At 31.7% G+C, this 134580-nt stretch overlaps 12 protein-coding genes, 1 non-coding gene and 2 pseudogenes across 15 annotated transcripts; 8 read left to right on the top strand and 7 right to left on the bottom strand.

Moving 5' to 3' along the window:
• Positions 1–15680: 15680 nt before the first annotated feature.
• On the top strand, positions 15681–18469 carry LOC130815313 (1-aminocyclopropane-1-carboxylate oxidase-like). The gene is made up of 4 exons (XM_057681732.1): positions 15681–15944; positions 16192–16418; positions 16825–17158; positions 17935–18469. Exons 1-4 carry the CDS (start codon positions 15840–15842, stop codon positions 18223–18225), a joined length of 957 nt encoding a protein of 318 aa, XP_057537715.1. The 5' UTR covers positions 15681–15839; the 3' UTR covers positions 18226–18469.
• Positions 18470–24414: 5945 nt separating this feature from the next.
• Positions 24415–27643, bottom strand: LOC130815021 (protein CLMP1). The gene has a single exon (XM_057681350.1). The coding sequence runs from the start codon at positions 27151–27153 to the stop codon at positions 24835–24837; it is 2319 nt and encodes a 772-aa protein (XP_057537333.1). The 5' UTR covers positions 27154–27643; the 3' UTR covers positions 24415–24834.
• A 3221-nt stretch (positions 27644–30864) lies between these two features.
• LOC130816768 (small nucleolar RNA snoR111) lies at positions 30865–30998 on the top strand. The gene has a single exon (XR_009043307.1). It is a non-coding gene; the product is annotated as a small nucleolar RNA snoR111 (small nucleolar RNA).
• Positions 30999–31556: 558 nt separating this feature from the next.
• On the bottom strand, positions 31557–35098 carry LOC130815332 (probable tyrosine-protein phosphatase DSP4). Its single transcript, XM_057681770.1, has 5 exons — positions 34622–35098; positions 34413–34506; positions 32403–32460; positions 32141–32184; positions 31557–32043 (listed from the first exon to the last, which is right to left on the bottom strand). The coding sequence occupies exons 1-5, from the start codon at positions 34825–34827 to the stop codon at positions 31810–31812; spliced, it is 636 nt and encodes a 211-aa protein (XP_057537753.1). The 5' UTR covers positions 34828–35098; the 3' UTR covers positions 31557–31809.
• Positions 35099–35733: 635 nt separating this feature from the next.
• Positions 35734–44397, bottom strand: LOC130815732 (ubiquinol oxidase 4, chloroplastic/chromoplastic-like; annotated as a pseudogene).
• Positions 44398–50615: 6218 nt separating this feature from the next.
• On the top strand, positions 50616–55639 carry LOC130814786 (uncharacterized). The gene is made up of 4 exons (XM_057680989.1): positions 50616–51185; positions 53383–53832; positions 54184–54487; positions 55292–55639. Exons 1-4 carry the CDS (start codon positions 50781–50783, stop codon positions 55426–55428), a joined length of 1296 nt encoding a protein of 431 aa, XP_057536972.1. The 5' UTR covers positions 50616–50780; the 3' UTR covers positions 55429–55639.
• Positions 55640–70719: 15080 nt separating this feature from the next.
• Positions 70720–79723, top strand: LOC130814921 (EH domain-containing protein 1-like). The gene is made up of 16 exons (XM_057681197.1): positions 70720–71095; positions 71186–71265; positions 73138–73206; positions 73374–73431; positions 75031–75083; positions 75167–75209; positions 75294–75361; positions 76242–76355; positions 76484–76586; positions 76680–76729; positions 77041–77169; positions 77249–77500; positions 77603–77682; positions 78236–78362; positions 78448–78591; positions 79309–79723. The coding sequence occupies exons 1-16, from the start codon at positions 71011–71013 to the stop codon at positions 79492–79494; spliced, it is 1641 nt and encodes a 546-aa protein (XP_057537180.1). The 5' UTR covers positions 70720–71010; the 3' UTR covers positions 79495–79723.
• A 6989-nt stretch (positions 79724–86712) lies between these two features.
• Positions 86713–88800, top strand: LOC130814962 (putative receptor protein kinase ZmPK1; annotated as a pseudogene).
• A 179-nt stretch (positions 88801–88979) lies between these two features.
• Positions 88980–90439, top strand: LOC130814964 (putative receptor protein kinase ZmPK1). The gene has a single exon (XM_057681267.1). It carries the CDS (start codon positions 89495–89497, stop codon positions 90284–90286), a length of 792 nt encoding a protein of 263 aa, XP_057537250.1. The 5' UTR covers positions 88980–89494; the 3' UTR covers positions 90287–90439.
• Positions 90440–90555: 116 nt separating this feature from the next.
• On the bottom strand, positions 90556–94278 carry LOC130814963 (tropinone reductase-like 3). 2 transcript variants are annotated; one of them, XM_057681265.1, is made up of 6 exons: positions 94169–94278; positions 93380–93515; positions 92940–93056; positions 92223–92357; positions 91291–91518; positions 90556–91039 (listed from the first exon to the last, which is right to left on the bottom strand). In XM_057681265.1, the coding sequence occupies exons 1-6, from the start codon at positions 94261–94263 to the stop codon at positions 90890–90892; spliced, it is 861 nt and encodes a 286-aa protein (XP_057537248.1). In that variant the 5' UTR covers positions 94264–94278; the 3' UTR covers positions 90556–90889. The 2 variants fall into 2 exon arrangements, with proteins under 2 accessions (XP_057537248.1, XP_057537249.1); XM_057681266.1 differs by having other exon boundaries at positions 90557–91039; positions 93380–93519; positions 94169–94244.
• A 4168-nt stretch (positions 94279–98446) lies between these two features.
• Positions 98447–99595, top strand: LOC130815974 (uncharacterized). The gene is made up of 2 exons (XM_057682528.1): positions 98447–98708; positions 98836–99595. Exons 1-2 carry the CDS (start codon positions 98543–98545, stop codon positions 99507–99509), a joined length of 840 nt encoding a protein of 279 aa, XP_057538511.1. The 5' UTR covers positions 98447–98542; the 3' UTR covers positions 99510–99595.
• On the bottom strand, positions 99586–102399 carry LOC130815973 (protein MAIN-LIKE 1-like). Its single transcript, XM_057682527.1, has 4 exons — positions 102260–102399; positions 100350–101723; positions 99843–100262; positions 99586–99766 (listed from the first exon to the last, which is right to left on the bottom strand). The coding sequence occupies exons 2-4, from the start codon at positions 101718–101720 to the stop codon at positions 99611–99613; spliced, it is 1947 nt and encodes a 648-aa protein (XP_057538510.1). The 5' UTR covers positions 101721–101723; positions 102260–102399; the 3' UTR covers positions 99586–99610.
• A 1874-nt stretch (positions 102400–104273) lies between these two features.
• LOC130815333 (putative receptor protein kinase ZmPK1) lies at positions 104274–106928 on the bottom strand. The gene has a single exon (XM_057681771.1). The coding sequence runs from the start codon at positions 106817–106819 to the stop codon at positions 104435–104437; it is 2385 nt and encodes a 794-aa protein (XP_057537754.1). The 5' UTR covers positions 106820–106928; the 3' UTR covers positions 104274–104434.
• A 6367-nt stretch (positions 106929–113295) lies between these two features.
• Positions 113296–117066, top strand: LOC130815029 (putative receptor protein kinase ZmPK1). Of its 2 annotated transcripts, none has more exons than XM_057681357.1 (2): positions 113296–113744; positions 114833–117065. In XM_057681357.1, the coding sequence occupies exons 1-2, from the start codon at positions 113348–113350 to the stop codon at positions 116851–116853; spliced, it is 2418 nt and encodes an 805-aa protein (XP_057537340.1). In that variant the 5' UTR covers positions 113296–113347; the 3' UTR covers positions 116854–117065. The 2 variants fall into 2 exon arrangements, with proteins under 2 accessions (XP_057537340.1, XP_057537341.1); XM_057681358.1 differs by having other exon boundaries at positions 113520–113787; positions 114833–117066.
• Positions 117067–117459: 393 nt separating this feature from the next.
• LOC130815030 (uncharacterized membrane protein At1g16860-like) lies at positions 117460–123998 on the bottom strand. The gene is made up of 4 exons (XM_057681359.1): positions 123020–123998; positions 120840–120995; positions 118957–119168; positions 117460–118244 (listed from the first exon to the last, which is right to left on the bottom strand). The coding sequence occupies exons 1-4, from the start codon at positions 123788–123790 to the stop codon at positions 118052–118054; spliced, it is 1332 nt and encodes a 443-aa protein (XP_057537342.1). The 5' UTR covers positions 123791–123998; the 3' UTR covers positions 117460–118051.
• Positions 123999–134580: the final 10582 nt, after the last annotated feature.

The raw sequence follows: 134580 nt of genomic DNA, 5'->3' as shown, positions 1-134580 counted from the left end.
TCGCGAATTTTGGGAAACCGGGTACCCGGTATCCGATTTTTAACTTTTTTTTTTGTTTTTTTTTATATTTATTTTCAAAACCCTAAATCAGTAAATTGGCTAAATCTACCTTTGGAAATCCAGCAGCCTTGTCTTGATGGTGTCTAATGGCATTGTGATCAAGGCGGAAGCGCCACCGGCTATGGCTGCACTCATACCTTGAATCACCATTACCACCTTCGAATCGGGTTTATAAGGATTTTGTCACATTTACAGAAGTAACACCCAATTAATCAAATCAAATCAAACCAAAATAAAACCCAAAGAGAGGACAAAAAAAGGAGATTAGAGGTAATTACAGTGATTGGGTTTGATTCAAACAGGGGAAAGTTAGATTAATCTAGTTGATGAAGAACAAATCAACAAAAAATTCAAAAAAGGGGATTTAAAATAGTTTTAAGGAGTGAAATGAGATTTTTTCCGTTTCTTAACCCAGATTTTAGAACGAAAGAGAAGAACAGGGAAAAGATCAAGCATTATTTATCAGACCAAAAAGGGTTAGAAATGGTAAGAAGAAAGGAACAATCAAATGGGTTTATGTAATTCTTACCGATTTTTGGGATGGAAACTCAAGATTTTAATCATCTTTTCAGAAAAGGTAAGTATTTTTATCATTATTTCATTTGATAATATATTTTATGTGAATTTCTTGTTTTTTTTTTATTGGGTTGATGGAAAGACAGTGGAGAAGGCAGAAATGGTGGAAGGAAGAGTAGGGAGTAGAGTTGTAGAGGAAAAGGAAAAAAATATGTTAAAAGAAATATGGAAAAAAAAAGTTTTTAACAAAACCGGATATCCGGATCAGAATTTTAAGTATCCGAAACCGGATACCCGGTTTTCCGGAACCGAGTCGACCCGATATCCGGTTTTGAACACCCCTACTGATACCCGTCGCTCTACTTCTGACTACTGTGTTTTCTTAGGTGATAATTTTGTCTCTTGGTCCGCTAAACGGCAGCCTACTGTGTCTAAATCCAATGCTGAGGCTGAATATCATGGTGTTGCTAATGTTATTTCTGAGACTTGTTGGATTCGTAACTTACTCCTTGAGCTTCACTGTCCTATTGCTACGGCTACTATTGTCTATTGTGACAATGTTAGTGCAATTTATTTGGCCGGTAAGCCAGTGCATCACCAGCGCAATAAGCATATTGAGATCGACATTCACTTTGTTCGTGAACAAGTTAAACGTGGTAATGTTCAGGTACTTCATGTTCCTTCTCGATATCAGATTACTGACATTTTCACTAAAGGACTTCCTCAAGTCCTCTTTGATGATTTTCGATCCAGTCTTAGTGTGTGCCAACCTCCCGATTCGACTGTGGGGGCGTGTTAGAATAATATCTTTTGATTGATAGGATATTTTGTATAATCAATATGATTGTGTAGCATATTGTGCAAATATTTAGTTTTCTAAATTATAAATTATATTCTTGTATATATTATTATTCCATCTAATAAGAATGGTGACCAATCTATTCTTTCATAAAGTTGAGGTCCTTAACTAGGAGTACTTAAAAGGGGCAATTTCAACAATTTAAAGGGTAAATTCCAATACTTAAAAGGTCCATTTAAGACTTAAAACTTAAAAGACTATTTTCAAAATTAATATCTATTTTAATAATTTGGGTTATTCTATTTTTAAGTTTTGAAATTTGTCTTTTAAGTCTTAAAGTTGGTCTTTTAAATCTTAAAATTGTCAAATTTTGTGACTTAATGTTAGAGCATATAATATATCTTGGGGCCTCAACCATCAGCTTAATCTTTTTGTTGAATTGATTACTTGACATGGTATCAGAAGCCAACGTGACAAGAGGTCATTTCTAGTCCAGAGGGCTATCATATGAGAGAGCGTGTTAGAGTATATAACATATCTAGGGGCCTCAACCATCAGCTTAAGCTTTTGGTTAAGTTGGTTCCTTGACACTTAAAATGTTAATTCGCCTTAAAATTAATCTTTTAAATCTTAAAATTCATAAAATATAACAAAATTAGATCAACTCAATAAAAGACTATCTCTCAAATAAGACAATCTCACCTAAGATTTTGTGTGAAGTAGCAATAAAGAAGTGGGCTCTGGGCCACTAAGATCAATTTATACACGGACATACCACAATATCATTGTCCATTGATGTGAAGAGATTGACCAAAATAGCCACTATAATCTACAGAAACTACCCAATTTTAATCCCAAAATTCGACGATCTTACCATGTGACCATTTCTATAGAATCGATCTAATGTATATTTAGTGTTTTATACTGATTATTTATAATCTTAAGTTGTCAATTATAGTTTTAAAGTGATCACATTTTATAGTCCTTAGACTTATAATGATGATTATAATCATAATATAATCGCTTAGCATCTTAAAATGATCGATTAAAGAAATAAGCTAATTATATGCGTTTGTCTCGTGGTGAAATAGTCTCAGACAAGACATGATATTTTTAACACAAATTGTTGTGAGAAACGGTCTCTCCAAGAGACACATTAGTTATATAGGTTAAATAGCACAATTAATATAAATTAAAAAGAAAAATAAAAATGTGGGCTTCTTATTTTGAAGTTGTCTTTTTGAAAGACTGTCTCTTACAAGAGTAGCTGTTTTTTTAACTGTGAACGACTAAAACGTGTATCCTTTTAGGCTCCCAGCCATACAAACTTGGGCTGAGGCCCGATAAAAGCATATGATCATCCAACAATACTCAATACATAGACCTTTAAGCTTGTTCATATTATCGTAGTACATTGTTTGGACCGTTCCGTAATGTTTCATTTTAGGGCTTATATCTTTCAGCTTCAACAAAAAAGTTCTTTTTGTCAATAAGATTTGTTTATTGGTTTTCTTTTTTCACCTTAATATCCACAAGTAATTTTACAGTTTTAGCCTCTTTTTATCTACGAGTTTTTGTAAAAATAAACACAAGAAAGATAAACAAATTAATAATAATAATCACGCACACATTCATTTACTGACAGATAGAGAATAAATTTAATTAATTTGTGAAGAACAATTTAAATCTAGACTACAATAGTAGGTTAAGAGGAATTAATATAAGATGTTTAGAAACCCTAATCAAAATATGAATCTACAAAATCTAATTAGAAAAGGTTTGATATTAGGAAGAGAGAGAAATATTTTATTAACATGGGGGAATCTCACTCTAGACATATATGAAGCGAGTATATAAAGATATAACTCATAATATCATAGTTATGAGTTGCCATTTGTCATAGGGGATGTTTATTGACCTGATCCAAGTTCAGACCCATTTATTTTGTGTGAATTTATTTTTAGAGCCAAACTTAGGGTTGTGAAATTTAAAATATAGACTCGTCGAGTAGGACTTATTTCATAATGTTTTTCCATATACATATCCATAGAAGTAAAATAAATAGAGACTATTGGACAAGTGTAACAACTATTAAAACCAAACCAAAAGTAATATATTAATTTAATTTTGACCCAAAATTTTAATTTTACATCACAACATTTAAGTTTATTTATTCAATATTGATTTGTAATTGACTTTGACTTGTTATAACCCACATAATACAACGTCCAAATTCACAGCTGAATATGATAAGTAACAGTCACTCTCACTCATTCGATCACCACGTAGTTTTGGAATAATTATAATTGTAATAGATCATCATGGCATCAGCCTGGTTGGTCTAATATCTAATTTAATTGAATATGAAACAGGTTTACTCAGAGACGATCTTACTAAGAGACGCATTTATATATGGTTAAATAACTCAAATATATATTATGAGAAATTGAAAATATGTTTAATTTTTAGATCATCTCACTAGAAGACGATTTTTTACAAAAATAACTCATTTACTTTTATTAATAAATTTAATTTCACTAAATTTTTATAATTTAAAGAAGATGAGAACATCTAATTAGTAAAAATATTTTTGTCATTTAGTAAAACATTATCTGAAACCCATAGTCAACTAAGTAGTCATAATTATTTGCAAATCAATGAATTTCTTCCAAAGAATGATTTCAGCGAGCATGCATTATACACTCTTCGTTTCACAATGTCAGTAATATTTAATTTTTTCAAATATTTTTTAGTACATAATTCCTAATATCTATAATTATACATTACAAAAAATCATAAAAAAATATATCTTAAAATTATACATTATAACGAATATACAAGACTCTTCATGAATATATTTTAACCTTTTAATATCATAAAAAAAAATCATGTTTCATATATGGAATACTTTTATTTCATTAACAACAATATTAAACAGAAAGAATAACCGCTAAATTAAACTTTAGCAAATAGAGAAAGGGGTAGACAAATAAATTAAGGGCTTTTTGGAAAACGTCTGTTAGTTGAAGTTGTTAACTGAAATAATTAACTCCTTTTGTCCAGCTGAAATTATTAACTAATAAGTCAGCTGTTTGGAAAAATTTTGTGAAACATTATTTCCTAGTTGTTGCCTTGTTTTTTTTTTATTACAGAAAAAGTAAATTAAAAGTCAAAAGCCAATAAAAAACTATTTGATATAGCTTTTTTATTTGACTGTAAACTAAATTTTCAGCTAAGTTAAAACTCATTTACTATATATATTTTTTAGGTGTACGATAAAAAGAAAAAAAATCAAAAATCCAAAATCAATTATAAAGTTAATAAAAAAAACTAATTGACAAACACATTAAAGATAAAAGGCAAGGTTAATGGAAAATGATTTGATATAATTGACAGACTTACAGAAAGAAGACAGATGAAGTCAACATAATTTGCCACCGGTGCCTTCCACCAATCTAACATTACCTTTCACAACTTCATTTTGGGGATTGGCCGACTTGGCTCGTCCTAGACTTATACTCTCAATTTTGCACAATTTTTTATTTTTTTTGTCTTAATAATTTATTTTTATTTTATTTTTAAATATAATTTTACCATTTTTATTCTCTATATTATTTTATCTCCCATTCTCAAATAACCCCACCACTTTAATTCAGTATATCTATTTTTTATTTTCTGTATACTTTTACAAAAATTCATTCTCCTTCTCATTCGATTTTAGTGAACTAATCACATAATCCACATTGGGGAAGTTCACATCTACTTTTTCTCTCAACGAAATTCTATATCCATGAATTTGTCTAACTTGATGAAGGTTGAAGTTAGATCCTTAAAACTTGTCATTGTTAAAAAAGTTATCGCAACAAAATATTATAGAAAAATATAATGCAATTACAATAAAATTACAAATAGGAAATTTGTAACCCTTTTTATGTATAACAATAGAACTCCTTAGCTTGTTGTATGATCACCAGGTTGTAGAATGCATTGAAGATTAGTTTGCAACAATATGTATCACTCGGAAACTTGATACTAGTTGTAAGAGTATGAAAATTTTCCTATTATGATATTTCTCACCCTGATACTTAGGAGTGTTAATGAAATTCAAAATAAGATATTCATGCTTAAAAGAAAAAAAAAAAGAATATGAATATTCTTAAGAGAAGAAGAGAAATCAGAAAATGAATTTCAAAAGCATTCTCCTAACATGCAACTCCCTCTATTTTTATAGAGATTGCACGCCTTTATTCCATCACTTCGAACACATAACTGACATTATAGTCAGTATTTAATGGATGAATATAACCTTACTTAATCATATTAATTGTATTGAAGTGCGCGGACAAGCACATATAATCGAACTAGCAAAAGCCAAATACTTTTCAATAGTTTTGTCTCAAATCTGATTGATCAACTACTCGAATGAGCAGCTATTCGCTCGAACGAGCCGTTACTATGCTCAAACAAGCAAGCTCAAGCTGATTTCTGTGTGTTTCTTGTATTACGTTCTTGCTTTTGTATATTCAAAGCACTTTAAATCTTAAGTTGTACCACTTATTTATTCCATTATAATCATAATATATGATTGCACGATTCACCAAAGTTCATGATTAATTAAGTAAATTAATAGTGTAAAGCGTCTACTTTAATATTATTTCATAGTAAGAAGTGAGAACTCATTGACTATAATTGATTGAACAAATAATAATCAAAAAGAAAGTAGATAAAGTGAGATTGAAATCTTAAGCCTGAGTTTATCATATCTTATTTAATTTGCTAATTCATGATTGGGATTAAGATTGTTCATTCAGTTGTGCCTAATTTTTATAATGATATGCTTCCATGAGATCTTTATCCAAAGTCTACTCCATTAATTGCTCGCTCCTTTTTTTTTTTTTTTTTTATCTTGCTATCAAATTTACGGCTTCCTCACGAAACAAAAATACATAATAATTTTAAATTTAAAATTAAATATACTTTTTATAATTTTAGAAACTAAATACAAGTAATTAAATTAAATAGTATATTATTTCCGATTAGGCTTTCTCAAAATGTAAAGCAAATCCATCATCTAACCTTCTTAAATTTCATTTTAAGATTGATATTCTCTGATTTTAATAGCGATTTGTTTTTATCAATGGCCCAAATAAATATATCGCCATATATTAACCTTTATTTAAAATAATGTAAACATCAAATCTAAAGTTTGTTAAGCATGCCCTAAAATGAACTTACACATGAGTCTTAAATCCATATTACTGTATCTACTATCCATCATTACTTGTTTTGTGGTCAAAGAAATATATTTTTATAATTAATTAATAAGCCAGTAATAATTTAACTCTAGTTCAAATTTTTCTAAGCCGGCCATGGCTTTGGTCAGTTAGTTGATAATTTATCAATATTAAATTATACAATTATAAAAAATACGAAAATTAAAAGTCAAATTGATTCAACACACATCTAATAAGGTGCGTGTTCAATTCAAACTTTGTTGATGTAATATCTTAAATGTGCCCTTGTATATTGGTTGCTACTTCTATGAAATTTTATGTACTCGTATGATTATTGTTCTATATCTAAACAATAATCGTGGTTATGAATTACCATTAAATGACTAATATAATTGTCATTTATATGTAGTATATGTCACACAATTAAATTTCAATAATATTTTTATTCAAATAACTCGGCTCTTGCTTAGAAGGCCATTGAAATGCTCATAAGGTCAACACTAATCCATATATATTCTATTAGAGGGGTCAATAAAGCTATATCCTAGTTCGAGTCTGTGTGTAATGATATTTGTTGGACTAAGAATAGATGATATTTAAGTTGGAGTCTATTTTAGTTATGATTTGGATTATTTAGTTAAAAATCTTATTAATTTTTATATGTGTTAATGTATAACATATAAAACTGAAGAATGGTAATCGAGTTTCTTCGGTATACATATAAATCACTAGTGTTCGACCCACTTTAGCAAAACTATGAAACATATTAGTGACTGGGTTGAAATTATTCTTTGTCTATAATCTATATAGTAAGAGTGCAGAGAATCTCAACCTAAATTTACCTAAATCATGATATAGATCATTTGATTAAAAACTCTATTAATATTGTATCATAACGTGCAAGACATAAATGTTATCCTAAGTTTAAAGAGAGAGCATATTAAAGCAAAGCAAGTTATATCGATCAATGGTAGACCAAAATGAGAAGAAAGGTAATAAAAGATCCACATTCAACACTTACAATCTTGTCCACTAGTAAATCAAAATCCCCCAAAACACCCAAAACAACAATAAAAAACATGTCATGTTCACAAAACATACATTTGCATAGTAATAGCATGTGGGATCAAATTCCCAAAAATATGGACCTCTTTTTTTTTTCTTCTTCCCATAATAACAATAGTAAGAATAATTTGTACGGTCTATTTGAAAGCTAGCAAAATTAAAACCTTGAATGAGTGGCTAGGGAAATTACACCACTTATTTAAAAGCATATGTATACGTATATATTTCATCAAAGAATCCCATTAGAAAGAATAGATTAGACTAGACAGCATTATATGCATTAAAAAGATGAAGAACTAAATTCATGCATGAACCTATTTTTTGCTACTAAGTATAAGAAATCCATTGAATCTAAGCTTAAAGCATAGTTCATGATGAAGTAATACCCCATATGTTGATAGAAACTTGGATACTATCCTATTAATTCTACTTGCTAATTGGTAGGGCATTATATCACTATGTTACAAACTTTTGATATGACTAGCCAACGTCATTTTGGTAGCAATCTTGTTTAAGTTATTTTTGTACTTAAGTCTTAGTTTAATTTGGCAATAATACTAGTTTTCATTAACCACCAAAAACACTAAAAGAGGTGAAATGTCATGTAGTATAGTTTGATGAGACTATATTATTATTGTTAAGCTTTTGTAGAATAAATTGTTTGATTCTTAAGCAACTGGTTGAATTTAAAATTAGAAATATTTAAACAAGTTACTTTTCTTATCACCAATCGGTGTTAAAAGGTATAAATTATTAAGATGTTTATCCTTTAAAATGAAATTTTACGAGTATCATGTATAAGGCCACTTTCTTATCTAACGTTATCTTTTGCATACAACTCTTCATTATCCATGTAACTGGACCAATGGTATTGTTTTCTATTTTTAAGTTTTATTGGATATTCTTACCCTTAATCTTAATTAATTGAAAATTAAATTTGATATTTCTTGTTCTTTCGTTTGAGTCAATCATTATTTTATACAGTGATGAAAACATTGCTTGAATGGTATATATACTTTTTCTTTCCTTATGAGTTATTGTTTGGAGAATCCACTAATGCAACTTTATTACAAAGCCAATAGAATACTATAGTAGTCTCTATCAGAAAATATCCAAATTAATAAAATTGTATTTTCACTTAAAAGGATATTATTGTGTTATTGGAGAACAAAATAAAAAATAAAATATATGTGAATGGTAAACAACAAGAGTTATTAAGATGGAGAGAGATAATTAAGTTTATGAATGAAATGTAAATAAGAAAACGATTGCTATTCCTCTATCTTGTGTAATTTGCCCCACTCTTCTTTCCCAGTCTGTTCCATCAAATATGATTTATTTTTATTTTCAAGTTACCTTTTATTTGATTCTCATTCATTGAATCTCATTTATGTATTCAACTTACTTTTTTTATAAGTAAATATTTTATTAATAAAAAGACATATGAACAATAAACCTAACCGTCGATATAAAAAAGCTCATAGGAAAAAAGTCATAGGAAATCCAAACATTTCTCTCACTTGCCATATTTCACTCTTATCAATTTTTTTATGTTAGTTTGTGCACCAATTGTCTTTTACGCGAATGAGAAATTAATCTTTTATCTCTTTAAATTTGCTACTAAAAATAATATTTTTTTCTACAATATGTCATTTTCAGTGGAGTAATTGAAAGGATAGCGGAAATGAAATAGCAAATAGAAAATGAGATAGTAGTAAGGTCTAGGAAATTCACAAGAAACGAGTCTACTTGCTCTATTTGATTGAGTCAATCAAAGTGAAAGATGACATGAAAAAGTAGGTGATCCATGACTATAAAAGCATTCCTGGCCTGTTCATGTTCAAGGAAATGTCCTCTCTTAGCTTTATAGAATTAAGTCTGTTATGTTCAGAAACAAGATCTTGTTTATTTTTAATGGCTTTGTCAGAGTCTTGGTTGATAGGGTCCATACTCCATAGGGAATTATGCTCATTAAGCAACCAAATTTTACATTTCTCCCTAATTTTATACTTCTCACAACCTTGGCTTGTGTTTATTTGAATTATTAGTAAACTCCACTTTTTTTTTATTCATATCAATTCAAAATTAAAAAGAAATTTAAATTCCATAATTTCAAACCATACCTTTAAACTAGAAATTGAGTTATAGGAATCATTATTATGTCAATGTATATCTCGCTTAAAAAAAACTATGATCAGAGTCTATAGAGAAATAAAAGACGTCAAATAATACTCATAAAGAAAAATCTAGGCAAAGATAGAAACTAAGAATAAATGACATGACTAAATAAATATAAAAGCAATCACATATAGTGTCAAGGAACCAACTCAACCAAAAGTTTAAGCGAATGGTTAAGGCCTCAGGATATGTTATATACTCTAACACGCCCATTCACACGAGAGCCCATTGGGCTAGAAGGGTGGATGCTGCACAGGACCTCCTCATATCTGGCGCTAAATATTCCAGTTTTAATGATGGGTGGTTGAGATTTGAACCCGTAACTACTTGTCACAATGGCTTCTGATACCATTTCAAGGAACCAACTCAATCAAAAGTTTAAGCTGATGGTTAAGACCCCAAGATATGTTATATATTCAAACATATACTATTTGTTCGCAAGCAAGATGGATAAGCCACCTATCATAATAATAAAATGTCAATTCATGATTTTCTATGTCAGGGAAAGAAAATAGAGGAGGGCTTGAATTAGTACACATAGAACCGATTCCAAATAGAACCAAATGAAGAAAAAAAGTGAATGCAATTTTCTTACTGGTGCCTTTAATCAAGTGATCTCCTTGTAGTAAATGTTGACAACCAAAAAATGATGAAGAAAAAATTTAGAGTGCGATGTCTTTGAACACCACTTGTGACTTGGTCTTACTTTCTTTCCGGTACATTGTAGACTAAGGAAAGAAAAAGTGAAGGTAATGAGAACTCAAATTCAAAACTTAAATCGCAAAAAATTAAAAATTGTTAGATTTGTATACCACTCATAAATGATCAAGGTAGGCCTAGGCAAGGGTAAAAAGGGCCCGTGCTTAGGATCCTTGAAAAAATTATACAAATTTTGCCTTCACATGCACTAAACTTAAGACCTTTTGTAACTAGGTTGTGCATTTAACCATCAAGTTAAAGTACTTTTAATGATAAATAGAGTTCTTTTATGAATTTTTATGTAGTTCCGTGGAGTTGTAATTGCTCAATAAAACTATTTAATTGATTTATTTTTTTTATTTGTGTATATTTTATATTTATACTAACTCTATTTTTCATTTTACTTCCACTTACTACTAATAATAATATTTTTCCACATAATATATAATATATTATAATGGGGTGTAAGTATTTTTAACACAAAAGAAGTATTGAATGCTACGGGAATGACAGAGTTCATTGAGTTGGAGCAAAAGTTAGGTGGTTGGTATAATATCTGTCAATTCAGAAGTCACAAGTCTGTAGTAATGACCTTGGTTTTGACACCGTGGGATTTCTACAACAGTCATGCCCACGATTTTTGTAAGTAAACAATAGGATTCTTATTTATGAATAGTATCTATTTTAATGAAAACTAGTTATTCTTTGTTAAGTTGTAAATTTTTTTTTTAAGACTTTTTTTTAATCGAGGGACTCTTTAACTGCATTTTTCTCTGTAGATACGAGTTATCATCATTCTTTCCTTTCCATATCCTGATTATAGTTTTCTATGAGCGAAATACACTGGGTGTGATGATGATAATGATGAAGATCTATTTTAATGAAAAAAGTTATGTGTGAAAAGAATTGATAATAATAATAATGTGTCGATTGTGAAATGTTTCAAAATTTTTTAATAATCCGAATCACTTATTATACTATAGTAAAAATACTTAATTACTTAATTTTTTGGTTCTAATAAAATTATATCCTACCTCGACTTACCAATATTTTTTACATGAATCAAAGTTGAAGTATTTTTTACAAACATTATAACATGCTATAATAAAATTCTCATCAAATATTATACATGTTTCGATAAAGTAATCAGATCAATCATTAACAAAAAAAAAAAAGTAATCAGTTTTATCATATTAATAGTCTAAATAATATCTTTATTGATACAATTCACAAATTTTAGCTACAGGATTGTGTTAGATGAAAAGAAGCAGAAAGAAAGAGTTTAGAGAGAGAAAAAGTAGTAATCTTATTATTGATGTAATTTGTGATTATTTATCTTACATGATGATCAACTTAAGCATTTATACATCAAAGATTTATTTCAAGAAGTTTGTTACAGAATTTGTTATAACAGAATAACAAAATTAATTTTAGGGTTTGCCACATCAGAAAAGTAGTTTTCTTATTATTGATGTAATTTGTGATTATTTATCTTGCATGATGATCAGCTTAATATTTAGACATCAAAGATTTATTTCAAGAAGTTTGTTACAGAATTTGTTATAACAGAATAACAAAATTAGTTTTGGGGTTTGCCACATCAGCTGAAGTCTTTATGGTAAGCAACTTGAACACACAGAGCTGTCACCTTGATTAATCTTGCTCAGATTCTGTTGTAGAGAATATAATTGAGGTCCAGAAATTACTGAATACCGATCTTCAAGATCCTTCCAGATCTCATAACCAGTTGAAAAATACAAAACACTTTTTGCTATTGTGTTATCCAGAGATCTCAGCAAGTATGAAATGATCATGTTGTTGCATCTCTCCCAAGCCTTGAGAAGAGGATCTGTAACCTCTGATTTAGTTAGGCTTCCATCAATGAAAGGAATCTTGTTCTTTATAGATAATGCAAGAATCATGCCTCTTTTTCAGTCTGCAAAATTATCACCATTGAATTTTTCTGAAACCAATGAAACAGTTGGGTTTTCATTCGGATGAATGTAGTATACAGAGGTAGGATTTGTAACTGGATTATGTGTGGATATATGTGAAATGCAACTTGAATCAAACATTTTGATTGAGAGAAAAATCTGAAAAATTGCTCAGATCAGAAAAAGAAAAAAAAAACTCAATATATGGTGAATCTGATTTTGATCAGATTTTGCCACAAATTCAATGTTTCTTTAAAATTTTATGCAGAAGCTTTGATAAATTGCAGATCTAACTGCTCTGATACCATGATACAATTCACAAATTTTAGCTACAGATTGTGCTAGATGAAAAGAAGAAGAAAGAAAGAGTTTAGAGAGAGAAAAAGTATTAATCTTATTATTGATGTATTTTGTGATTATTTATCTTGCATGATGATCAACTTAAGTATTTATACATCAAAGATTCATTTCAAGAAGTTTGTTACAGAATTTGTTATAACAGAATAACAAAATTAGTTTTGGGGTTTGCCACATCAGTTGAAATCTTCATGGTAAGCAACTTGAACACCCAGCTGGTGGTGTTAATGATCTATATCAGTAATATTTATTAATATCATAACAATGATGCAGTTGTATACATTTAAACCTGCTATATACAAGTCTAAATTTAAGAGATACTTATAAGTGATATTGATATGCAGTGTAATGTAGTTATATACTTATAGTCATTAATCCAGTATTTAAAAGAAGTCGTTGTCCGAGCATACTATATTCATAATCTCTCCGAAGAAAGAGTAAAGATTCGTGCAACTATTCGAGTAATTCTTGGAAAAATCAGCAAAGAATATTTGTGTGGTTTGGGTCGAAGATAAAATGATATTCTATGCTCAATTGCATTTTCATTTTGTATTTTCAGATCTAATTCATCACTTATCAACTGATACGCCCATATGCATATGTGATATGTGCTACTCTACTGTCTCTGGTACAATTTCAAAAAAAAAAAATTTATAGGCTAATAATAGATATATTGGTATGTATTAAAAAAGTCATATACAAGTACATATGAAAATAAATGTTTAGATTTATATAATAATATAGAGATATGAACAAAACGTTTTTTAAGGTAACGAGTTTGAATCATATTTATCCTTCTATTTGAGTGAAATATTAGCAATATATATGAGATGGGTAGATATGGTGTATATAAACTACCAGACAAACGGTTGTCTTGTAAGAAGATTTTAGAAAGTATATAACATATCTAATGCCTTAATGCCTAAATCCATCATTAGTTGTATTAGTTACTAATTAACCTCTAAATACGTTATTCAACTAGATAATCATGTAAAAATTATTGTCCAGATGAAATTTACTATATTCCCCTTTCTTACTAATTTGCGATAATTGAATTTGTATCAAAATTTAATTTTGAGTAGTTGTAGTAATAAGTAAATAAGACAAAGATATATTAATTTAAAATATGTATTAAGTAATAAATTGCAGAGAGATTAAAATTGTGAATGAAATTTACTATTAAGAAGTAAATAATCTTCTTTTCTATTAAAAAGTAAAAACGTGTTGAAACATAAAATAATCTATATATATTAAGCTCCTAAAATGTTTAAAATCCAATATTAACCAATTAAGAAAACTAACAAATCCCTGCATTAATGCACATAAGTGTAATTTAGTTATTGTTATTTATGTTTAAAATATTTTCTAAAATATTTACAAATATCCCAAGGTGCAGTTTTAAAAAAATCAAAACCCGCAAAATTGTATTAACCAAATTAATTTAAAATTTGTAGATGTGATTCGATTTAAAGAATATCATTGATATATATTTTTCAAAATTTTTGAAAAGATGTAATAATTTGGTACATTTAATATCGACTCGAATCAAACCAAATCATGTTCAATAAGATAAAAGACTCTATCATGTAAGACTTTTAAAACATTATAGATACGACTACAATTGTCTTAAAACCCATGCTCCGCCTTACTTTGCAAGAAGCACAATATTTCGTTATTTGATGCGTATTTTCGATTGGAGGCTTGTAAGCACGACCTACCAAACATGTGATATGAAAGTGTTAAGTATGGTGGAACGGACACGGGTTGTGCCAACTTGGGCTACATGGTGCAGCCCATTCAAACCCGGACCAACCTTGAATTTGAATTTGAAACAACCAAATCATCAAAATTACACAAGAAAAGCAAAGACTGGCGCATGCAAATTGCAATGGTAAATATTCCAATAAAGGAAACTCTAAGTTGGCCCCCACCCCCCAAAAAAAGAAGGGTAAACTTATCTTCTTACTTAGAGTATTCTTTTGGGCTGTTCAACACTTGTAATTGGGCCCACCTCCCACTCAATGAGAAATGGCCTCAGCAAGAGTTTACATACTCATAGTCCCACTTCCAGTCTCCCGCATTATGGTCAACAACACCCAATAAATTATACTTTATCCCTTTCAAAATACTTGCAATATTTAATTTTTAATGTAATTTAATATTCTAATTTAATTTTTAATTTCTTCAATTATGTATAATAAAAATTACTATAAAATTTGATATTTGTAATCTTTTCATTAAGACGAATCAAATAAGAACTCATTTAACTATATTTTAAGTTATAGATTAAAAACTAATCACAAATTAAAGGTGATAAATAAATACTCTCTCCTTTCTTTTTTAATCTTCCACATTACTATAACGGGTAGTTTCAAAAGTTCTTCCATTTTAGAATACTTTCTATTTTTAGAAAGTTTTTATCCCACTTTTACCCCTTAAAGCCCCCTTTTCTTTTAATGTACCTGTTTTCTTTTATTTATAATTATTTTCTCTCTCATACTTTCAATACAATCATTACTTCACACTACTATTTAATTAAAATAATTCTCACTACAACCTCATACTTCCAATACAATCATTACTTCACACTACTATTTAATTAAAATAATACCCACTACAACCCAAAGATTCTATCTTCCTTAATATATGTGAAAAACCCAAAGTGAAAGATAAAAAAAAAAACGGAGAGAGTAGTAGAATAATTTTGATGTTGCAAATAATTTAGAACGGAGCTAAATGATATGGCCCATCAGATGTGTTTACATCCATGCTCCACGTGTACATACTATTTTTTATTAAAGATTTTATTTTTATTTAATTTTTTTACTTTAAAATTTCAGGTTTTCTGCAGGTTTCTCTTTAAAGCATTGAGTTTTATCTTTTTTGTGCCTATAAATATAGGCCAAATACTTCACAACACTTACCAGAGTTGCACACTTTTAAAGCGTAAGATATAAACCAAAAACACCCTAAAAAAGAAAAAACACGAAAAAAATAATGGAGAAATTCCCAATTGTTGATATGGAAAAACTCAATGGTGATGAGAGAAATGTTGTTATGGAGAAAATCAAAGATGCTTGTGAGAATTGGGGCTTTTTCGAGGTAATTTCAACAAATATTTCATATATTAAAACATCTAAATTACTATAGTATAAATGTGCCTATTTTATCATTTTTTTAATTTATTACGTTAAAATATTAGAGTATATAACATGATTAACGGATAAACATATTTCATATGTACTTAATAAACCGGTGTAAATTTGAAATAAATACTAATACTTTTTAAAAACATAATATTTAATTTGCTTTGACTTATATGTTTGATGTCTATTTGAATTTATCTTAGGTGGTAAACCATCCCATATCAACTGAATTATTGGACACTGTAGAAAAGATGACAAAAGATCATTACAAGAAGTGCATGGAACAAAAGTTTAAGGAGATGGTGGCACTTAAAGGTTTAGAAAATGCTCAGTCTGAAATCAATGACATAGACTGGGAAAGTACCTTCTTCCTTCGCCATCGTCCTACCTCTAACATCGCCGATATCCCTGATCTTGACGATGAATACAGGTAGTCTATAAGTTTTTTAGCTGAGCTTTGACTTTTTATCGATTTAACGGCTAAAAACATATTTTGAAATGAGTAAATCATGGTTTCTTTATTTAATTTACTTTTTTTTAATAAACGGTCACCAAGTATTTTTCATCAAACTTTTAATCGTTTGCTTGAACATTGGCTTAATAGATAGCAAATCAATTGATACTTTCATAAGATATATGAGCTAAATAGCTCAATTAAAATAAATTAAAGAGAAAATAAGAATATGAGCTTTTTATTTTGAAGTCGTCTTTTTAAAAAGACGGTATCTCACAATAGTAGCTAATTTGCTAAGCAGACCCATTATTTGTGGTCTTCACTCAAATGTTCATTATATATTATTTGAGCTAATATTAGGTTTAAATTGTATGGTATTTAGGAAGGTGATGAAGGAATTTGCAGGAGAAATAGAGAAGCTAGCAGAGCAACTCTTAGATATACTTTGTGAGAACCTTGGGCTAGAAAAAGGGTATTTGAAGAAAGCCTTTGTTGGAGCCAATGGGCCCACTTTTGGGACAAAGGTTAGCAACTATCCAGCATGTCCTAAACCAAACCTTATTAAGGGTCTTAGGGCCCACACTGATGCCGGTGGGATCATCCTCCTCTTCCAAGATGATAAAGTTAGTGGGTTGCAGCTCCTCAAAGATGATCAGTGGGTTGATGTTCCACCTATGAAACACTCTATTGTCATCAACCTGGGAGACCAACTTGAGGTTACTTCTTTACTCTTCTTATAACCACATTCTTGATTAGGATAGTATGTTTGTGGATATTTGGACTTAAGCCAAATACTCTTAATTATCTTAAATAATATTCACCTAGTCACCTGGGTTTTATTTGACTTTACACATTTCTCCTACTCTCTCCCTCGAGTAGATATGGCTATGATCTATCGACAACCTCTCGTCCTGGATCCTGACTTTGTGCGACATGCTGGGTTGATGACCATGACTTTGACCATCATGCTTTTCAATGTATCAAATAAAAAAAATCGAACTAAAGGGTAAAACGTGTGAGTTTATCTTAAGTGTTTTTAATTTTTATTTATTAGAGTCATTATGAAATTGATCCAATATGTTCTTGACATGTTAAAAAATCGTCTCATTTCAATTCTAACTCATTTAATTGAACTTGTCTATTTATAAAGTTCAAATGAAAACATTTTATAATAAGTAAACATGGACAAATTTAGGATATTAGCATATGAAGATTCGAACCCACAACTAAGTATGTGCACAAAATTAACTCAAATGTCATTCTTTTGTATTGTAGGTCACGCAATTTAATACTAATAGAGTTCTAAATTAAATAACTCTAATCATGATTTAGCTCAAAAATCTAAGTCAAAATTAAATTTTCATGACTAATCTACGTGGGATCGGATTTTAGTCGCGTTATCGTGTCATGTAACGTAAAGTGATACATTTGTATGTTAAAAGTCCATAAGACAATTGTTGTGCATTACTAACCAACTAAAATTTGACTTTAGGTTATAACAAATGGAAAGTACAAGAGTATAATGCATCGGGTAATAGCACAAACGGACGGTAACAGGATGTCAATAGCCTCATTCTACAACCCCGGTAGCGACGCCGTGATCTACCCGGCACCGGAGTTGCTCGAAAAACAAGAAGAGAAGAACCCGGCCTACCCGAAATTCGTGTTTGAGGACTACATGAAGTTGTATGCTGGGCTTAAGTTCCAAGAGAAAGAGCCAAGATTTGAAGCCATGAAGGCAATGGAAAGCACACTCAATTTGGGACCAATAGCAACTGCTTAATTAATACTTCTACTATTATATTTTAATTAACCAACCATTTAGTGTGTGTTTAAACCTTTATTTATCCTTTCTTAATTAAGTAATGTGTTTACTTAAAGGGTGAAGTTAACTTGTTTTAGAGTTTGTTGGGTGTAATTAGGTGTTTGGAATAATCTATGAGATTTTCATTGTGTGTGTTATGTGTTTGTTTATTGTAAGAACTTAAAAAGTTTATGCCTTTTCAATGATAACATATATTGTACTACTACTTTGTTGTTTTTAATTTAAGTGTTTATTTGTTATCATATGTGAGCTATCTCACGTTGAAAAAAAATATGTATATATTACTTTATAGACTTGAGAGATAAATTTTGCTATTGATACTTCTACAATTAATTCGTTTTAACATGTTTTGGGTTTATTGGTGGGTTCTCTCTTCTCCTTTTTGGTTGGCTTGTCTAGATTAGATTTTATCTTAGATTCTTCTTTTTATATATTGAAACAAATCTATTAAAATTTCGTATATATGAATTTATTTTTGAATATAAAATGATGAAAATTCTAAACAAAATTTAACAATAAAATTTAAATATTCTATGTGAAAAAGAAGTGTTATTTGGATGATAATAATATCTCTATAGTTTATCTAAGGCTATTAAAAGTCATGTTAAAGTTGGATTTGATTGTTTTGGTGGTGTTACTACTACCACATATCTACAAAAGATGAGTTGTATCCCTTTTTTGTGAAAAAGAAAAAGATGAAACAAACAGAATTGATCAAAGATAGATCTTTTAAAAATTTTGATGTGATCTTTTTCAAGCACTTTGTATTTCTGGTATTCCAATCCTCATTTGAGTCATTTCCTCAGCAATGACCAAAGAAATATTCTCCCTTCACACTTGTTCATAGTACTCTTAGTTGGTTTGGCTAGTAAGATCTTGGGACCCCTATGTATCATTTGCGTTGGTCATGGTTATACTAACACCTATTTTTCGAGCTGATTGGAATTGAACTGAATTAAAAATGTGAGATTAAAAATAGTGATGAAAGATGAATTAAGGAAAATAAATTCGAGAAAGCAAATTGTCCTTAATGATTGGTTACATCATCTACTAAAAACACTAATTTCAATCGGCAATTTTAAATCAAACATGTGTATACCAACTAGTTCAGCATCACATAACTTTATTTTCTCGATGAATATCACTTTCTTATCAACACGTTATCCATTAAATACCAAAACAACTAAATTTTGCTTGTCCAAGAAACTTTTTAGAAAGAAAATTTTCCACATTAAACTATTTGCACAAGTTATCCAAAAAAAATGATTCTTTCAATTTTTTTGGTACATTGAAAAGCAAACAGCCAAAATTACACTTATTCTAATATGTTACAACATTGGTAAGCATGTTTGCATAATTCAAGGCTCGTACAATATTTCGCTTCTATTTATAAGAATGAACTTTAAGGATAATTATCTCTATTTTTTTAAAAAATTAATCCTAATAGTTAGATAAAAAAAAGTAATTTGAAAGACTAATAAGAGTATAATTGAAGTGTATATTAATAGAGGACAAGCAAAATCTATTGAAATACGTCCTTTACTTAAATTCTATATGTATGCTAAATTTGCATAATTTATGTCACATTTGCACTTTATCAAACGCATTATTGTTACCTTTTTTTTTTATGTTTTATATATCTATTTATGTATAACTTCTTATTTTCTACGTAAATATGTAATTCAAGGCTAAAGTAGTGAGGTATTGCTATTCCATAAAAGCATTCACATTGTCTATGATAAATAGAGTAGAGCATTTATATTTCATTTAAACTTGTAATTTTTTTTTTTTTGGCACTTACAAATTTGAAAAATATAATAACACATTGTCTTTATAAAATAATGTCAAAACCTTGATCTAATATACAACAATAGCTCATAGACCAGCTATAAAAACAACATCAAATTAGAGTGAAAAGTTGTCGCTAACAGAATATTTTACGTGTAGTAATAACCAACATACAACAATCATCCCAATTTGCATCATGTAAAAATATTCTAAAAAACAATTGTTTGATAATTTAGAGTACGAAGGTAATAGATAAAATGTTGGGTTTGAGAATATTTCCTAGTCACAAATTAAATGCTATTTAAATTTACTACACAATATTTAAAAAGTTTTCACCGTAAATTTGATTTGATTTGAAGGGTAAAAATGTTCAACTAGTCTCCCTAGTCCAAGTATGGTTTTCTACAAATGGTAGAAAGTCAAAAATTGACCTTTATCCATTGAAAAATGCTAGTATTTCTACAACTTAGTAGTAAGTGGTAACCACCAACCTGCGTAGAAAAATGAAGACAGGAAATTTGCAGGCAGGAAATTTGGTAACACAAGAAAAAAATGAATTTGCTCAAATAATAAATCTCATAACAGCTGGAAACTGTATATATAATCTAAAAGCATACCTAAATTTGGTCAATACTTGTATTATTTTTGAAAATTCAAAGTAGCATTGCCATTTTCTACTTGAACATAAATTGATAGTATTCAACACTACACTTAAATCTTACCAAGAATAGAGTTTTCATTTATTGAAAAATCATACTATTGATTTGTCATTTCATGGAACAAACTATTAACTGTTGGGCAACTTTTTAACAAGGGGAAGCGCCAAGGCTCCCCTTCACTTTTCATTCTTGTGTAAGGATTTAAAATATTACAACAGTAATAATATTACCCCAATGTCATTAAGTGGCTCCACCTAGGTCGGGTGTACGCAACCTTACTCTTGTTGTTTCCGATTAACCCTTTAACCAAACATTATGCCCAACTTTACGTAGATAAGAAGTGCATAGGATTTAATGAGTCATCTAAAACTTCTATACAAGCAGCCACTCATTTATGGCTAGCTAACTACCAAGCAACTAGAGATGTTCAAAACACACCCAATGGACACAATCTTTATCCAACCTTAGAACTGAACTCATTTAACCCGACTTCAAAATGAATTTAAAATAATATAAAAATCAATGTGAACACAAGACTCAAAACACCTGATCCGAAATCGACCTAATGACCCGAATGAACACCTCTACAAACAACACAACCACGAGAAAACAGAGAAATAGAGCAACTACATTCGGGAATTTGGATAGCTCACAAATCAAACTCACTGGCCAGTTTAACTCTGCCCGGACCACGCGCAACAATCTGCTTCGCACCAGATTGTGCACGACCATAAATAGACTGTCATGAACTCATGATCATCCGCCCCAGAGAAAGAAGACGCATTCAAACTGATCAAAAAAAAATGTTTTGGTCCACTTCTAAAGATAGAAGTTAGAACAATAACAATCATTCAACTACCAGTCTCAATCAGTAATAGATGTAGAAAGGCCCCAGAAATTTAATAGATTACAAAGACTTAAAAGTACAACGATGGACCGACAATCCGGAATTTCTTTCCCTTACATGAACTGTAATCAACTTGGTAAGCCGGAATCTAGTAAGCATTAAGAACAGTTTAGTATAGCAACTAAACATTCATCCATCACTAAATCATTAGATAAAATATGCTCTATAAATGGCTTTAACAAGCCTTTCAATACATAACTACTACCAAAAGCAAAGAATCATATGCTTCTATATATAATGACACAACAATGTATGCAAAGCAGACACACTACCAATTTTGTTAGTGTATTCTTCATGTCTTTGTATAACATAATGATATTTCAAAAAATATTAAAATGACATGGGAATCTAAGGCTGGACCTGCCTAAGCTATGACTTGTATTATTTGATAAAAACATACCATTTAAAATAATAACCGAGTTGGTTCAGCACGGATGCTGAAATGAGTGTTCGACTAATACTATGCTAATTAGTAATTACTAATATCGTAGATTCGCCACTAATAATGAAGATAGGAGAACAAGACAGCAATCAAGTTGCAGCTAATCAGATAGCAAAATGATCAAATGAGTAGTGCAAAAGTATAATTTATCTAGAAGTAGGTGTCTTGAAATATGGAAATTTCGGTGCTTGATCAAGATCTAGCAGATAATTCTCAAGTTCCTGGAGGCTCAAAGTTCCTTAACAACTGCTCATATCAGATCAAATTCACACCAAGTCTTGTCACAGCCCAGTTTTCAGTTGGTTCACCTAGCATCAACTACAGGATGTTTTAAGTTCTGAACAAGTCCGAACATATGAAAATTGTGGACAGCCTAAACAAGCCAGGTCATGTCGAATAAAATCAACCGTGTTGTAAAGGTTTTTTAAAAATGGAACCAATATTCCCAACATTGTAAAAGTTATTAAAAAATTGCATTTTGGGTCGTCCTAAGGAATATCTCATGCTTCTACTCGATATTTGGAGTTATGATAACATCATCACTCCCGTAACCCCATCCCCTTGTCGTTACCATAACCGCAACTCTTACCGTATTCTTCGGGATTAATATTTTGGCATTGTTGAAATGAATGAAGAAAATAAGATAGAAATACAAACAGATATAGATACAAAATATTAGCATGGACATTAGATGAACATAATATCAAGAAAGATATTTGATTTTAACTTAAAAATGACAAAAGGGATAGGAGAATAAGAATCAAAGAACCAACAAATCCATTATATCTTTTCATTAGATACCCCCACCTATGTGGCTAGCCATGGCATTAAACGTCTCCTATGTGACTAAAATATTGGAACAATGATAAGATATCTAGCATTATTGCTATGCTAATTACCTTTAAAACAAGAAAGGGCATCTTAGGTGGTCCAGTTACAAGCTAATCAGTCACTAAAAATAGGAAAATCTTTCAAAAATGCAAGTGGATAGTACACAAGACATGATGGATGGGAAAGCAGAAGGGGAATTCAACCCAATTATGTAATAAGATACAAACCCATTGTTTCTCTTTAGGCTGTCAAGAAAACATAATGGAATGAAGGAAACAAATTCCTCGATTTAATTATCAAATCAAGGAAATCCATGACCATAACATATATGATTGAATTAGTGATATGGAATTACTTTACCAAAGATCAAAAACTCCCCTTCAACTAATTGAGATGCCAATATGCCAATAGAACCAATAACACTAACCAGATAAGTGGGAATATTAGGAATACAAAACCGAAGCAGCTACGAAACAAGCGAATACTCAAAAGTTTTAGTAGGTAAAGCCGTAAAGGTGATTGGGTAACCCCGGACCCTTTCTTACGAGAGCTAAGTTTACATATTCTATTTTGGGATGTCCCGAAACTAATATAAAATACTTTTTTCTCTCTACTTTTATGCTACGTAGAAGTAAGGAAATGGATGTACATCCACTCATCCAGTTCGTCTCTAGAATTTTTTTCCTCCGAAATCTCCTGCCATTGAACAATATTAACCAAACCCTTGCACAGAGGGAGTAATAGTATTCAAACCTATCACTTTCGGCTACAGCATAATCAATTTGAGTACGAAAGCATCAAACCTAGAATAAGAACTAGATTGCAACCAAGAAATAAACAGCATCAATGAAATTTAACTGACCTCGAGAAGATGGTCACATAACTTTCAGGCCCTTCTTGAAGAGTTTCTAGCCTCCATGACATCCATTAGATCCATCTGAAAGTCAGCTCTGGCCAGGAAGCAGCATCAACATTATACAAACTCGAAGCAGATGAGCTTCAATGTCTATATAGAACTGTCTGGTAACCTCAATGTAAACACCCCGTTATGACAGTATTTGAACTAAGTTAAAAAAACAAGATAAAATCTTTCAGTAATCTAAATTCTAATAATTAAGCATATTTACACCACATCAAATCTTAATACATCAAATCTGCTGCCATTGATGAATATACCAGCAATAAAAATGAATTAACCAAAATAGGATAAGATGCAGGATTTGCCAACAATTCAACATTCGACTCTATAACGCCTGCAGAAGATTTGTGGATTCGTGCAATGGCAAGCTCAGCGTCAGCTATTAAAGTAGTTTTCAAACACCATACAATGTTCATTTTGTTAACATGTTTTATCCTGCAATGACTCAGAATCCACATCAAAAAATATAAAGAATTTGAGAATGCTTTCATGCAGTGACGCTTGACAAAAACAGCTAATCAAAACAAGCAAGACTACAAGACTATGCGAGGAAGAATTCAAAGTATAATAATAAAACTGCTAGAATTTGAAGAGAAACTAGTGTGAAAATGCATCCGGGTTAGACCATGTTCTCAAAGCAAGCCGGTGGAACACAGATAATAATCAATGGATGGGTTCAGAGTTGTTACTGAATAAAGCCAAAGATCGAGACATTGCAATCTTGGCACTCAAAAATCAATATTAAGCTTTACCAAGCCAAACAGAAAACAAAAAAACTATCAATCAAAGGTTCTGGATTATCAGAAAAACAAAAGTAATACATTGTAGGAAGGTAAGCATGGCACGAACAAGTTGTCCAGAAACCATCGACAACCACTCACTTCTCAAGTATTCCGACCATCAACATTTGTACCCAGGCCATGTATTTGGAAGAGTAAAATCTTTCTCAATATGCACCTAAGTTATAATCAGACAGCATGCCTTAAAATCTGGCAAGGTGATTATTTATCATCAATTTTGATCATGTTGCTTCAGCCTTCACAACGGTTTCAGCAGAGGCACTTTGTGTCGCATTATCAGCCTTCTTCTCCTCTCCTGCAGGATCACCATTGGAGCAATGATTGCTTAGAACTGTAGAAATATCAGCTTCTGAGGCTCCTGCTAACTTAAAGCATTCAACAGCAGCATCGAGATTCTTTTTCCAATCAGAAATTCCCAATCGAAATTCAATTTGAGAGCGCTCAAAAAGCATATTGCCCCAAAAGAGATGAATCTGAGATCTCATTACAGCTGCTTGCTCGGCCAATTCCTCAGGGGTGGGCTCACTAGGAATCTTACCCGAGGCTTCACCATCAGTTCCCACTTTTTTTCTTCTCTTTAGCAATTCATCCACCTTGCTCGAGCTAGGATCTTTCAGTTCGTTAGCTCTTTGCTCTTCCAGCTTTTCCCACATTTCAGTTGCAGCCTTCATCTTCTCCTCTGCACTGTCGAAGAGTTTGAAAGTATCCATGGAATCCCAGCTCGAAAGATCCTCTTTTTTTGCCAAAACATAAGACCAATGAAGCTTTGCCATCTCGAACTGCTGTTGTCCCATTGCAAGTAAACCTTCATAGAAGTCCGGCTTGATCGAAAGAGCTTCTTCATACTTATCTTTAGCTAAGGAATATTTTTCCTTAACCCAGTGATATGCTTTCTGCAGTTGTGCAGCCTTAACCTCCTGCGAAGCATTTTCATCTACAGGGATCTTTTTCCTTGCAGCACACATATGAACATTACCCCAGTTGAAGAATGCCAAAGCTGCAACCTCTTGAAACTTCAACGCAGCCTTATCAAAGAGAAGTTGAGCTTCTTCACTTGTGACCGTCTCTTCTAGAGCCTCGGAACACAACTCCATTCCAATCTCGTGCAAATCGACATGAGCATCAGGGTCAATGCCAACGTTATTACGGAAAAGCTGAGCAAACTCAAACAACCAATCATCCATTTCCACCTCCTTGCACTCTGCTTCTTCTGATAATTCTGTTTTCCCCTTTTGGATTTCTGTTGATGCCTTATCATCTGCTTTTTCTACCTCAATCTCATGTGAATCCACTCCTAAATCTCCGAGTGAAGAATGAGAGCCACTCTCATCTCCCTTAATCTCCTCACTTTCCGAAGGTTTTTCCTCTTCCTCTAGTATTGGCGGTTCCTGATCAGGGTTTACCTCTACAATATGCAACCGTAACATTCCAAACGAATCTAACTTGTCACTTTCTGGATCTTTTGGCACAAGATTGTCCACACAAGTTTCTGCCAACTTAAGCTCACTGGTACAGGTTATTGTCACCAAATCACCATCACTGTCTTTATACTTGATCAAAACAGATTTTGATGATGGAAATCGTTTTCCCACTATCTCCCTCAAAAGCCTGAAACTGCAATTCACTGGCATTTGGGCAAGCCTTATATCATGATCATAAACAAGCTTCAATTGCCTCCATTGAATAACAGCCTCTTGAGATGGCTTGGGTGCAGACACTGATGATGTGGGTGCCCGTTCCTTTAGAAGATCCTTCAATGATTTCTCATTAGGCTTAGAAGAACCACTTGCAGGTTTCAAAACAACTCTCGGCATTTGTGTTTTGACATCTGGACCATTTTCGGTTGTCACAACTTGTAGTGGCTTTTCATTCTTGTTACTAGATAGACCATTGGCTGCACCACCAGCACCTCCACCTTTCTTAGGTGGAGGCCTAGCAGGCAAACACGGTCCAAGGCCTGCAATAGGCGCACCTCTAACAGCAGAAGCCCCAAGAGCTGCAGGTGACGGACGACTCTGAAGATCCTGTTGAGCCTCTTGACGAGGCCCAAGAGCCGTCCTTAACCTACGAGCAATATCTAAAGCATCCCCATGATTAGGATCAGAACCCAAAAGAGCTTGCACATCAACCATAGCCATGTCATACTTTCCTATAGCCTCATAAGCTCGAGCCCTTCGGAGAAGAGCCCGAACAAATCGAGGTTGAACCTGAAGGGCCATAGTGCATTCAGAAATTACACTATCATAATCAATAGGTCTCATTTGCATCAAACAAGCTGCCCTATTACTGTGAAATACAGCCCTATCTGGGTGAGTTTTGGGTATAAGCTTAATAGCATTCTCATATTGCTCAAGGGCACCCACATAATCCTTCTCCTGAAATCTCTTATTTCCTACCTCTTTTATCTCATGGGCTCTTTTCAAAAACACAGCTGAATCCAAATCTATACTACCATTATTAGCAACATTAGGGTTATGAGTTTCACTAGTTGTACCTTGGTTTCCTGACCCCTTCTTTCTTCTACCCCCAGATTTCCCCATAAAATTTCAACCTTTCTCCTCCACAAACCCAACAAAATTAATTATCCCAGAAAAATAAAAACAATGAAGTGTGATAATATCAATAAAAATATACCAATTAAAATAACCTTTCGCCTACTGGGAAATCTAAAATGTTGTATTTTGTTAAACAGAAAAATAAATTAAAAGGGAGACAAAAAGAGCCCACTTACAAGTAATGAAAATTCACCAATTTGGAAATGAAATTGGTGTCATTGGATAGAAGAATTCACTTCTAAGGATATCAAGAAAATGGTGAAGGGGTTTGATGGAAGCGTTGAATTGTGGAAATGGAAAACACCCCTCGACGAATATTCTGGAAATGGGAGGGGACAAGGATGGGATTTATGAATGTGTTTTCAGGGGGAAAAAAATGGTTGGCGAAACCCTAAGAGAGGTAAATGTTGGTAATTGGAATTAGGAAAGTATGAAGCTCATCTCCTTTTTTTTGCCCTTTCCAAAAAAATATGTGTACTTTGCTTTAATTCGTCAGACAAGAAACAAGTAATTTCTCTCCTTTGAATTAGTTGTTTTGCTACACATTCCTTTCATCTCTTATCTGAATTGACATAAATATTAAATAAATGATAATAATTAAAATATAGTATAATATAGTATTAATGTATTTAGACAATGACAAAAGTGTATGAATTAAGATATATACTCATTGCGAGTTTACACGATTTATAAATAGTTTCCATTCAATATTTCTTCTCTTTCTTTCACTTCTCGACTTCCCCTCCCCCTTCCCTTCCCTTCCCTTCCCCTCCTTTCATTTACATAAAAATTATTTCCAATTCCAAACATAATATTAAAGAAAATGATGCATTTTTATATCAAAAAATAATATCAATTCTTTGTCAAGCTAACTCGAGATATTACAATATCATATATTTATATTTATGTTCTCACCATCAAGTAGTTGCAATATTTAATAGATTAACATTGCAATATTTAAAAATGAGAATTAAAAAATACGTTTTTAAAATTTTTGTTGTATTTTTAAGACTATATATAAGTATTACAATAAATGTTTTCAAGAATATACCTCAGAGATGCTAAAAGTGTAAAATTTAAACTAAATTTTATAATTATAATAACCGAAATTCAATTCTAAATTACAATAAAAATTAAAGCTAAATTACGGCATCTAAATTTAACCCATAATTATATTAGTGACAAATTAAGGACGTATGACATTTATTAACATAGAAAAAGAAGTGTGGATGGTAATTGAGAACCATTTTAAAATGTGATAAAAAGCAAGTAACTGAACAAACAAAAAATAACAAATATTCAATTGATCGGGACAAAATAAAGTACTTCTTTATCCCCCACATTGTTATGTAGCATGAAATTTTTTTTGGATTAGTCGATAGAATAAAACAATTGATTAAGAAAGTAATTAGAAATTTATTAGTGATAAAGATAGGTATATATGATATGAAAAATTGTTTAGAACAATTTAATCTTATCATGGTTTTTCTACAATAATCTCATATATTGGTTAACTATGAATACAGTGGTGAAACTTAAATAAAAATTTAAGGGGGGCGGAGTAGATAAAAAAAATTGAATTCAACTAATATCTAGCCAATCGATACAACAAAAAATTATTACGTAAATTTTTTAATCAAAATAAAGCTTGACGTTCTTTTAACACTTTAAAATTGTCTATAATCTCATTAACACTATATGTCTTTGTCATTTGTCTCTAAATGTATATTACTAAACTATCTTCACAATTAATTGCTTTATTGTTATGAGTTTTCAGTGATTCAAATATTCACTTATTCAAATTAATTATTTAATAAAGAAAAGAAAATTCAATTCAAAATGTAAAACAAACCTTTATCATTCAATTGTGGATGATAAACTTAATTTTTTATTTTGTCCATTTCTCTTAATCGCTTTCTTTTTTTTCGTTCGTTCAGTTGTTAAATGATAATTTCATTCCTAATTTGATACTCTATTATTACTTATAAGATTTTTTAAATTTTATTTCAAATATTCGTTCTCTTCTTTTAATTGTGTTGCTTTTATTTGTTAGTTATAAATTTTTTAAAATGTAAAATAACAATTGTATATTATAAAAAAATTTGCCGAAAATCTAGGAGAGGCGAAGCCCCTACCCGTCCCCAAGTAAGTTTCGCCCCTGCATAAATAAGTCCAACTTTATAGGATATTTGCTTACAATAAACTTGGGTAGTTGGATGACCTACCATAGTAGGTAATTTACCAAATAAGTAAATTAGAGAAAACAAATAAAAAATTTACATAAAAAATGTTGAATAATGAAAAAATAAACTTTTTTTTGCATTTTTTGACATTTTATTATAATTTATCCTTTTCTTTAAACAAATAAAACTTACCTTTTCTTTAAACAAATAAAACTTACTATAACAAGTCATCGGGTTACCCTAAAGTTTAGTTATTTATGGTTAATCAATAGATGAAATCATTGTAAAAAAGTCATAAAAAAAATTTGATTATTCTAAGTAGTTTTTCCAATATAATATGAATATATATATATATATATATATATATATATATATATATATATATATATATATATATATATATATATATATATATATATATATATAGTACTTCTATAAGAAAACAAACGATTAAGAAAGTGATTAGAACATTTTATAAAAAAAGTGTAGAAGATAGTTAAACTTCCAACAAAAAAATACACTAACCAAAAATTTAATGCAAATTTGTTTGACATAACAATTAAAGTAGATATTAGTGGTTTAATTAAACTAAAAAGTTTTTTTTAATAAATGTCGCACTTTGGTAAAGTAATAGTAATTTAAATAGCATTTAGTGATACAAATATCTATTTTTAAAACGGTACAACTTATAGCATTCTGAAATTAAAAGTAATAATTTATGATTTTCTTTACATTTTTTTAACAAATTGATTATACTCTAACAATTAGTTTGGTTGCTATCTTTACCAAACAATTTTAATTTACACAATTAATTCAATATCTAAATAAATACTATTCGCTATGTTTCATTTCAAATGTCTTATTTTCTTTTTGTACGTTTGCTAATGTACTAAATTTGATATTTAATAACGATAATTGTGTATAATTAAAAACTATATATTATATGAGAAAACAAAATTTCCTTTGACTATGTATTAATGCATTGACTAAGAATAAGATACAAATTAAAAGTGATTGATAAATAATAAATAAAAAACAAATAAGACATTTGAAAAGAAACGCAGAAAGTACTATCTAATCACTATTATTGTACAACTATAACTAACCACAACTACAATTATAAAAGATTGTATTTCCTCCGTTCTAAAATACCCATATTTAATAATAATATATTATATGAGAAAATATTATTATCAGTATCAGAGCTGGGTAGTAATACGTTTACTCGTTCAGCCTATTAAGGCACTAACCTCCTAAATGCAAAATATAACACAAAAGGAGTACTCACGAGTCACGAGTCACGAGTCACGAGTCACGAGTGCGGATCTAGGGTTAGTAAAATGACGGCTACTTCAATTGTTAGCCCTCCTATATATATTCTCATTTCTCAATTACATACATCACATTCATTTAGCTGTATCTCTATAAAATTAAATTTTGTTTTTCAAAGTAATGTGTGTATTTTTAGTTTTAAAATGCTCTATTATTTCATGAATATGAGCCTTCATTGATTCTTTGAGAGGGAAGATATACTTATGATTGTCTTCCTTCAATTCAAAACGAAGGCTAAATCGAGGACGAGATATCGTTTCAGTCGTCATCTTGTTCTTTTTTAAATTGACGATTCGATTGTTGACTCGCCTACATTTTCACCATCTCTCTTTTTATTTTTTTGATTTATTGAATCTGGAATTAGTATTCTTGTATTATATGATGGAGCGCATGATGGTATAATTTTTGCAGAAATTTGACACGAACGGAAAAGCTTCATCTTTTCCTTGTGGATAATTATCATTGCTGATGCTCTCTTTTTCTCTTTTTTTTTTTTTTTCCTTTTGCAATTTTTTGATTTTTGAAAATAGTTAAATGTTCTTTTTGGTGATTAATTGTTGTTTTAGGTTTAAGTTTTGACTATCGCACAAGATCTAATACTACTATTTTCTATGAGAGGATAAGAGATCTAATATAGTAATATTACTAGATAATATTGATGAGTCAGTTAAAATTGAACTTGTATAAATTATACTATAATCAACTTTATTTGTCCATTAATTGAACTTCTCTTTGGAATGTTTATGGTGTTATAATACTGCATTGTGAAGATGTTTAGACTTTATGAAATTAAGTTGTTTGGAACTGGCTTGCAATTTCAAATTTTATGGACTAGACCATACATGATTGGTAAAAAGTTTAAAGAAAGAGAAATTTACAGGAGTATAAATTACAGTTACTTCAATAGATTTGTAGTTAGAAGCAAATTAAACATAATGATAAATTCAACGGGAATTTAAGTTCAGTAGCAATAAAGATGTACAGAAATAGTTCACTCAAACAAATGCGTCTGCTTTTTTACATCGAAGTTGAATAGTTTGCACATAAATATTGCACACATCATCCATTATTGAGGCTTATACCTGAACATTTCGATAGAGCTGTCTTCTGTTGTGTGATCAAACAGTTAAACCAAATTTGAAGATATTAACATTGGAGCGTATTTGACCTGTTCTCTCTTCTTTGAGCAAGAGAATTGCAGTGGGGTGTTTTTTAAACTTGAAATGTCGAACATCTCCACAAATCTCTGATCAGATATCCTAGATTTCACACCAGCAAACCTTTGGTACTCATCAAAGATCGAGGATAGACACCATTTCTGCAGCTTCCGAAAGCATCCCACTAGGCACCCTGTTCGGTGCTGCATACGTAAAATTGTATGGTATATAACATGCGAAATGCAACTGTACAACAACTTAAAGACGAAGAGAGGGAAATGAGCCATCAAGCAAGCATACCTTTCCACGCTTGCAATGTATAAGAACTGGGTGGTTTCTTGTGTCTGTTACATAGGAAAAGAAAAGAAAATGTCATGTGGATGTAATCTTCATATGATAATGAACAATGCTTTGACAATAGGTAACCGCAATAACCATGAATTTCAATCAATGTCACCATAAATATAACAAACCTGTTGGACCAATACTCCACATAATTTAGGGTGATATTCATGAAACTTGGGACATTTATGCTATAGGAGAGATACTATACTCAACATACCCAAAACGGCCTTCAAAGCTTCCCGTACCTTATCTTCGGGAATGTTGACAAAAGGTTCCTGTGCATATTCAACCAGATACAGAGATGTTATCCATTGATTTCCTCATCAATCAAGCACAGCTGCGCAAGCTCTGATTCACAAGTTAATGGTGTATATGTAGATTCTTAATTTTGTAGGTGAATCAACATAATAGCACAGAAATAGATTTATCTGCTCATAACGGGCTGCTTAATTCTTTGTCCAGTCACAAAGTGAAGTAAGGCTGTGAAGTCACATATGCAGTCATTATGTAGATGAACCTATCAAACTAGAAAAATTCAAGGAATATAGAAAATATGTCCTGGGAGACGGCAACACTTGAACCATAGCACAAATGAAACCAGTTACATCCATGAGATTAATCAAAACATACATACTGCTACGCATACACCCACAAAAAGCAAAAAAAAGAGAAGAAAAATAACGAACAAAGAAAAACTTTCTCAAGGTTGCTTCACAAGTCACCATTTAAAGATCAATAACCTTTATTTAGATAAGCCATAAAAAGTATCTACATTGATGCAAACTTTCATAAGCATACGTGTAATGCTGGTACAATCGACATCCATTACCTTCAAGTAAATACTTTCCATGTTAGGTAGAGGGAGACCGACCAACATTGATTCCACAACCTCGAAGCTATTAAGACGTACAACATTAATGACCACACTTCTTCCTCAAGCAATTTCCATTTTAGCTAAACAAGTCTCCAAATTTTCCAAGACTACTACAAATTTGCGATGCTTATTAACTCGACTGCAAGAAATTAACTTGCTTACTCTCCAAATGAACATGTTTCCACAATTCCACCAAAATTTAAAAAGCCAATAGCCATACATCTCATACAAGCAATTTAACAGCTTTCTCTAATGTTACTACCATCACTAGGCTACTAGCGTATCATTGTAGAAACTATGATCTACTCTGAATTCTGAAAAATTAAATTCTTCTCTTCTAAGTCCACAATTAGCAAGCTATAGAAAACTTAAACAAAGCAATTACTCAGCACAACCACTATGTCCAAAAAATTTTCTCTTTTCTGCCACCAAACTCTTCCGTGAAAACATCTTAACATTACAAAAACTGCAACAAAGAACTTATATTTACTTCTACACAAAACCAAAGTCATCTTGAACATTTTCGGAAATTGAGCATAATTTTACTTTGCATGAATAAGTTTTTACCAAACTTGCTCCGTCTTTTGTATAATGAAATGAAAAAAGTCTACTCAGGAGTAATAAATAGGACAAATAACTCAATTGGTGAAAGTCATGTGATCATCACAATTGGAGCAGAAGATAGAAATATGAACAAGATAAGAAAAAACAGAGTTAGAATAACTAGCTAGCCACAAGAGTTTGACGGATTGTATTATGAGATTAACATAAAATTTATCATCAAAGTTTTTTGGGTATACTTTGTACTTCCGCAGTTCTGAAATATTTGCTACATAGCGGATATTGACATTATTAATCGTTCAAGCTTTTTTTATACATTGCGGTTAATGTGTAATAAAAAATATAGTCAAGTGGAATTTTGTTTGAATCGTCTAATCACGTACTTTTATGATATTAAAAATTTTATAATTTTTAGATGTTCACGGTTTAACATACAAATAATCAAAATAGCACATTAATTGACGTAAAAAGTTAAATGTAGTAAGTACAGTGAAACAGAAAAAATATACGTTGATAGGGCCCTTAACAAGAGGGGCATGAGCTATTACTCGTTGCGCCCAATTGAGACCCCTCTATACAAAATCAAAAATGTTTTTTTTCCACAGTACCACTAATTTTTTATTTTTTGCCTAATAAATGCAGTAAACTACAAGACAACAAACAACTTGCACCCTACAATGCCGAATTACTCCATATTACTTGCAAATTAAGAACCATACAATTTCCCATTCATTTGACTTATTCAGTTAAATATATATATAAAACAACAAAATTTCCATCAAAGAATCAAACCTTGTACATTTCGATACCAAATTGCAAGAGATGAATTCCATTATCTTTCAAGAAATCTGCGATCACCTCCGGATAGGGTTCTGGACACAAACATCTACAAAAGACACCAAAAAAATTTCAAAAACTAAAAGTTCCTTGAAAAGTTCAATCATAAACAAAATAAAAATAATAAAAATAATATCATAAAAGAAAAGAGAAATATTACTTACATAACCGATCGAAGACCTAGGGTTTGCAGAAAAGGGAAATTTGAAGTATCAGGAAATCCAGACCTGAAAATGCCATTATCAACCATTGAAAAATTAAACGGCGGTACATAAGAGAGCTCATCGCCATTCACACCACCATTAACGCAATCGATTGTTGAGAAAACGGCGAGCGATCCGTCGTCTTTTGTTGAATTTTCGTCTTTCATGATTTTCGCGCCAAACTGAAGTAAATGAAAATTGAGAGAAAATGTTTTTCCGAAAGATAAAATAAAAATTATAGAAGTATATTTTTAAAATTCCATCTTTAGTGTTCTGGATTTATTTTCTTTTGAATTATACAAGTATATTTGTATTGTTTGTGGTTGAATTTTGGGTTTATACTATACTTGAGTAGAACTTATTTAGAAAGTTTCTGTGAAAGAGAAAGGGGTAGAGTGGACCAGTTTTTAGTCGTGAATAGCAAGTTATTGATTTCATACTCCCTCCTTTTTCAGCTTAAGCAATCTATTTTCCTATAGGATTAAATTATTCTAAATGTTTTATTTTTATTTTAAATATATATTTTTTTTATTATTTTTCCTTATTAAAATTAACTTTTTTATATCTTTATACCTATTAACTGCACTTCACCCCTTTACCCCTATCTAAATTTAATAACCACCTTAAAAATGCAAAAAGTCAACTGAAATATATGAAATAAATAACAAACAGCATCAAAATATTAATTTTTAATTTGAAATATTGTAATTGATTTTGGATATAAACCTTGATTCATTCTTATTTATATGTGAATTAGTAGTTATTAATTTTAAGATTTTTATTTAAAAAGTGATATTGATACCATACCCATACTTAATTTTGAAAGTTAGAAGTTTAGATGTGCTTTCGCTATCACTAATCTATAAGAGAGTCGGTAAATTTTAATTCTTAATATCTCTAAATACTCATAAAAAATTATAAAAAATATATAATAAAAAAGTATATATTAAGACGAATCTAACAAAATTTCACATGAATATATTTTATCATCTATATATTTCTTAAAAATCTTAATCAAATTTCTCTCTCCAAAATAGAATATTCTAAACGGAAAGAATATTAGAAATGGAGGGAATATTTTATAAGGAGAAAATAGTACATGCTTTGATTGAATTAAGATCGATGGTAAACTTTGAATAAAAATAAATCTAACGCCACAAACGTAAACTTGGTGTTGCTAGCTTTTCTAGTAGAGCTACTCTTGTATAAGATCGTACTTAGTGAGACGACTTCAAACAAAGAGCTTATATTCTCATAATATGTATATAATGGACTATTCAATTCATATATAAGATATTTCTCTTGGTAAGACCATCTCATACAATAATTTGTGTTGCTAATAATGTCAGCAAATCCAACGCATTAGATCTGCCACACAAAAAGCAAATCCGCATTGGAATAGTACGCTGGAGAGAAGAGGACCAAATCTATCATGGTGGACCCGTTCATCCATGATCAACCCTCCATGCAAGTGCATAAAAAAGCAAGGATTCCCAAATGTGGTACGTACATGATGGTGGTCACGATCACGAATGACCACTGCAAAGTGCAAAAGGTAAACTACCACATAAAGAATCAAATTGGCAATACTCGATTGCGTTAACATGGATATGGTTGATGTCTGCAGTGGGCCGTGCGACTTGCCATGGGTACAGAAATGAGCAGTCTTTTACCAATAAGAGCAAATGTTTTTATTGGTTAACATTGTTGATCATCGATATGAAAAGGCTCAAAGATTTGTTGATACAAAATGGTAGAAGTATTCTTAAAAAGAGCAACCAATTAAGTACAGTCCAAATCCTTGAAAAAGGCGGTAACCCAAAATTAAGTACTAACTACTTGACTATTTGGTGATAATAAAAATTATACTTTATTTATCAACAAAAATAATTCACTGCAGGAAAAGAAGCCAAGAACTATATTTTGAACTCCAAAGTTCTCAATTGGATGCATCTTTGAACTCTTCAAACTTCACCTGTCTGTGTCCTTAGTGCCAATATGAAGGTAAAAACACAACATTCTTACTAAATTCATTCTTAAGTACAGATTATAAGAAAATTTTCCGAATATGTACTTGTTATAGAACTAGATGAACTTATTATTGGCTAAATTTTTATCATTATGATGATTTCTTGTATACATATATACTATTCTGTGTCAGCCTGTCAGATGTCAATTACTCTTTGCAGGAGAAGTTGTAACTGATTTCTTTATACAATCTACTATACCTTCGCAATCTTGAGAAAGGACGCATTCCGAATCATCATCTACTGAACATGAATGAGGAGACTAGAGGTTCCCATGAGTCTGACAAGCTCTCATTGTCTTGCAATGTTCAGCTTCATCGTCTCTGATGTTCATGAATACATCATACAAATTTTCTGCAATGACAACCATCAATTGTTATAAATTTCTCCAGTGTTGAGTAATACAACATTTTTAAAAGATAGGACGGACAAGACATTAGAGATGGATAGTAGGATTTAGCAACACATCCGAGGTGGATAATGAAGTTGTGAGTGCAAAGGAGTATGGCTTGCACGTTTGAGAATGAAGTTGTGAGTGCAAAGGAGTATGGAAGCATATGTTTTGGGTCACTAAATAAAGTGATGAATGATGATGAGTTGGTGTGCCTTGGTGATGGTAAGGCTCAAGTGAAGGATTGCTCGAGCAAGACCGCAACTCACTCAAGGAACAGTAGTCACTGAAGGGGAGCTCAACCAGTCGAGCAAGGCTTGCTCGGTCGAGCAAGATGCAGCAGTTCATCAGAAGGGTCAGCAGGTTCGCTAGGGTGGTCAAGCAGGGCTGCTCGGGTCGAGTGAGCTTCAACTTGCGTACACAGAACGTTTTCTGTTTTGTGCGGGAAAATTTGTCTTAGAGAAATTATTAGTTGTAGTGAGAGACTAATACAAGTCAGGAAACTATGTTTTACACCATTAGAGTTCCTTCATCTTTGTATTAGGTTGTTTTAGTGAGACCACCATTAAAGGTGAGGTCTTTGCGTTGTGAGTGTGTTCTCAAAGCTAGTGTGTCGCTTCTCATTGATGTATGTTGATATATTAATGAAAGTAAGTATTGTTTGAGAGGGAGGTATCCTTAGATACCTCATACATCTTGTGTTTTGTGTCCATTGTTGTTGTGCTCTATTTTTGGGGTTTCTTTGTGCATCTTATATTTGTTTGTTCTTCACCATTCTCATAGCCTATTCACAATATATTGACATTTGAGACAGCAAATGTTTGTCAATATCTTCATTTTTAGATAACCTCAAATACGCTTTTCGCACTTCATTGATGAGCATACACTGGTGTTAAAGAGTGCACCCGTCTGCATAAAATATGCCCTGTGATGCTTGAACTCGAATAAAGGTTCCAAATTCGAAATAGGTCCAAGACTTCCACAACATTTTGCTATCCTAATGTCATCATTACTCATTAAGTGATCTTACCAAGACTCCCACCTATGAATGGATTGGAGGGGCTGGATAAACACAACTTTACCCTTGCAATAACATATAGGTTGTGTCACATGAATAAGAAGTGCACATGAGTTAAACGTGGTCCAAGGATAACACAATAAAATTTCAACTTGAAGATACAAAAACAAAGTACGACCAAAAATGAAAATTTGGCAGCAAGTACAAGATCACATATAATGCCATTAGGATATTTCAATCAACAGGTTCCGTTGAGTTCTGAAAATATGCAATAGACCTTAAGAAACAGTTCAATACAGATTGACAAATCCAGCAAATTACCTAATTTTGGCCTCCAGGAACAAGGAACTCTGGAGGTTTAAAATTCATACGAGAACAAAACCGCTTTAGTGATAATGAAACTAATATTTTCAGTCAACGGAACTGATATTAATAAATAAACATACCGAACAAGTACAAGTCACCTCCAGTATAATATTTCACAGCCACATCAGGTGCAGGCCTATGATGTGGGAGAGGGCAACATCAACTTCTACTTCATAATCATAAATGGGGCGGCCTATGAGATGTGGGAGAGGGGGGGTGTAATTAAGGTCATTCATGGCGTAAGCATTAGAAATTCGATAAAGGGTTAAAAAAAGAATCAGAAAAGAAAGGTGTTTAGCAACAGGGAAGGAATGACAGTCAAGCTTCAAAGCCTCCAGGCCCCAAACACCAACTCACCTCTTTGCACCTTGATGAACTTGTCGTAAGTTTCAAATGCATGATTCTCAACACATTCAGAGAAATGATCTGCATAGTACAGGAATTATAAGTTTAAAAAAGCAGCTTAGATATATATAAGTCCAAAATATACTCATAGTTTCTTTGCGATTCGCTTATGTCCAGTAAAGTTTGCTGAAGATGAAAGATACATAACCAGAGGATATAGTTATATGAGCCAAGAACTAATCACCATTCACCATAATTATCAATTAGGAGAAGCCGCAAGTAACCGTGATAAAGCAGGAAAAGAAAAGAAGCACTAGACATAGAGCTCACTACTTACATGCCATTCTCGGACTGATAGCATACATGATGACCGTCATAACATAATAAAATATAGCAATATGCTGAGCAAGGAAGCGATCAAACCACCAAGTATTCCCTCCCAATTCCTGCAGTAACATAAGAGCAATCTATTAAAGAGGAGTAATTTCACATAAAATTAAATTTTCACCAGAAAAGGAATAATGTCTGATGGCATATAAAGCTTAAAAGACCATTGACTCTAGTCTCTCTGTTGGCATGGGAACTAACGGTGACACTAAGTTGTGCTCTTCCTCAGTGTCTATAGTCTAAACGACCTGAACCCCAGTATTTCTTCTCAAAATGAACATATATATCATGGAGCACAACTAACTTTTTGCATAGATAAGATTCAAGTACAAGGACAAGACACCTGAATACATAATGGATCTTCATGCACAGTTATACTTTAAAAAATGATGAGTATACATCCATGCATAACCTTACTACCTACCTCGGTGATTTCAACTCTACAAACACACCTCAGCCCTTCTTTGCCTCTCCATAATATTGAAACACCAACCAATCGGGATACCGTGAATCATAAAGATGATCATTACAACTCTTTAATACAGAGACAATTTACACACAATACTAAAATAACACCGAAACTCTCATACATATGTTGCACCGATATATATGCTGCCAAGAGCAAGGTTATTTGCCACATTAAATAATCAATAGAAAATACAAATCTCCAGAAAATTTGTGGGGAAGTACTTTTATAAGATAGTGAAGAAGTAAATAATATGTATGGTTTAATTGTGAAGTAATACCTTATTCAATTTTCTGGAAAAAGAAAAAAGTTAACCTTCTGGTAATAAGAATAACTTCCGTCTTCCAACCAAAGATGACCACTTTTCAGCCATAAAAAGGAAGAAAACAGCAGGAAAGTGCTCTATTACCAAAAAAAGGAAGGCCTTACTTGATAGATAAAGATACATACTAGTATAAGATACTTTCCAACAAGCAAAAATTTAAAAGGTACTTCCCACTAAAACAATATCCCATAAAATTTTCTCATATTTTCAAAAGAGAGGCAGATCAACCATTATTCAACCAAATGGTACAGAAAGCAAAAAGGTCATTCAAAATAATGACAAGAGAAAAACAAAGTATCATATTTCAACAAATATGAACGTGCAGCATAATAAGTAAAGTAGTAGTTCTTCAAAACTTATATATTCGACCACATTACCAACTTCTGAAAATAGTCAAAAACTATAATCAATAAGATGGTTTTAAGTCAGGCATACTTTCATTGTGATATTAATCAAGCTCAAATTGGACTTAGTTCTTCAATTGAGTACTCTGTCACACTACCTGCAGCCCTCCTCCTATCTTTATAAGTTCTGGGAATGTTCTCTTCATGACAGGAGTGATTTATAATGGAAATATTCGTAAAATACTCTATATTTTCTAGAACACTATTCTAGAAAAGTTAGCTTCAACATATGCTAGCAATGGCCATGTGGCAATCCTGGATCTAGACAGAGGAAACTGTGAGCTTGCAGCACCCACACTTCTAATAATTTTTTTTCCATGTTTTAAAGAAAAATAGAACTCTATACAACAATGCACAAAGAAGCAACAGGACTCACCAAAATATGGAACTCTTGCAATGGTTTCCAGGACAAAGAACCTTGCACAGTGTCTTTCGTGATACAAAATATCAAGTATCTTTATCACAGAATCCTGCAAAAATCAGTAATTTTATGCACACATTTAAAAAAGTCCAGACTGTCTCCTCCAGGTACTAATGCACCTCAACACTCAAACAAGACTAGAAGTACAAAAGAAATTTTCATAAAAAATGGTTCCAACAGGATGTTAAGAAAAAGGGTGTAAAGAGTCTAAGAGGAAGAGAAGACAAAGGTTGCATAAACAACCCAGAGTGGTGAAGTCTCAAATAACACAGTGCATCATCAGGGACGAAGCTACCTTATGGCTGGGGGAGGCCCGGCCCCCCTTGTCGAAAATGCAATTATTTGTATTTTGAGCTTTGGCCCCCCTACCAATATATGACATATAATTTTAAGAGTGCAAAAATATAACAAAAATTACTATAGCTCAATGGTTGGAGTTGCACATTTGTTTCTTGAGGTTAAAGGATCAAATCCTAATGTTAACATATATTTTTTTTATAAACTAATAAATTTATATTATAATGTCATTACTTTTTATCTTACATTATTTTACATTTATCTTTTTTAGTGTGTGTTTATTTTTTTGCTATCTTAATTTTAATAGTATTTTTATTTTTTGGAGACTTACTAGGTAAGCAATAGAGTGAAAAACACTAGATTTTCATTTCAAATGGGATAATTATAGGGAAGCTTCATTTTTATTTGCTGAATATAATTTTTGTTATGATTCAAGTTTATTTTAATCTATGTGATTTAATAAATTTTATAATCTAACTCGTTTTTTATATAGTAAATAATTTGCTAATATATCGATTATTTGGCCCCCTCTAAATCAAAATTCTGGCTTCGCCCCTATGCATCATTAAGCATGAGCATATCAGTTGCCGTTCATTGATCTAAAAATAAGAACATATAAAGTGGACAGTACATACACATTGAGTATGCAACATAATTTCTATGCAATAATATGATAAGTGCTCACAGATTTTAAGACATAAATAGAGATACAGTAAGGCTTCAGATTACATGCTTCTATCCCATCCCTCTTCTTTTCAGCAGAAGTACAACATACATGATATATCCCATTGGGTTGAGGAAGAGTGGGAAGGGTTTCGTTGTCTCAAAGAAATTTTTAAAGTACAGATTTTCAACTCATGTGATTTGAACTTAATTTAACTTAATTGCTAACACAGAGTTGGAGTAAAAATAAGTTTAGGAGAAAAAGCTCTAGATGAAAATTCAACATGCAAGTCCACATTAGAAGTCAAAAAGCATCAAGCTCACAAGTCATATGATTAAGTAGCTTCATGTCACAGTCCAAATTAGTCCAACATTCAGAATGTATGGTGCAGCTTATCTATTCGTGATAGGATGAAAACCAAGAGCGATATGGGACATTTTTGCACAAAGTACTCAAGCCTCGAGCCATAGAGTATCAAAAGGGGGCCTTCACATACAAGCCCAAGTCCCAACACATGAATTCGCATGACTCACACATAGCAAATGAAGGACAACAGGGTGGAGTATTCAATGCTGTACAAGGTTAATATGAAACTTGCCTTGTGACCCTAATAGACACAACTTTAACACAAACATAATACTGGAAATCAAAAGATAAAAGATAAGGGCATAAAGTATAGACTATAGACTATACAAACATAATGGTATACATGACGCATTCAAAAGAAAAAGGGTGTGACCAGAAGAAGAAAAAACCAAGCAACAAGGGATTTTAGGCATTTGGATTTTGGACACATTTGTGTTTGACACAAGTACTTGAATCCTTGAAACATAGACAAAACTAAAGTGCATTCAAAAAGAATAAAGATAATATTGATTTCTCATTCTCCAAAACACCAATTGAAAGATAAAAGATAGTGACTTTCATGAACATTTGAATATGAGCTCATGATCATACTTAAGATAGCTTGTCCTAAGCTCCATCCCAGTAAAAATATTTCTTTTATACATCTAAGGTTAAGAAAAAGTAGATTTTCAAACAGGCATGCATGTGAGTCTCAAAGTACTCCATGTACAAGCATATACACAACCCAAATGTTAACAATTATGAAGTGTAGTAAGCATTAAGCTTACTGAAATTCTGACTTCGAAAAGAAAATATCGCAAGCTCCAATCCACCAAATGTATGTTGAACAAATGGTTATTGGCTGAAAGTGAGACCTATGGACATACATGTCCATATAAGCACGTTCTTGGATTAGGTTTTGACTAATGCATCACTTTAAGATCTCAGTCTCATAATTTGTTGAGTGGACATCCCAAGTCCCACGAGGGAAAAGTTTAAGAGTTAATAAGCATATATGTGATCCAACTAGTATGAGGTCTTTTGGTTTCTCGAAGGTTCCCAAAAGCACATACATGCATGCTTGACCCAAAGTGGACAATATCATACTAATGCGGATCATTAATAGAGCTGATGGGCCCAACAAATGGTATCAAGAGCCGAAAGTTCGACCGGGGAAAATATGTCTACATTGGAGCATCACAGTGGTGACATGCTGGATTGGTGGGCACATGTATGGGCTGGTTGTCAGTGTGACCTTGCAATAGATATATATAATCTCGGTGACTTTTATCAGGAGTCTTCTTGACATGATGGTCAAGGAAGTGGAACATATGGTGAAGCGCAGTACTAAGGAAACATATTATATTGTTGGAGGAGAGTACACAAATAATGTGATCCTTGGTCTGAGAGGGGATTATTAAGTGGCATACCAATTCCCAAGTGGGAAAATAAGACAGAATTGATAAGCATGTAGTCGGTGATCTGACTTCAAATTACTATGAGGTCTTTAGGGAAGGTAGTACATATCCGTGCAAGCTTAACCCAAAGCAAATAATATGATATTAACGCAGATCGTTGTAGGTGGCCCAACATAATCCAACAAAAATTACAACTTACAACTCCAATTGCTAAGTAATTAATGACAAAAGTTCACCAGTAACACTTCCCACTTAGGTTCCAGGGAAAATTCTTATATTTTCTTATATAGAGAATAGAGATCACTCTGACATTCCCGTAATCTCCTTCAATGTTGAATATCACACAGAACCTCAAAATGCGAATTATTGGTGTTTGTCACAAGAAAATTAGGCTATACTTAATAGTTTAATTACTACTCTTATAACTTAATAAACCAAATAATACTCAATTCTAGTAAGCTTTTCACAGTTAACATGCAAAAAAATTATCGCCTATAACAACAGATGTTCAAAGTTCCATCTCTGAAACTAAGTTGCACAAGAAAACGTGCAGACATTATCACACTTGTAACAACAGATTACTCAAGAATCAAGATTATTTTATTTTTAAAAATCGATCTAATCAATACAAAGCAGTCACCATAACATTTCCACTGTAAACATACAAAAATTAAATGTGAAAAAAATGAAAAGTGAGCACTAGAAGCATCAACTTACCGAGAAATGAATCGTTGATGAGAAGGACAATCAAGATTTACGGAGGAGAGAGAATTGAAGCGGCGCAAAGAGACAAAAGAGCCGAAAATGGCTGGATTTTTAAGTAATATTGCGAATGTTAAAGGAAGAGAGAAAAATACCTCCATTTTTTTCTCTCTAAAGATTTCAGAGCTTAGGCAGATGGAAATTATCTTAGAAACTCTCCGCCTACATTATTTTTGGATTTTCTTTCGCCGGAGAAGAAAGGCGGTAAACGCCGGCGTTTGATTAATAAATAATAATTGGTGGATTGTGTGTCATTTTACAGGGGGCTTTGGCGGCGCTATCGAATTTTCCGGCTTTTACCAAGAAGTTTTTTGCCTATCATATCAATAAGAAAAAAATGTCGAAATTAATTTTAATTATTAATTATATTTAAATAAATTGACTTTTACATATTTTTTGATAATAGCATCTTTTTTTAATGTTTTAAATGACTATTATAGGTATTTATAACCAAAAGGAATAGGGCTAACCAACGAAGGAGCATAAGGAAGAAGAAGAAGCTAGTGTAACGGCTAGCATGTACCTACGATTAGGGGTGTTCATAATAAGCCGATCCGAAATATTCGATCCGGATTATTCGGTATCCGATTTCCAAAACAGGGTAATTTATTCGGAATCAGGTCACATATTTTTGGAAAATCAGATATCCGGTATCCGATTTTGTTTATTTATTTATTTATTTTACTTTTTTTTCGTAAATAAAATGATGATGGTTTCTCTTAAACTAACCTTGGGTTGAATATTTTTAGCGAGTTAGTATTTGAAATTTATGTTTGTTCTTACTTAAACAAATATTATTCTATAATTTTCTTAATTAATCTTTTATGATTAATTAAGTTAAATAATTTTTAGAGAGTTTGTATTTGAATTTTATATAAAAAATATTCTAAGTAAAAATAGAGATAAACAAACGTATGGTTGAACGACAAAAAGACAAAAAAATAAAAAAATTTTAAAAACATTCTAATAAAATCGGGTATCTAGATCCAACCCAGATTTCAGAATTTGGGTCGACCCAGTATCCGGTTTTGAACACCCCTACTTACAGTAACTAGTTAAAATATAAAAAGAGGCGCTGTTAATAAAAAATATACAAATGTTAGATTACTTACAATTTACAAATAATCTATAGTGGAAATTATTCACAACAAATAGACAATAATTGAAATTATCTAGGACAAATTTTCATATATATATATATATATATATATATATATATATATATATATATATATATATATATATATATATATATATATATATATATATATATTATCATACTAGCTAGTCTTATCTTTCACATAATTAAACCATACATTCTACATCAACATCCTAATACTATATAGTATATAGTTGACCATGATGTTTCCTTTTGTTTTAGTTAGAACTACTTTCAATCAAAGCACCAATTGAAGTAACTACAATCAACGTATGACACATTAATGCCAACTATATTGATCCACAATCACTCAAAGCTTAGAACCTTACTTCCTCTTACTAATCAAATGTCCCATTTAATTTTGTATATTTGTTGTTACACCATAAATTCTAAGTATCTATAATTATACTCGATTAAAAATTATAAAAAGTTAATACTAATAAAATTTATAATGAGTAAAATTAAACAAAATACCACTTGATAATAATTTAACTTATAAATTGAGAATAATATACAAACTAAAAGTAATTGATGAAGAATGTTAAAAAAAACAAATACAAAAAATAAAATTAACTTTATATGAATACTTCTAATTGAAATACTTCATGGTCTTGTTGGATTTGAATGGACTTTGTATAGGTGAACAAATGTTGAATATATGGTGATTAAGCTTCCTTCATGTCTCATATGATTGGTCTTTTAATATTTCATCAACTAATTGATTATTCAAAAGAGCGTTACATAATATAGGAGTATTGTCAATTGTATGGTTTTAAATTTTGAAAAGACAACTGAGTTTGGAAATGTATAAATTTATGATCCTATACGTGGTAATGCTAGTTTTTTTTTTTTTTTTTTTTTTTTTTTTTTTTTTTTTTTTGTGGTTGTTTAGCACTCCATGTAGTAAATAATTGTGTACATATAATTTATTCCTTTTGGAGATTGATGTTAGTGAATAGTGATTAGGGAGGTTGTTTTAATACTATATTGAGTAGTTTTAAAATGTTTGTTACTCTTTGGTATTTTATATTTTTAAAAATTATTTTAGACAATTTTTTCTTATATAAAGTTGGATTGATAACTCATTTATTTTTATGAAATTCTATTTTTTTCATTTATAATTGCATACTCAATGTAATCATTGAATTTATTAATAGTAGTACTTTTATCACTCTATATTTTTTTCATTACAATAATTTTTCACTTACTCTAAAATTATAATTTTATTAATATGTGAGGTACTTATCAGTTAACATAGTAGATAAACATTAAAAATAGAGAGAGTAACAAATTTGTCTTACTTTCTAAAAAAATAATTTATTTAAAGAGTTCAGGTTGAGTTTGGATTAATCGAGTCTTGGTCAAATCTAGTTCGGTCAGGTTATGAAGTCACACCTTCATTTAGGATTACTAATAATTGGAAAATTAAATGATTGGGTTATGAATCATCAGCTAACATTTAGAAGATCACCAATGGCCATAATTTACTTCTCAAAGTTTTATTCAATATTCAAAAGCAATTTATCATCTTGAGTCCAATAATATTAGAACATGTATGCGTATATCTTTTGTGGCTATTACTATAGAAAAAACTAGAAGCAAAATATGATCTTATATTGGCATCAAGAATCAACGCATAAACCCAGCATAATACTTCTTTTTTGCTAACAAAATAAAGCAATACTCCAAAATCCTTTTAATAGCAGTAACGAAAAGAAAAAATTTTTTTTTACAAAAACTTAAAACATATGAATGAAATTAAATAAAAGTATTTAATTATTATCTAAAATTAAAATAATAAAAAATTAATAAAACATTTTAAAATAACAAATGATTAAAAAATTGAATGGGCCTATATAGATAGTAAATAACCGTTATTTGTAAGGTTAACAAATCACTCTTATATTAAAAATATTCAATAATTAAGTGAATATTTTATAAGTCGTTTAACGTAATTAAGTAAGTATACAACGAGACGTTAATTTAATGGATATTGAGTAGCGTTTATGTTTTATTAGAGACCAATAAACTTCGATAATGGTACGAGCTTAATGTCACTAAATTTATTGGGTCACACTATATTAATGTGTGAGACTATTTTGCGTGAGTATAGGTTCATGTGATTAATCTAGCTAGTAAGACTAGATATTAGTTATGATCCTCAATTTAATATAATTTGTTAATTTAATTGTATAACTCCGCTAGACATTATTGTTTATAATATTGTGCTTTATATGAATACATTGATACAATATTATAACGGACTATGAAGAGAAAAAGGTGGGTTTTGATTGCTCCTAATAAATTGTTTTCATTGCTCTTATTAGGCATTTTTCTTGGTGGGAATTAACTAAGATATAACGTTTGAGGTTACTATTGATTTGGGATGGAAAATGTGATGGTGATAAATAGTTCTGGCTCACATAAGGTTCTTAAAATTTTAAAAAAGAAATAGCATGTTTTACATTGAGTGAGCAAAAAGTGAGGTTGTAATAAGAAGAGTTGTATACACATAAAATTAGTTTAATAAAGGTTCTTAAACGACGTATTAGTATATGGGGTCTTATGAGACATTATTGGTGGACTACACTAGAAGAACTTTATTTGCGGTTCTTATCTCGTTATTATATTTTGCTAGTGAATTCACGCTACAAAGGTATAATTACTCATCTTGATATTTACTTGTTTCATTTCATGTCAATAATTTAGTCTTAGAAAAGTTTTAGTTTTCTGCATGTTAAAAGTTAACAATATTAGAACCCTACGCCTTATGTGATAACATTTGATAGGATGAGAGTTTTGTTGTTTTAATTTATCTTTTTTTGTTTTGTTTATTTTATAATTATTATTTTTGTCTTTTTATGATAATTTACAAATCACAGTAATTGACTACAAAAATTTTTGATATAGATAATTAAACTAACAAATAAATACTTTTTGGTCTCTCATTTTCACCACGTATCAAGCCATAGTTGTCCCACACCTGGCAGATTACACGAAAGACAAGAAGTTACTCCTAATATGCTCCATATTCCAAATGGACCCATATCCAATAGAAGTAAAATAATTATCACATGTACTTTCTCAAACCTAAATATCATTTTTACACTTTGTAAAATAATTTATATAATAATTTCTAATCAATAATCCTTATTTATAAATCACTATAAAAAAAAAACAACATAACAATAAAATAAATGAAATTAAAAAGGTAAATCAAAATTATTAAAGTCTTATTCTATCAAATTCTATCATATAAGAGTAATTTGTTAACTTCACAAATCACCGTTATTTACTAAGACCTCCTCATAATTTATACTACAATGGTTTTATGAGGTAGTCTTACACATAAACTGAGCTTCACTAGGTAAATAACCATGATTTACGTCAATTGTAAATCACTAGTATGTGGTACTATGTTATAGGTCCATCATTTATATAATTGAATTTTTTTTTCTTTTGAATATTTTATTAGTTTTTTTTTTATGGTTATTTACAAATAACCATTATTGACTAATATTTTCTATAAATAAATAGTCTAATTAATTAATACTCTACAAATTATATAAGCTCTTTGTTTTTCATTATTAAATTGAAATTTAGGAGATAATCTCTTACAAAAATAACTTAATAATTTCTACTCTCTTCTAATCATGTTCCATGTGAGATTTTATACTGTTCATCGATTATTTGATGTTTTATTTTTATTTTATATTAAAATTAAAATTGAAGATATATAGTTAAGTGGAATTAAATCAATCATTTCAATATAATTTTTATTAATAACTTTTTATGTTTTAGTTATGCACTATTTTAAACACAGGAAAATTATATACAAATAAAAAAAGTGATAATCCACATTTTTAATCGCATATTTAGTTTGTAAATCACAATCTTTTTGTTATCACTGATACTCTTTTTCCATACTCATATCTACCACATATCCACTATTTATGACGAGTAAAAATTTCAAACTCATAACTACCAGCTATTTACTATTCATGACAAGTAAAAATTTTAAACTGATACCTACCCACCTTAATACATATTCAAATTCAATTGCACCTACTATGATCAATTAAGTATACCCATCAAATTATAGGCACTTTTACTCACCTCATATTAGTGATATTACTCATATTACTCGTCTCATCATATGAATATATTGATATCCACAATATATTCATACGTAGGACTAACTAAGTAACCAATGATCAATATCAATATTAATAATCTAAAAAAGCATTATAAATGGTATATTGTGGATATAATTGTGCAGGTTTGAGGCGGGGTAAGTGGATATGGGCAAAGTAAGTAGACCTCATAGGCTCATACTCACTGCATCTTGCTGAGTAAGACTTTTCATAATATTCATTTATTACCTATCAAATTTATATTTATATCTGCCCCAATTGGGACGAATGTGGAGTAAAACCTTTGAGATTTTATTTGTCTTTCTACATTCGACTTCTTCAAACTTCCTTTTGAAAGGAAGCCACTTGATAGTATCAAGGTAATAAAATATTGTTGTTTAATTTGCCTTAAATTGGATAAATTCGGCTAAATTGAGTGAAGTTTAAATTAATATTAGCTTTTTTTTTGAAATAAAATTAATATCAGTTTTACTAGGTCTTTGTGGCCTTGTGGGTGAAAATACCGTTTTTATTATTTATAATCTAATTAATTTAATATTTTCTTTGGTTTTAAATTTTTAATAGCATATCTTATTTTCATGTTTTTTAATGCACTATTTTAATTTTTAAAATATCTTTAATTGTGTCGTGCATTATAAAGTTTTACGAAAATATATGCTAAGATGAATTGAATATAACAAAATTTTTTGACAAAAAGAATAACATAAAAGACAATATTGTTCGTCAATATAAAAATGTGTCAAGTTTAAATATGTTTATTTTTTTTAAAAAAAATACTATATGTTTATTCAAGATTTAGGTTAACTTTACATATTTTAGTAAAAGATACATTGTTTTCTACTGTTTTTTCAAATGCTACAATTATTAATGTTCTATAAATAGTTGTCAAACCAGTAAACTTACGTATAACCCTACTGTATCAAACCTTAAAAATTTTATTATTTAATACAATTTTAACCAAAAAAAATCAATAGACGCTACTTAAAATACTACGTCAAATACATTCATAATCTAAATAAATAATAGAAGTATAATTAAAAATGGGGACACTTACTTCAATGATCCTTTTCCGTATTCTCCAATCATGCACCATTAAGGCATTAATCCATCAAATAAACTCAAAATATTTTTATATAAATATCCCCTTTATTCAAGTAAATTTCCAGAAAAAATGGAATATGAAGACAGAGAGAATCTAGTATCATCAAAATCAAAAAAATACATGATTGATTACCAAGATGAAGAATTCAAGAATCTAAGAGTATTCCTAACTTGGTCATGTATTGATCAATCAAATCCATGGAAAACAAGTCTTTCATGGTCTGTTTTCTTCTTATTCTGTATTGGAGTTCCAATTATTGCCCATTTTGTATTGTTTTGTTATACTTGTGATGATGAAGATCATCTTCAACCTTTTGATACAATTGTTCAACTCTCCCTTTCTTCTATTTCTATTCTTTCTTTCTTTAGTCTCACTAAATTTGCTCAAAAAATTGGTCTTAGAAAATTTCTTTTTCTTGATAAACTTTGTGATGAAACTGAAAAAGTTCGAGATGGATATATTCTTCAACTTCAGGTATTGTTTTTCCCTGTTTATTCCTCTGTTTTTTTTTTTTTTATATATATTTTAAAAGAAAATCGCTTGAAGGAGTAGGTCGAGAATTAAGAATTGAATGTTATCGCAATGATAGAAGGAAAAATCTTAAAATAATCAAGTTTTTTTAATATAAATTTCAAATTTAAGGTTTTTGGATTGTGGGTAATTGAATTTATTACTTTTTACTATTATTTTAAGTTGTTATTTATTTTAATTTATTTTTAGTTGTTAATTTCATATTACTTATATCATCATCATACTCGGTATATCCGCCCATAGAAAAATTAAAAGTAAGATATGAAAAGGGAAAAATGGCGAAAAATTATACCAATCAGAATATAATGATACTATAAGAAACGGGTTTCCTTCAATTTTTTTTATATATTTTAAGGAAAATTGCTAAGTGGGGAGGGGAATTGAAAATTGAACCTTATTATAATGATGAGAGGGAATATATTTGAAATTTAAGGTTTTTTTGAATAATTGTGGGTACTAAAAATTAATAGATTTGACAAATATTTTCATTAAGAACGTGTCACCGTTCGTGAAGCGGGTTAATATGAGCTAACGCAATATGTTACTGAATTGGTTTTTATTTTTTTAATTTGCTAATTTCATATAGCTTATATATAATGTTAAAATATTTGACGATATAGTCTAGGAACATAATTCATGGTTCCTCTTTTTTGAAACAGAGGATATAATGATATAAGAAAAAAAAGGCTTTCCTTCAAATTTTTTTTATTTATTTTTTTTACTTAAAATGAAAGTTTTGGGTTTTATTGTTGATTGATGAATCAAAATATAAAATTTCACCTTTTTGAAATGTAAGAAAAATGATTAAAATTGTATTAATACTTTCAATAGTTTTCAAATTAAATATAATCATGGTCGATGAGGTATTACAGGACTGTATATGAGATTAATTAAGTAAAAAATCTAGTTATAATTTAATTTTATTATGTGTGGATGAAGAACCCTATATTGCAATAATATAATCCTGATTAACAAAAATACTGAATTTTCATTGTTATATTTGCGTAAGAATGCTAATATTTGCTTGGTGGTCGGCGGAAAATGCAATAGTAAATAGAAAGTCCTCCACAAACTAGGGATCTTTATTGGTGTGTGCATGAAGTAATTGAAACATAATTTAAGGCTCTAGAATTGTGTTAAATAAAGGGACAATTCATTATCGTATGCTACGGAGAAAGATAAGAGTATAATATTTTGGAATAATTTTCGTATTACACCTTTAAAATTTAGATCTTGCGATAGCTTTAATTATAATTTTTTACGAATTACAATCATTAATGTATTAATGTCTATGATATTATGTCAAATTACAGGATTCTGACCACTTAACATAAAACTCCAATCATTAAAATGGTCGGATGTGATTTGGCCTGAAAACTGTAGACATTAATTAATTTGAAAAAAATATCAAAAAAGTAATTTGTAAATAACCTAAATTTTAAAGTTATAATTCGCAAATAATTTATTATTTTATAAACTTAAAGATTAATTCAGAAATTAAACTTAAAAAATTAAACTTACACTAAAAATTAAACTTACCAAACGAGACTACAATCTTGCTCTCGTCTCATTCAGAAACCATTTATTTTCTTGTATCTTAAAAAAGTCGATATGTCTTTTCATTTTAATTATATAATTTTTGTTTTTTTATCTTTTGGTTTCTTTTACTTATTTTAACTAAAACTTAAATAAGAATTACGACACAAACGTAGCAAGATAATAGAGTTGTGGAATATGAATGGATGCTTGAGTGCTTACTATAAACCATTTTTCTAAGTTATTTTCACATAGGTGGGGCTTGTCACTTTTTTGAAAAAAATATTAAAACTTTTATCGATCTTGATATGCTTTCACGTGATGAAAAATGATGAAAAATATTATGTCTACCACTATGTAAATTACTAGCATCTAATTATAGATTTAATAAATAAGAAATATAGTCAAATTGAATCTTAAAGATGAACGATTTAGCATGTATGATACGGTCATTTATGTCAATATTCTTTTAAACAATTAATCATTATTTTTTTAATTTGATAAGTTGCTTAGGTTGAAAGTTGCACGTTCTCCTTGCAAATAAGTAAAAGAAAAATGAATTTTGATTGATTAGTGAACTTTACACATTGTACTTGTTTTGCAGAGATCAATAAAAATCCTATGTATGTTTGTGCTACCTTGTTTCATAGCAGACACAGCCTATAAAATCTGGTGGTATGTCACAGGAGGACCCAAAATTCCTCATTTTGGAAATGTCATCTTGAGCCATACAATTGCCTGCTTCTTGGAGCAATGTTCATGGCTCTATCGAACTTCCATATTCTTCTTAGCTTGTGTGCTTTACCGCATTAGTTGCCATCTTCAAATCCTTAGACTCGAGGATTTTGCTCAAGTCTTTCAACTCGAAACTGATGTTACACTGGTTTTGCTGGAACATCTTCGGATTAGAAGAACACTCAGAGTTATTAGCCATCGATTTCGAACGTTCCTTTTGTTCACCTTACTGCTTGTCACTGCTAGCCAATTTGCTTCCTTGCTCGTTACTACCAAATCTCACAGTGATGTTGATATCTACACTGCTGGGGAACTTGCGGTAACTTATTCTTCTACTTCTATTGCATCCACCGATGATATGACGGATTTATTCTACGTCAATACAAAACTCATCACTTTTAGCCGATGGTCTTACTGGTCGCGCAACCTCCTTAGCTCTTTTGATAAGGGTATGGTCTGCCGTCGTTCAACTCTCCCCTGACCCTGATCATATATATTGGGTATGGTGATTATAACAATGACTAAAGCCATCATTTTGCACTCGATAAATTGGTGTATTATATACACTCGATCCATACTAAATACTTTGTAGGATAACAATACTAGAATTTAGAATAAGATCACATTTGACACTCTATGGCTTACTGAACCTTTTTTCTGATAAATGTAGCTATGTTCGGTGACCCTGCTTGCCGGAGTGTGCATATGCCTAAAAAGCGCAGCTAAGATCACCCATAGGGCGCAAGCCATTACATCTTTAGCAGCTAAATGGCATGTTTGTGCTACGATTGATTCGTTCAATGCAGTTGTTGAAGGTGAAGATCCCATTAGTCGATCATCCTCGCCTCCTGCTTTCCCTTACAGTGCACAATTCGACTCTGATGAGGAAGGTGATGGTGAAGATGATCTTGATAACACTAAGATGATTCCTGTCATTGCCAACACTATTTCCTACCAAAAGAGACAAGCCTTAGGTAAGATAAGAATACATACTTCCAAGTTTTTTTAATTCAACATCCCATTACCTCAATGCTATTAAGTGTTCTCACAAGAGGGGAACTGTAGAGATCAAATGCACGAATCAGTAGGAATAGCAAAATGGGCATGCGGGTGCAAGGACTCCTGTCATATGTATATACCCGCTAATGCATTCATACCCAGTATGACAAATTGATAATACCTATCCACAACCCATAACGGATAAAATTCTGATGGTCGCGCCTTCCCACGAAGGCATGTTCAAAATTATCCACATCTACATCCAACTGAGTATACATGTGGCCGTCTTATACTGACGCATAATCACCAATGAGGGTAGACTTAGTTGGAAGTTGGGGGCATTTTCAAACTTAAAATTTTTTTTTGATAATATTCAGCTCATAAATGCAAATTACTACCATTCACATTTTAGAAATTTTGCCATAAATACGGGGATGGATGGGGTCGAGGTGTTAAAACCTTCATGCCCATCACTTACCTGCTACTCATACTCACTCCAATTGGAGCGAATGTGGAGCAAAACTTTACGGGTAAAGACTTTACTCGCATGTCATCCCTACACAATATGTTGTTTTTGATTCACTCTGCAGTTTCACATAAATAATAGAAACACATGATTTAATAAGCCATTGTACTATATTCATTATGATATGAAATTAAAAACTATAAATCATTACCTTTTTCGCAAATGGCAGATAATATATAATTATAAAGGGAAATTACTTATCTTTGTTGAGTTATGCCTAACTAATATATGTAATGATATATTGTTATGGCAGTTACTTATTTGGAGAATAATAGAGCTGGGATCACAGTGTATGGATTCATGCTGGATAGATCATACCTCCATACTATTTTTGGAGTCGAGTTATCCTTGGTACTTTGGTTGCTTAGCAAAACTGTGGGAATTTCTTAATTTGTTTCGCAGCACAAGGATTACTGTAAATAAAACTGTGGGAATTTATAATCTGATTTATTTCCTTTTCCTTGTAACTTGGAAAATTTTGTTTTCTTATAGCAGTATCAAGGAAAAGGAAAGGAATTTAGTAAGTCAAATTTTGTTTCAGACAATTTTTGTATATTGTAAGCTATAAATGTAGAAGTATATGTTTTATATGTTAAGTTAATTTTTGGCAAAAAGAAAATATACAAATTGTTTTGTGTTAAAGTGAACATAAGCTCAAGTATTCATTTAATTTCATGGAGAGAAAAGGGGAGAGTAAAGTTGGGTCTATTGCTCTTACAATTGCATAAGAAATGTCTTTTGATAAAGGTTTCATCGTGGAAAAAGAAAAAAAAAGTATATGTCTTAAGCGTAGCGAGGCAGAGCCATATTGAATATTTGTGCGACTCTCTACGTAACGAAGAGGCTTAAATTACTGAACTATAACACAAAATTGACATAATATAGGTAACAGGCTGACACTTTAACTCCAAGCTGAGCTCGACTAAGCACTGCTCTGCCATTTCCTTCAAACGTAGCATAACAATATATTCAATCCTATCAGCTTATTTTGATAACCATACAGGTCTTACTGTGTAGAGCATACAACTACCAGCAACAGCTCCCATAGCTGTTCCAATTCCAAATCCTATGAGGATAATTTTCCATAAACTGAAACTTGTAATAATATCAGCAAAATCCTTCCTTGCATGTTGGGACACTGGTGTCACAGGCAGATGATCATGACCATCCCGTTCTCCACACATTAGCAATGGATATCCACATAAACCCGGGTTCCCTCTATATGAATCATTGGAAAACCAGAACTGGTTGCCGTGAGGGATCTGACCCACTAGCTGATTCTCTGATACATTAAAAAATTCCAGAAATGTAAGTCCCACAAACTGTGATGGAATTTCTCCCTGAAGCATGTTGAATGAGAGGTCAAGAGATTGAAGTGATGTTAGGTTGGATAATGATGGAGGCAAATGACCTGTGAGATGGTTATGGGAAATGTCAAGGACTATGAGGGCAGAAAGCTGGCCTAATGATTCTGGGATTTCTCCATTGAATCTGTTGTTAGAGAAATCTAAGGCTGCTAGAATGGTTAAGATTCTCTCATATGTCAGACTAAGTCCTTTTACTGTCAACACAAGAGTATCATGATAATAATCAAAATTGCCTATGTAGCTCAAGTTATGTGATCCACTACCATCATTCACCATCATTGCTTTGAATTTCTCAATGTATCTCACAGGCAATTTTCCATAGAACTGGTTGCTGGAAAGATCAAGGATTTTTAGCTTGGAAAATGGATGTTTGTTTGCCTTTGAATTGTCTTCAACCGAACCTCGAAAATGGTTTGAATGAAGTACAAGGACTTTCAACTCCGGAAGAGTATCTAACCAGTGAGGAAATGTATCATTGAACTGGTTTTGCCCGAGATTAAGTACTTCTAAACCCTCACACTTCTTCAAAGATCGAGGAACCTTTCCTTGGAATTGATTGTCACTCAAGTCTAGGCTCTTTAAATTGCAGTCACTCGTGAATTTTAGGGGAAGTTTCCCATGGAATCTGTTGGACCGCAAACTTAAAACCTGACCCATGAACTTTTCAAAACACTTGGGTAATTCTCCATCCAAGCGGTTGTAAGACAGATCAAGAAACGATGGCATTATATCCGAGTTACAAAATGAAGAGGAGATTCTCCCATGAAATTTGTTATTCGAAGCAAAAAACATAAAGGCATAGGGTGGTGGCACTGGAAGGGCTCCATGGAAAGAGTTAGAGCGAATATCGATGAACATCAAGCTTTTCCAAGAAAGAAGCTTCAAACCTCCTGTGCAATTGTTGTTAGAAATATTTAATATCATCAATGAATTCCTTCCCACATCAGGCAACCACCTAGGGACCTCACCTTGGATTCTGTTTTTGGAGAGATCTAATCTTTTTAGACTATGTTGGGACTTCAAAAATTCTGGAAATTCACTTATATTACAGAAGGACAACCTTAAATCAGACAATATAGGCCACACGGTTGTTGATTTGACACCATTTGTTGAAGAAAGAGGATTATTTGATAGATCAAGTGAAATGAGATTCTTAAACTTGGAGAAAATATTAAGCTGGATTGTTATGTTGTTCATGCTAAGATCAAGCAACTGTAGTGAACTATTACCTGTGAAGGATGATCCATCGATTTCCCCCCAAAATTTATTACCTGATAGATCTAAGGACTCCAGTGATGGAAGCCTTAATAACCATGAAGGTATTGCACCCTTGAGAAAGTTGTCCGCAAGGCCGAGGTGGGTGAAATGTGAAAGCTCCTTTGTGTTCAATGCCGGAGGTAGCTCACCGATGAAATGGTTGTCACCAAGTTCAAGCTCTTCCGTTGTGTTCCACACCCATGATGGAAGGTCTCCAACAAGGTTACAACCAAAAGCGAAAATTTTCCTCAGCTGGGTTGGTTGACTTCCAGTAGGATATTCAGGAAACCTGCCTGAGAAACTAGTGTTGCTAAAATCAATGACCTCTAAAGAACTACTTAAGTTTTTGAACTGTGTGGCATCAATATAAAGACTAGGATTATAAATAGCCATGACAGAACGCACATGAGGTAGCCTCAAGATTGTGGTTGGGAAGGCTCCTTGCAAATTGCAAAAATTAAGTTGCAAAGAAGTCAAAGAAGAGAGGTTGACTAATGTTTGGGGGAGGATTGAATTAATCTGCACTTGGTTTAGATGGAGTTCTCTCAAACTAGTTAGATTTTTTATGATCTTGTCAAAATGAGGCATTTCAAGCCTAAAACTAACATCACGTACCATCAAAAACAAAATTCTAAGATAGTCGGTGGCATTAGATATGTTTTGTAATCTGTAAGAGTCTTGTTCATCCATGATTGAAGGTGCGGAAAGATCCATCAAGACTAACTGAGAGAGACGGGCAATCTCAATAGGAACTTCACCTGCAAAACCCGAGCCTGATAGATTGAGAGCCTGCAAATCTGATAAAAGGCCAATGTTTGGGGGGATATGTGATCCATAGAAAGAATTATAGGCAAGGTTAAGGGTTTGAAGATGTCTAAGGTGAAAGAGACTGCAATTGGGTTGAATGGTTCCGCTAAGTTGGCTACAACTAAGATCAAGTCCAATGACATGATATGTGATGGAGTCACAAATTATCCCATCCCAGAAGCAACAATCAGTGTTTTTCTTCCAAGATTGCGTCTTTAGATAGGATAATTGCAATCCTATGCAATGAAAAGAAAAGGCAGGATTAGAAGTGAACCCACTTTTGAACTGAAGTAATGCCATCTTTTCATCATGATGGCAAAGCTGAGAAGTAGAGTTTCTGAATGGCAAAGCTATAGTTGGCATTAAATTCAAACAAAAGGAAAGAAGAAACAATACAAGACACTGAATTAGTTTGAACATCTTGGCTCGGGAATGTATGATAGAAAAACAAAATTTTGTAGGCATGATACAAAGAGAATACAAAAAGATACTTACATAGAAGTATATCAAAAAAAGAACACATCATTTTTGAATGAAAGACATGCTAATTGCTATCTACCGCATCAAAGACATACTCATAGTAGTCTCTATCAGCTTATGCAATATGAAAGAAACCACATAGTCAAGAATCAAGATAGACAATTTCAAAACACATACGATACAAAACCAATCCAACTTAGCCAGATCAATTGAGATATATTTAAATGACTATGATTTTGCCACCAAGATACTAAAAAACGCGCTTAAGCAGTAGGGCCATTAATTAGTCATGGAAAAATTAAAAAGAATTGAAATATCAAATTAAGAAGAGCAGTCAAATGATGGCCAGAAAAAAGGGTACATTGGGGATATTATGGTAGTATCAGGACCTTGATGTTTTCTTTAAGATATCTATTTAAAAAGGTTTTAATTTGTTGAACTCACTGTTCATTCCAGTTAAAACTAAAGATATCAATCAGCGTAATTATCAACAAAAATGAAGCAGAAAGGACTATCAATTATACTACATTAAGGCCTTACCTAGATAGTACCATGTATCCATGTACTAATTTGAGTGTAAATAATTAGGAGGGAAAAGCTTCTCATCAATATCATATATTCCTGTTTCCCACACTCAAACTTCTTCCAATGGCTTATTCAGCTAGCTTCCTCTTCTCAGCCTATCACCAGTAATTGGCAATTGCTAGAATAAAGATAAAGATTATGTTTTTGTTTCTCTTTCTTTTATTATTGATTTTCTCACTCTATATACCACTATAAAGGTTATTTTTCTTCTTGATTTTCCCCTTAAGATTCTTTTGGGTTGAATTTGCAGTTAATGGCTCTTCACAAGTACGTTTTTGGATGACAATTGTCCACGATGTGGATTGAATTTGTGGAGCAACCCATAGGGTCTTTTCATCACCACCATTAAAGTTGAAGTTGAGTTCAGGTCGTTAATTCTTTGTGCAAGGATTTTAGAGTAAAATTAAAATAGCATTCATAAACCCTAATTTAAATTCAATCAATTGGAATCCTAAATAAAAACTGTCTCTGAATTTCAACCTCCGTAAAAAAATTCCATAATTTTCTATCTAAAAACAGTAAATTTACCTAACAATTAAGGAAGATGAACGTAAAAAGGTAATTTTCGGCAAGATTAAAGAGAAAGAATAAGAAAACATTACTTTCAAAATAAGGAATACTCATCTGAGGAAGAAATACAACAATGGATCATGGCCAAATTCTGCATTCATACATAATTTGATTCAACTTCTTGCACATTGCCTTCAATTTAATTTGAACTTTTAAACGAATCATTTCCCAGAATAATTATGCTTATTTATAAAGTAATTCCGAGCTTGAAATGGAAAATTAATTCTCACGTTACCGTCCACGTAGGATAGCTTCGAGGAATTTTTTTTTTTAATATAACCGCTACATGAGGTAGCGGTTTTGTGTAGGGAACTGAAGTAAGTCGCCAGATGAAATGGCGGTTTGTTAAATTTAAATTTTAAAAAAAAAAAAATATATATGTTGAGTAAACCGCCACTTGAAGTGGCGGTTTTGTAGCAGTACAAAACAGAATGTCGAGGTTGGTTCTTCATTCCATTATCCTCTTTGCTTCTTGCTTCTTGGTGCCGGTATTTTCTAAAAAAAAAAAAAATTCTTCACTCTCAATTATTTCAAATATACAATTCCTCTCATTCAACTAAATTAATCAACTACATTCCCATCCTTTCCTTGTGTAGTAGATCATTTACATCCTCATTTAAGGTATGAATAAAACCCTAATTTTTTTTCAATATGTAAATTGTTTTTTTGTTCATTATTGTTTTAAATTGAAGTTATAAATACGTTGATTGTTTGTTAGATTCTCTTGTTTTCACGATATAAGCTTACATTTTACATATTTGTAGTTGAATTTTGGGATTTCGTTTGTATGCATATAAAGTGTTTGATGAAATGCTTCAATGAAAGTTTATTACTTTGTAGGGTTAGTTTAATGGTTTTAGTATATATTCATGGTATTTTTGTATTTGCAGAATATGGATCATTATCCCGTTATAATGTATTAGGGTGGGGAACTAAGTTATACTGAATCCGATATTGGGTATAATGGAGGATTGAATACAGTGATGTTTATCCATCGTCAAAATACGACTTTTGAGGTGTTTGTTAGCAAAGTCTATGATGTAATTGGTTGCGATCGCAACTCTTTTATGTTAAAAATGGAGATGAAATACCCGGTGACTGGGAAAAATGTGTTAGTCCCGATTAAGAATGATGAAAGCATAAGTGCTCTTGCTTATGCGGCATCACAAGCCCCTGGAACGGCAATGGAGGTTTATGTTGAATTGGTTGCAAATTTGGATAATGCGGGGGAAGTCATGACTAGCATGGAACTTCCAGAATCAGGTCCTAGTGTACGCCATGATACATTCACAGAAATGTTAAGTAACCCAAATTACGGTAATGAGCACTTGGATGAGTTTACCTCTCCAACTCATTCACGTGGCATTGGTGGTGGTGTAATGAACACCTTTTCCACGAGTCACTTGGGTAGGCTTAATGCGAACGAGGTTGACTCTTTAGATCAGGAAGATGAGCATATTGATTCTGATTCAGAAGAGGATGGTGAAAGAAGAGAAGCTCTAGATGCAGCGATTAGAGATAGTGCTCCATCTCAAGATTGGCTTAGAATTGATGAGGTTGATCAAAGATTGATTGATGCATGGATGACCTCAAACGATGACAACTCCATGAATGAAAATGGAGACTTTAGGATAGGGCAAGAGTTTAGCTCCTTAGACCACCTTAAGAAGAATGTTAAAGCATGGGCGATATCTAACAATAGAAACTTTCGTGTAATTGAATCGGAGCCTTCAAAGTACGTTATCCAATGCACTAATGTTGAGGATATAGGTTGTGAATGGAGGATGCGAGCTGTTATGACCGCAACGGGTTCATTTAAGATTTTGCGATACAAGGGTCATAATCAAGATTGCTCAGTACATTACAGTGATGACCATCCCCTCCTTACTTCTGAATTTGTTGCTGATCGTATCGTGGATATGATCAGAGTTGATCCGGCGTTTAAGGTGAAGTCAATCGTTAATTTTGTAAAAAAAAAGTACGAATTTGTTATAACATATAAGAAAGTTTGGTTGGCCAAAAATAAGGTTGTAACAAAAGTATTTGGGGATTGGGATAAGTCCTTTGAGGAGCTTCCAAGGTACCTGCAGGCGCTAATGCAATCTAATCCAGGAACAGTGGTTCAATGGGAAGTCCAACCGACAATGGATCCTACCATAGTGATGTTTAAGTGATTTTTTTGGGCTTTCGGACCATCCATTAAGGGTTTTCCCCACTGTCGTCCCCTTATTTCTATAGATGGTACACATTTGTACGGAAAGTACAGAGGCACACTTATGATTGCTATGGCGATAGATGCAAATTCTCAGTTGTTCCCACTTGCTTTTGCCGTTGTGGAGGGTGAGAGCAACGATACATGGAGTTGGTTCTTGGATTGTATAAGGCATTATGTCACTAAGAGGGACGGCTTATGTGTTATATCTGATTGTCATAAGGGAATTTTACATGCAATGAATAGAGTTGGAAAAGGTTGGGAAGAGCCACTTGCATTCCATCGGTTTTGTAAACGTCATCTAGCTTCGAACTTGCATAAGAAGTTCAAAAACATAGCAGTCAAAAACTTATTTGGAAAAGCTTCTGAACAGACAAAGATTCGGAAATATAATTTCTACATGAATCGCCTTAAAGAGTTTAATGAGGACGCGTATAACTACTTAGTAGATGGTTCTATTCCTGAGTGCCAATGGACTTTGATTCATGACGGTGGGCATCGATATGGAGTGAGAACTACAAACATGTCTGAAGCGTTCAACGACATTATGAAAGGGGCCAGGTCACTCCCAATCACTTCATTAGTTAGGATGACATTCTTCTAGGTAAACGAATACTTTGCCACAAGGAGGGATTTAGGGAGAAACAGATTAGACAATGGACATGTGTATGCGAAGAAACCAACTGATACGATTGATAAGAATGCTGAAAAAGCATGCTTTCATGATGTTAGGATATATGACACAGTGCGTGGGATATTTGAGGTCACCACTGGTTGTGGCAACAGGATAGCAGGAAAAGGTGGAAAATCCTACATGGTTGACCTCACAGCAACATCATGCTCATGTCAGAAACCAACCATCTTCAAGTTACCGTGCTCACATGTTCTTGCAGTATGTCGAGCTCGTAACATATCGTACGATGCTTTTGTGGACCCTTCATTTCGCACTGCGAAATACGTATCGACATATAAGAAGACTTTCATGCCTGTTCCAAACATGTTCACCTGCAATCCTTGGAACGGTCCTACAGTTGTTTCAGATCCCTCAACAAAGCGTGGAAAGGGTCGTCCGCGATCAACTCGTATACGGAACGAAATGGATGCACCGTTGACGCGTCCTCGTAACACGTGTAGCTTTTGTGGATTTAGTGGTCATAATAAGAAAACATGCCCTCGAAGGTCAACAAAGTATGTTTTTTTTAATATTTTGTAATATCATGTTGATTCACCTAATATTTATATGATTTTTATAACACTTATGTATGTAACAACGATCATGGCGATGCCGGGCCCAGTTGATCCATCAGTGCTTACGCTTTAGACAACACACGGGAGCATAGCTGCGTGGGACGGCTCCACTGCCCAATTGGTTACTCATCCATCGGTGCGCAAAACAAAAGGGGTCGGGGGTTGTAGTGTAACAAACTTTGTATATTCTTATATGATTTGAACTTCTTGAATGACTTTTCATAATTAATTTTTTCAAATCAAGCTGGTTCGTAATTGATTATTATAGAATAGATGGTATTGAACTAGTTTAATGCAGGTTGCGTTCACTATTTAAGGGAAATGAAACAAAAAAATAATAATAATAAAAATAAAACTAAGACCAAACCGCCACATGAAATGGCGGTTTACTGCTTAAGGCAAACCGCCATCTCAAGTGGCGGTTTGGTCTAAAAAAAAAATTTTTAAAAAAAAATCCACGTGGACGGTAATGTGGGAAATACTTTCCCACATAATGCAAAGTGGGAATTAATTTTTTTTTAAGCAATATTATGGGAAAAGATTCCTTTTAAACAGAAGCAAGTATTTTCTCCGTTCCAAATTAATCGCAATATTTAAACTATTTATTTTATTATCTTTAATTTGTAATTAATTTTTTATTTATAAGTTAAAATATAATCAAGTGGGATCTCGTTTGATTTGTCTCGAAGTAAAGATTATTAATATTAAAATTTTACAACTTTTTATTATACATAATTAGAGATATTAAGAATTAAATTAGTACATTGGACTACGTGAAAAAGCAAATATTCTAAGTAATTTAAAACGCAAATATTCTAAGTAATTTGAAACGGAGAAAGTCATAATCAAATAAATAAATTGATATTAATACTTAAATATTTATATCTCTCCATAATTTTATGATTTAGGATAATGATCATGACCAATTTTTTTAAAAAAGTATCATGACCAATTGATAAATGCTAATTTAACTGGTTGAATATATCAATTGATCAACTAATTTTGAACCTATTATTAAGAATAGTTTGTTTAAAAATAAATTATTCATATCAATTATAAGTTGTTTTAATCCTCTAATTGTGTCAAACTAAGTTGACATTACTTAATAAATTATTTTAATAATCAATTCCAAAAGCTAACAAATAAATTGGGTGTTCGTTAACAAATAACAGGAGTAATATATTTAAAGAGTAAGTAAAAAAACAACAAAAAAATAAAAATAATATAATATATTATATTTTGACAAGTGATTAGGTAATAAAAATTTTCAACTCTGTAGTAATAAAATTCATGCTTACATAATACTCCCTCCACACCAATATAATTGTCACATTTCCTTATTTGGCAAAACCATATCAATTGTCACATTTTTATTTTTGTCAATCTTTTTTTTACCTAAATATTCTTAGTTCACACAGGTAATTACGAATATACCCCCATATACATTACTTACCCAACTACCCTTCATAATTACCCTTCACTACTTACCCAACTACCACCTTTTTAATGGACTCCACACCACTCTTAATATCTGTGTCCAAGTAAATGGGACATTTATATTGATGTGGAGGGAGTAATACTCGGGAGTAGTAACTATGAAATGTATTTTAGTATAAAAATTGATTTTATCCTTAATAATTAAGGAACACCCGATGATACAGTTAGCAAGAAAGATGTTATAATGCAGGATAAAACAACAATTCATGTTATGTTGCTATGTTGGTTATGGCTTAAAATTAATTCAACTATTGTAAAAACTATTTATATAGTCATTATTAATTTACCATGGGGAATTTCACAAAAATAAGTAGTGTGCTCGATTTAACGTATTCTTTTACCTAATTCATTATAATATGAAATCAAAGAATTATAATTTTTCAGGCCCATCGATATAAGCAGGGGTGAAGTCAAGATCTTGAATTAAGGGGGTCAAAGTGTCGATATATTAACAGATTATTTATTATATAAAAATCAGTTGAACTATGAAAATTTTAAAATCATGTAGTTTGAAATGAACTTGAATCATAGCAAAAATAATATTTATAACTGAAGTTGAATTTTCCCTTTGAAAAAACACAAAACACTAATAATAATAATAATAATAATAATAATAATAATAAATAATATAGTAATAATAATTCTTAAAAAAAATATTCAGAAATTTAAAAATAAAATAAAATAAAAATAATTTCCCATTAACAAATAACTTCCCACTTCTCCCTCTAAATCTTATAACTAACCTCACTTACCTACTATAAATTAAATCAATTACCCCTAATTCATTCACATTAGTACTCACACTTTCTTTTTCTCCTACAAATTACTTCATCCATCTTCCTATTGCTTAAAATTTAATCAAGAAAAGGCAAGATTTTGATATTAAAAGTATGATTTTGAATTAGGTGTTGTTCACAAACTACTACTTTTGGCATGAACTTTATCTAGAAAGCACTATTGGCAAAGATATTATTTAGATTTGTAACCAATGGAGCTAAAAAGATATTATTTAGAGTTATGTTTTTTTTTTCTTCATATTACAGGAAAAGATAATACAGGTTAATGATATTTTTTAAAAAAAATAAGTTTTTCAAGTTTATCATATTATAACTAGTTATTTTTGGAAAAAATATAAAAGAATTTAAAAACTCATAATTTGATTCCTTAATATGAACCAAACAGTCACAAAGGGAATCAATGAACAATTCATTCCGTTTCCTAAACACAGCCAAACGACTAGGCTAAATTAGGGGAATCCATTCCTTTCTCCTTCATTCCCTTTCCTCATTCCATTCCGATTCCTTGTGCGAACCAAACGGCCCCTAAGTGTTTAGCTCTATATACTTGCCTAGTAAGTCTCCGAAAAATACAATTAAAATTAAGATAGCAAAAATATAAATACACGCTAAAAAGGATGAATGTGAAATTATGAAAGATAAATAATAATGACATTATAATATAAATTTATTAATCTACAAAAAATAGTAATTTCAAACAGCTCGTCTTGTATGACACCGTCTCATCATGAGACCGACCTATATAATTAGTCCATTTCGTTAAATGATGACTTTAAAATTATAAACTATAAGCAATCAATTTAATAGACTAAATGTACATGAGTCATTCCAATAGCAAGATAGTCTCACCATGAAACTGTCTCATTTAAGAATTTGTATAGTTTAAATTATAATTTGATCCCTTAACCTTAGATTACAAATGTGTTACGATCATTGAGCTGTAGTAATTTTTGTTATATTTCAACACTCTTTAAACTATATATCATATTAGTAAAGGGGCCATAACCAAATATACAAAGAATCACATTTTCGACAAGGGGGTCGGGCCTCCCCCAGCCCCCATGTACCTTCGCCTATGGATATAAGAGGTGTGTCGCAAAATACTTTATTGGAGTATTTTTTTAACAGACTCAAAATTCTTAATTTTAATCTTCCGATTAATTATTTCCAATTTTTAATTCAAATCTCTAATCCTTTGATTATCCATTTCAAACCATCTTTAATTCCTAAACATTTTTTGATTTTGTAATTTCTTTCAAATATTAAACTTTAAAATAGTATTTTGTTTAAAATCTTTTTATAAGCACCAAAATATTATTTTATTATTTTATAGTTCGAAAAGTAAAATTTTATTATTATATTCACGGTTTTGTAAAACGTTACGTTTTAACTTTCTTCCTTAAACTAACATTACTACTTATTATTTTAACTTTATAATTTTAATTTAATTATTTTATACATAAAAATGAGTCGTATTTTTATTATTACATTAAGTATAGTTTAAGGAAAATTTTCTAAGTAAACTACATATTTTCATGATCAAATTTACCCATTATTTTAAAGTATATTCACTTGTACATATTAGAACAAAAATTTGGTGAACCGAAATCCGTTCGATAGTAACCCATGATGTTCATCACTTACACAAGCTATCACCATTTCCTTACACAAGCTAACTTTCTTCTACACTCCAAATTCTTACACATTCACTTAAACACTCCAACTCTTACACATTCACTTAAACACTTCAACTCTTACACATTCACTTACACACTCTAAATCACTTACACAAGTTAACCTTCTTCTATACTCCTAACACTCTTTTTCATACAATCTAATAAACTACAAAGTTGCCCAAACCCATTATAAATACTCCTTAGCCATGAGATCACTTACACCATCATCATCAAATTTTTCTAACATTCTTTCTTATATTTTCAGTTCATTAAAATCTTACTACATTAATACTTTTATTATTAATTGAAATTCAAGAACATGAAGCTTAGAACGCTCTTTATTTAGCTTAAATCATCATCATTATGGAGCATTATTGGGTTATTACTTTGGGTACTTAATATATCATTATTTTTGGAGTTTAGATTTAATTATTTTGGGAGCTTAGAAAATCATCAATATTTTGGGAGTTTGGATTAATTATCTTTGGAGCATTATTATTTATCGTGGAGGGTGTTATTTCTTACTATTTTCCTAATTAGTACTTAGTACTAATCCTTGGTGTTAGTATGATATAACTTCTTACCCTACTTTTTTTGTGGAATTTTACATTATATTTACTTTATAATATGCAAAGTATGAAATATGCTAATATGTTTTAGTAGGAAGTTAGTTTAATGAAATTATGATCAAAATTATATTAAGTATGTGTATGCTAAAAGTATTTTTTAGTATGTTAATTTAATAATCTTGGAACAAGTTTAGGAAGTTGGATGCAAAATTACATTCTAGTGATATTAAGTATGATTCATGTTATAAACTAGTGCTAGTATGTTTATGAGTTATGTGTTACATTAGGAATATTATTATATTTAAGAATTTTTATGTTAAAACTATATTAATATGTTTATGTTAGCCTTCAAATTAGTTTATAAGGTAGTAAGTTATTCTATGAACTTATTTTTATTAAGTATGGTTATATTAAGAATATTATTATTATACTTTATTTTGAGATTTAAGTTTATCCTTAAGGTTATAGTAAATTTCTAAGTTATTGCGTAAAGTTTTTATTTTGTAAGTGGTTATGTTAATTTTTTAAATCTAGAATTTAGTATGATAAATTAAATTAAGCCGTTCTTTTTATTTGAAAAGGGCCCAAAATACTCATAGGCCATTCGACCACTATCATATAAAAAAAAGAGAGTTTGATTTACTATTTTAAATTATTAAAACTATTTTTGTGATAATAATAAAATAACATTTTAAAAAAATATTTTTGAGAAATTTTTATAAGTTATTAAATGTTGAAATGTATTTCTTGAATATATGAGATTTCATAATGAAAGTAACTTTTAATCACTATTTAGTACAAAATATTTTATTTTCTAACTATTTGACCAAAATTTATGTAAAATGATGTAAGTATTTTTATTATATTTGCCGCTTAAACTATGTGTGAAATATTGATTTTGTGAGATTACAAGTTTTACTTGTTTTATAATTAGAAATATTGACTTTTGTGAAAATTATAAGTTTGACTTGTTTTAAAACTAAAAATATTGATTTTTGTGAAATTATAAGTTTTATTTGTTTTATAATTAGAATGTTGATTTTTGCAGACCTAATAAGTTTACTTATTTTTCTAACTTCAAAATATTAATTTTTTTGGTGAACTTGTAGAATTTTGGAAACTTATCCAAATGATGCAATTTTAACTTGAATTTTAATTAGAATATTTGACTTTTTTTTAAGAGAATAAAGTTTTATTTATTGTAAAGTTGAAAATGTTGATTTTGGGAACTTGTTTAAAGAGAAATAGATTTTAGTAGCCACTTGTGGAAAATATTAATTTGTAGACTATTGATAGAATATTAAGTTATTAGTGTGAATTTAGCAAACTATTAAAACTAAAGTTATAAATAAAATTTAATGTGTAAAAATTTAATAATGAATGTATAATGACATAAAGGTTAATTTTACGTTATGATTAAGAATTTTATTAAATAAAAGAGGTTATCATCTAAGTTGATCAAAGTCAAAGTCAAATTGTAGTAATAAAAATGTGATGTACTTGTGTGAATGAATATTGATTGCATGACCCTAATAGTAAGGTTATGTAGAACCATGGACCGACATGTAAAATCCCAACGCCCGTGTTAGCCGGCACGTAAGATGCGGTGTAAGATAGGGGCTAGCTACCTATCCTGTAGAGCTCGAGCATAAATTGTATTGGAGGGGTGACGACTCCCACCACAGTTAGGGTTTAGGACTACGGTCCTCACCTAACCAGACCCTTACATATATCAGGTGTCATATTGATGTGCTTGTTGATCAGTGATAAACTCGATTAGTGTTGATGTTATGATGCATGATACGATTATGAGTATTAACCAAATGAACTTACTTAAATGTTAAGATTACCGAATTGTATAAGTGGCAGTAACGTACTTCTGTCAGGATCGAGAATGGTATCTTAATGACTTAAAATATGGAACAGAAAAAGAATATGGTAAAAGTATACGGTGGTGTCAATTAATTATAAGTTCGAACTTAAATTATTATTTTGTAAATGTAGCGTATAATTTTCGTATTTTGAGCTGGATAGAAAGTTATGCTTGGCGTTAAACGCTGACCGATTCAATCGGCTGTCATCCGTATTATGGATGGCAGCATTTTGCAGGATTTAGTTCATGTTCCGATCCAGGCCGCAACAATTACTGTTTATCGAGAACTTAACTGCTTTTTATATCTTTATGGATGACTTAATGATAATGTATTTTTTTCATTTTGAGCAAACAATATTTCTTATCAGATGTAATATTTTACTTTTTTTTTAAATAGTTTCAGTTTTTATGATTTAAAGTTTTTAATAGTTCGACATTTTGAGACTTCCGCAATATTTTTGTATTAAACATTATTAGTATATGTTAATTATGTATCGAGATTGCCGTTTCTGTTACAATTTTAGCTTATTTCAACACAAATAATGAAATAAAATTATTAAATGGTCAAGTTATCTAATGATAATATTTAGTAAATAAACTAATTGAAACGTCTTATAATGAATTAATTATTTTTAAATAAACTGCTATTAACGACGTATGAAACTATTTAATCAAACTAAGAAAATGTCACTATTAGCCGTAATTTCGGGAGCATATGACACTATACGTTTAAGTGAAGTAAAACTACGGCACTCTTTATCGGTCAAGCCTCGTGCTGCTGTAGTGAGCTGTGCGCGTCTCCTCCTTGCCTCATCACTCATCAGTCTTTCCCATTTCAAATTTTGAAAGACTTTCTGGAGTTAGCTCGTTTCGCAATTCACTCACACAATTGTGCTTCTTCCCCCAAACTCTCCCTAATTTTTGTACTTTTCTTTTTTCATTTATTTCTTAATCTTTCATCAATCTTGCTCCACAAATTTTATACCAATTTAATTGAAGAATCTTTAAGCAGTAACGAAAAAACCCACCAAAAAATGGAGATTGTTAATGGTCCAATTTCTTCTTGTTCTAAAGAACACCAAAAAGTTTATCAGCAATGGTTTGCAGTCGCTGATTCTGGTATTTATTTTTAAAAGCATGATATATATGTGTGATTATTTTTTAATGGTTTTGATTTGACTGTGGTTTTTCCTTTTATTTTCTGGGTAGATGGAGATGCTCGGATTACTGGAAATGATGCAATAAAGTTCTTTGCCATGTCTAACTTGTCCCGATCTGACCTTAAGCAGGTTTATATTCAGATTTTACACTTCTATTTTATTGTATGTTACAGTTCTTTGATTTAGTTGAAGGATTAAATTCAAACTTTTTATGTTATTTGCTGCAATTGATAAATTGGGTTTGTCTTGTTTGATCCTTTAATTTAACTTCTTCAGTAGCTTAGCTTACAAACTTTGAACAAATTGCTCAATTAATTTCATGGGTTTTACTTGGAGTTTCTTTTAAAACTGTTTGTTAATTTGTTAAGTTCCGCCCCATTGGTTGGGGGTGTGATTCTTTAATTTTCAGCTACCACAAGTTGTTTGTGACTTTTGTTGGAAAATAACTGATTCCACATTGAATAATTAGAGAGATATTGACTAACATATAAGCTTGATGGACTATTCCTCTTATTACCAATTGATTTTAGGATAGAACCTCATTGAATTTGCATACAATCAACTTTCCTCTAATGTGGTGATGTATAAGGCATTCATGCTTCAACTCTATTTCTACCACTTGATAATTTTGCTACTTTTTGGGTTTTGGGACCTGAATTTCCTGACTTTTGGTTTGGTTACCATGACATAAAAAGTTCTTAATTTTCTGGTTGTGATCGCAATTGCTGTTGAGTTGCATAAACTACAGTGTGAGCCACCGAAATGACATTTTTGGCCCATTTGATTATTGATATAAAATGGTGAGATTGTTAATGAAAACATAATGTAGTTTATCTAGAAAAATTACTTGGAAGGGGTTTATGATCATGATTGTCATACTCAACGGTTTGTTTGGTTGTTGGTACTAAATGGTGGCAATGAGATTAACTTGTAAGTGTAATGAAATCTACAATGTTATTCTCACGGCGTCACGGTGATGAAAAGTCGATCATAAAAGAGTTTTGTTGTTCACAATATTTCATTACCACCTAATACCACATTTTCAAATGGCAATGCATTAGAATGAATTTTGCAAAGAAAATGAGATGGTTGAAGTTGAACAAACATGACCAATAAACCAGTGAAGAGATTTTTCCACCAAAATTACACTAAATTTCTATTACCATTTTCACTCTTTAATACTGACTACCAAACGTGATGTAATAGTTTTTTTTTTCACAAAGTTACTTTCATGTATTTCCACTTAAGAAGGTACAGTGGCAGATCTAGGGTTCAAACTCTTTGGTGAGTGGTGACACTAACATGGAAGAAATTTTGCGGAAATTTCAACAGAGTTTTGATTTTGAAATGAACAACTACATTTGTTTTTCATTCTTTGAAAATGACATGTACAAGCACAATAAACCCGAGTCAAGATAAAAGTAATATAAAAACTGTCAATAAATTTCATTGTCACCTCAAATATCTCTGTGACAATTGAAAGTGTTACACAAGTGATATAAGATATCTAGTGAACAAATGAGATTCCTAAGATATTCTTGACTACATGCATGCAAAGCAACATCAAAAAATCCACAAAATCTGTAAAATGAACTAAACTTTTCATAGTTCTTATGTTAATTGAACCGGAGACTTGTTTACGACTCTCGACTATTTTAAGGAAAAAAATCATTTGGTTCCAAAAAGAAATGCCAAGGGTCATGCTAGGCACCTACGGGGAAATGAAGAGTTCACGCTTGATAGCATAGCTCAGCAGACCATACAAATTCCTCAAACGAACATGTAAACCCTTTGGTAATACTATGTTAGTAGTTCTACAAACATACTATAAAAATTGGGAGACTCAGAAATTTATCTCTAATAATAACATAAAAAGTATTGCTAAATTTTGATAAAATAAATGCACAAGAAAATGCAAGTTAAAACCAAATTATAGGTACTTATCAAGCAATGTTGGTAATTACTTAATTGGCTTGTTTCAAACAATTTATTATCTTTCAGGTTTGGGCGCTTGCAGATACCAAGAGACAGGGATATCTAGGGTTTAAGGAGTTTGTTGCTGCTATGCAGGTATGTACATAATGGTTACCTCGTTGGCCTGAACATGTGAACAGTTTGCATAGGGAAGGGAAATGGGGTAAACACAAGGGAATGGATCAAGTAGATCTGTTTTTAGATGCAATATATGGTAGATGCTCTTATATTTTCAGGTTGACTGTTCTTTTTCAATGTTGCAGCTCATATCTTTGGCTCAAGCTGGACACGAGTTGACGTCTGATCTCCTTAGCAATGCAGGTAATTTTTTTTTCCTTTTTGATTCTGGATATAGCCTATATGTCCTGCCATTGCCCAAAATTTTAGGTGTCTTTCAACTTGTTTGCTTGTTCCACCACTTTTTGCTTTTCTTTTATTCTAGATGATGTTATTAGGGCTATTTGTCTTATCTAATGAGAGATTATAACGTGTAATCAATTATAACAATTATTTCATAGCATCACAAGCTTAATTTTGTTCCTACATGGTGGTGAGCTTTAGTTTCTGTTTTAACTATAGTTGCATGGTGGTGAGCTTCAACTTTCAACTGTATTACCAACTCAGGGTTCAAGATAGATTGCTCACTATTCTCTCTTTTCTTTTCCACTTCCTTCATCTACTTGGCAAACGAGAATGTAGATTTCTTTGCAACACTTATAACTTCTATGATAGTCTTCCTACACAAAGAAAACCTCAAGAAAACATTATATAGTAGCAAATGAGGAAAGCTAAACAAAAGAGAAGAAACACACACATTCCACTATATTACCTCCTTTATCTTCTTTTGGTTATCCCATAGTCTTCTTTGAGAGGTCCCCACATGTTCTCTCCTTTGTTGCTTAATCATTTGCAAATACATCGAGAAATTGATACCTATCAAACTATTACTAATTGTACCAAATTTCAGTGGTGTAAAATGTAACACCCCGGCCCCTTGGACCGTTGGTGACTACTCATGGAGACTGTAGACTGGCCCCACAAACCAACACAAGTCTTTCCAGCGCATTTTGGCCTCACTCGCGCGCACCCGGAAACACTTATCAGGAGGTCACCCATCCTAAGATTGCTCCCCACCAAACACGCTTAACTGTGGAGTTCTTAGCAAATAGGCTCCCTAGAAAAGAAGATGCACCTTGTTGATATAAGTAGTCTATCAATCCTTTTTCAAGCTAAATCTGGGGTATTACATAAAATGAGACGTGGCACATATTAATTAAATGTTTTTGGGAAGAATATTATTTAAACTTGAAGGATGATGTAATAAGTCATTTTTTAAAGATTGGTATCTCTGAGTCTTCTCTATTCATTTTTTTGAATGCACAATAAGTGTCGCTTTTTTAAATTTTAATATTTGTGTCCTGACTTTGTTGTTTTCCCTTAACATGATTATGAGAAAAATTACTTTTATAACTGAGAGATTAGCTTATAGGAGGAGCATGTAGTTGGTCAGATATCAACCTTTAACTTGGCAGAGAAAATCGCTTATAAGAAAGTGCTGAATAATTTTGGCCATTGAGGAATTACATTATCGCTGTTTTAGATATGGGAGCTTGTGCTACACAAGTTATTTTAGTATTGGATTAGTTCAATTCCCGTATAAGGAATTTTGTGTGTAAATTCATGGCCACTATTTCTTCTCGAAGAACTTTCTTTACCACACCATCATTAGTGATTGTTGTGGTGGAAATGGAAGTATTGCAAATGGATGTTTATGTTGCCTAGAGAACACCTTCATGGTTTCCAGACTACCAATGTTTATTTTGAGAAAAAGCAAAATTGTATGCTCCCTTGTTATAACTTCTCTCTTTATACTTATTTTAATACTCTTTACTAATCCTTTCTTCTATTTTGGGACTATAGTTATGGAAGACATTCAACTTCCGGTGATGGAAGGACTAGATGTGTTGTTAGCCGTGAGTGCTACAATCTAAAATCATGTTTGTTCCTAAATCTTTCCGTTGTTAAATTGTAATATATGTACTTGTTCTCCTTGTAGAAAAAGAAGAGTGTGAAGACATATGTTGAACCTGAACTAAATGGTAAGGATTTTCCATTTGTCACAAAGTTGAACAACTTTATGTCAATCTTTATTATTACTAATCACTATATTGCAAATACTGCAGGATCACCATCTTCTCAACGACAATCATTGCCTACTTCGAGTTGGTTTAGTTCGAAGCCCTCAAAGAAGGTAGTGGCATGTTTATTTCTAGCCATAACTTCACAATTTCCTTCATTAACTGAATTCTGTGTTCTTCGTGAATATTATGGAGCTTATGTCTAGTATAGAAATGCTTACAATCTTGCCAATTAAGTTGGGCAATTGGCATCCAGGGTTATAATGTATTCTTGTTATCTTTCTTTTTCTATTGCTCTTTATATCTTATAGTTCTACTCTGCAAATTGTTCTTAGTTATACGTTGGACTCTCTTAAAAAGTAGCTATAAAGTGTTTATGGGATATTTTTATTTGATATTCAATGGACTTGAGGTGATTGTCATATTTATTTTTGTATTTTTCTTTATGATGTTGGATGAAAACAGAGTAGATTTTTGTTGTATTTTTTTTTGCATCTTCTCTCATCATTTTTCTCAAAAGAAAGAAAATAAAAATTTGACTCTTATTATGCTTTAGTAAGGTCACCTTTTCTTATTCTTTTTCTTTTTCAACTGATTACCTTGATAGACGGTCTTAATCATAGTGGTTCATCTATTAGGCAACACCTCATCTTTTATGTCAAAGTTTTTTTAAAATCAAGTTTCCTGTCGCAATTTTTGATTTTCATACTAATTTATGTTCTATGGTTGAATACATATAATTTACACTAACAAACATGAAAATTTTGCACCTTGCTGTGTATTTTGAATGGCCTGAACGTTATGTGTTTCTCTCTCTCTCATTTCGTATAAGTGATTCTTTGTATAAGATTCTTCTCTTGATATATTTCCTTTTTTGGGTATCTCTGATTTCTAATGAATGACAATAATCTTTTCTTTTAAAAGTATTATATAAGTTGGGCAACGCTTCTTGATTGCCTCATTGATGTGTGCTATTTCAATGTCTGTACTTAGGTACCCCTTAGTGCAGTAACTTCCATAATTGATGGTTTGAAGAGATTGTACTTAGAGAAGCTGAAGCCATTGGAGACTACATACCGCTTTCATGATTTTGTGTCACCTCCACTGGTGAGGCTTAATTTGTTCTGTATGATTTGTGGTAAAATTTTATTTGAACTTTCAATATAATGATGAGCTAATCATAAGCATGCATTTTTTTGTTAGTAAAAATTCTTGTGATATTGTTTCTGTTGCAGACGAGTAGCGATTTTGATGCTAAACCAATGGTTATGCTGTTGGGACAATATTCAACCGGAAAAACTACATTTATAAAGCATTTGCTGAAATGTGAATATCCAGGTCTATCAAATTGGTTACATGTATCACTTGTTATTTATAGATTTATAATGACCATACTGATGTGTTTTATGTCTGCTATGCTACTTCTAACAGGAGCTCATATTGGACCAGAGCCTACAACAGATCGTTTTGTTGTTGTCATGGTACTGTATATTTTCCAACAGGCAACAGGAGTATCCTAGTATCCCTCCCCTCCTGGGATGTCATGATTGTGGGAATCTTCATGCTTTTATTTTTGTTATGCTGTGTTACAAGTACTTAGATACCATATCTTATCCAATTGATCTGTTAAAAAATGATGTATCCATATCTTATCCAATGTGTGAGGGTTGAGGATCAATCATATGTCCTGTGAAATGGAAAGTCTTGAGTAACCATTTGTATATGTAGATACCATGCTCCAGTTTTACCTGCCATTGGGGTCTTCTTGATTCAATAACTTTTTCAATTTCAGTCTGGACCAGATGAAAGGAGCATTCCCGGAAATACGATTGCTGTCCAAGCAGACATGCCATTTAGTGGCCTTACAAACTTTGGAGGAGCATTCTTATCAAAATTCCAGTGTTCACAATTGCCGCATTCTGTAAGCAGCTGAATATTGTCCACCTTTTTTTGTTGTGAAGCTGCTGAAATTTACGGTTAAAGTCTTGACATACTATCAGTTGCTGGAGCATATAACTTTTGTCGACACACCTGGGGTTCTGTCCGGAGAGAAGCAGAGAACGCAAAGAAGCTATGATTTTACAGGGGTAATATCATGGTTTGCAGCAAAGTGTGATATGATTCTTCTCTTGTTTGATCCCCACAAGCTTGACATAAGTGATGAATTCAAGCGAGTAATTGCATCCTTACGTGGTCATGATGATAAAATTCGTGTTGTCCTAAACAAGGCGGATCAAGTTGATACCCAACAGGTTGGACCTAATTAATACCTATACATAAAAGTTTCAGTCTTTAAGAAAGTTCAAAACAGACATTTTATGATTAATGGGCTAATTTTTATTTATTTATTGCAGTTAATGAGAGTTTATGGTGCACTGATGTGGTCACTTGGGAAGGTACTAAATACCCCTGAGGTTTCTCGTGTTTATATCGGGTAGGTATTATTTTATACTGTCAAGCTCTAACTTTAACAAGTTAAAAGATCTGCAAGTTCAGTTTCATCCATCATGACATATTATTGGATCTATATGCTATATTACTTTCTGTGTTACATTACAAGTATCCTATATATTTTTGCATGGTATACTGAACACAGCTTAGGTGATAATTGTCTTTGATGATGTATTACTAAAATTGTAAAAGTTTGGTATTTCAAAAACAATAAGAAACTTAGAAGTAAATAGAAGTATAACAAGATCTCACCAGAAATCATCTTATATCATACAAAATTAAGAAATATGGAGAATTTGAAAGTGTATGATCTGTGACCTATGTCAGTTACGGGACACTTATTCTGGGGCAGAGTAGAATTTCTTCGATATATTTGCTTCATATGTTGAAACTTGAACTGGCTTTTATAAGCCTAGATTCATGTTCTTGTCCTTCCCTTTCTTCAGCCTTATGTGGCCTGCTCTAGATTCTAAAAAATAGGGTTGATTTCATATATTATGCTAAATATACACATTGAGTGGTAAATTACTTTGCAGTTCATTTAATGACAAGCCTATAAACGAAGACGCAGTTGGTCCAATGGGAAGAGATCTTTTTGAGAAAGAACAAAATGATCTGCTTAATGATCTGAAGGATATCCCAAAGAAAGCATGTGATAGACGAGTATGGCCACAATTACTTTAAAATTGGCTTGTAATTTTCTTTTCAAATTTGGCTTGGAGATTAATTATGCTGTCAATTCATACAGATCAATGAATTTGTCAAACGTGCTAGAGCAGCTAAGATTCATGCTTACATAATTAGTCATTTGAAGAAGGAGATGCCATCTATGATTGGAAAGGCCAAAACTCAACAACGGCTCATTGATAACCTTGAAGATGAATTTGTAAAGGTTTGTGCATTTACCTGCTTCTCTCTTACTTTAAGTGGCGGGGCAAGCGGCTTGGCTTTTAGCCTTGTATCTTGTATCCATAGTACAAAAATGCGGATTCGGTCACGATTGCGATAACAATCACAATTGATGATGCGGTTGTACAACCAAATAGCAGTCGACATCTTGAGATATTCCTTGAATTGGCTTAAATGCCGTTTTTTTACACCTTTACTAAGTGACTTTGGTAGATTTAAAAAACCTTTACAACTCCCCTGATATAATAAAGATAAGATGCGGCCTTATTTTTGCACTATTGTTGAATTTCACTACCTCATGCTTGCAAATTCCACACAACGCACTTTATTCCACACAACGCACTTTAGGGATAGGGGATTTTCATTACCATTCCCTTTCTTCCTAAGGGCATAAACTTTAGAGGTGTCTATTCGAGTATTCGGGTGGGATCTGGTATAATATCTCGAGTTAATTTAATTTCGGTTCTTGAGTATATTTTAATATTTTGACAATTTAATATTGATTTTTATATAAGGGATATTTTAGGTTGGGTCGTCATAGTCGATTTCGGTTAATTGGGTTAATTTTGGACCGCTCTAGGCATGGATCCTTTGAGTTGGAGTTGGACCATGAGGGGTTTAGGGCTAGTAGGGTACGTATTCGTAACTACAAAAAAAATCCTTCTCAAATGCTGTATGTATGATGAACTTTGTGAAACAGGTCCAGAAGGAATTCCATTTACCAGCAGGCGATTTCCCATACGTGGAACATTTCAGGGAAGTTCTTGGTGGCTATAGTATCGACAAATTTGAGAAGTTGAAGCCGAAGATGATTCAAGCTGTTGATGATATGCTTGGCTATGACATTCCTGAGTTGTTAAAGAATTTTAGAAATCCATACGAGTGAATGTAAATGAAGGAACCCTGGAAGTTTCAGAGAAGCGACATTCATGGTTACATCACGTAGCTTTTGTGTATATTTCTGGTATGGTTAAATTTTGTTGCAATTTAATTGAATCTAGTCATTCAATTCTTGCTCACTTGGCAATCTGAATGCCATTCGTCTGTCTTTGCCTATGCAACTCGAAGTTTCTGAACAAATGCTTGGAAATCTTAAGACATGAAGTTGTCGGTCATTCATTTGGACTTACTTGATTATGGCTTCACTCTTCAGTGCTTATATATAGATTATATATAATTCTTTTTGTAGTATAGTTTACATCGTACTTAAATTGGGACTCGTTCATCCTCCTATGTAGAAAAATGTCGATTCTATATTTTTATATTTCCACTGTGCATTCGAGCATTTTTGTTACCTTTCCCATGATGGCTGTAACTTCGGTCTCTCTTGAATGCACCACATTTCTGCCTTCATTGTTCTATCGATCAATTTGAAGTGTTCCTTGTCATTATATGAGTGTTTGATTTGATTATTTGATATTTCATTAATCTTTTTTTTTCCCGATTGCCATCTTAAAGAGGTAAATACCGGTCTTTGTTTGTCGTGGTTGTTGAGTCATTTTTAACCCATTGATGTGCTTGGTAGCCTTCGCCCTTGTATGCCACATATAGTTGACTACTGAGTTCCTTCCTAAACTTCAATAGCCCATAATCAGCCATTTTTGTGCAGAAGTCTTCATTTTGCAGTTTAACATCCCTTCCAAACACTCTTCATGTGGCTATGCGATTTCCCTTCCTATCCCACGGGCCAGGGGCAATCCTATACCTAATATTCCAATCAAGCATGGACTTCTGTTCTGGAATGTCCGACCCAGCGACCCACTAAAGACATGTTCAAAGACCAAAATCCTACAACCCTTGTCGTATGTTGATATATGTGCCACTCAAACACATTGATGGAGATGATATGTTGTCCAGCAGCCTTAGCCGAGTCGGCTTTGGTGTGTCTCGAAGTTGAGACGAGTCGTCGTTGGGTGCAGACAAGGGGTTCCTTTCCAGAAGCTAGAACCTACTCGGCGGCTAGGTGACTTGGAGCACAGCCGAGTCAGCGGTGGAAGCTGCCCAGAGGGTACAGCCGAGTCGGCGGCTAGGGGGTGTTTACGAAAGCCGACTTGGCGGCAGTGGCGGGTAGAAATTCTGACGGTTTTTCTTTTGCGGTTTTGTAGGCTATTATTTTTCACATAATGCCATGATAATTGAAGGGCGGTACTCCTTGTTTTGTAAGGTTACTTTTGTTTATTCTGAGCCTAATTTCTTTTTACTATGAGACATAATATAAAAGGCCCTCATGTAATTAGAATTAGTACGCAATAAAAAACACAAAGTAAGAAACTAAGAGAGAAAAGTCTCTGGAGAGCCATTGTTGTGGTGTCTCGTGTTCATCTTGTAATCTCCCAATTTATAGTGAAAGTTTATTATCGGTACCGGTGGATGTAGTTATCACATTAATAGTGAACCACGTTAAATTTTTTGGTATGATTTTCTTTATTGTTTGTTTGAATATTTATTGTTTACGTTATTATTTTTTGATCTTTGCTTCCGCTGTCGCACAGCATTGTAATTAAAGCTCGACAAGCATTCTTAGTTAAGGTGGTGTACTCATGCTACGATACACTGATAGTCACCTGAGCCCAAAATTTTGCTTCATCAATATACATTATCAAAGCCACTCACCTATGAGACCATGATATTTTCCTTGAAAATCCTTTGTAGGTAATTTACTCCTAGCATAAATGAACGTTTTAGGCCCGGCCTTTGGCAATAACCTGAGTCAAAGAGTTTTCTCTCTAAGAATGGCCAAAAAAGAGTACCCACCGGCTGCCAGCAATTTCAAGAACCAAAAGAGCGGTTATGCTTGTGATGTTTCTGATTGTTCCATTGGACTCAAAAAAGCGGATGTGGTCAACTTATTTGGATCTGGCATATGGTATCCAACAGTTCGTTATTAGTACATGCCCGTGTTACTTGGATCCGTTTTGGAGTGATCCACTTTTAAGATAAGATAGCATGTGAGTAGGAGTTGCCTAAATAGTAAATACTATGCATCTTTTATCGGGTCCACACTCGGACTCACAATTAAGCGCTTTCAAGCTAGTTTGGTTGACATGATCAAGCAAAAGAAACTTGCCATGTTGTATTAGAAAGAGATAACAAATATTACCCCTTATTGAAGTTGTTCATTATAAGTACTCTATATCCATGTTGTATTTTCTATTTTCTATTTCTATTTCTTCCGCGATATATTGTTTGGGTGGGTAAACCACCTTGTTTGTTTTCATTTTGATTTATTTATTTTGTTCTTTCTTATTGAGTTAGATTGTGAGTCTAAGTGTGTAAAACGCTGTGAGACGTAAAACTCCACACCAAGATTTTAGATGAAAGGGGCCAAACATTTCATATAAACATCACATATTTTTAGGCTGAGTCGATCAGATTTTTTAGGAGTTGAGTAGTTTTATTTGGCAGGGAGTTTAACATATTTGAGAGTTTCTAATATTACTTTTAGCTTTTTGTTGAGTTGGTGAATTAGAATATTTAGCACCTTGAACCTCCATATTTTTAGCGCAAATAGTTCTCGTGTAAAGAACCATGATAGAGTAATAATATATATTAGTATTTTTGAATTTCAACCATTAATCTAAGTTTTTGATTAAATTGTTTATTTTATTAGACTAATAACTTGCCTTTGAGGCAAAGTAATTATCAAAGTGAGAACAACACATAAAGAAAGAACAAAAATTAATACTCCAAGAAACTATGTGTTTATTTGGATTTTCTTGTCTTGTTGGTATTAAAACCAAAACTAAGTACCTTGAACTTTCAATGTGTACATAAACCACTTGCATGAGCAGACCCTAGTTCTGTCTTGTCACCAAAACTGACGACTTACCTTAAGTATATGGTCCTCCAATAAATTGACCCCAAATTTTTATTTATTTTTATATATTATTTCTTTCAAAAGCATATTTTTTTTAAAGACTAAAAATAAGGCAATTCTAACATTGAAGTCTTTTTATATACACAAACAAATAAAATGAAACTAATAAGTAATAACTATTACCTTTATTCTGAAATACTTGTAACTAATTGTAATATATCGTATGAAAAACATTATTATTAGACAAGTCTAATGAAAGGGAGGAACTAATAACTACTAAGGTCCAAAAGAAATTAGTTATACTTTTGGGTTTTGTGGGCAAAATTTTGTGTCGAACTTTTCTAGTATTAGTAGATGCCACTTTTTCTCCATTATAAAAGTATTTTCTTTATCTTTATAAATTTTTGTTATTAATCAGTTTTATTTAATTTGATATATATTATTTTTGAAAATGACCTTATACCATCTCACCAACTAATTCATATACATATCTAAACGTAATGAACCTAGGCAAAATGTCATTAAAATCATCGATTATTACTGGATATAGGAAATTTTTTAATGCATATTTAGAAGTATTGAGATTCAAAAGTTATTTATAAAAAGTAATAGAAAGAACAAAGGGAGTAATTTTTGATATACATGACCGTCAATTAGCATGTGCAAAGCTATCTACAACACAGGGCCGCACCATTCTTAGAGGGGCCTCAAAAAATTTCATTTTATATTTATTTTATATATTGAATCAATTATGACACACACACATATATATATATATATATATATATTAATTTACACGAGAGTGACCAGGTAATAAAGAGCAAAAAATTATTACTTTGTTGTTTTAAAATTTGTAAACTAAAAAGAAAAAAGTGAATGATGACTTCTGCTATGCTATTTTATTTTTCAAAAATCTTACTTCTATTTGAAAATTTATAATAGTTAGCTTAATTAATGTAAAGATTTTATCATAATTTTTTTCTTAAAATTATAAAAATCTACTTCCATAAGATAGAATTAGCATAGAGGTACAAAAAATACAGGAGGAAAGATATGTACTTTTAGTAAACTATAACCAACGGAATAATATATGTTTGGTTATAACCATGAGCAACTACTAATAACTAACCTAAAAAAACTTAATTTTTCATCAGAAAATGATAAGTAAAAAAAATATTAAAATAACTTTTGTATGAACTTGTCTCATCTTAGATGGTTTTAGTGAGACAAAAAAATATTAATTTTGAATAAAAATAATAATGGATTTTCCATGACCATAATAATGGTTCTAAGATTGGGGACAAAACACCGATGGGGATGAACTGATGATCAACCTTTCTAGCTCTAGTAATTAAATGTGATTAAGAAGTATTAGTTTCCTGTTAGACACGTTTTTTTTAGGACTTTTATTTATTTAGTCTATATTTCAGTCAACTATTACTATCAAGTCAAATCATTTCCAGCAGCCGCCATTATAGAAATGGAAACAAATACTCCCTTGTTAAATCAAATACTCCCTCTCTCTCTTTTGGTTTGATGCAAATAAAAAATTAATTTTTTTTAAGAGAAAAAATGGATAATAGTAATACATTAAGAAAGAGAATAAATTATATAGATAAAATTAATAATAAATTAAAATGTATGGATGAAATTAAAAAAAAAGTAACCAATCATTATTAAAAACAAAAATAATGCAAATAAGTGAGATAAATTAAATGACAAATAATACAAATTGATTTGAAATGACGAATTTTATCAACTTTAAATGTTAAAATATCAAGTCAAACTTCAGTTAAGCGATGTGATCGAGTTCAATTCCTCACAAATTACTGATGTATTCAATCAGCTACTACTACTAGTACCTCCATCCCATACTACGCTTTTATTTTTTATATAAAAGCTTTTTTATAAGATGTTATAAGTAAATATATCTGTTATTAAGAAAGCAGCTAGTAAATCATCTTGTGTGGCCCTATTTTATAAGAGGATTTTTTTAATTTTATTTAATTTTTATTTAATTTTATTTATTTTAATATTATGTATTTGTCTTATTCTGGTTATTTGCGAATAATCATAAAAAGACAAAATATATAATATTAATATAAACAAAATAAGAAAAAGATAAAATAAAATCTTAAAAGACCTCCTATAAAATAGGAAGTTATTTACTACTTTCTTAAATAACTGTGTTGGGAATTAAAAATTCCATATACTCGAAATGCCCAAAATATCATTGGTCAATAGATCAAAGGTTAAAAGTACAAGTCAATATTGACCTGTAAAGTCAATGCTATAATGGTCAAAGTCACATGCTCATCCTAATCAGACATCACATAGCAATTTCCCACTTTCACCTTGAGTGAAGACTTTTTCAGGGTTAACCGCCCATTATCTCAAATAATCACTGCCCACCATATCACTTCCGTGATCACGTTCTCCATAAAGCAGCACTACATAAATAACCAACCAGCAGTTACAAATCCTATACTAAAACTCTTATATAAATAGATCATCCTTCTACGAAAATTGGGTGATGCAATTCTACTCTGATACTCATACTTACACTTTCCACTTACATTTACCTTTTCCGGTCTGACTTAAGCATCGGAGGGCTTTCCGGAACATCAATCCTCGGTTTAGTCTTTCTTTGTGATTGCAGGTACACCACTCGTGGCGGTCAGGTCATCTTACTTCTCTTAATTTGAAGGTACTTCTCACTTAAAGTCTCCTTTATAAATTCGACAGTTTCCTAGCAGAAACAAACCATTATTTACTTATATATCCCCGTGATAGCTATAATTTAAGTCGTTTGATTAATAACATATTAATACTGATTGTATTATACTCTATTACATATAAAACAGAAATACTGGACAATGATATTTGAATTGGTTCCTCGATCGGTCACCTGTTTTGAAATGAATATTCGTATTACCCATACTAATACTCTAATACTCTTATTTTGATTTGCCCTTGCTTGTAATATTTCTCTTCTATGCTTATTATCAAACACACTAGCTAATCCGTATTGTTTTTAAATTACATGCTAGTATTAGAAATTAGACATTACTTATCAACATTTCAAGTTACATAAGAAACGTTTAAAAAAAGACAATACAATTAAAATTTAAGCTGATAGTTGAAATATCGAAATATAATATAACGTTAACATATCATTACATGAGAGCTAGCGCCATGACCTAAAAGTGTTTATGTCACACAGACTCTTTTCATATATGACGCTAAATATTTCACTTGAAATGAATAGTTGATGAGTTTTGAACTCGTGACTTTTTTATCTTGTCAAGAAACCAACTCAGATAGATGCTTAAACTGACGATTAAAACCCCTAATGGATCGTTTGGCAGGTGGTAATAAACGATGGTAATGGGAATGCAAAACTAGTGTAATTTTGGTTGAAAAATCTCTTGGCTACCTTGATTGATGGTTATGCTTGTCCAACTTCAACCATCACATTTTCTTTACAAAATTCGTTCCAATGCATTACCATTGGAAGAGGTGGTAATGAATATTTGTAAACAAAAAAACTTTTTTTTTTATCAAAGTTTCATTACCATGGGTATGATATGGAACTTTTAATGAAATTTTATACTATAAATCATTCACATTACCACCATTTAGTACCACTAACCAAACGGGCCGTAAATCGTCATCATCATCATATCCAGTGTATCCCGCCCGTAGAAAACTATGGACAGGGTCTAGGGAGGGAAGGACGGCGGTAACTTATACCGATAAAGGAAAGCGCAGTCAAAGAGTCCCTCGACTCGAGAAAGAATAAGATAAGATTCTGCAATTGATGGGACTGAGTGCGACTGAAGCGAACTTCGCAAGTCTGCATCTTATCACACAAGCGTGACCCTTAAACATAAGATAAATATAAATAGAATGCATATGGATATAATAAAATAAATTAAAAAAAACAATTAAAAATGAAAAAGAAAACAATAATAATAGTAATAGCAACGAATAAAAGCCAGAGAACAAGAACACCGACAAGTAAGCGAAGGGAGAATCAGTAGTCTAAAACATGGATAAGGCGCCTCCACCTACCCCTATCCCTGGTCAGGTCCTCAGAGAGGTTTAATTCATGCAAGTCAATTTTTATTTACTCATCCCAAGTTCTTCTGAGTCTTTTTCGACTCTTCTTACTCTCTACTATGATGCTCTCTATCCTCTTTACAGGAGCGTCGAAAATTTTTCTCTGCACATATCCAAACAGATCATAAATACATTTATATATTCTAAAAACTACTAAATGGTCATAATACACCAAAACCTAAGACAAAGACCAACTTTTAGAAGTCATTCAAAAACCCTAGCAATACAAAAACATCCTTTCAATTACCCTTAATGCATAAAACATCTGAATGGCAATCCTAACAATCAACTTCTTCCACTTCTTCCTCCTACTAACATTTCTTCCCACCATTTTTTCTACAAAAACCACTTCAAATCATCTCCCTCGAGGCTCATCCATATCCGTCGAACATGCTTCATCAAAACTCCTTTTCTCCCTCGACAAAACCTTCACTTGTGGCTTCTACACCTTCGATAACACCACAATTGCGTATTTTTTCTCCATTTGGTACACCAATTCCAAGGACAAAACAGTCATTTGGACGGCTAACCGGGATAAACCCGTCAACGGTCGAGGGTCAGAGCTCAGTTTTAGAAAAGATGGTGCCATGGTTTTAAGTTTTAACTGATTTCGATGGTTCTAGTGTATGGGAAACTAATACTTCCTCTACAGAAGTTTCTAGAGCAGAGCTTCTTAACTCAGGAAACTTTGTTCTTAAGGATTCTAATGGTAAAATTCTATGGCAAAGTTTTGATTTTCCGACTGATACTTTGCTCCCTAATCAGTATTTTACTAAGAATACTAGATTAATTTCTAGGGTTAGTTCCCAAAAGTTTGATTCTGGGTTCTTTAATTTCTTCTTTGATAATGATAATGTGCTTAAACTTATGTATAATGGTCCTGAAATTTCTAGTCTTTATTGGCCTAAACCAGATAATAATGTCTTTCAAGAGGGTAGAACTAGCTATAATAGTACTTTGATTGCTGTTTTTGATGATATGGGTAGTTTTATATCTAGTGATTATTTGCAATTTAATACTTCTGATAGAGGAATTTTGGGTATTAAGAGAAGATTAACAATGGATTATGATGGGAATTTGAGGATTTAGAGCTTAAATGATGCATCAGGATTATGGGTCTTAACATGGGAAGCTATTGCAAAACCATGTCATATCCATGGACTTTGTGGTAGGAATGGGATTTGTATATACACACCTAAGCCAAATTGTTCATGTCCTCCTTATTATGAACATGTAGATTCAACATGTAGATTCAAAGGATTGGAGTAAAGGGTGTAAGCCTAAATTCCATTCGAATTGCTCTGATTCGGAATTCCTTGAGTTACCTTATGTTGATTACTTTGGGTTTGATATCAATACTACTTCTTCAACCATTTCTTTTGAGGATTGTAGACAACGTTGTTTAAGGGATTGTGGTTGTCAAGCATTTAAGTATGCTATGAGTGTAGGATTATGGAATTGTTACACAAAAAGTGCTCTTTTTAATGGGTATAGGTTTCAAGGTAGTTGATATAGGTTGGCTATGTAGTAAACAAGAACCAAACTATAAACACACGTTTTTTATTTTGAAGTTTCGAATTCAATAAATAAGGCTGATTAGTTTCTATTGTAATGGAATTGTTTTGTGATTTTGTGGTTTGAAACAAGGAAAATTAAGAAAGATATGTTGATTGAACAACTTAAAATTGGTTGAACCAAAGGTTTAATTTCGATACAGAATTCACCACAAAATTAAAGCTATGGGCTCCTAAGAACACATTCAATCTTTAGCCAAAAGAATGAAAAGCAAAGGAACTTCAACTTACTTTCAACTACTCCAAGTTAAAATTAAATTGCAAAGAAAGAACAAGAAATGCTCAAAGGTTGTTTATATTAAAGATGTAATGGAAGTGAATGAATTATAAGAGAGCAAGTAGCCTATTTATACTAAAGAATTCAGCTACCAAAGATTACAACTTGCAAGAAAAATCTGAATATTACGCAAAAGCAAGCTCCCAACAGCTATATTTTTAAATCTAGTGGATAAAAACAAGTCTCCAACAACTATATTTTGAAATCTAGAGGATATTTGAAGAAAATAAAGTGATTGGCTTGATTTGAATTGATTTGCAAATGTCCTTCAATAATCTTCGTATATCCTTAATGATTTTCAGCCATTTTGTTGATTTTATGGCTGAATGTTTTGCTTCGATTCTTGCTTTGCACGCTTTGTAAATTTCGAACCCATTTGAGCAAAAAATAAATACTAGACTTAAAAGAAAATTACAACTCAACTAACTAAACATGAGACAAGCTTGATCCTAAACCTAGCTTAATCATTTCTAAAGGACTCAAATATTTGAAATGAACTAAAAGACTCAAATTAATGAAGACTTAGTTCATGACTATGAAATTAAAAGGCTTGACATTTGGACTTTGAATTTGAGCGTCTTCCGTTGATGTATCATTGTATTGATCTTACTAGCTCATGAGAATTAGATGTAGGTGATCCTACATCGGTAGTATACATATAAGGATACCAAAAGGGATACATAAATTGGAGTCTAAAACAAGTCCTAGTTTGTCTAGTTTAGATTTTGGAAAGGGGAAACCCAAAATTGAATTAGTATCTAAGTCTTATAACTTTGCCAATAAGCAGAGTTTTAAGTGGGTTTATGTGTATTCTTTTGGTGTCGCGATTGGAGCAATTGAAGGTGTCGCGATTGGAGCAATTGAAGTCGCCATTTTGATCGCTAGTTGGTACTTCCTTTTCAGGAAACAGGGCTTTTCGAACTCTCTAGAAGAGGGGTATCGAACTCTTTCAAGTCAGTTTAGGAGCTTTAGTTATAATGAGCTCAAAACATCAACGAATAAGTTCAAGCAAGTTCTAGGGAAAGGCGGATTTAGAGCTGTTTATAAGGGTGTTTTAGGTGATGGTCGCGTAATAGCAGCCAAGAATCTTGAAAATATGGTACAAGGGGAGGAAGAATTTTGGGCAGAAGTGAGTACAATTGGTAGGATGAACCGTATGAACTTAGCTAGAATGTGGGAATTTTGTTCAGAAAAAAAGCACAAGCTTTTAGTTTATGAATATGTTGAAAATGGGTCATTGGACAAACATTTATTTCTGTCCTCAAGTAGTAGTAATTCAACTGTTCTTGGATGGGATAGGAGGTTTAAAATTGCATTAGCAACTGCTAAAGGGTTGGCTTATCTTCATCATGAGTGCCTAGAATGGGTTATACATTGTGACGTAAAGCCTGAAAACATACTCTTAAACTGCGATTTTGAGCCTAAAATCTCCGATTTTGGACTAGCAAAATTATGTCAAAGAGATGATCAAGGTTTATTATCTGAGCTATCGAGAATTAGAGATACAAAAGGGTATATGGCTCCGGAATGGACAACAAACCTTCCTCTTACCGCGAAGGTTGATGTTTATAGCTACGGAGTTGTGATACTAGAGCTCGTTTTAGGCATTCATTTGTTGAGTGTAAAGGTAGAAGGTGATTACCTCGAAGAAGAAGAGATTTCTAGATTCACAAAATTTGTGATCTTTGCCAAAGGAAAGATGCAAGAAGGTGATGATTTATGGATGGAGAACTCAGTGGATCCAAGGTTGGAAGGGGAATTTAGTAGGAATCAAGCTGTTAAGATGGTGGAGATAGGTCTTTCTTGTGTGGAGGATGATAGAAACAAGCGTCCAACAATTGAATCAATTGTTCAAATTCTTGTAGAGTGTGAAGATGAAACAACATGATTGTGCATATTCTATTCTAGACAATATGTGAATAAGTGATTATAGATTTCTAGTTTGTGTTTAATTTGGCAACTAAGTTTGATAAATTGATGTGATCAAGTACTACGATGATTTGGCAATCTATAAGTATCAATGTCTACAACTTTCATATCAAATCACAAGATTTTGACTTAACTTAAAATTTCAACCACTAAAGTGATCGAAATGTTGTAGACATATTGATCAGTACAACAATGATTTGGCAGTCTATAAATATAAACTTGAATACTAATCAAAAGTTCTAGTTGGGGAAAAATTATAATTAAAAGTACAATTAACCTTCACAATTTTACAATTCTTTAAATATACTTATTGCCCATTGGAATATACAATGCATTACAATATAATTTTGATAAAATCATGTAAACCAAACAAACACAATATAATTCAATTCAAACTCAAAGTTAATACTTCTACAAGTCACACATTAGACTTTTGTTATACAATAGTTTTAATATTACTCTTCTGTTCCACTCATTTTGCATAATTTAGGAAAAAAAATTATCACTTACGTAATTTAAAATAATGTAAAATAAGTGAGATAAAGAAGTATAGCGTGGTAACTTAGAGTCGAGGATTCATTCCTCCGGCAACAACTAAAGTTTCACCAGTTATATAAGAAGCTTCGTACGAAGCCAAAAACGCAGCAGCATCAGCTATATCATGTGTGCTACCGAACCTGTCTAGTAAAACTTCTTCCTCGAACATTTGCCTCTGCATCATTGTAAGAAAATCAATCGCAAATGTCAACCAACTCAATTAAAATTTAAGTTGATAGTCAAATCCTCAAGACATGTTATTTGGATAAAATTTTAACTTGTGACAATCCGTCATGTAGCATCTGACACCATGTCGAGCAACTAACTCAACTAGAAATTTAAGCTGATGGTTTAGGGCCCTAGAGATTGTGAACTTTCGATGATTATTAAATATGTAAATAAGCAATAAATAGTTGATATACTTACTATAGGATCAGAGTTAGTGATGATTCCGGCGAAATGGGTGGGTATGTAACCGGGAGCAATGCAGTTAACACGAGTGTCTGGTGCCAATTCAGTTGCTAAAGCCTTAGTAAGTCCATGAAGTGCTGTTTTTGTGACTCCATACATACCCATTAAAGGCATCGGTTTATACGCTGTTATTGAAGATATGAAAATAATTGCCGATCTTTTTGTCAAATGGGGTGCTGCTTCCTGTAAAGCAATTAAAAGTGGCGCATATTATACCATACAAATAAGGGTGTTCAATGGTCTGAATTGGATAAGGGCACCTTAATCATAATATAGACCGGGCTTTGAAAGACAAGTCTGACTTAGCCCGGCCCAATTCAGCCCATTTTTATTACTAAAATCATTTTAATCCCCATTTATCAATTTATAAGAATTAAATTATTATTTATAATAATTAAATTGAAAAAATATTAATAATCGTCATTGACATTGTCATTTATAATATTTGAATTATATCCTAATACTCACATATACATATGTGCTGAACCAACTCAAATTTCGCTCATCATTCTTGAATGAGATTGGTTACAATTTAACATTAATACTTCTATCAAACTAATAACAGGGGAAGTGATATCAGGTTTTGAATATTGAGAAGTAGTGATTATAAAAGTCAAAAAGAAAATAACAATAAAAGATGATTGATATATAGTAGTTAGATTAGATATCGGTGCAATTCACAATTGTGAATTTTTGTGCAATTTACAATTTTTATTAAATTTAAAACGTATGAATATTGTGCTCAAATGTAGTTCATAATAATTTACTACTTATAAATTGATTTTTTTTATTTTTGATAGGATATTTTAATTGAAGAAATAAAAGGATAATTTTAAGCAAGTAAATAATTAGTTATGTAATTATATACCTACTATTCAAGAACTCACTTGGATTAGAAGTACTGGAGCTTTCAAATTAACCTCCCATAACTTGTCAAGGGCAGATTCTTGGGTGTTTAAGATGCTATCAGGAGTCGGGTTTACTGCTGCATTTGATACAATCACATCTATTTTCCCAAATTCCTGCAATCAATTAAACGCAATCTATAATTTTAATACACCATTATATTTACACATTAGTAAGCAGTGACGGAATTAAGATACTTTTATAGAGACTTTTAAAATTGATTATATTATAATTATTTGACGGAAAAGAAAAAAGTTGGAGGAACCATAACATTTTTACTTACAATATTAATTTACATTTTTTTCTTAAAAATTCAGTATAATTTATAACTTATATACGGTGATGCTGAAAAAATTCAGTATAATTAATTTTTAACTTATATATGGTGTTGCTTGGGCATTCTCAAGCCCCAATGTTAACACAAAAGTTAACAAGGATGTAAGACTTTTGGGTAAGAAATAAAACCCCAACAAAAGATCTAACCAATTAAATGGATAAAAAAATATGAATAATTGTATGAGACGATTTTACCGTAAAATGCTTTTTATATATAAGCTGAAATAGCCAAATTAATACAATTATAAGCATATAAACTCCTTATCTAATTAAGATCATCTCATCGAGAGATGATCATTCATAAAAATATCTCAAAATATTATAAAGTAACAAAGTTATTTATTAGAAAATTAGTGACCAACCTGAATAGTCTGATCTATCATATATTTCCTCTGTTCGGCATTCGCAACATGACAAACAACTCCTAAAACATTAATTCCTTTACTCTTTAGCTTCTCTACTGCTTCATCCACATTTTTCTGAAATCAATCAATGAAATAAATATAATTTCCTATTCACAAATATCATTTAACATATATATATATATATATATATATATATATATATATATATGAAAAAATCACCTAAAAACCACTTTAAGTGGTGAAAATTTAAAATCGAGTTACATATTTTTAGTTTTTGGTATACATATGTTTTTGGCATTTTGATAAATAATTGTAACTTTAAAATCGGGATACGTAATCTGTTTATGGGTAGATATTTTCAATGATAGTATGAACTAAAAAAAGGCGTGTACATCCTTTACATTCAACACAGAGTAAATGTGCAATAAAAATGAGACCTTCTTGCGAGAAGAGATAACAACAGAAGCTCCTTCCGTTCCAAGACGTTCAGCAATGCAAAGGCCAATACCTTGAGTTGATGCAGTGATTATAGCTACCTTCCCTGTGTATCTCTTTGCTATGCACTTTTCCATCCTTTCTTACAAAAATTAATTAAGGAGAATTATACTTCAATTTATATTCCCTAATTATAATTAGTTTACTTTTCTATTCATTAAATATACTTTAAATACTCATTTCATAATTATTTAGTCAATAGCTAGTAGGAAGTAAAACCTTTTAGACAAATATACATTGAACTAAAATATTTACTTTACAAAAGTGACACTGACACTGACACTACATCTTATCAAATTTGCTACATTATTCAAGTTAAAAACCAAAGTTCAAGTTTTTAATGGCCCATTTGGTTTTGGGTATTGAAGGGTGGTCTGTTAATTTTAGTATGAAAATCTCTCGATAAGTTCAATGATCATATTTATTGTATGTCAATCATTTAACTTTCATCGCAAAAATCATTTTAATGCATTACTATTTAAAGTCGTAATATTAGATGATAATGAAAAATTATAAATAAAAAATTTTTTTGATTAAAGTTTCATCACAATGAAAATAATAGGAAAAAAAACTTTTAAAAAGAGCAATGAAATACTATATTGCAAAATAAAACAGAAAAAAAAAATGAAATGTGACAATCAAAGTTAACAACTTAGAATTATAATTTATAAATCAGTCATAATAGTATGAAATAGAGCAAGGAAAATAGATGGTTGATGTAGGTGTATTACCTTAGTATGATCTTTAATTTAAACAAGTATACCTTCTCTTTTCTTCTCACTATTTTTCTTCTTTTATATTCTGAGTATGTCAACCAATATTCCATCGTTGTTTTTATAGTAAAACTAAAAAGCTTTCGGGGGAAAGGGTCCCATTTTGTTATGCTTCCTCGATAACCAAAGGTGAGAATTTCTACATGCGGCCCATTTTCTTAATCCGTTCTTTCCTTGTTTTGACCCACCATTTCTATATGCGGCCCATGTTAAATTTTAATTAGTGTTTAAAATTGATTCAAAATCTAATTGTAATAATGTGATAATTATAAATTTTTGTATGAGGCGGTCTCACCATAAAATGTGTTTTATATATGGGTTAAATAGCCTAATAATACAAATTATTAGCATATTAACTTCTTATTTTTAGGTCGTCTTACCGAAAAAAATCTCTTGCAGCTTTGCAATTGATTCGTGAATTTTAGCCAATATTTTGACCCTATTTGAAATTTAAGTTTATATATTTTTCATTTTCACGTTATCATGTTTTTCGGATTCATGTCTTGGCTTTTTTGTATTTTAATTTTATATTTTCATTGTGAAACTTTAAATCGATGTATTTGATCATTTTAATAATAAAAATTATTTTTAAAAGACTTTTTTGAAAAAAGATATTGACAAAAAAATTTAGACCCTTGGACCTTGATTCATTAGGTCAACTAGACCAAAACCGAAAACGACTCACTCGCCCATCCGACATATAAATAAGAGCAGCTCGTCTTGTATGAGACCATCTCACTATGATACGGATCCATATAATAGCCTTTTTTTTCAATTGATTATTTTAAGATTATAAGTAATCGTTTTAAGGTTATAAGTAATAATTCTAAGACTATAAAAAATAATTATATTAAAATTTAAAGTAATCATTTTAAAGTTATAAGTGATCATTTTAAGACAAAAAAATGTATATTAGGCCAACCCAATAAAAGTGATCTTACCGTGACACCTTCTCATGTAAGAATCAGTGAAACGAGAGCTAGTTGTAAGAATTTATAAATTCTTAATAAAAGAGAGCCATTAGTAAGAATATGAATATGATGAAATTCTAAGTTGTTTAATGTCCTTAATCAAATTTGATTTACCAACCAATTTAATAGTAGTATATAATTGATGCTGGACACTGGTATTGCATCATATGCGGCTGATAGTGCATCTTGCATGGTTTAAATACAACTAGTTATATTTCCAGTGTTCAGATGAATTTCATCAATTTATAAATATAATAATAATATTTCCAATTGGATTAATTTTACTAATTTAAATTAATTATTATATGCAACTTATTCTTCTGGTGTCGAGTTGAGGGACTTTTTAACCATATTCTTTTTTATTGGTATGATGTGTTGTATTTCGTTCTCTTTAGACACTAATTATAATTTTTATGAGTGGAATACACTAGTTACGATGTTGATGAATTCTTTTATTATCTAAACCCCACCCAAGATAGTAGTCACTTAATGACATTTAGGTAATAAAATGCTATTATAGATCCTTGAACTACTCTTGTTGAGACTATTTTTCTGTGAGACGGTCTCAAAACATAGAGCTCTACGCTAATAATTTGTATTGACATGATCGACTATTTACCTCATATATGGAGCGCATCTCTTAGTGAAATCGTCTATTAGAATTTGTGTATATTCTTCTAGTATCTGCTGATTAAGTGCTTTATTCCACATTGCTTGCGGAAAATTGAATAAAATAATTTTTTAAAAAAAAACTTAAAAGTAAGTTCGAAAAATTTTAATTCTCAATTTAAAAGTATATAATTAAATCTAAAGTCAGACTTTTTTTCGTTATTATTAATAAAGAAAAAAAGAATATAATGTGATAAATTATAACATTTTTCATGATAAGACAGACTTATAATAATAATAATAATAATAATTAATCATAAAAAATCAAAATATCTTATATACTCTCTCTAACTATAATATGAGATGAGTACACGCCGAGGTCATAATTTATGGAAATTATTATTTGTCGCCACCTTTTTCATTTTATCGCCACCCCCTTCTAACAAAATTACCATATTACCCCTAGATTAAAAAAATTACAAAAATGCCACTTAAGTTAAAAAATGTTTAAGAAATGTAAATGGCACTTAATAACATTGTTATCGCTTAATAACATTATTATCGGAATTATATATATATTGAATTTTCAGAGGCTTTATGGTAGTATATTCGAATTCAAACACGATACCTTCTCTCTAAAAACTCTCTAAAAACAATACGTAAAGTTAAACAAGCTAGAACTCTAGATCGAACATCAATGGCATACCAAGACGTGCATGATAACGATCCGGTAAGTAATTAATCGGTTCGATTTTTGCAAAAAAAAAAAAAAAAAAATAGGAACGTAGTCGCACAAACCAGTCGCACAAAACGTGCGACTGGGAGTCGCACGTTTTGTGCGACTGGTTCGTGCGACTGCTTCATAATTTTTTATTTTTTATTTTTTTTTTTTGTATTTGAATAAAAAAAAAATAAATAGAAGTCGCACAAAACGTTTGTGCGACTTCTATTTATTTATTTTTTTTAACTTCGAATTATAAAATTTATTTTGTTTAATTAAATTATTTTATTTTAATCTATTGTTGTGCTATAATAATGGTATTTTATTATAATTATTTTGTAGAAATAATTATTTTTTAAGTTATTATTATTTTGATATATTATGATAATGTTATTATAATTATTATTTGCAGGACTTTGAAAATTTAGGAGATAATATAGATTATTCTGATAGATTTGTTACCGATAGAGAATTTGATTCTGTAGATGATTTACATACTTGGGCTAATGAGATAGCACTAACAATTGGATTTCAATTTACACGTGCTTCATATAAAAAAAAAGAAGGGCGTTCTAGAGTGAGTCTGTACTTAAGATGTCACCGTTACGATAAAAGAAGTGTTGATTTGCATAACTTAGACAATGCTCCCCGACCAGGTTCCAAAAGTAGGGGTTGTGGGTGTAAATTTATGATTTTAGGAACTAGTCGTAACCCAAAGGAAAGACCTTGGACGGTTAGAGTGTTTCCTGGTGAAAAAGGAATACATAACCATCCGTTCTTCATGTACATAGATGGTCAAATAAGAGTAAATAGGATGACTGTGGATATCAGGCAGCACATACGAGATCTAAGTGCAACTGGCATGCAACCAGCATTTATAATGTCTTCAATTAGAAGAAATTTTCCTCGTTTTTATGCTAGTATGAATCAAATTTACAATGAGAGACAGTCAATGAGGAGAGAAGAGATGGATGGTAGGACTCCTCTTCAACACTGTCTGTATATGGCCACGGAGCATAATTATGTAGTTTGGAGGGACTTGGATAGTGAGGATCAGTTGACTAGATTATTGATTGCGAATCCAACTTCTATCCAGATGCTACGTTCGTGGCCCCATGTTGTGTTGATAGACACAACGTACAAAACGAATAAGCAAAAGTGGCCCCTTTGCGAAATCATTGGAATGACGCCAACGAATCATAATTTCTTGGTTGCATTATGTTTGATGCGAGATGAGGCGGCTGTGTCTTATTCTTGGGTGTTGGAGAGGTTGAGGGATATTTACGGGACAGTGCAGACGCCGGATGTAATCGTAACGGATCGGGATAAGGGTTTGTCTGCAGCTATTCATGCTGTCTTTCCAGGTAAACATGTTTTAATTATTAATTATCGTCGATCTATGTATTATATATTTCTGAATTAATTTTAAATTTATGTTTAATGCAGATGTACGACATCTATTATGCGTATGGCATATTGGCAATGACGTGGAGAACATGGTCGATAAATTGTGTGGCGGCAAGAAAAATCAACAGGGCCAGTTATTCAGGCAAACAAAATGGAACCCCTTGGTTAACAGTATGACGATCGCCGATTTTGAAAACAGATGGGAAGGGATTGTGTCCACTTGGTCGACTAGGAACCGGAGAGTCGTGCAATATTTGGCAGGAACATGGATTCCTCACAAAGAGAAATTTGTGCGTGCGTGGACGAATGATTGTTTGCACTTGGGTAACCAGACTACCAGTAGAGTTGAAAGTCAACACTCTTCCTTCAAGTACTACTTGGGTAGCGGTAATAGCTCATTCGATACGTTGTTTAAAAGGGCGCACGCACAAATTACGAATCAACAATCAAAAATAAGACAAGCTCTTGAGGAATCTAAGAATTCCATTTCAAGAACGTCGCGACTAAATTTTCTACGACCCATCAGTACTACGACGCGTCTCTCAGGTACTTGAACATGAGCTGCACCCCGATGGTGACGACATACCTGAGCCCGAAGCAAGTCCACCGAGGAAAGGAAGACCAATGACAAGCAGAACCTTGAGGAGAAACAAAAGTGCGTTTGAGTACAGTAGATCGTCCTCAAGGGGTCGCGGATCAAGATCATCATCACGCGGGAGATCCAGTGGTAGATCAAGCAGCCGGTCGCATCAATCGTCAGTTGGAATTAACTTCAGTTTCAACTTATCAGGTACTCTTATTTCTTTTCATTTAATCTTATATTCAGTTTCAACTTATCAGGTACTCTTATTTCTTTTCATTTAATCTTATATGTTTTATATCAATATTGGCGTAATGATATATTGTTATTTATTCAGATGGTGCAGCAGGTCGTGATTTTTCACTTTTTCCGTGGCCAGATCACATTCCATTTATTCTTCCGCCATATCTGTTTGATTGGATTGATGTTATAGGTGACGGTAATTGTGGATTTAGAGCTATTGCCACCACAGAGTTAGGGGGTGAGGAAGCATGGCCTCTGTTACGACGTGCAATGAGTTTGGAAATGGAAACGCATAGAGAACAATATGCACGCTTATATTTATCAGCAGATTCGGTGGAGGAAGCTATATTCAGAGTTGGTGCCCACAATAAAGGACCTGCTCCGTACGATCACTGGTTGGAAGCGACAACACTGTATTCTGCAGCAACATTTTTAAACATAGCAATTGCGTATTATGGCTCTGCGGATGGTCATCCAATGTACAATTGTTTAGTGCTTCCTTTAAGAAGAACAGGGGGAATGCATGGCGTAAATAAACTTATACATATTCTTTGGGTAAACGGGAATCATTATGTTCAGCTTTTAATGAACGATGATTCATCTCCACTGCCGCCAGTCCAACAAAATTGGAGAGCAGCTAACAATTCATGTGCAGATTTAGAAAGACAATATCGTAATAGGATATCACTTTGGAGTAGAATGTGCAACATACAACGACAACAGCATAATAACACCGCCGGAGACGCGGTGAATTTAGATTCTCCATAGTGTTTATATATAATTCAATTGTTCAAACGATTAAAAAGTTGTTCATACATAAAGATTAAATACAACAATTGTTCATGCATTACAAAACAGGTAAATGTCTATTAGGGGCTGCGCCCTCTACACTCTTGCCATTCGGAAAACAACTCTCTAAGATCCTCTAAATACATATCAGCAGCATCTCTTTCCCGAGGCGTCATTTGAGCAATAGCTGGCATCCTGAGCAATGGTGCAAGTCGAGTTGGAAATTCAGCAGCAAACTGTAAAACCAGACAATTGCAAAGTCAATACATGTTATGAAACATAAAAATAAAATACATAATTAGGAATACTAACATATTCGACTCTGTTATCAGCAGCACCAAACGCAGCAGCAGGTCCTTCACCTGGGATGAGAAAACAGTGGGAAGACACTCTAAACCAGTCCACGTAATCCGGGGCAGCCTCTGATGGAACCGATGCGCGACGCTGTGCCTGCTCCACTACGCGGGCACAGTAAGGGAACCTACTCCACATCTCCGTAAACATACAGGAAGAAGCGAATGTAACTGAGTAGGAGCCCTGTGCTGGTCGCAGAGCTTGGGTAGGTCTCAGCGGAGCCGGGGGAATCTCCTGTGCAAAACCGAGCTGCCTCACTGTCCTCTCAGGCAAATAGACCTCCACGATATCGAAACAGGTGATACCACCGATATACGAGGTACGTGGGTGCTCGTTCAATAAAGACCTATCATAAGTCAAGTACGGAGTCCACTCCACCTGCTCACAATGAATATAATACATAATCAACATAACATCTCTGCCCTTGACAAGTTAAACAATTAAGTTTGAAGTCATGTACAAAACCTGTGCCTCTGTCATGGCATCCAGTATGCTCCTACAGTCTATCAGTCTGCTCAGCTCGCGGATTGGCTTCGGCGGGGACCACATCTCTGCCCTTGTCTTGTTCGGCATGTCAGCTTGACGCGGATGGGGGCGGAAGGCTGGGAAGTACTCGTAAATCCATGTCTGCAACAGTGTCAGGCAACCAGCAATAGTCTTGCACCCAGTCCTTGTCGCCATACCCAGTTGGCGATACATGTGAGCAAGCGTCACTGCACCCCAAGCAATATCAGCCTCATCAGCGGTAACAGTAACAACAGGGTGAGGACGCATCCCGACTCTAGTCTTATCCACGAGCAACGTGGAACCTACTATAGCCATGTAGTAGGCGGTACGTTGAGTATCCATAGACTGAGAACGGTGGCATAGCTGCAACAGTGCACCAACATTAATGCTGCCGCTTGTGAAGTGCCCCTTCGCACGCAGCTCCGACAATGGCATACCAAAAAGGCCGGCCAGGCCAAGCTGCCATTCATTATCAGACGGTTGCACGGGAAGTGAACCGTCAATGCCAATTCCCAAGATGCGTTGCACGTCGTGCAACATTATGGTCATCTCCCCCCACGGCATGTGGAAGGTGTTGGTGTCAGGCTGCCACCTTTCCACAAATGCCGTAATGAGAGCACTGTCGATGTGCTGGTGCATTATATACGGCAGCCGACCAAGGGGAGTACCAGGTAACACTCTGTACAATTCATCAGACATGTCCTGAAGTCTAATGATTGAATCCAACGTTTTCTTCCGAGCACGACATTCCAAAATCAGAGGGGTGCGCTCCGATCCCTCAAATATAGCCTTTGCTACGTGCCCACCGTAGCTGGGTATTAAAGTAGTATCAACAGGGCCCCCGGGCTGGGCTGATGTGATTAACCAGTCCGTGTCCGCGGACTGTGATCGCCTCCTCCCCCGTGGAGCCGCATCCTCAGCCTGGCTTACTCCTGCCTGATCAGAAGTGCCACTCGAGCCCTGCCCTCTACTCTTGAACTTAACAGCATGGCCTCTTACGATCGTCCAATCAACAGGATGACATGCAGACTCATCCTGACCAAGAGACTCTTCCCGACTAAGAGACTCGTCGTAATCAGTATCATCGTCACCTGAGCCGACCGTATGACTATGTAGGCTACTTTGGCGCTCAAAGCGACTACGCACTTGCTCTAGGGTACTTGAACGTTGGGCCTGACTATGTATGGCCGCTTGTTCTTGCCTTGCTCGCCTTGCAGATCCCGTAACCCCCCTCTCATGGGGATCACCTCTCAGTAAAGTAGGCCTAGATCTATTGCCGCTTAATAAACCTCTAAAAAACCCTTTTCCTTTACCTTGATTTCCAGCCATTTACTAGAATTTTCATAATTTAAATTAAGACAACATTTTAAATTACTTAAAATCAAATAAATTAAAAACAAGCAACACGTAAAATATTTCACATTTACAAATAATTAAACAATTATTATATTCATAAATATTTAAACAACTCAAATTTAATAAATTAATTACACTAAACAAATTCATTACAATAAAAAAAAAAAAAAAAAAAATTAAAACCGGTCGCACGAACCGGTCGCACATTTTGTGCGACCGGTTCGTGCGACCGGTTTTAATTTTTTTTTTTTTTTTTCTTTTTCGAATACGTAAATCAATAACTACTTCTTACAACAACATTATCATAATACATATTATTATAACATTTACTAAATAACATTAACTAACAACAAACTCTTTCAAAAATTTTTTTAAAAAAAAAAAAAAAAAAAAAATTTGGTTTCGGCCCAGTCGCACAAAACGTGCGACTGTACAGTCGCACGTTTTGTGCGACTGGGCCGAATCCAAAATTTTTTTTTTTTTTTCCTTCGATTGATTTAAAAAAAACTTACCTCGAATTTTTGTTGACGATTTCGATTCCAAAGTTTTAGCTCCGCTTAATTTTATGTGAAGAATTTGATTTTATGGAAGTGATGAAAGTGTTATTGAGTGGATTTGAAGTGTTTTTATATAAGTTATAAGCTTAGTGGCATTTTCGTAATTTTTTAAATTTCAGGAGTAAAGTCGTAATTTCATTCAAGGGGGGATGGCGATAAAATGAAATTGGTGGCGACAAATAAGAAATGGGTAATTTATTTGTTATCTTGGTGGAAGTAAATGGCATGTCCTCTTTTGTAGTCAGTACTAGCCAGTAGCCAGTAGCCACTAGGGTTGGAAGTTGTCTGCACTTATTCCATTTTCAGAAACAGCAAACAGACTTTGAAAAGTCTCATAGTAAACGTGTCCAATAGGACTATACATTCATCATTTATGCTTTAGATTGGTTTGAATGAGTCAACTATTTTCTCTACGCTCTAATTGTAATGTTTTATAAACTTTATATAATAGGAGTAATAAAGACTGCGTGCTATTTTTTTTTTAGAAATTATTAATCAATCACCAATCACCGTAATTTTATCATAAAAAGACTAAATAAATATTAATAAAGTAAATAAAATCAAAGAAGATAAATTCAAATCCTAAAATCCCCACCCTATTAAATTATTATTCTACGCAAGGGTGATTTATCAATATTTAAATTATCATTATTTACTTAGACTATCTCTATTTTTGTGTGAAAAAAGAAACCACAGGAATATTATTACAGAAGAAATGCGTGACTAAATAGAATGGAAGTTCATAATCATATATCCATTACTAACAACTTATAAAATAACGACATGATTTCATTCTCAAAAGTTAAAATTGACTATTAAAAACGTGTAAAATTATATATGAATTTCATATCCTATCCAATTCAGCTGGGGTAGGTATCTTTATGGGTATGAATTTGCTGGATAGTAAATTGATATAAGTAAAAAATATCATATCCGTCATGAATAATGGATGAGCATGGTGGATATGAAGTCTTATCCATCCCATACCCACCCGCCCAGTCCTATACCCACCTACTTCTACCTACTTTTAACCTACATTATCAATAAAATCTTATAAATTTTGGTTGTCACTACAAACATTACATTTAACATTTAAATAAAAATAATGTCACTATATATATGCATTGTAGGTCTCGATCTTAAGAGGCATACATATTACATGGTGAAGGCCAAACAAACTCACTATATGATTTTAATTGTTTTAATTTATATAGAAGATTTACAATATCTAAGTTGTGCCCTAGACAATCAGGAGAACACCCTCCATTCGCCCTTGCGTATATGCTTTCTATAATGGCTGGTTGTTGAATATCTCCACTATGCTTGCTTGGGCAAGCAACAAACTAGTGTAGAATCTGTTTTGTTTTTTTTGTTGTGCTCCGGCAAGCATTTGGACTTTGCTTGCCTGAACATCTGGAGGTATTTTATTTTATGAGATATAACCTAAGTTATTTATTTATCTATCACATATTAAAAGACAATAAATTATTGTGTATGAAACCTTTAAAATGTAGGGTTAGATATAATATTCTATTCGAAATCATTAGTGAATGCTCAAATTTAATGTTTGATTCAAATAATGTAATAAAAAAAGTTAGAAACTAGTCATTTATTTTCAAGTGTTACAACTTACAACTAAAGATAATTTGTTAAATGAGACTCATTTATTTGCTAAAGAAAAATTACATGTCATTTGATCTTGACTGAGATTTCTACCATTAAAAGTATATTTGACAAATATTTATTTATAGTTAAATTGAATAAATTAGAATATAATATATTGCATTATATTGTTAACATTTTCCAAAATTACAGAGTTAATTTATACATATAACTGTAAAAATTGAGTGTTTCTACTGCATAATATTTTTGGCTTTAATTTTTTAATATCATTGTGTATTTATATATGTCGATGCTAAAAATAGCCGAGTATTATACGGGTTTCTATACTAGTATTTTAATTGAAAAATAGCCTAAATTCAAATGAATATCCTTTAATTACCTTTCTATTACATGTGTTTTACATAATAGAATTCACATTTATATATTGATTAAGCATAAAACATAGAAGTAATATAATGTGTAGAAGCTAATTACTTATTAATTATTTGATTAAAAATCACAATTAATTCACAAGTAAAATAAGGTTGGCTTTGGGGGTTCCATAATTTCAACAGTGCCTTCAAGCATTTTAGCTACTTTTCCCATGGATGGTCTCATCTCTGGCCTCTCTTGAAGACACCACATGGCAGTTTTCACCATTCTACTTATCAAATTAAAATGCACATTATCATCATAACAATGCTTTATTTGACGATCCAATATTTCATCCATTCTATTTTCTTCAATACCCAATTTGAATACCCATTTTGGAAAATACCATTCTTCACTTGGCATCCAAGAAGGCCCTTCAGTTGTATTTCTAACCCCTGTAACAATTTCTAACAATACCATACCGAAGCTGTATACATCAACCTTTGAGGTAAGAGGTTCGTGTTTAGTCCATTCTGGTGCCATGTACCCTCGAGTTCCACGAATGTTTGACCTCGTTACTAGTTGTTCCTTTTTCCTAAGCTTTGATAACCCGAAATCAGCCACTTTCGGGCAAAAATCATCACCTAAGAGTATGTTTTCAGGCTTAATGTCACAATGTAATACCCACTCGAGACACTCCTCGTGTAGGTAGGCGATTGCCCTTGCTACTCCAAGGGCAATCCTGTACCTAATGTTCCAATCAAGCATGCAAGTTTGTTCTACACTCGACATTGAAGTCGTGTTGGGATCACTATCTCGATCTTCTAATCTTACTAGGCCCGGTTTGAACAAATATTTGTCGAGCGACCCATTTGGGACGTGCTCATAAATCAAAATTCGTTGCCCCTTTTCGTCACAAAAGCCCCATAGGCGAACCAAATTAAGGTGGTGCATTCGAGCTATGATCGTCACCTCAGCCCAAAACCCGGACTCACCACTTTGCACATCTTTCAAGCATTTAACAGCCACGGGTCTACCATCGCGCAACACACCAGCATACACATTACCAAACCCACCTTTGCCTATGAAATTTTCTTCCGAGAAATCTTTTGTGGCTAATTTGATCTCACCATAAGTGAACCTTTTCGCTCCAGCAGTTGGGAATAACCCAAGCCCCAGTGTATGGACCATATCCCTATACTTGACATACTTCTTTAAGAATGTCCAAAATAAGAGCACCCCACTAGCAATCTCAAAAGTAAAGATGATAGTCACAATTATTATGTTCAAGGTTGTCTTGTTGGACTCTCTATACGGGTTTGGAAAAGTGATTAGGGTCGGGCATGTTGTGTCCAGTACCTCGGACATACCCGTAAAATTACTTGGATCCGTTTCTAATTGGTGCACTCTAAGATAAAAGGACATTTCCGTATTAGGAGACCAATAACCATTTACAAGTCTGTTCATTTGAAGTACACAATAACCCGACCCGTCATACTTAAACCCAAACCCATGACATTTTTGCTCTTCAACACATTTGGATCTACACTTATCAAAGCTATAAGTCATTAAATTTGTATAGGTAGACCCGCCAGAGTAGTTAACATAATCAAGACGCAAAAACTTACTGTTTTCAGGATCAATGGGAATCTTAGGGACACAAGATTCCGGGTCCAGGATTTTCTTGAATCCGGGCGGGCAAACGCATTTGTATCCGGATGAAGTTGACCCGTCACTATAACAAATATAACCCGGCCCGCATAGACCGTGTGCTTGACAGGTTTCTAGAAGAGCCACCCATACAACAACCCATTTCCTTCTATGTGGGTAAAAACTTAGGATCCGGAGGTTCCCATCGTCTTCCAAAATGAGTCTCCGGGTATGTTTTGATCCAAAATCCGCTGATGTTATGGGATTCCCCCCATTTCGCACTACCCGACCATCATCCCAAAGACTCAGGAATTCTTTCGTATAAAAACAATAAGAATCGGACCCTTGAAATACCAAATTGTTAGACCCGATAAAGCTGAATTTCCCATTTTTGGATGTCAATGTTGTGTTTTTTGTGATGTTTTGATTAGGAAGAAAAGTATCAGTTGGGTACAAAAAACTTTCCCATGACCCAAAAACTAAATTCCCATCATCCTGGAGCAGTAATTTGGTGGATGTGAAGTTTCTAGAAGGTGGGTTTTGCCAGAAATTGGTTCTGGAAGAGTCATTGAGAAGCCGAAGTTCACCATCGGAAGTGATAATCAAAGAAGCTGAATAATGAACAGGAAAACCCCAATTAGCAGACCAAATAATGGTGGGAGTATTATGATTAACGTTATATGATGTGTTAGAGTACCAAATTGAGAAGATGAAGAGGTTTGAGGAAGTGGGCAAAGCTTGAAAACCGGCTGAAAAGGAATTTTGAGGTGAAACAAGGATTCGATTTTGAGAAGGAAGCCATGGGGAATTTGAGATGTTGAAAGAGGAGAAAGTTAGAGAAGTGGAAAATGGGAGAATAATTATGAAGAAGATGATAAGAGGAAATGACATGTTTTTCCTTTTGATTTGAGAATAAACTATAAAATTTCTACTAATAAAAGGCCAACGGAGAGAAAAATGACATTTTTTTTAATAGAAAGGATGAAAAAATGGTGTGCATGTAATGAGATATGAAATGTGATTTTATAAGGGCTTACGTTTGGGTAAACATAAATTTTCAAAGGTGATGTAAATTAATGTATATTTACTATTTTAAAGTATTTATTTATATTTTAAATTATAATTTTAAAGTAATTACTTATAACTTTAAGGTAATCAAATAAAATAATAAGCTAATAATATGAGCTCATTTTACAATGATACAGTCTCATACATGACTAACTCGCGCTAAAACATAACTTAATAAAATAATAGTCTTACATGACAACGTGAGCCATCTAATGGTTAGGGTATAAGTCCACAATCCAATAATTTAATTGATATTTTTTGTACTACCTCCTATTCTACCATTAGTTCCATTTAGTTTTTCACACTTATTGAGACAACATTTTAATATTTAATATCTCTAGTTATTCTTAATTAAAAATTATAAAAAATTGATATTAATAATCTTTGTATTGAATTGAATTAAACAAGATCTTACATGACTATGTTTAACCTTATAGACTAAGAATAAAATACAAATTGAGAATGATAAGTGAATAGTGAAAAAAATAAATAGGACTAATAGATAGTATAGGAGGGAGTATTATTTTATCCCACCAAATATTAGTATTTTAATCTGATATATATATATATATATATATATATATATATATATATATATATATATATATATATATATATATATATATATATATATATATATATATATATATATATATATATATATATATATATATTAGAATTTGTTCATCTTACTATATAAAATAGTATTCATAAATTTTATATCCAGATCCAGAATGCACGCGACTTTTACCCTCTCTAAATACAACTCTATATTTGGGCATAGGTAAGTAAGGTGTGTAGCCAAGTAAGCGCGTCTAACTAATGCTCAGTCTAGCAAATTACAAAAAGTTTTTTCTTATTAAGGCGCTTTGAATTAAACCCTAATTTTCAAATTAATTTGTCGCATTAAAATTTCAGTTTTTTATTATTTTAAACTCATACAAAATTCTCCTTGAATTGGAGAATTTGCACTTTACTCCAAGCACTTCTCATATTATGTTTTACATCATTAAAAAATAAATCTCCATAAAAGTATTACATGTGACCGTATATAATTTGTTGTGATTTGTTGCGAAAAATCTTGTATCTACACGAATCTTTACTCAAGTTGTGAAAATCAAATATTCATTGCACTTTATAAGACTAAGACTTTGACTTAGACCTATGAAGGCCAAAATTAGTGTTTGTAATCTTAATAAGTGCATGTAATAATTGATAATTACATTATTACAAAATTTTTTATTGAGGAAGTATTACTTAGAAATCAATCAATTTGTATAGAATTTATGACTGGTCTAGTGGTTAAATGATTTTCTTTTTATCTTTAATTAGATTGTGAAAAGAATTTAATTCTCACTAGAGATCAATATATTCAACATTTCCTTGCATGTGGAAAGTCTCTAATATACTCGCAAATCAAAAAAAAATATATCAGGGGTGTTTGGCAAATAGCTGATAGCTGGTAACTGATAATTAATTACAGTGGTTAATTTAACCAACTGATTTTATTAGCTGGTTTGACTAGTTGATTTTAAATCCGCTATTTTGAGCAGCTTGTTCAAAAACAACATCCAACTCTCGCTCAATTTCTCAATAAACTATTACCAAACACCCTACCGACTAATTTGTGGTGTATTACCCATCCTTTCGACATTCAAGTAGACTTTATTGTACATCTCTTATAGCACGGAGGAAATTCTTATTCAAAGTAAACCATTACTCCTTCGTTGGGCAGTGCCAATAAGATTGAATAACAGGAAAGAGTTGATTTTTAAAAATTACAAAAAGTTGTTAAAATATGATATTTCTATAAAATAATTAAATATAGAGAATGAATTGAGTATATATATATATATATATATATATATATATATATATATATATATATATATATATATATATATATATATATATATATATATATATATATATATATATATATATATATATATATATATATATATATATATATATATATATATATATATATATATATATATATTTCTTAATTTACATTATTTTTTATTTTATTTTATCTCATTCTTTTTATATATTTTTTCTGATAATGATTTGACTCTTTTTCTTTTAATCATATTTACAAATTTATTAACACTCTCTATTTTAAACACTCATATCTATCATTTACTTACCTTTTATCTTATTCTCCAACTCAGTTTTTATTTCCTAAACTTCTATTTAAATTTTTTAAGTATAATCAAAAAGGGTAAAAAAGTATTAAAATAAATTTAGACATATAATAATTGTAATTCAAAAGGTGATAGAGTGTATTTTCAAATAAAAAAATAATGTATAATGATTTGAAGAGACTCACAATAGGGAGTACTGTAGTTGTATTTTTGTACTTTTTCCGTTCTTAAATACAAATACTCGTTATATAAGGGTTTTTGACATTATTTATTGTTCAAGCTTATTTTATATATTACGGTTAAGGTGTAAGAAAAAATATAATCAAGTGGGATCTTGTTTGAATCATTTAATCGCATACTTTCTTAATATTAAGTTTTTATAATTTTTAGATGTGTATAGTTCATTATATAAATTATCAAAATAACACATTAAATTGCATAAAAAATTAAATATAACATCTATATTAGAACGGAGTGGTAGTCGTAGTCCAGTTGGACACGTTCTCTATGAGACTTTTCAATGTCCTTTTGCTGTTTCCCAAAATGGAACCAATTCATAAGTACTTCTAGCTCTGGTACAGATGAGGGAATGCCATTTACCACCACCAAGTTGACGAGACGAGCGCCATCATGGAGATAGTACTACTGCTTATTAGTAATGTCTCATTTATTTTAGACACTCTATTAATATATTTATTTAATATTTAATATTTTTAATAGTACATAATTAAAATTATAAAAAGTTAATATGATTAATTATTGCATTGAAACGAATTAAACAAGAGCACACTTGACTATTTTTTAACTTATAGATTAATAATAAAATACAAATTAAGAGTAAGAGATGATAGTGTCCAAAAAGCAAATGAGACATTACTAGTGAATTGGAGGGAGTATATATTAATTTAACTTATTTTTGCTTTAATTAATTACTTATTATAATTATTTTTCAAACTTTTGAAAAAACTTAAATAAATAAAAAGATTTAAAAATTTATTGTGTAGTTTTGTTTTCCCTCATCGCCTTTATAATTAATCATATATCTTCTTTTTTATTTCATTTATATGTGTAAACTGATCTCTTTTGCTATAATTGACGCTGTTTAATCTCTCTTTTCATTAACACCACATCTATTACTTTAAAGTCTAACATCGACATTTTTGCATCAATAAGATCTTCTTATTAAAAGTTATGGTTAAAACAGTAAACATGTATGTCCAATTTTATTTCAACATTTTTGCTTTTTGAACACTCCATAGCTATTTTGCTTTTCCTTTTGTAATACTTCTTCGATCAAACCAAAATCACTCTAAATCAGAATCATCAAAATAATGCTAGAAGAGATTAAAATTCTCATGTATAAATAACCAAAATAAATAAAATCACATAAATTGTTGGGCATATTTGATGCAAGATCAATTCTCCTTTATTCTTCTCAATAAATCAGACTATGTGATCTCCATGTGCTTTAGCTTGAGAAGATTAATGTAGTATATTGTTACATATAGATTGTTTCCTAATCTCTGTTGTTTCAATATATCTTTAGTATTCTCATAATCTTCTCATCGTAAATTTTCTAAACACACAGTCTCAAATGAGACGTTCATACATATTATGACAACATAAGCTTTTAATTTGAGATTGTATTACCAACTAGAGACCGTCTCTCACAAGAAAATTTCTTGTCTAAAAATATAAAATGAGCACGAATTATAGGATTTCTAATGCCCAATTCTAATCTTCTTTTTGACAACACTGAATAGGGCTAAATAACATTTGGTCTAAAATGTAAACCAAATGAGAAACTAAATCGTGTGGACTCTTAAGTCTTAACTCCGTGGATGCAAGCTGGACTAGAAATTTGAAATATTACATCCCATGCACGTTGGTTGTACACATTTAAAGTCCTTAATTACTCGTTTTGTCTGTGCATTTGGCGTCTAGATCACGCTCAGAATCTCATTTTTCTGTCGTGTAGACTCTGCAATACCTACAATTGAATTTAAGAGCTGAGAAAAAGTTTGCGAGCTTTTTAAATGATAGTTAAGAAATTCAATGAGACACAAGAGACATATTTTACGAGAAATTTCGGAAAAAGCATAATAGTTGAAGTAAAAAGATAAATTAAATATCCTTTTTATTAATTCACATTAATAGTCTTATTTAATTTTTTGATATTACTTATTGATTACTTTTAATTTATATTTTATCTTAAATCTAAAGGTTAAAATATAGCTAAATAAAATTTTATTTAATTTGTTTTAATGTAAATTTTATTAAGTTGATTTTTTCAATTTTTTATTACGAACATTTAGAGATGATATTTAGGATTAAATTAGTATATTGAATAGAGCGTAAAATAAAATGAGATAATTGATGTGAATTGGAGGAAGTATATAGATAACTAATAAAGATAGATTTTGGTTTACAGCAAAAATCAAAATTATATAAAATATATGTGACAAATTAAAAAAATAAAATTACATCAAATTTTATGGGACGATTGGAGGTAGGAGAAACATGTGAATAGGATAGAAAAAATTAAGTAAATGTTTGGATGAAAATAAAAAATATAGGGTGAATATCCATTCAAATGTTAAGACGAATTTTAAGTATAATATCTAACTTAATTTTAATTCTTAAGTATAATTGACAATGTAATTTAGTTAATTTTTATAATAAGGATTATTTTGGATAGAATTTGATAATAAGGATTAGTTAATTTTTATAATAAGGATTATCTTGAGCATAGACCACGCTAGTGACGGATTTAAGTATTGATGTATATATAAGGACTAGGGATGGTCATGTGGCGGGTCTGGTCAGATTCGAATCCGGACCCTTTTATTTTTATAGATTTAGATTTGGATTCTAAGGGTTCAAAATTTTCAGACCCAGATCCAGACTATCCGGATCTGACGGGTCTAGGGTCCTTAATGGGTCTTAAACAAAGTCTCTTTGATTGTCAAAATTGAACCTTTTGCGAGTCTTTTTGTATTTTTGTAAGCAACTTATTATCGTATTATAAACACTTGTTCGAGCCCATGAAATTCAAATACAAAATAATTACTACAAAGTAAAAAAAATATTTAATTGTATAGGGTCCGAGTCCAGGTATGAGGGGCGGATCTAAGGTCTGGGTCTCGAGGTCGGATCTGGGTCCGAATCCGGGTCTGCACCTTGGGACCCGGACCCAAACCCGTCAAATATTTTTCTGGATCCATATCCGACCCGAATTCGATGGATTTCAAAAAATAAGACCCAGACCCTTAAAAAAGGGGCGGGTCTGAAACGAGTCCAACAGGGTCCCAAGGCCATCCCTAATAAGGACTTTTTATCCCGGTATGAAATGTACCTCACTTTTCATTTAGTCTTTTCAACTAAAGTTTCTCCTATTTCAGTTTTGACCATAATTAATACTTGGTCCGTTCTATATTAATTACAATATTAGAAAAAATGACATCATTTATTTATCGTTTTTAATTTATTATTAGTTTTTAATTTATATGTTAAAATATAATTAAGTGAAATTTTATTAGATTCGTCTCATTATAAAGATTATTAATTTCAAATTTTTACAATTTTTTATGATACATAATTAGAGTAATAAGGATTGAATTAGTACATTGGACTGTGTGAAAAGCAAACGTTGCAAGTAAATTGAAACGGAGGAAGTATACATATTTAACCTATCTTTTCATCTGATCATCATATTTTTTCCTGTACCACAAGTTTTATTTTTTATCTTTTTTTCACCCAATATTTTGGGCAAATTTAATAACATAAACGACCCGTTTGGTTAATAATTGATAGTAATGAGAATAATTTGTAGTGTAAATTTTATAGTATGTAATAATATATTATGTCATTACCATGGTAATGAAAGTTTGATCATAAAAAAGATTTTTTTTCATAATTTTTCATTACTACTTAATAGCACATGTTTAAATGACAATATAGTGGAATGAATTTTTTGCGAAGAAAAAGAGACTATTGAAGGAGAATATGTATCTCTATTAAATTTCTCAAGATATTTCTACCAAATTTACATTAATTTTTCATTATCATTCCCACCATTTAATACTGATTACCAAACAGGCCGAAATATTAACAATTATAAATACAATGCTCAAATCATTCAACATCAACAAACGCACTTAATCATTCACTAATTAGCACAGTTATAGCAAAACAAAAACTTACCATGAAACTACAATCATTTTTCTTCTTCCTAACATTTTTCTTTCTTACAATATCTTCATCATCAATACCATCAAATTATCTCCGTCGAGGCTCATCCATATCTGTGGAAGATGCTTCTTCAAACTTCCTAACTTCCCCCGACAAAACTTTCACTTGTGGGTTCTATACTTTTAATGTCTCAACCATTGCCTACTTTTTCTCGATTTGGTTCACAAATTCTAAGGAAAAAACTATTGTTTGGACTGCTAATCGAGAAAAACCAGTCAATGGTCGAGGCTCCAAACTAACTCTTCGAGGAGATGATGGTGCATTGGTCTTATCTGACCTCGATGGATCAATTGTCTGGGAAACTACCACTTCTTCAACAGATGTTTACAAATCTGAGCTTCTTGACTCAGGTAATCAGAGGCAAGGGCCGAGCCCAGTGTCACATGAATTATGGTTCGTTTTGGGCTATTTTTAGTTTACCCTTGTAGTTCAACACCTGAGGATTTTTTTTATCATACATTGCTAGCTAGTATTGTTCTTCCAAAATAATCTTTATGTGATTCCACGTCGAAAAATTAGAGAGAAGTTGACTAATATATAAACTTAATTAATGTTTTACTCCCCTAATACCAATTGGTTTTAGGATGGAACCTCATCGGGTTCGTGTGTGTTAGAGTATACTCCCTCCTATTCACCTTAGGAGTCCCATTTAACTTTTCACAGATTTTAAAGAGAGTCAAAAGTAGGACCCTAAGGGTACGAAAGAGAGTGGTATTATGGGTTTTTTAATGTAAGGAAGGAAATTAGTATGGGTAATAGAGGGTATAATTGAAAATAGAATAAAGTTACTAAGGGCATAAAAGTCAAAAACCCATACCAAAAATAGAAATGTGACAATTAAAGTGACTTGATCATAAAAGGAAATGGGACACATAAGCTGAATAGGAGGGAGTATTATATATCATCAACCACCAGCTTAACCTTTTGGTTGTGTCATGTCAAGGAACCAACTCAACCAAAAGCTTAAGCCGATCTTTTGGCTGTGTCATGTCAAGAAATCAACTCAACCAAAAGCTTAAGCCGATGTTTGATGGCCAAGGGTATATTATATACTCTAACAGTACTGTGCAGTCAACTCTTCTCTCGTGTTGGTCTTGTGTACAAGCCCAAATTTATTATGGTATCAGAGTTGTTTGTTTTCGATCAATTTGAAACAAAAAATGGCGTTCCCGCTGAATAATAAAAAAATGGGCTCATATGTAATAGAGTGTTGGAAAATAACCCATATGTGATCTGACATCGAAAAATAAGAATTAAAGAGGTTGACTAACATATATATTTGATGGGTTACTCCTCCTAATACCAATTGGATTAAGGATGAAACCTCATTAAATTTATGTGCAGTCAGCTCTTATCTCGTGTGCGTCTTGTGTATAAACCAATTTCTTCATATTTTTCCGACCCTTTAACGTTTATTTTTTTGGCTTCGTCGTTGCAGGTAATCTTGTACTTAAAGATCGAAATGGTAAAGTCTTTTGGCAAAGCTTTGATTTTCCTACAAATACTTTGCTCCCTAATCAACCTTTTACCAAGAACAAAAAATTAGTTTCATGGCATTCTTCACTAAACATTGCTTCAGGGTATTATAGTTTCTTTTTTGATAACGACAATGCTTTAAAACTAACCTATGATGGTCCCGAAATTTCGAGTATATATTGGCCAAATCTTGACAATGATCTCTATCAGAATGGAAGAACAAACTATAATAGTAGTAGGGTTGCAAGTTTTGATGAATTAGGCTCGTTTGTTTCGAGTGATTTTTTAGTTTTTAGAAGTTCTGATTCGGGTTTGAGGACTAAAAGAAGGTTAACAATGGATTATGATGGGAATTTGAGGCTTTATAGCTTAGATAGTACTTCAGGGTTCTGGACTATAACATGGCAGGCTATTGCTAAACTATGCAATGTACATGGTCTTTGTGGTAGGAATGGGATTTGTATATATACACCTAAGCCAAGATGTTCTTGCCCTCCTTATTTCGAGCCCTTGGATTCAAGTGATTGGAGTAGAGGATGCAAGCCTAAGTTTAATCGATCTGGCTCCAAATCTAGATTCATCGAGGTACCTCATGCAGACTATTACGGATTCGATCTCAATGCTACTCAAAACATTTCGTTTAAGGATTGTAGAAAACTTTGCTTAGGGGATTTTCGTTGTCAAGCATTCAAGCATATTATGAAGGGATCAATCAAATGCTTCACAAAAGGCGCTCTTTTTAATGGATACCCGGCTAAGACTAGCATGTACATGAGGATACCAGTAATGAGAGCACAAAACTCTAAACCTAAACCAGCTATCTTTAATGTGTCGAGTTTGGATTGCCTAGGAAAGAACCCAAAACTTGTAGCATTACCCAACACGTTTTATGATCTGTCGAAGCATCGATTCAAATGGGTTTATGTATACTCGTTTGTTGGTGTGATTGGAGTTATAGAAGTACTAGTTTTCTTTGCAAGTTGGTGTTTTCTTTTTAGGAAAAATAGTATTTCAGCTTCTTTAGAGGAAGGTTATCGAACTATTTTGAGTCAATATAGGAGCTTTAGCTATAGTGAGCTAAAAAATGCAACAGAAAAATTCAAGCAAGTTCTTGGAAAAGGCGGATATGGAACCGTTTATAAGGGTGTTTTGGGTGATACTAGAGAAATCGCGGTGAAGAGATTGGAGAATATAGTTCAAGGAGAGGAAGAATTTTGGGCTGAAGTGAGCACATTTGGTAGGATTAATCACATGAACTTAGCTAGAATGTGGGGGTTTTGTTCTGAAAAGAAACACAAACTTTTGGTGTATGAGTATGTAAAAAATGGTTCTTTAGACAAACATTTGTTTTCAAATTCTAATAGTTTTGTTCTTAAATGGGAAAAGAGGTTCAATATTGCATTAGGCACAGCGAAAGGTTTAGCTTACCTTCATCATGAATGCCTAGAATGGGTTATTCATTGCGATGTAAAGCCTGAAAACATACTCTTAGATGAAGATTTTGAACCTAAAATCTCGGATTTTGGCCTAGCAAAGTTATGCCAACGAGGTTGTAATGGTTTATCCGAGATGTCACAAATCAGAGGGACGAAAGGGTATATGGCTCCTGAGTGGACAACAAATCTTCCTCTTACTGCGAAGATTGATGTCTATAGCTTTGGAGTCGTAATCTTGGAGCTTGTGAGAGGAAAACGACTTTCGAGTTGCTTAGTAGATGATGATAATCCTGAAGACATGATGGAGCTAAAAAAATTAGCGAGATTTGTGAAGGGAAAGATGCAAGATGGAGATGAGTCGTGGATTGAGGGATTCGTGGATTCGAGACTTGAAGGAATGTTTAGCAAGAATCAAGCTGCTAAAATGGTGGAGATTGGGTTTTCATGCGTTGAAGAGGATAGGAATAAGAGGCCAACAATGGAACATGTTGCCCAACTTCTCACTGAATGTAAAGATGAAACGATTAATGTTGTGCACATTCTTTAGACTGCACCCTATTTTGCAGCAATTTGCTTATATGCTCTTTATGTAACGTTCATTTACTTCATGTATACATATATCAATAATAGCCTTGAGCAAATCTTGGTTTGGTCCGGTAATTAAAGACTTAATTTAACTCTTATGATGGTAGTTCGACTTACTTACTGTCTACAAGGAAGATTAATTCCTCTTTTCCTTTCTTATAGTGATTCTCGAGCCTACCCCAAAACAAGGCGTTTCAATATATGCTTAACTTAATAACTTTATTACTAGAATATTTTGAAAATTGTATTGATTATTGAGTTTTCTTTCTCTTTTCATTTCGATTATGATAGTGAAAAATGGCGTGTATGGTTAAAATGCGTGCACATTATTTTGGTGTTGAACCAAACTTGAAAAATTGAATGAAGTAGTTTTTTTTATAAATCCAAAATTTATTTCGAAAAATTTAATTTTTAAAATAAGTGTCTTCATACCCTAGCCTAAGGCCAGGTTTGTTCACTGTATAAACAATGAACAAGAGAAAAAAATTTACCATAACTTTATTCATTGTTACTAATAGCAAACAACAAAGAGAAATGTCATTATGCTCATTAACAAACTATTTGTATGCTTATAAACGAGCAAGTATTTACCATAATTCACCATGAGAAAACACAGGACATACCATATGATATATAAATTATATATTTATGTATGCTTACATGATTGGTACCTTAAATTTATATAATGAATAAATAAACACTACTGTTAATTATTCTACCTTGAAGTAAATTGCAAAGGCAAACAAAAATGCAAGGAATAGAAGATTAGGGTTCTTTAGATCTGTTGTAGCTTATGTACACTAAACATTTTTGAATATACTCGGCTTCACCATGAAAATCCCAATCTTCCTTTTCTCATAGTGTTGATTGGGAAAGCTTCTTTTCCCCCCAATCTTGTTTCGATTCGATTAAACACAGAATTTTTACAAGAACTTCACTCTAATAATCTTTTACTTATTACACACCTGCATCCTCCTCTGAGCCCTTTTTTGTATCTGCTTCAGGCCGATTTACATACACTTGAAGAGCAGAAAGATATGGACAGAGAGGAATGGGCATTACGTGCCCTATTTTTGAGTTTTTCGCGTGCCATATATGTACTAGTGGATTTCACTCAAAGGAAAAAAAACTCGTGGAGGAAATAAGGGTTGCATATGTATTTACACAGGGATGACTTCGGAATTCTGAGTGTCTTCACAATGCAATATTAAACCTTCAACATACATCGGGAGGAGGCAACGTAACCATTGACAGCCTGTAGAGATTGGCTCGGTGGGAGGTACAATCATGAGGATGTTTTCATGGCGTCTCACAATGCCCATAACACTGACAGTGCTGCCTTCTTTAACGTACCTGTCAAGTGCAGAGTTCAAGATCTAAAAAAATTAGACACTCACAATAATTATACGTATGTATCAATAAATATACTTCTATGTACCAGCTAAAGATAGCTAGAGAGACGATTTAGTTCAAGTCTGACTCTGGGCAGGGTAGTATGCAATCTTTGACTCAGGAACTTATATCCGACACGTGTCCGAGTGTCCAACTTGGATAAATCAGGCAAAAACACAGCATTCCTGGTCGAAAATAAAGAGTCCAAGTGTCGTACCCATGTCCGAGCGTCGAGCCAGCATGGGTAATTCAGGTAAAATGCTGAGTTTGAGTAACAAAGGGTGAAACAAACCCAGCATACGCCATGGACGTGCATTTAGTCAAGTGGCAGTGAATACTTTAAATTCGCAAGGAAGATCAGTAAGAAAAGGCTTAACACAATTAAATGGATATTAACTAGTCCAACGAAGACCAATAATTAGCCAGCCACTGCTAGCTTATCCTTGACAACAAACAGCACAATCAAAAACATCCAGCCAGCATATATAAACCACCACATTCCCAATTTTTTTGCCGAGGCCCAGTCAGAGCCAAAGCCAGCTTTGAATCTTTGACGAGCCTAAGCAACTACTACCATCCCAAAATGTGCAGCACACGACATCTTAAAAGGCTTTAACTTCAGATGTTTCTTTTGTCAAAACAAAGCATGCCACTTATAAGGTGAGAATATTACCCTTCTTTTAGGCGCATTATGCAGTCATCACTCGAAAGATTACGATCAGCTAGCCACTGCAAGAAGTTTGGAGACAATTCTCGCTTTTGTTTGGTTACATTGACAACTGTTGAAGGTTCCACTAAAGGAGAAACCTTTGCTCCATATCCAGTTTTAACAAGGGCTCTTAATCCAGAGTGGGAATCAGATACATAAAAATCAGCTACATATTTCTGCCAAGAGTTTTTTAGATTCAGATACAGAAAACGTCAATCATTTATGTAATAGCAGATCAATAGATGATCAAACCTTTTCAAAGAATATTTCAAGTCTTTTTAATGGATAAATCACACATAAGAAATTATTGTAGGCAGTACTACACTATGCATCTCAATGCACAAAACACATTCACTGCATAAAGAGAAGACAACGATGGAAAGTCTCTACAGCCTCACCAAAATATCAAAATACTAAGAGTCTAAGGGTGCTTTGTTCAAATTTGGGGTTTGCATCAGGTCAAAAGTGAATGATATAACTAGAAGACTAGTGCCCAATATTTTGTGTCTACTCAACATAAAGCACCCATCATCATCAGCCATTTCCTTCTCATCTCAATCCTTAACCTCAAATTCCCATCTCCTTTCCTACCTCTCATTGAAAATCTCCAACCCCCTTCACTTATTTAAATCTCCACCCTCCACTAAACCTTCCACTTTCTTACCTTTCCAGTGGCCATCAAACTTTTGGATGCTTGAGAAATTGATCACAAAATGCAGAATTTGGATACTGAAATCAGTACTTCACTGGATCTAATTAGTTGATTGTTTGATGTCATGGACCATGGTTTCTAGATTGAGGCTACAGGATACTTCATTAAAAAGTAATAAAACCGCAGAGTTGGCATTAATAGCTTGGTTGAGCTTAAGTCTAGCTAGTAGCTTGTTTTTGTATCGTGACATGGTTTTGTAGTGGTGTAACGGTGAATATAGCTGTGGTCCATATGACTGGTGGTCATTACAAAAGTAGACAATAATATGCAGTGACTGGGATCTTTGGGAAGCAAACCCAATTGGAGTGCTTTATGAGGTTTTCAACTGGAGTTACCCTTTGGTAAGCCCTGTAAATGTAGGAACGGTTTGTAATATGCAGACCTACATCTCCACTTCTCCCAACTCTAGCTCTGAGGTAAAAGGTTAAACCAGATGCAAAAAGACTAGGCAAAAAGGGGTGGCAAAGGCGACACAATTTCAAAATTTGACTACCAAAATCCCAACAATGTAAGCCATTTTATCAAACAAAGAGGAGGTATTGGTAAAATTGTGGTTAATTAGAATCATTTTTATGTAGTCATCATTGTGCTGTGTATGGTATGTTCTTCTGTCACAGGAAATAAAGTAATGAAGATCTAGATACAGACAGTACAGTATGTTATTGGTGTCTCTATCTTAGCTTTTAGTCTAATTCATTCTTTGGAAAAAACATTGCTCCATCTCTGATGCTGTTAAATAGCTTGAGCTTAGTTTTCCGAGTTCTCTGAGTGCTTGGAAGCTACTGCAACTAGTATATCAATTGGACAATGACACCACCTTGGACCCCAGCGTTGAAGCAAGTTACCTCCAGTAATTTCTCATATTTTCATTACTAAAGAGAGAGAGAGATTGGGGTGTATCATAGAAAGAGTTCTTACGGTAATGTTCAAGTAACCAAACAAGGCTAAATCTAGATAAGAACTTGCAAATTTATTGTTGACTATCATATTCTGCTTATAAATCATAATTCATCTATCATGAATGCCCCTAAACAGCTGCTCATATGCAACAAAGTCCTGAAAACTTTTGATAGAGATAAATTTCCAATAGAGAAGTACTACCAAATGCCAGTGCCAAAAAAGAAAATCAACTGACCTCTGAATGCCTACAACCCCATGATAAGCAACGATGTTTAGTATTCGCAGATTTTCCACCCCATCCTTTGTATTCATACAGTTCTGTTGATACATACACACACCTAGGTACCCTTTGAAATGACGATTCAAGAGGTATGCTACCACATGTAACAACCTGCAACCAGACAAATATTTTTTGCTTTAGGTAATAAACATATACTTAGAATAATAAAGAATGTCAATTACACTGTTACACAATTACACCACAACAACTGACATTCTAAATACACGGTCAGTTAAAAGAAAATTTCAACAGATTAAAGATGATTCACACATTGAATATCTGAGCAAGCAAACTTGATTTGTCTCCCCAATTCACTTTAAATACTAACATTGCATATATATATATAGGCATCATTTAATGCCATCAAAAAGTGTATATTTGATCCATTATCTCATGTAATTATTGGTGATTTCGGTCCTTTCATTAGGAAAAAATCAATGTTGGAAGTCAATAGTTGTAAAGAGAAGCAAGTTTATGCTCAAACTTTAGCTTTGAAGTTATATCCTATATAGTTAACAAGGCTATTACAGAACTTTACAGTAGCGAGGAGTCCAAACATGTTTCTTGTGGAGGTACAAGTGGAGGATTACATCAGTAAAAATGCTATTATAGTCGCTTTTACATCCCAGTTTTGTAGGATAAATCCTCATTTTCTCACGAATCACAATTGAACAAAGGTGAAAAAGAAAGTAACAATAGCTTCATGTTCTCGAATGATGGGATTATTCAAGTAATCATACAATATACACTTCCATTTTTCATTTTTTTAAGACAATTTTCCACACAAATATTGAATATGTCAATCAGATAATATATTAAGTTCAGTTTTGTTCTAGTATGATTTTTCCTCTCAGAGAAATTCTTATTCTCAGATAATTATTTCCTATTGCATAAGTCCAAGACAAGTGATTAATTTACATATATAATTGAACTTCCCAATTCCGTGGTTGCGGCAAATAGGTCATTTAATTTCACACTTTTAAAACAAGTTTACATATAAAGCATTAAGTAGGCTTTGCCTATTTGCTATTTTCATGCTCTCCCACTCGAAACACGTTTCTAGGAAAATCCCATAGCAATTTAATTAAAGTTCTAAAACTCTTTTCAGAACAGCCAAAAGAAACAGAGATGCATGTACTTAACAGAGAGAAAAACTGTCCCTCACAACAAAAATATTAAATCCACAAGTGATAAGCTCTACTTTGCTTACAAACTTCAGTATTCACATGAGTTAGCCAACACTTCAAATAACCATGTGGACACACATTAAAGTATGATGAAAGATTAACGTAATAAATCTTATCCCTATTTAGCTCAAGTATTATGAACCTTCAATCATTACACCAAATTGGAAACCACAAAACTAAACTATGTGGCAAGATCTTGCACAATAGTCTCAGCATATTCTAAAAGCACACTACTTGGTTTGTTCCCTCTATATAGCACGAGTATGAATCTCCGATCATTACATCAACCTGAAAATCTGTTTCTTGTCTGAAAACTCCTTTGGATGATTGGTCTATGCTGACACCAACAACAGCAATATAATTCACCTGATATATGATATATTTCCTCTATCCTATGGGAAATACTACAATTTCTTTTTTAAGTTCATCCCATAAGAATTGCTATAGTTCTATTTTTGGCCATGACTAGTACTCTTTCTTCAATTCTCATTCAAATATTTAACTTACATTTCCATTTCATCCGGTTGACCCTTTTACTCCATTCCTTTTAAAAAAACATCAAACATGTGTGCTTTAGCAGCAATTCCCATTCCCATGGCAAATTATATATATACACAACCCCATGGCCAAAGTATATTCACTCTTTATTTTAGTGTAGTTAATATACAAACTACCTAACATTATGTAATATGATTACATACGAGTAAATGCTTTCCAACATCCTTTATACTTACTAATAATAGTACTCAAAATCCAATCAAAGAAATGACTAAATATAGCATAAACCAAGTACTAAAAACATAGAACTTAACATTAACCAAGTCAAAGCTAATGACCTCATTAAAATGACAACTTGACCAAAACATAAAAATCAAATATTGAAAAAATCCAAACAAAATCTGATCCAAAAATGACATATAAACAGGAAAACAAAGCAACAACACTTACCCCTATAACCTTAACAAATTGGCCATCAACAGCACCTCTAAGCTCAGCATCTGGAAATCTCTTAACAAAGCTCAAAATTGCCCTTTTCTTCCAAGCATAATTCCACCCTAATCCCATAAAAATTGGCACCAAAACAGCAGCAACAATCACCAAAATCACAGCTTTCTTGACCGCAATCATGAGAAAAACTCCAACAAGCAAACCCATTAAAATCACAATCCCAAGAATCCACATTGCTGCCCTAGAAACCTTCAACCCATACTTCACACCCTCACTCCCTAAACTAGTAACAGAAGACCCATAAACCATTTTCCCAGACCCACCACCACCAACAGTTGGGCCAGAACCGGGATGCTGCGGTCCAGACCCGTCAAGTTGGCCCGACTTCCTAATTGGGCCAGAAGTGATAAGCCCAGTTGGAGGGAGCGAAAGTGGCCCAGAAGACTTCTTAGTGAAGGAACCAGAGCTACTTAGACGAGGAGGTAATAGACCGGAGTTGGGCCAAGATCGGGCCGACCCAGAATTAGGCTGAGAAGAAGCCCGAGAAGGTGGAGGTCTAGGAGAAGAGAGAGAAAGAGAAGAGGAAGACGTAGTAGTAACGGCTGTGATGTCAAACATTTTACCAAGTTCACCGGATTTCTTGATATCGCCACCAGTGTAAGGAACAGCACGAGAAGCCATTGTAGGGGTGCGCTCTTTGGGCTGAGAATCGGGCCGACCCGAAACGTAAAGGCCATTGCTGAGTTTGTGAGATTGGGTTCGACTACCCATGAAGAAAGGTAGAGCGAGAAAGTAAAGGAAGGAGGGAAATTGACGAGAGTGGTGAAGCAAAGAAAGAGTAGTATTTTTAGTGTATTTTGTGGAGAAGAAGTGAAATGACCAAAACGGGGCAGAGAGTCGGTGAAAAAGACGGGTGTATCCTTGTCATGAGTTATGGACTTGGGGCTTCTGAGTTTAGGGTGAGTGTTTTCGATTAATTAAGAGCGGCCATATCTCCATGTTTTTTTCTTCAAGGTGTTGGGTATGATATGTTTTTATTTATTTATTTTAATTTTAACTTGTGTGGAATATTAGGCTATTCATTATAACTATAATTATGTTCTTTGTTCAAGTATGCTCTTTAAATTTAATTTAACAATATAAATTTATTATTATTTTATTTTAATTGCTATAAAATTATCAAATTAAAAAAGTTGATTTTCTAAAATTTAAGAGGTATGAATGTATGATAGTGTTAGGGTGACGTGGGAGTTAAAGTTTGGTCTTGTTGAAGGGTGTTATGGGACTATGACATCAAATCAAAGGGACCCTTCAAAGGCTGGGATTCTATTCGGAAGTTTCGTTTTAGAAATTTTTACGTTTCGATTAATCAGTATATCATTAAGTATGTTTTTTGGGACGAAAATTAGTAAAATCGGAAATTGAGTTGACAAAATAAGATAAAAAAATAAATGCATAATATAGATGAATTGTTAAGATAACGAGATAATAAGTTTGTAGATGAGATAAAAAAACAAGATTATTGCAAAAAAAAAAAAAAAAAATTGTAGGTATATTAAATAGAAAGTGGTGTGAAATAGCTTGAGTCTTAATCATTATCATACTCAGTTTTATCCCGCTCATAGACAATTATGGTCAGGGTATGGGGAGGGAAGAGAGACGGCAGCTCATACCCATATAGGAGAGTGCGGTCAAAGAGTCATTCGGCTCAAGAAGAGTCTTCAAAGAGAGAGGAACCTGCCACTATCCGAAAGTCTGAGTCTTAATCATCTTTAATAAAATACAATTTCTGACACAGCGGAAGACTTTTTAACTAATTACTCTGATTAATTTAACTCCTCGAAATCCTAATTAACTTAATTATTACTAGAATTAAATTGTATTAAAATAATGGTTGTTTTATGGTAATAATTGTGAGAAATAAATAGAGTAGAATTTTTTTCTCCTTCATTGTTTAGTGTAGGAGTTACAAAAGTTTTTGTAATTGAGCAAGAAAATGACATTAATGGTGCTTATGTTTACCATAAATCCATGTGGAAAGTATCATCTCCACCAATTATAAGTCATACCTTGTTTTATGCACGAACTTTGAGATAATTTTTATTGATTTTTACGGTTAATTTTTTTCTTTTACAAACAAATATAAATGTGAATAAAAGTCTAAAATATTGAGCAATCAATCAAAATAAGTATCAATATGCTCTTTTTTTTTACTCTATTATTCGATGAGTATTATAATCCATAATAAAGTAGAAGGTCCATAGATGTATTGCTCGAATGAGTAAGATAAATGCTTGTTTAAGCAATACATGAAATGTTGTAAACAAAAAAACATAATTGTTTGTTTATATTATATTGTGGCTCATTCAAGCAGTCACAACAATAATACAATAATACAATAATACATGTACTATATACAAGTTTGATTCATCCACCATAAAATAACTTAAATTATCAACCGACGTAAAATTAAAAATTATTATTCAGCTAACAACTCAACAATATTATGTAAAAGGAATTCATTTAATTTAATTATTTTTACCAGAAATTCTATTTCATATTTTCATGTATTAGAAATCATCTTACCAAGTGATATACTTGACTTTTTTGCCCAAACATAATGCACATATATTTGACCTTTTTGTTTTGATATAAATTTTAATTTCTACTATAAAATACATAGTCAATAATTAAAGACAATAACTCTATGATACAAAGAGAGTAATTTTGAAGGATTATTAGTTATTAGTTCTAACTTATGTTGCAACAAAGTGAATTTCATTAAATGATTGGCCTTTTATTTGCTACAAAGTCTTTTGGTATTTGTTATGTAATGAAAGTTTTAAACCTTTTATTTGCAAAGTTTTTTGGTATTTCTATCATAATATGTAATGAAAGTAACAAAGCTTTTATTTGAAAACCTTACATTTGCAAAACATTTCATTTGCATCTCTTTGGCTATATTATAAGCTTGTAACTCACAATACTAAACATAATATTACTTCTTCTATAATTACTTAAGAAATTTCAAATTGTGTACAATTTTATATATTTAGCGTATGTTCTCTGCCATGTAGTATTATACAAATTACTAGTACTTTACGTAATAAGTATTTTACGTAATGTTTTATCTCAAGGACATTTAGTTATGAAGATCTATTAGCACAAATTTTGAAAAATACCGTGAAATTTTAATTCAATCAACTTTTCAACTAATTCAAGCCATTTTTCTATAAACCAAGTTTTAGATCAATATTTTTTACTTATAACCTACTATTACGTTGTTAATTTTTATTATTAAAGTTTAATATTGCATAACTATGACTTAAAAAGTTATTTTTAAACAAAATATAATAAAAAAACATATAATATTTTAGCCATTACTTTATAATTTTATAGCGATCAAATAAATAATAACAAATCTATAACACGACGGATTAAGAGGATAGCTAAGTAAATCAAAGTGATTTATTTCCAAGTAAATCACTCTTTACTTGGCATGATTTAATATAGAAGGGTTTTTATGTAACTTTTTCATTTTCTCTTTTTGTTTATTTAATTGCTATTTATTTTTATTTTTATATAGTTATTTATAAATAATCGTGATTAAATTAGGGGAGTTTAGCAAAATAGTTTATTTGACAATTTTAGCTTATTTTGATATAATTAGAGATTTAGTGGTGAATTAGCCGATGCTAATATTTGGTAAATTAGTTGGTTAAAACAGCTTATTGTTATGAATAAGTTGTTTTTGAACAAGGTGCTCATAGGAGCGAGTTCAAAATCAGCTGGTCAAACCAGTTAATAAAATCAACTGAGCAAATCAGTCATTGCATTTAACTATCAACCATCAGTTATCACCTACCAGCTATCAGCTATCAATCGTTTGCCAAACAATATTTTAGAATTTGTGACCAATTAAACCCAACCGATGAACCTGACAGTTCTACTTATTGGCAATGGTAAATTGATAGGATGGGTGATATCTGAATGTTTACATCTTAATGGTTGAATTTAATGAGGACCCATCTAATTAAAGTCGTTATCTTTATTGATATCTAACGACAATTGATAAATCAGATCAGAAAGTGACTTAAAAGCTTCATTTTGGACACGAAATTAATTAATAAATTTGTTGGTCTTTTAATGTTAATAATCCCAAATTGTTTCAACATCTTTCTCTTTAAATGGAACTAAAGACTTCAATATAGGCCTATAATGGAGTACTTGTATACATATAGTTTTTTCTTCTCCGTTTGAGCTAAATAAATTGTATGACTTGTATCTTTATCTTCCTTCTCTTACTTTATTTTAATCCTAAAAAATAAATCGACTTTTTTAATGTCAGTCGATAGAGATTTATTACACATTAATTGTGTAGGGAAGATTATCGTATGGATTGGTTTAATATATTTTGTAAGATAATTCGCCTTTTAAATTTATAATTGGCTAAAAATAGTCAAAAAATAGCCTAAAATTAACCAAATACAATTTTTTTTCTGATTTACAGTCCATGATTAGATTACGTAAGTCACCAAAAAATTATCTTTAACTTAGAAAAAAATGTTAGTAAATACTTAGTTTTATCCATGTATTCAAACTTTAATATATAGAAATGAGATTGATTTGTTTATAGTTAGAATAAAAAAAACACATAAATGAGTGATCTAACAATTCAAAAGACAGGTTCAATCAATGATAATCAAATTTATAAATCAATAATAATAATTCATTCGATTTAATATAATAAGTTAAAAATATTAAAGAATGGGGTCTTAAGTATAATAGGTTAAACTTAATTAAAGAATGGGGTCTTAGGTGGTACTACTTCCTCATTTCTATTTTACGTTTTCATTTACTTTTTAAACTGTTTTGGACGCATATGTTTGAGATTTGATATATTTATCAATATTTTCATAAATAATCATAATAAATATATAATAAAATTTTATACATGAGACGAATCAAATAAAATATTTATAAATATATTTTAACTTGTAGATATCCATGAAAAATCATAGAGTTATAAGTTTATCTCTAGAATATTCTGTAACACCCTCTAAATAGGTCGAACTTTTGAAAACACCTTTAATGAAAAACATGAGCCAAAACCTACTCATGGGAGTGTTACTGCCACATCCATTTCTAATAAAATAAATGTAAGGCTTAACGACTAAGAAATAACTTAGTAACTTTAAATCCAACAAAGGGTCTTACAACATAAGAAAAGACTAAAACCGCAATCTATGTTCATATAAAATTTAAACAACTTAAGGTAAAATTTAAACTGAAATACGACTCTAATAAAAGCTATGTTTCTAGGTGATCACTCCACGATTTCCACGCAATCAATAACCTGCAACATAAGAATGCAAGAAAAACAAGGGAAAAACTCGTATGACAAACACATAATCAATTTTTAATTTGAGGGAACGAGAATGCCAGTAGGCCGAGACTTTACCCATATACCTACTTCATCAAGAGGTTGTCACCCCAAATAATTCAAGGCCAGTAGAGTAGTCTCAGGGAACCCTAGTGTGCACACCGCTTCTACTTGGATCACAACAAATAGAAGGAAGACCAAATATCGTATCAAGTATTAGAAATAATAATACCTGTCGGCAGCTATACTAACCAAACAGGAAAACCTGTTCATCACCCTTATACTTGGATCACAACAAATATAAGAGCTTCATTTCTCTCATGTTACACTTTACGTGATTTAATATATTTTAATAATTAGTCGCGTGCACACAAACATGTAATCAAACATACATTATACATTTTATTTTATGATCATAGGTTTTCCCAAGAAAAATATATCTCAAGAATATTCAATTCCAATATTAATATCATAATATTTTTTTCCCAAATTCAATCGCATTTAAAATCATTATTAAAATAATAATATAACTTTCATCAAAATAATAATATTATAAGTATTTAATTTCGTTATCAAAATAATAATATAAATTTTATCAAAATAGTAATTATAAATTTAAGTTTGACAAAAATAATAGTAGATTTAATTTGAGAATATATAAAACAGAATATCATACAAAATAATGTCATATAAAATCATGCATTCTATTTAAATACATTAATTATCACTTAGCACGTAATATTAATGGGATAGTCCTAATTAGATGGAAATTGAGAATTACCTTGTCACGCGATCCTAGACAAACGTACACTCCTAATAATCTTTGTCTACGAATTCGCTATCTACACGATAAAATAATATATCTCAAATTAATAACCCGATCAACCCAATCGAAATAAATAAATTAAAAGACTCTCGATTTATATTTTATAATTTATTTAAAATGACAAATTTTAAAATGTAGTTAAAATTTTAAAGATTAGTAGTAATAGTTTTAAAAGAAAAGGATAAAGTTTAAATAGTAAAAGGATTATAAAAAAAGAAAAAATATATAAAGGTGCTTTAGAAAACTTAGGAAATTTGGTACTGGTTACCAATACTCACGAAAAGAAACAGGGGAAAGAAGAGAGAGGAGGAGAAAGAGGGAGAAGGAAGAAGGTGCCGGCCAGCGGTGGCTCCGGTAGCCGCTGTCACACGCCGGTGGTATCCCGTGACCGCCGGATCGCCGGAAAACTAAGGTCAGAAATACTTTTTTTTTTTCCATTTTTCAAATAAAAGATGGGTGTTTTTTAATTAATAGCATAAATTTTTTTGGGTTTTGAATAAAAAAAATTTCTAACAAATAAATGAAATTCATACCTTTAATATCAAAATCTAATGTGAATGAATTAAGGGTAACTGATTTAATTTATAGTAGGTAAATGAGGTTAGTTATAAGATTTAGAGGGAAAAGTGGAAAGTTATTTGTTAATGGGGAGTTATTTATTATTTTTTTTAAAAAAAATTTTCTGAATTTGTTTTTATAGATTTATTATTACTATTTTATTTATTTATTTATTTATTATTATTATTATTATTATTATTATTATTATTATTATTATTATTATATTTAAAAAAAAAGCGAATGTTACATATTCATTGCGGTAATATTATATGGTAAGGGAATATAAGATCAAACTTTTTATAAATTTAAACTTGGCAAATGTTTTATGCATGTTGGTCAAATAGCTTTTTCAATCAAAGTATTATGTCACTAATTATTAGTTTATTCGATGATTAATTTAACTTTAATCATTCATTTGAGAAAAAGAAACAAGCATTCCTCGTAACATAGGACTTTAATAAATTTAATTAATTTAGAAAGTGTCACACCAAGGAAAATTTGTGTAGACCCCGGTACTCAATGTTGGCAGCACTTGGATGGAAAATCAGTAATCACTAATTATAACTAATAGCTTTTTTATAGTGCAATTGTTAGATGATTAAATATCATCATTTTACTGTTTGAATCCTGCCCATAAAACTATAAGCAGGGTCTGAAGGGGGAAGGACGATGACAACTCACATCTATAAAGGAAAGTGAATTATTGATGATTAAATATTATTATTAATTATTAATATGATCATCATATGTGGAAATTAATGATACTAAAGTTAGTAATTGATTGCAATATGCAAAACATAATTTATTATATTCCAATTATGTTTATAGACTAATTTATTGGTAATTATGTGAAATTTGAAATTATTTTGAATTTTTTGTAGAATATAAGAGGAGTTTAAGCACGAACAACTAAAGACAAGAATATGAGTAGAAAAAGAGAAGAAGTTTCAATTAAAACCTACTAGAGGAAATAACTCAATTGATTGGAGCATTTTTCCCAATCTCAAACGAATTTGAGATCGATTTTTACTATTTCTTTGTGGTTTGCTACACTAAAAACAATAAAAAAAAGTTCGTTTTGGCCAAGCTTATGATATAGTAAAATATTAATTTTTTTTTTCAGTAAAATAATTTTCAAAAGAAAAAACAAGGAACTCATATATCATAACTTGTATTAGTTAGAATATTTAACCGATATATAATGTGTATCTCACCATAAAACGGTCCATACAACAATTTGTATTAAATGAATGAGTGCATGAGTATTAATCCGTGTCTCGATATAAGATTTAAGTCTAAATTCACATTTTGACAATCACAAATTGTTGTATGAGACGGTCTCACCGACAGGCGCGTCTCATACACAAGCTAAATAACTCATTTAATACATACTATGAGAATGTGAGCTTTTTATTTAAAATCGTCTCACTGATAGACAATCTCACAAAAGTAGCTTACGCATTCGTGCAAGGTTCAAGATCCACATTGATATCTAATCACGATTCATAATACGTCAGATTACGAGCTAGGAGCCCATGATGTACAACTTGGACATTTAGCTCAAATAAACAAGCGGTCCAAATAAAAGCGGGCTTCTTTGCTGATTAGCTTCCAATTTTAAGGCCCACCTTTCAACTTTAAAAATAAATGAACTTACTTTAAAAAGAGTTCACAAAATCTTGGGTGAAACCGTAGCTCTGTAAGACACGTTTTATAGTTCCGGTTTAATTATGTACTACTCCCTCCAATTCGTAAAAAAAGGATTTTTTACGTTTTCACACTATCCAATATACTTATTCAATGCTTAAATTGTTTTTATTATACATAACGAAATATTATAAAAGGTGGATATTAATAATCTTTACATTTGAGACGAATCAAATAAGATCTCACTTGACTATATTTTAATTTATAAATTAAGAACAAAATACAAATTAAATGTAATAAGTGAATAGTGTCAAAAAGTAAATGTGCATTTTCTATAAATTAAAGGGAGTATATTTTTTTCTTTTACCAATTTTACACATTAAAATGTCAATTTCAAGAATTAAAAGATCAATTTGAAAATTTAAACTTATAATCTAACAAGATTGAAAATGGTTGGGTTTTGACCTATTGATATTAGGCAGCCTCATGCAAAATTGAATTGAGAAGAAATCTTCGATCACTAAATTAATTCATAATTCTCTCTTTATATATTTATTCTTAAGTGGTTATGATGTTTTATTACATTAATTCCTGACTTAGGTGTAAAGAGAATTTATAATCTTATAATTTAATTCGCAAATTTGTTCTTCATTTATCTTATTATAATTCATGCATTTTTTAATTATTTATTTATTTATTTAATTTTGTCTTTTTTTTACTTGCAAAAACTAACAAAGCATCATTTGGCGTAAAAATGTAGAGTTTATTAATTATCATGACAAATAACATAACACATTTTATGAGAATTTAAACTTAAATTCGTTCACAATATACAACAATAAACAATTGCATCATTAAGGCTTTAAGAATCAACAACCCTCGCAACACGACAAATTGGGAACATTGATAATCAATACTTATATTTTGTATATTGAAGAATCCCTAAAGCAATTAAATTTAAAGCCAATAGAGAAGGCTGTAACAAATTAACATCGATATAATAGAAGAAATATTTTAGTGTTAGTTTTCATTTATAATGATCGTGATTTAATCTACATAGAATTTTGTTTGATGAAAATTGTTATGAATTAATTGATTGTTACTCTATTATAAATGTCTTTCCGAAAACAACATAGAGATAAATGTAGATGAATTGTAGTAGTAATAAAACGAAACATTCAAAATATAGATAGGCATATAAATTGATTTTGACAATCAGACGTATTATTGAGGTTTAGCTAAGAATCCGTCAAACACGTTCTATCTTTTTTGTTGATTTGGTTTTTTCATTTACTTTGAATTGTCATTTTATAGAGAGGTGGACATATTAGTTTATTAATCTATGCATTTCAGTTTGGTGTTTACATTTGACGATTTTACAAAGTTTTAATATTTTTTAATTTACGTATTTAGCGACAAAATAGGTGATAAAGCGCTTTGTTGTTTAATTTTTTGTTGTCAAAGATAGTTTTTATCGCCTATTTTATCGCTAAAATGCTTTATAGATTATAAAAAAAGTTGAATATTTGTCATTATTATTAAAATAATAGTAAATATTACCATTATTATTTAACAATAGTAACAAATATTCAATTATTTTTATAAATAATACATAAAAATAATATATACACACCAGAAGCGAATGAAATTAAATTTTAATTAAAAAGCAAAAATATATTACAAAATTATATATATATATATATATATATATATATATATATATATATATATATATATATATATATATATATATATATATATATATATATATATATATATATATATATATATGTTTATATTATAATATTACAAAATTATTTAAATTAATATAAAAATATTAAAATACAAAGCTTAAAAATAAGCACCAGATCCACCTAGGCTACTACCACCAAAAGTTGAACATGCATACAAAAAAAACAAACATTATTTAGTAAATATTCAACATACAATTGACCATAAAATACGAAACAAAAACCATCCATCTTGCGAGAGCATGTTAAGGACATTGATATGTCATAATCCCCATATATCAGGAAAGCATTTTTTGGTTATATTTAGGATATTATGTGTATAATATGTTTCCATTATTATTGATTGTATAATCTCTTTTATTTAGCCCATTAATTATTTTTGCCATGTTTATGCTACCTTATAACTATGCTACTTGTGTATAAATATAATATTCCTTCTATAAATGAAAAGCAATTCAACCATTTCTCATATTATTAACAATTTCTCATATTATTAACAAAGCCAAATATTATCTATTATCCGTACAAACTTATGGGAAAACCCCATGTTCAAAGGTTCAAACACAAAATTACGCCAAACAATAGTTTGCAATAACAAACAATTCCATTCATATTTAAGACAACTCTATAATTAAGTATAATTTGTTAAGGTTTTAAAAGATCAAATGACATATTAGTTAATTGATTAATTAGCATTGCCTGATTAACGGAAAAAACTAAGTTAACCTGGTGGATAAACTACCCACTACTAATAGACAAATAAAATAAGATAGTCTCATGCAAGACTTGCTGACATACTTGTTCCCCCTCAAGGAGAAAGTAAAGAAGATACGCGTAGTCAAGAAACTCCCAACTGATATCTGGGTCCAATAAGGGTCGAACTTCAAACCATTTGCTCCACATGCAAATGTTCAATCTATTGAACCATAAGCGCTTTTGATAATAAACAAATTAAATATATTTTTATTATTAATAAGTTAGATTCCACTATTAAAATAATATCATGAGTAATTTACCGGCGAATAGACAATGGAGCTAAACTCACATAGTGGTATGCAAGTGCAAAACCTCGAGTAACGAGTGACCGAGAGTTAGGGTCATTTGTCTGCTGGCTTTAACATTGCCTCATATGCTTTAGACTTTATGGTAATTGATTGGGCAGACACAAAGTATACAAAGATACGCATTTCTATGACACCGATTTCAAAGCACCGAAAAACTACTCTATATTAAAGACGTTTAGATAAGTAATTAAGTATAGACAAACAAGGTACTAAATTTAATGGCAACATTTAATTCCACACAACATATTCTTCTACATGCTGCTTTTCATCATCCTCATTCCTCACTCACCTTCAAATAACTGGGATAAGAATTTAGATCTCATCTTAATATA

This window comes from Amaranthus tricolor, chromosome 6, assembly GCF_026212465.1.
Source record: "Amaranthus tricolor cultivar Red isolate AtriRed21 chromosome 6, ASM2621246v1, whole genome shotgun sequence".
Lineage (NCBI taxonomy): Eukaryota > Viridiplantae > Streptophyta > Magnoliopsida > Caryophyllales > Amaranthaceae > Amaranthus > Amaranthus tricolor.
This window is presented reverse-complemented; position numbering and strand designations above follow the sequence as displayed.

What these genes read in the sequence shown, in the direction of transcription:
- LOC130815313 (XM_057681732.1), top strand. Translation starts at nt 15,840, where the DNA reads ATGGAGAAATTCCCAATTGTTGATATGGAAAAACTCAATGGTGATGAG. An exon ending in GATCTTGACGATGAATACAG is followed by an intron (nt 16,419 to 16,824) that starts GTAGTCTATAAG and finishes TATGGTATTTAG; the next exon opens with GAAGGTGATGAAGGAATTTG. An exon ending in ACCTGGGAGACCAACTTGAG is followed by an intron (nt 17,159 to 17,934) that starts GTTACTTCTTTA and finishes ATTTGACTTTAG; the next exon opens with GTTATAACAAATGGAAAGTA.
- LOC130814786 (XM_057680989.1), top strand. Translation starts at nt 50,781, where the DNA reads ATGGAATATGAAGACAGAGAGAATCTAGTATCATCAAAATCAAAAAAA. An exon ending in ACACTGCTGGGGAACTTGCG is followed by an intron (nt 53,833 to 54,183) that starts GTAACTTATTCT and finishes TGATAAATGTAG; the next exon opens with CTATGTTCGGTGACCCTGCT. An exon ending in CCAAAAGAGACAAGCCTTAG is followed by an intron (nt 54,488 to 55,291) that starts GTAAGATAAGAA and finishes TTGTTATGGCAG; the next exon opens with TTACTTATTTGGAGAATAAT.
- LOC130815332 (XM_057681770.1), bottom strand. Translation starts at nt 34,827, where the DNA reads ATGAAAGACGAAAATTCAACAAAAGACGACGGATCGCTCGCCGTTTTC. An exon ending in CTAGGTCTTCGATCGGTTAT is followed by an intron (nt 34,507 to 34,621) that starts GTAAGTAATATT and finishes TGTCTTTTGTAG; the next exon opens with ATGTTTGTGTCCAGAACCCT. An exon ending in TACATTGCAAGCGTGGAAAG is followed by an intron (nt 32,044 to 32,140) that starts GTATGCTTGCTT and finishes TTACGTATGCAG; the next exon opens with CACCGAACAGGGTGCCTAGT.
- LOC130815021 (XM_057681350.1), bottom strand. Translation starts at nt 27,153, where the DNA reads ATGGGGAAATCTGGGGGTAGAAGAAAGAAGGGGTCAGGAAACCAAGGT.
- LOC130814921 (XM_057681197.1), top strand. Translation starts at nt 71,011, where the DNA reads ATGGAGATTGTTAATGGTCCAATTTCTTCTTGTTCTAAAGAACACCAA. An exon ending in GTTCGAAGCCCTCAAAGAAG is followed by an intron (nt 75,362 to 76,241) that starts GTAGTGGCATGT and finishes GTCTGTACTTAG; the next exon opens with GTACCCCTTAGTGCAGTAAC. An exon ending in ATTTTGTGTCACCTCCACTG is followed by an intron (nt 76,356 to 76,483) that starts GTGAGGCTTAAT and finishes TTTCTGTTGCAG; the next exon opens with ACGAGTAGCGATTTTGATGC.
- LOC130814964 (XM_057681267.1), top strand. Translation starts at nt 89,495, where the DNA reads ATGGTACAAGGGGAGGAAGAATTTTGGGCAGAAGTGAGTACAATTGGT.
- LOC130815029 (XM_057681357.1), top strand. Translation starts at nt 113,348, where the DNA reads ATGAAACTACAATCATTTTTCTTCTTCCTAACATTTTTCTTTCTTACA. An exon ending in ATCTGAGCTTCTTGACTCAG is followed by an intron (nt 113,745 to 114,832) that starts GTAATCAGAGGC and finishes TCGTCGTTGCAG; the next exon opens with GTAATCTTGTACTTAAAGAT.
- LOC130815030 (XM_057681359.1), bottom strand. Translation starts at nt 123,790, where the DNA reads ATGGGTAGTCGAACCCAATCTCACAAACTCAGCAATGGCCTTTACGTT. An exon ending in AATTTGTTAAGGTTATAGGG is followed by an intron (nt 120,996 to 123,019) that starts GTAAGTGTTGTT and finishes GTCTGGTTGCAG; the next exon opens with GTTGTTACATGTGGTAGCAT. An exon ending in GGGGTTGTAGGCATTCAGAG is followed by an intron (nt 119,169 to 120,839) that starts GTCAGTTGATTT and finishes AACTCTTGGCAG; the next exon opens with AAATATGTAGCTGATTTTTA.
- LOC130814963 (XM_057681265.1), bottom strand. Translation starts at nt 94,263, where the DNA reads ATGGAATATTGGTTGACATACTCAGAATATAAAAGAAGAAAAATAGTG. An exon ending in TTATCTCTTCTCGCAAGAAG is followed by an intron (nt 93,057 to 93,379) that starts GTCTCATTTTTA and finishes GATTGATTTCAG; the next exon opens with AAAAATGTGGATGAAGCAGT. An exon ending in CTCCAGTACTTCTAATCCAA is followed by an intron (nt 91,519 to 92,222) that starts GTGAGTTCTTGA and finishes ATTGCTTTACAG; the next exon opens with GAAGCAGCACCCCATTTGAC.
- LOC130815973 (XM_057682527.1), bottom strand. Translation starts at nt 101,720, where the DNA reads ATGGCTGGAAATCAAGGTAAAGGAAAAGGGTTTTTTAGAGGTTTATTA. An exon ending in ATGCCATGACAGAGGCACAG is followed by an intron (nt 100,263 to 100,349) that starts GTTTTGTACATG and finishes CATTGTGAGCAG; the next exon opens with GTGGAGTGGACTCCGTACTT. An exon ending in CTGATAACAGAGTCGAATAT is followed by an intron (nt 99,767 to 99,842) that starts GTTAGTATTCCT and finishes CTGGTTTTACAG; the next exon opens with TTTGCTGCTGAATTTCCAAC.
- LOC130815333 (XM_057681771.1), bottom strand. Translation starts at nt 106,819, where the DNA reads ATGTCATTTCCTCTTATCATCTTCTTCATAATTATTCTCCCATTTTCC.
- LOC130815974 (XM_057682528.1), top strand. Translation starts at nt 98,543, where the DNA reads ATGACAAGCAGAACCTTGAGGAGAAACAAAAGTGCGTTTGAGTACAGT. An exon ending in CTTCAGTTTCAACTTATCAG is followed by an intron (nt 98,709 to 98,835) that starts GTACTCTTATTT and finishes TTATTTATTCAG; the next exon opens with ATGGTGCAGCAGGTCGTGAT.